At 37.6% G+C, this 144,179-nt stretch overlaps 1 protein-coding gene across 2 annotated transcripts; it reads right to left on the minus strand.

Annotated features, from left to right (window-relative positions):
• Positions 1-313: 313 nt before the first annotated feature.
• On the minus strand, positions 314-68,350 carry HTR2A (5-hydroxytryptamine receptor 2A). 2 transcript variants are annotated; one of them, XM_049778799.1, is made up of 3 exons: positions 67,929-68,350; positions 63,384-63,584; positions 314-1,700 (listed from the first exon to the last, which is right to left on the minus strand). In XM_049778799.1, the coding sequence occupies exons 2-3, from the start codon at positions 63,505-63,507 to the stop codon at positions 904-906; spliced, it is 921 nt and encodes a 306-aa protein (XP_049634756.1). In that variant the 5' UTR covers positions 63,508-63,584; positions 67,929-68,350; the 3' UTR covers positions 314-903. The 2 variants fall into 2 exon arrangements, with proteins under 2 accessions (XP_049634756.1, XP_049634755.1); XM_049778798.1 differs by lacking the exon at positions 67,929-68,350 and adding an exon at positions 66,734-67,915.
• Positions 68,351-144,179: the final 75,829 nt, after the last annotated feature.

Consider the following 144,179-nt stretch of genomic DNA (forward strand, 5'->3'; position numbering starts at 1 on the left):
TGATACATTTATGTCAATACTGCTTACTAGCTCAAAAGAGCGCATGCACAATGCAATCATTAAAGAGCAAGTTACCAAGTACCTCTATGTGGTGCTTTGTAGAGAAGAAACTTCTAGAAATGCATCTGTTATGTTAAATTATCCTTTTGATCATTTACATAGTTGAACACACACTAAACAAGATCACATTAGAAATTGAAAATAATGCACAATTGAAGAGAAATAGCAATAGGTCTTAAATAACATTTGTTTTTTGTTCTGTTTTCATATTATATATATATTTTTTTTTTACTTCTGAGAAAACTCGAAAAAATACCAATTTTGAAATATCTCAAATTTGCGTCTATGAAAAAGCAGGAATGAAAACCATTGTCAAGTATTTAATTTCATTATCTTAATACAATATGACATTGTTTTAATGTCTTTTGTTGTTCAAAATATGTAACATTTTCAAGAAAAATTTTAATTTAAGAAACCAATATAGTTAGCTAATTTAATTTGTCACTATTAGCAGCTATTTTTATTTACAGCGAACCACTCATGCCATCATCAATAACATAGTAGCAAGGTTTCCACTTGAAAAGATATTTATTACTTTAAATTTATTTATATCCTCATTATAATTGCACAGTAAAAGCTAATTATCTTAAAGACATACCATTTACAATATTAAAAGTAAGTATCATAAGCTCACAGCTGAAATGCTGTCAGAATATTTGGAAATGCACACCTTCTGGCGTTTAACCCTGCTTTTCACTGATGGAAGAAAATGAGGCATATAGCTATCGTGATGGGCTCCACTATGCCCACCTAATATGCTTGTCTCTTTTTCTTTCTTTCCCTACCCCACCATGGATGAAAGGTTGCTCAAAGTGCCCTTTCTGGTTGCTATGGCAATAAATATCACACACAGCTAATCTTTTCATTCACTATGCTGCTATTGTCCACTGGAACATCTTCTGAAGGTTGTTTTCCTAGAGTAACCATAGAACAGTCATTATCTGTTGTTTTGTCATCGTTTGAATTCGTATTTTGTCCTGTCTGGAGTTGACTAGACTTGTAGGCCAGCGTTGGTATAGTGTTTACTAAAATTAACTGCAGTGGCTTTTTATTCTCCTTGTACTGACACTGAATATATCTTGAGAAAGCGGACCTATATGTCTTATTGAACAGTGTGTACACCAGTGGGTTGACAGCAGAGGAGAGGTAACCAATCCAGACGAACACGTTGAGCAGGGCTCCGATGACATCCTCATTACAGGACTCTTTGCAGATGACGGCCATGATGTTGGTAATGAAGAAGGGGCACCACATCACCACGAACAAAAAGAAGACGATGCCCAGCACCTTGCAGGCTTTCTGTTCATTGCTGATGGACTGCATAGTCCTTCTGCCATAGGATGCTGACTCCCTGTGGATGGACCGCTGGAAGAGCTTTTCTGAAGACAGGGAACTTTGAGGAAGGAAACTGAAAGAAGATAATTTGCCCCGAGTGCCAAGATCACTTACACACAAAGTGGCTTCTTTCTGGAGTGACTTGATAGTCAGGAAGTAGGTGATCACCATGATGGTTAAGGGAATGAAGAATGATACAAAAGAGCCAATTAAGACGAAGTTGTCATCAGCGAGTAAGCAGCTTCCTTCCTTAAAGACCTTGGAATCATCCTGTAGTCCAAAGACAGGTATTGGCATGGATATACCTGGAAGTGGACAGAAAAATGAAATAGGGATTTTTAAAGAAATGAGTACATGAAAATAAAAGCATGGCCATAAATGGTGGGTGTTTAAAGGATTTTATACCAACATTGGTTAAAGAACTTAACATATATTTAAAACTTTTTTTAGTTGTATTGATTTATATTTGGTTTAAAATACTATATATGTATTTCTGGAGTATATCTTTATACCTCTATCAATATATAAATGTTCACATAGCTTCACTTTACATACTACCAAAAGTTTAATACCACTTTTCTGATTCTCCCCATTCTTTACTACAGTATTTGATATATGTTTTTAATAGTAATTTAAAATTCCCTTAGACTTACTGATTTGTTTATTAAGTATATGTTCTATCATTCCTTATATTTGTCTATAAAATATTTTATTTACCAATAAATGCACTAAATATAGCTTTTATTTTTTACAGAGTATTTTTATTAAACATTAATTGAAGAAAATATACATAGAGAGCACAAAATAAGCATTGATGTCACTACTTAGAAATAACTGCCTTAATCATTTGGCACATTTTATTTTACAAGTATATGCATACGTACCGTGTGTTCACCACTTATATATAATTAAAAAATTTGGATTCTATTTCATAAACAGTCCTGTAATTTATTTTTAATTAACATTAAATAATAAGCATGGTTTATAACAAAGACTTTATGATATATAAGCAATGTTATTTCTAGGAAAATGCAAAAAAGGAACAATAATAAAAATGTGTATTGTTGCTAGATACAGGCAGCTATAATGTATATTTTCTATAGTTTCTTCCATTTCTGAGCTTAAAAAAAATTTCTGTCTGGAAAATAATTTTCAGACATCAAAATATTCAAATGAAAACTATTTTATTATGGAACTATTTATTTGTTTTTCTAAGTGATGAATTATTATCATTACTTTTAGTCATGATACACACAAAATATTAGACCTACCCTAAAGGTATATAATTTTGTTATGAAATTTTGGGTGTGCATTTTTCTGATTAATACAAAGATGGTCATTACCTTGAACATCTTCTGTCCTAAGTGTTTATGACCTAGAGACATTATTAAGTAACAAATATTAACTAATCATATTATGCACTCACTATAAAACGCCAAGTTCTTTAATCATTTTATATTCAGAATAATGTCCCTATTTGTGGGGAAAACACACACACACACACATGCAACTTTAGAATCCTGTTACTAGTGTCTCAGCGATAAAGAGCCACCTTAAAGAAGTGTGGCAATGATATATAAAATGTGTATTGTATGGGCCCGGAGAGATAGCACAGTGGTGTTTGCCTTGCAAGCAGCCGATCCAGGACCAAAGGTGGTTGGTTCGAATCCCGGTGTCCCATATGGTCCCCCGTGCCTGCCAGGAGCTATTTCTGAGCAGACAGCCAAGAGTCACCCCTGAGCACCGCCAGGTGTGGCCCCAAAACAAAACAAAACAAAAATGTGTATTGTACCTTAAAGGAGTGAGAGCACCAGCAGATGCTTTGGAAGGAAATCCTTAAATTAAAAGGACAACTCAAACTGATTGGGCATTTTAATGACTTTATTCTCTTCAAATATAACAATGGAAAAATCTGAAAAGCTTTATAAGTCATTCTTTTCTCAGAGTCCCAAGAAAGGAAGTCAGCAGATAGAGTAAAAATATATTATTGCATTATATATACAAGAGGAGAAGAATTTTGTTTTGGAGACATGCCCAACTTTGTTCAGGGATTATTTCTGTCTCTGCACTCACAGATCACTAACTAACTGGTGGTGCTCAAAGGACCAAATGGAATATCAGGCAGCTGCCTGAGGTCCTCCTATCTCTTCAGCCTAGGGAGAAGACTTTTGACGTCAAAGAAGCAAAAGAGCGTTATATAGACTTTGTGAGTACAATATGTAGTTCGCAAACATGCTCTTACCAGAAGAGAAGATGCTGGCTGACATCTAAGGCTGAGGTCACAGCCATCTCTGCTGCATTTTCTGGCAGCTTTTTTTTTTTTTTTTTATAATAGATGCTTTTGGAGGCCTAACATCCTCTCACTTGGGATTTCTGCATATAAAGCATTTTACTTTATGAACAGGCAGTAGCTTGAGCTTCGTGACTAGGCATTTGTTCATTAATTCTTTTCAAAATATGGAAAGCAGCCATCAAAATTCAATATCAGTATTGGATCTTTGACGCAGACTATGAAATGAATGAAATACTTGGATGGATGAGAGGTTTACATCTTGTTTTAGTTTATATCCTTCTCACTCTTTACTCTTCAGCTAATATTCTACCTTAGTGCAGCCTGGGAAAATGGCTTTAACTCTGAAACCCTGACTCAAAGACAAGCTTTATTCTTAATCCTCCATTTTCACGCTGAGTAGCAAGAAGGGATGTACTGCTAAAACAGTTTTTCCTTGAGAAACAAAAAGGCTGCTTTACTGGGCAGAGCTCCTTTCCAGGGGCTTAGGCGAAGCAGGACATGCAGTGGAAAGAAATAGATTTCAGGGCTCCTCTGATAAAGAGCAGATTTAGTCTAATATCTTAAACTTTCCCTGGAAATACTACTTTACCTTTACATTTGAACTCATACTTATTTTGTTTTTCCTTAATGGCAGAAAGCAATATAAATGCAGACCACAAGAGAGACTGCAGGATGATATGGAGTGATTATTTGAGCACCTGGGGATAGAAATCACACTCTTCATGCACAGAGTAAAGACAAGAACTACTAAATTCCTTATAATCTGTGATCTGCTTACAAAGTTGATGTACATAAAAGTCAGAATGTCACTTTACACATAAAAGTGTAAATGCCAGGTACACAAAACATTGTTTTAGGTTGATCCAACCTATGATAACTTTCCAATATTTTTTTTACATACACTTACTCATTATCAAGTTATTTTTTTCAAGATTGTGAAAATAACCCCACTATTACTATCTTGTTAGGGCCACACCTAGCAGTGCTTAGGGTTTACTCTTAGCTCTGTGCTCAGGGATCATGCTGGTGATGCTACAAGAACCACATATCATGCTAGGGATCAAACTATGGTCATTTGGTGCAAAGTAAATGCCTTAGTCTATGTTTCTGGCCCTGCTTTACTTATAGAGTATGTAAACACACACTTTCACTCTCTCACTGTCTCTCTCTCTCTTACTCTCTCTCTCCCCTCCATGGCTAACATTTTTCAGCTGGATTTATATAGTCCTCTGTAGTTCTCCTGGATGTACTAAGGAGGTCACAGATACCGTATTTGCCAGCGTATAAGATGACTGGGCGTATAAGACCACCCCCTAATTTTGCAGTTAAAACATAGGTTTAGGCCTATATTCGCTGTATCAGACAAAAGTTCTTGTGCTGCATGTGCTGCATGTGTTCCTGTGCTCATGTACCACAGTGAGCCAATCACAACAAACAAAGGCTCAAAAGTTATACTGTAATAGACTTCCTTTCTGACTGGCCAAATCTGAGCAGGCTTTTGACAGTGTAGATTCGGTACAGAACATTGTCTAATTTGCATGCATAAAAAGCCTGCTTGGATTGGCTGAGTAAGAGAGAGTCGGTTCAAGCAGCCTTGCAGTGATTGATGCAGGATCAAGTTGGAAAATTTGTTTTGTGGCAATATTCAGACAATTTTCGCTTAGCGGCATATTGAAACATTTTTCGGGATATACTCAGCGTATAAGACGATCCCCGATTTTCAGTTGACTTTTTTTTTGTTTCAAAAGTCGTCTTATATGCCGGAAAATATGGTAAAACGTGTATAAATGCAGTCATGAGACTATTAGGACATAAGACGAGTAGGACACAGAGGTCACTAAAAGAAGCCAACAGGTAGATCAGCATCAAAAGAAAACAAGGTAAGAAGGGGACCATGGTCAGAAAAATGTTGAACATATTGCTTAAGACCTTGATACTCACTTTATAATATTTTCTTACTTTATTTTGGGGGTGGGGGAAGGGTTGGGCCACATTTAACTGTGTTCAGGATTTAATCCTGTCTCGGTGATCAGGGATAAGCTCTGAATACAGGATAAGTACTGAACCTAGTGGGGCATGGGGAAATGAACTAGGGTTGGCAGCATGTAGAGAAAGCAACTTAACTTTTATACTATTTCTTCAGCTTTTTATTCTTTCATTCTTTAATCTCAATGTCAAAATATTCTCTAGTCAGACATTGGAGGTCAGAGAGCTTTTAAAATTATGAATCTTTATAAACTACACCTATATGACTTTTTTTGTAGCAGGCATTCTATACTTTGGCTGCATAATAGAGTCACCAGAAGAATTTTTCTTAAATTATATTGTTTGGGCTAGATTCCCAGAGGTTCTGATATTAATGCATAAAAGATATTATTGTTCAGTAGAATCATATGGATGCTTTTTTAAAAATTCCTTTATATAAGCTCTGTGGATACAAAATTGTTCATTGTTGGGTTTCAGTCATACAATGTACAACATCCTTCACCAGTGCACCCTTCCTGTCACCAATGTCTCCTATTTCCCTTACACACCCACCTTCATCCATGTCTATCTTTAGCATTTTGCTTATTCTCACCTCTGTTTCATCTCTCTTTTCTTGTTGATACTATGGTTTGCATTACTTTTAATGCAGGGGTGTGTTGTATGTCACTTTCTATGGATATTTTTTAATTATCATTATTTAAACACTGATTACAAATATAATTGTAGATGTATGATTACAGTCATGTAAAGAACACCCCCCTTCACCGGTGCAGGATTCCCACCACCAATTTCCCAGATCTACCTAATCCCCACCCCACCCACACCTGTACTCGAGACAGGCTTTCTTTTTCCCTCATTCATTCACATTGTTATGATAGTTTTCAGTGTAGTTATTTCTCTAACTGCACTTATGACTCTATGTGGTGAGCTTCATATCATTAGCTGCACCTACATGGGAAGATAGGGGGAAGTAAGGGTTGGGACTGAGGCAGAAAATATTAGAAATTAGCTTTGTAGGGCAGTATCAAGGTCACAATACAAGATGGATATTATGGATATATAAAATATATGCATACAATATTATCAATATGAAAACAAGGAGAAAAAATTTCCAGTGACTGTCCCAACATAAACCAGTACTAGAATGGCCCACCCTCCTCCCAGAGCGCATTCCCATTAGTGTAGGGAGAGGTAAGGGGAAAGCCTGTTGACCCCTATAGAGTCCACCTAGACCAGCGCCCAGAGAAGACCTGAAGTCTAGGGGAGAAAAACCCTATACCTGGCAAGAGCTGGTCTCCAGAATCAAGAAGGAAACCGAAAGCCAGATGTCTGCCCACCCTCCTCCCAATGCACCTCCCTCCTGGAGTACAGAGGGAGGGGGGAAGCCTGAGGACCACTAAGAGTCCACCTGAACCCACTTCTGGCCATCTGAGCTGGCACCCAGGGAAGGCCTGGAGCCAGGGGGAAAAGACAAGGATGGCTAGGGGCCTGCCAAGCCTCTAGCACTCCCCAGGCTAGGGAGGAAGGCTCTGGTATGGGACCTCCCCAAACCCTATAACTGGCAAGAGCTGGTCTCCAGAATCAAAGAGGAAACTGGAAGCCAGATGTTTCCCTTCCCTCCTCCCCATGCATCTCCCCCCTGGAGTACAGAGGGAGGGGAAAAGACTGAGGACCACTAAGAGTCCACCTGAACTCACTTCTGGCCATCTGAGCTAGCACCCAGGGAAAGCCTGGAGTCAGAGGAAAAAGACAAGGACAGCTGGGGGCCTGCCAAGCCTCCCATCACTCCCCAGGCTAGGGAGAAGGGCTCTGGTATGGGGCTTCCCCAAACCCTATACCTGTCAAGAGCTGGTCTCCAGAATCAAAGAGGAAACCGGAAGCCAGATATCTGCCCGCCCTCCTCCCTATGCACCTCCCCCCTGGAGTACGGAGGGAGTGAGGAAGCCTGAGGACCACTAAGAGTCCACTTGAACCCACTTCTGGCCATCTGAGTTGGCACCCAGGGAAAGACTGGAATCAGGGGAAAAAGACAAGGATGGCTGGGGACCTGCCAAGCCTCCCAGCACTCCTCAGGTTATGGATAAGAGCCCTGGTATGGGGCCTCCCCAAACCCTATACCTGGCAAGAGCTAGCTGTTTCCTACTTTTTAGATTATTAGAGGAGCCATCTTATTTTCTGTAAATATGGGGGTATACTGCAAAATTACTCCATTAGTAAGGCTGTAGATTGCTTCTTACAATGTGCAGAAATGGAATTCAGGGTTTATAAGATAATTGTATCTGTGGCGCTTCGCACCACAGCTGCGCTTTTCAGGTGTGGGTCCTGGAGAGATTATAGTCCTTGGTGTCTGTAGGCTGGCTCAGCAGAAAAGAGGCAGAGAGCATGGCCGCTGTTCTTTATAAGTCTCTGGGTTCCCAACCACATGGCAGGAATTGGCCCCACCTTCATTGGGTGGGGACATCTTACTGGGTGTGGGTCCTGGAGAGATTATAGTCCTTGGTGTCTGTAGGCTGGCTCAGCAGAAAAGAGCTCTATGGTTATTTTTATTAAAATAAAAGAGCATCTGGGTAAACATCTAATATACAACTTCAGTTGTATTAATATACAGTTACAATTCTGAGTTAAGAATTCAGAATGAATTGTGTTGATAGCTTTATTAATGTGTATTTTTAAAATAAAATTAAATGAAATGATATTTTACATATTCATCCTTTGTTTTAATTAAATTTGTCACTTTCCTCATCAGCTTATGCTAACTTCCTAAAAGTACTAACCTTCCTCTAGTTCATCGCCATTTTGTACATAAGTTACCTAAAAAAAGTATATAGTTGATATATATAGTATATATATATAGTTGATATATATAATATATATGTGTATATATATAGTCCTCAACCAACAGCCACATGCAAGGCAAATTTCCTACGGCTGTGCTACCACTCTGGCCCCACGAGGTCACACTGTTAAGTCACAAATCCTTGTTTCAATTCTCTGGCTGTTGTGCCCATGTCTCTAGAAAGGAATTAAACCTGTCTCATTCCTATTGAATATATGATACCATATCCAGGAATGAGGGAATTTCTCAGTTTTGCCTGGAGATATTTGATGCCATCTCTTTCCCTGAAATGGATTACTGATCAGTTGAAGTTCTGGAATTTCTATGTAGCAGGAGTGGCAGCTGGTTGAGTATGGAAAAGTGAGCCAGCCTGCCCAGTGGCTGCATAGGTATTTTATTCTGCAAGATTATTTGGGAGAGTTTATTGGCGTTGCAGTTCCCCAATTATATTCTATATGTCTTTCAAGACCCATTTTCATGATATATTTCTTTCAAGATACCTGCAGTAGAAAACCTTCCTGAAGTTGTTTTGTAGTAGAGTATGTTTATCCATTACTTTACATAGTTACTTCACAACATGCTTAATTGCATTTCTAATATATTAGAATTTCCTTTAGAAATATTATTTTAGGGACCACTGCAATAGTGTAGCGGGTAGAGTGACTTTTTCTTGCTTGTGGGTTCAATCCGTGGCATCCATTATAGTCCCCCAAACCTGTCAGGAGTAATTTCTGAGTGTAAAGCCAGAAGTAACCCCTGAGTACCTTTGAGTATGGCCAAAAGAAAAAAAAAGTCATTTTAGACACAAACTGATCATCACATCCACAGCAGGGATAATTTTCTTGTATTTAATGCAAGTCATTCCACTTATGCATGTAGTTGTTCTTATATCATGAACATTTTCTTATGAGACTGGCAAACAATGAATGAAAAGGAGACAAAAAGGAGAGACATAGTTTAAATTTACAGACAGCTTGATTTTACTAAATTATTTTGCAGTGCGTCCTTATCTATCTGCTGGGAAAGCACAGTAAATGAGGCTATCAGTTAGTCACAAAGCTCAGATAGAGGGAAGCAGGACATTTGTTCATTACTTAAAGTGTAGATTTTTCTGATAAACCATCAATGAGTTGACCATCTTGACAACTAAAGTCACAAGAGACAAGATCAGAGCTTGCATGGGAATTTGGAGCCCTGGGCTTATTCCTGTCTGATCTGACTTATAACCCAAATTGAGATCTGTTGTATTTCTCAAAGTTCTTTTTTGGGGTAAGTTAAACAAGTATGTTTTGGGAAACTAGGACATGAGGGAGTAGGGAAAGCACAGAAAGTGTTAACACAGGGTACAGGCTTGTGTCCTGACACTCAGTCACTTTCTGGAGCACCTTAGGCTGCTCAGTTTCATTAACTGATTAATAAGTTAATTAATTTGTCTACACTTGGTTGTGCCCAAGTGCTATTTCTGGCTGAAGAATATTCTGTGCTCAAGAATAATCCCTAGTGGTGCTCAGGACAGGGGTCAAATTGGGGTCATTGGCTGCAAGTCAAATGCCTTCACTCTGTACTTTGTCTCCACCTTTCCCCATGCTGCTCCATTTTAAAGCACCTATCAGTAAGACAGATAATAAAAGAGGCTTCCCTAATTTATGTATAATATACTTAAGAAAGCAGTGCAGATATATCTGAGCCATTTCAGACACTTTTATAAGTGCTTACAATTTACTTAGCACTGTGAAATCCATGAAAGACCTTTGAAAATATTTTTGAAGTTGTAATTGTAATGCACAAACTAGGGGCACAAACATAAAGCAGTGAGACCACACTGCCACACAGATGAGCTGAAAAGGCAGGACAGTAGGAGAGGGGGGTAGTCTCTTTGTGTATAATGTCAAAAGATGGTGCTGAATATGGACTAAGATGTCTGGAAAATTGTGGTGTAAGAAATGGTCTCTAGGCTGAGTTTTGTGACTAGAGTCTGGACCATGTGAGAACCAGAGGCAGAGGCAAGTCCATGAGAGCTGTATCTGATAGTGCTAGGGCTAAGTTTAGCTGTATTTCTAATACAATAGTGGACTCTGCAGCAGGCACACATGGTGCTTGACAGAGGCATCAAACAAGCCCTCTTTTTGCGTGAGTCAGCCAAACATTAAAATATTGAGCATGTAGTAATAGGTACTTTAGAAACTCCAGAAAACAAAGTGCCTAGCTTAAATCTGTGATTACTGTGTTATAGTCCAAAAGATGTCTTTATGATTCATAATCTCAGCAATATAAAAAAAGGGTGCAAATATAGAAGCAGAAAAAATAAATTTAGCATTGGAATCAAATCATAAATTGATTGCAATCTAGGTAAATCTGAATTTAACCTGGTGATGCTCAGAGATCACTCCTGGTGGGAACTATCAGGATGCTGGTGATTGAAACTGGGATGGTCACAAGCAAGTGCTCTACTTGCTGTACTATTGTTTCAATCCCAACCAACATTTTGTTTTAAATCTTTAAGAATAGGGTAGCCATACTCAGTTAGATTGGCTTTATACTTCCTTTACACATTAAAAATTAGAGGTTCTTCATGGTTTTTATGAGATTTTGTTTCTGTGGTAGTGTTTTTACCATTTTAGGCAACTCTTCCATGTTTGACTGAAGAGAGGACAACTGGATTCTAAATGTTTCTGCTTCAGTCTGATTACAGCACACACTGTGTATCCATAAGAAAAGCTTAATTTATGAAGATAAACACAATCTCATAAAAGTATAAAAGGAAAAAATAAACAATATCTACTTTCCCCCAAATTTTAATGACATAATTGACAAATAACACAGTGTAAATTTATTTTTTTTATATTTTTGGTTCTGGATCCATATGGTTTGGTTTGGGTGGTGCTTAGGGCTTCCTTCTGGCTTTGAGCTCAAGGATCATTCCTGGCAGGTGCTGGGAATGAGGTCTATCAGATATCAAACTCATGTTGGCTGCATTCATAGGAAGCACCTTACCCACTCTCTCTTTAACCTACCCATTAACATTTTAAAGTGTACGGAGACATGAACTGATGCTGTACAGAGTAATGAACTGATACAAATACATACTGGGAAATTGCTACCCCCACTTAGGGGGGCACACATCAGACATGGCTTTTTGCCTTCCTGGTGCAGTGTCTAATTTTTCCTCCCAAGAATTATTTGCCAAAAGGCCCATTCAGAGAAGTCAATTATTGACCCTTTACATGGATCATTGGCTATAATTCTGTGACATTACATTTTCTCTTTACTTGAATTTTGTTCCTTTTCTTGTACAGAAATTCGGCTTTAGCTTCTCTTCACTCACAAAGGAATTTTGGTATCAAAGCCCTCAAAAGCTCCCCACTGGCTAGTCTATTTGTAAATCGTATTTCTAGTATAACCTGGCGCCAGCAGCTTGTTTTTCTGAGACTAGCTCTATGATGGTAAACAATTATTTCTGTCCCCCGAAAAATCTATTTTCCGGCAACTATACAAACATCATAAATATTCTTGTCTCTCTTCTTGTCTCTTGTTAAACCTGTTTTTCTGTTTACCCAAAAACATTTCTACCACCAACCTCCAGCAGGGCTCTTTCTCACCTATAGAATAGTCATTTTAATATGTAGATTCTAGGCCTGGTCCCCCATTGTACTTTCTCTGGAAGATCTCCCTGCATTCCAAAGCCTGTGCTTAAATATGTCATCAGCTGAAAAATAAAATTTGTCTCTCGTCCCTTGGATGTGGGTCCCCATACAATTCATTTTGTATGGTCTCATTTATTTCATTTTCATATTTCATATTCGTCTGCCTTGTGTACCCGCTTATTCCTAGTGAGAATTATCTAACCCACTAAGTTTTTGCTTAGGGACACTAACACGTCTGCAGCAGAAAATATCTACCACCATAACATTAGATGGCATATCATTTATCTGCTTAATTACCATTTGTTGTTGTTACAGTAAGGATGTTAAATTTCTATACTACTATAACTTTTTTGGAGGGGGATTTTTGTTTTGGGGCCACACCGGTGATGCTCAGGGGTTACTCCTGGCTATGCGTTCAGAAATAGTTCCTGGGTGGGGAGACTATATGCGACGCCAGAAATCCAACCGAGGTCCGTTCTGGTCAGCCACCTGCAAAGCAAATGCCCTACTGCTGCACTATCCCTCTGGTCCCACTACTACTATAACATTTAAATCTATGAACAGTGTTACTAATCACTGTCATCTTAGCACCTTAGAATATATCTTGTAACTAAAAGTTTGTACACTTTGACCAACATTTCCCCTGATTCTAAAGACAGATATTTAGATTTTATGACTTCTATGAGTTTGATGCTATTAGATTCTTCATATTTGTTCTTTGGCTAAATTTATGCATAATGAACTCAAGATTAATCAATGTAATCACAAATGGTAGGGTCTTTTAAAGGTTTAATAATATTATACTATATAAATACATAATGTTTTATTTATCTATTTTATCAATAGACACTTTGTTTTCAAATCAGGCTATTGCAGATAAAGCTGGGGCCACAGAGACAGCACGGCGGGTAGGTGCTTGCCTTGCAAGTAGCTGATCTGGGTTTGAACCCTGGCTTCAATTCCTGGCTTCAATCCTAGGCTTCCCATATAGTTCCCTAAACTCACCAGGAGTGATTACTGAGTGCAGAGCCAAGAATGAGCACAACCAGGTATGGTCCAAAAACAAAAACAGGAAAGTTGATACCTGGAATTTCCCAAATGTGTCCCAGATACCCCGTAGATGCCCCTGGAATATACTTTAAAAGTCATTGATGTAGAAGAAATGCCAATAAGATTGGAATCAGAAAACCTATATTTTGAGTGTTTTTTTTTTAATTGTTTGTTTTAGGGTCACACCCAGTGGTGCTCAGGGTTTACTCCTACATGTGCAGGAATCACCTTAGTGGAGCTCTGGGCCCATATATGGTGCTGGGATTTTGAACTGGGTTCAGCCTATGTGCCTTATCTCTTTTTTATTATTAATTTTTATTGTGGTCTAAGTGAATTACAAATCTTTCACAGTAATAGTTAAGGCACATATTGACAATGAATGAGGGGCATTGCTTTATCACTTATACAATATTTATGTACTTTCTAAAAGAGCCTTAAGCAAGTCACTTACAGAGTCTTTTCCCTTCTTAAAAAATGGAGATTATTTAACAGTATCTCCTTTAAAAGAAAATTGTAAGAAATATAGATGAAAACTACAATGTCACTGTTAGTAAATACTATATTGTCTAGCCAGCAGAAACCATAGAGATCTTCTATTACCTTTCATAAAGGCAGACCTCTTCAATAGTTCTAAAAATCCCTGCTCTGACTGGTCTACTCACTCCCCTTGCTTTACTTTAAGAGATGAAAATCAGGCTCGCCATCATGATTATGGCTTAGCTTAATTATATGTGCCAAGCCTGTCTTCTTTGTATAGAGGACTGTGTTAATAGTGTCCAGGGGTTCTGCAAAGCAAGTCTATGGTAGAATAATAAATAATGGGCCTCTCAAATGGGTTATTTTTCTTAACTGAACCAGTAGCAAATGATAAAATCAAAGGACCCTGTTAGTAACTTTAATGGTAACAGTTGTTAGGTATACTAAGTAATAGGCATGTAATTATAAAGTACACAATTGTATTCACAGAGCAAAGATAAAATAGATTTCTAGAGGCTGGAGTGATAGCACAGCATATATGGCCCTGGGGGTCAGTCAATATGGTGGTTAGCCCAGTGATGCTTGTGTCTCATGAGGAATATACCTAGTAGATTTAGGGCCAGATAGCCACTGTGCTGGGAATAAGAGTCAGGGTCAACATATGATCTACTTACGCTAGTTCTTTGGTCACAGTCAAAAATCCATGAGCCAGTTTTAAGGAAATGCAGGAAAATGGTAAAGGATAAGTCTTGATGAGTTTTATATTCAGGTTAAAACACATACAGAGAACACAAGGCACATTAAGTTTAATAGCCTGGGGAGAAGTTAATTTGCTAGGATAGATAATACTTTCACAGAGGATATCTACCTAATGCAAACAGGAACTTCTGGAAATTGCTTAGTACTTCAATCGTCTTTATGGAACCAGGCCAGTATTAGAGTAACTTGGGAGAGACTTCAAATTTAATAATATTCTGGTCATGTGAGGAAGCTTTGTATTTGACTAAACAAGCTGTGGACTTCCCAATGATGTACATAGTACTCTACTAGTTGGTGCAGTAACAGGAGCTGTTTAACTCCAGTCCAACAGAATATTGGAACAATTTGGTAGTATACCAGATCGTTATTCACTGGAGGTGGTCATATCTGCCTGCAGGAATCTGAATGTTTTGTTACAGAACAAAGTGAAGTTAAGTTTTGTTTGTTTTTAGGTCACATCTGGCAGCACTCAGGAGTTACTCCTGTAGTGTTAAATAATTAATGATGGAGCAGGATAGAGGTGGATGGAGGGATTTTTCTCTGCCATCCCAGGCCACGTGGCTCCACAATCCCCATTCAGCTGGAGGGTCCCAGGTTTAGGTGAATGGCGGAATCAGACTCATCCAGGGACAGGCATCAGGAAGCATTAGCTTTATTCATGCCCTATCCACCAGGTGTGTGGCCTATATCATAACCTTTTAAGCATGTGCTATTTTTAGCTAGCCCTGCATCTTAACTCCTTTCAGCCATCTTCCCTTTGACCTCCATGCTGGCCAAAGACCAAAAAAAAAGACTAACCCCTGGGTCAAAGGCTTTATCTACCTTTTCCAAGATCACTCCCAGGAATGGGCGGGGTCTTGCAGGTAAGGTCAAGTTACCTAGGAAGAAAGGAGGGATGAGACTTCAGTTATGATATAGGTCACACATGTGGTGGATAGGGCATGAATAAAGTTGATGCTTCCTGATGCCTGTCTCTGGATGAGTGATTCCGCTGATCACCTAAACCTGGGACCCTCCAGCTGAATGGGGATTGCGGAGCCACATGGTCTGGGATGGCAGAGAAAAATCCATCTATCCATTTCTATCCACCACCATTATTAATTATTTAATGCTACATCTGGCGCTCCGAACAGGGCCCAAAGTGTTTGGCCACGTGAAGCCATGGTCAAAGATGGCCGCGACCCCTTCTAGGGGCAAAAATATCAGTAAAATAGGGGAGTTGAAAACTTGTATCACTCCCATCCAAGACTCAGGACTGAAACTTTGTTGCCGAAAATCCTTTTTCCAAAACCCTCAGCCTCCTCAGATACTGATGGAGGGCCTTAATTGGAAAAGGTTCAGAAAGAAAAAGCTTCTACAAGCAGACTGATTTTCTGAGAATGACCTTCAGCTTGAATTTGGATTTCGACTTTGAAAATCTTGGACTGGACTTTTAGTTTGAACTCAACATCCAGACATGCCCTGCGGGAGGGGGGAGGGAAGCTGCAAACAAGTTGCGTTGTGGCAGCAGAAGCTGCCGCCCGGAGGGGAGAAAAGGCAGCTGTAATCAGTCAAGAACTCCAACCCTGTGGCAGAAAAGCGGCGAAAAGTGCCTAATCTGGCCCAAAGCGGCGAGCCTGGGATCCGCCCTCCAAATCAGAAAGGTGGGACCACATGGTCAACAACAGCACGAGCAAACCATCTGCGGGGCCTGGAACTATGGAAGTAAACCATGTGGTGAGAACAGCGTGGGACAAATTAATCATCTGGACTTATGGTTTTAGGTGTAGGGACTAAGTGGGTAGTCATATATTTTACTCATAATTGGTACTGGGATAAGTTTTAGTTAGTTAGTGGTTTAAAAAAATTAAAAAAAGGAGTAATAACAGTTTAGCCCATTTAAAGATCTGATTTCTAACCGCCTGCATCTTTGTCTTGATTAAGTCATTTTCTTTATAATTTAAATGTCTTTTGTTTTCCATAGTTAATATTTTCAATTGCAAAATGTTTTGCTGTGTATTTTAATGTACTTAGCCTGTTTTTAAAATGTATGTTACGTATTTATGCTGTAGTACTTGTGTGTAGGGAAGGTTAACAGGAACAGAAAGTTCCCCCAATATAGTTTAAAAGTATAGGAATATGAAAGTTCCAGAATAGTGCTTGGTAGAAAAGCATTAAGATTTCCAGTTTGTGAAGGAATCTCCATACCACTTTCCATAAAGTTTGTACTAGATGGCATTCCCACCAGCAGTGAAAAAGAGTTCCTTTCTCTCCACATTCCCACCAGCACTGCTTGTTTTCCTTTTTTGTGATGTGTGCCAATCTCAGTGGCGTGAGGTGGTACCTCATAATAGTTTTGATTTGCATCTCCCTGACGATTAGTGATGTTGAGCATCTTTTCATGGAGATTCCTTCACAAACTGGAAATTGATCTTCCATACGATCCAGCTATACCACTCCGAGGAATATGCCCGAGGAACACAAAAATACAATACAAAAATCCCTTTCTTACTCCTATATTCATTGCAGTGCTATTTACAATAGCCAGACTCTGGAAACAACCAAGATGCCCTTCAACAGATGAGTGGCTAAAGAAACTGTGGTACATATACATAATGGAATACTATGCAGCCATCAGGAGAGATGAAGTCATGAAATTTTCCTATACATGGATGTACATGGAATCTATTATGCTGAGTGAAGTAAGTCAGAGGGAGAGAGAAAGATGCAGAATGCTTTCACTCATCTATGGGCTTTAAGAAAGATGAAAGACATTTTTAACAATATCTCAGAGACAAGAGAGATGAGGGCTGGTAGGTGCAGCTCATGACATGAAGCTCATCACATAGAGTGATGAGTGCAGTTGCAGAGATGACTACACTGAAAACTATCATAACAATGTGAATGAATGAGGGAAGTAGAAAGCCTGTCTTGAGTACAGGTGTAAAGGGGTGGGGAGGAGGGAGATCTGGGAAATTGGTGGTGGGAATGTTGCACTGGTGAAGGGGGGTGTTCTTTACATGACTGTAATCATACAAATATAATCATGTTTGTAATCACAGTGTTTAAATAAAGATAATTATAAAAAAAGAAAAGCATTAAGAAAATATTAAGTTACAGGTCTATAGTATATTTTGCAGAAATGTTATGATTTTGAAAAGGGCTGGTATGTTAAGTTTCACTTTATTATGTTGTTGCATGAAAATATTAACCCACCTTTGGCTAAAGGTTGAGTCAGGATTACAAAAGGTTCTTTTATATTTCAGAGAAGGGGGAGATGAAGCCTCATTCCTCCTTTCTTCCTAGGTAATTTGACCTTACCTGCAAGACCCTGCCCATTCCTGGGAGGGGTCTTGGAAAAGGTAGATAAAGCCTTTGACCCATGGGTTAGTCTCTTTTTTTGGTCTTTGGCCAGCATAGAGGTCAAAGGGAAGATGGCTAACAGGAGTTAAGATGCAGGGCTAGCTAAAAATATCACATGCTTAAAAGGTTATGATATAGGCTACACATGTGGTGGATAGGGCATGGATAAAGTTGATGCTTCCTGATATCTGTCTTTGGATGAGTGATTCCGCCGTTCACCTAAACCTGGGACCCTCCAGCTGAATGGGGATTGCGGAGCCACGTGGCCTGGGATGGCAGAGAAAAAACCATCTATCCATTTCTATCCACCACCATCGTTAATTATTTAATGCAACAACTCCTGGCTCTACGACCAGAAATAGATCCTGGCTGGCTCGGGGGACCATTTTTGGGACACAGGGATTCGAACATCATCTTTCTGCTTGCAAGGCAAACGCTCTACCTCCATGCTATCTCTCTGGCTCCTGAAGTTAAGGTTTTAGGTGGAGAATGAAGGTTGATAATCAGAGAACTAGGAATCAGTGTTATCCAGATGTAATCTTAAAAACAGGAGGCTGTAGAACCAGTGAGGATGATAGAAACCTGGGAGGTACTGGAAGTTGCTGCTGGAGGCTAAGAGAGGGCAGGCACCCTCTATCCCCTAGAATATACAGAGGGGGAAACTGCTGACAATATGACAGGACTCAGAACCATAAGTGCAAAGTTATTTCTCTTTAACATAACAAAGTTCTGTGTTGCAGCAATTGTTACAGAGTAGCTGGAACGTGTACCTGGACTCATCACTGAGGGTTGGTTGCGTGTTTCTATTGGAACTAAAGCTGGTAGGTTGATAGGAACCTTAGAGAAGAGGGTCAGCTCTCAGCTGGGGTGGTGGGGTCCCTATGGACTGAATTTTGCTGCTGCCAATGTTGAATGATGCTTTTTGGGTCCCAGTGCATCTCAGTGTGAGCATCTTCAGAGGAATGAAACTGACACAGTGTTTCTCTCTCAACTCCGGTAGGAATTTTTTCAACCTTCCCCGGAACAAGATGGTGTTTCTACAACACAGCATTTGTGCTAATAATCTGCAGCCCACAGTCGTCACCAAGTGGAGTGAGATGAGTCTTAGCCTGGGAGATAGATGCTCTGGTTTCTCTCCTTGGTCCTTCCTCTTGCTCAGGCTTCTGTGATTAGCTTCTGTTTCCACAAACATTTTGTCATAGATTTGTCAATTTTTCTCGGAAAAAAAATTCTATCTGTACTTGAATTGAAGCTATTAAAATGATTGACTAATATTAGGAAAAGCTAGTTATCTTCTGCAGTTTACCATGGTGAATTATTCTAATGTGAACACATCATCTTTATAACTAAGGGCCTCATCTTCATTTTCAGTGGTCAGTTTTAGTCCATGAAGGTCATGGGAATATTCACCATCACTTTACAGTCAGCAGTGTAGTATGTTAAAGCTGATTGGCCTTTTCCTTTATCTGGTGCCTTCCTTCTGAAATGTTAGTGAGTTCAGTCTCATGTAGAATGTATGAACCTATGCTGGGGTCCTTTTCCTGAGTTTAAATTCCTCTGGTGATAGAGTCACTTAGGATACTCTCCTTACAATTGGAGAGAGAATGCAGCTCCTTCCCTAGTCTGTAACCCACAGGGAGATCTTGGCTGTGGTCAGTGAGTTTTTTGGGGGAATGAGCTCTACCTTTAAGATCCCCCATTTGCTCACAGCTTGAACACCTCCGTAAATTTGTACATAGACAAATGTTCTAATTAAGCAGTTCTAAATTGATTACATTGAAATCACCTGAGTGGATTTATGAGTTGATCGAAGCCAGGCTTTTTCCACTTCAGAGAAGCCTGGGTTCTCACTTGGGCATAGATCTTATGCTCCCCTCTCAACACCTCTCTATTTCTTTTATTAAAAGTATTTTGTGGGCCAGATCACAGTGGAGTAAGGTATTTTTGCCTCATATGTGGCCAATCCAGGTTCGATCCCTGGCATCCCATATGATCCCCAAGCCTTTCAGGATTAACCCCTGAGCACCACCAGCTGTGGCTCCCAAAATAAAACAAAAAGTATTTGTTTAACTTAAAAGTCTTGAAGCCAGAGTCTCACTTCATATTAGTCTATGTGATTTTCATGTGTATAGTTGGCTTTCAACATTGTTATTGTACTTTAGTGATTGCTGTAGGAAGGGAAGTTTGAAAACCTCTGTATTAGCCCAGAACACCTTACTTTTGGTTTCTGGGAGCAAGAGGCAGGAAGCTTGGAGATAAGCTGACTGCCCCTTCCCCTCAAGAGTTCTGACTTGTGAGCATATTGGGATCACCTAGGAACCTTAAAAGTATTGACTCTCAGTGATACCAGTGGCGTGTGTAGCTGAAGGTGCTACACTCTCTAGATGGCTCTGATGTGCTGCTAGGGCTGAGACTTCAGTGTTGAAGATACCGGGTCCACAGTCCTGTGAACTTCTACCAGAGCTGTATGCAGCTCTCAGCACTCTTGCCTCTCTTCATTGTGAGTTTCCTAAGGCATGACCCGCTATTTCCTGCTTTTGAAAAGGCTTGTTCTAGTTTTTTGTACTTGTTCCCAGGCAAGAAAAACTTTCTTGGGTTTGGTAGAGAGTAAGCCCAAATGCTAGAGATCCCTTGTTTGTTCAAGCCTGCAAACATGGAGGGAAGCACCTGAGTGACAAAGCCAGTAGGCCTTGATCATCAGCACCAGGAATATTTCTCATAGGTGATATGTCTCATTTTGTGTGTGTGTGTGTGTGTGTTTGTGAGAGAGAGAGAGAGAGAGAGAGAGAGAGAGAGAGAGAGAGAGATATTTGTAAAGTCAAACTTGGGATTTGATTATTTGTGATCAAGCAAGCTTATCTCAAGGTGGTTATGGGATTAAATAAGATAATATGGGAAACACCCATAGTTAGCTCAATTTAAGGTGAGGGTAGAAGTGTTTTCTGTGTGAGAGGGTTACAGGACAATAAAATTCCCTTTAAAAAGTAAATAATATGTAATAATATTATTAAAATATAATATATGTATTATACATGTAAATGTACATTTAATATGTAGTACATATAGATATATTAATGTGTAATATATTAATATGTAATAGATACACACATTAATATGTAATATTACACATACACATACGTAATAATGTACATATACATATATTAATGTGTAATTAATATATAATGTGTAATTATTAATATGTAATAATATGTAAATAATATGGGCTTGATTTTCTGCAGTGGTCATGAGGCTTAGTAGATACTGTCAGACTTTAATCTTTTAGGCTTATGTTACAAGAGAGGCACATACAGCTCATGTGATATAGTTCATTTTAGGCTGGGAATGAGGTTGAAGTTACTAAAATGTCTTTTAGTGTCAGGACTCCTAAGGGTAGTTTTTGAGTCTATATTAGAATAAAATACTACTATTTTAGGTTTTGCCTTATCTGACTAACTATTTCCACAATAATATTTTTTCAAAAAGCTATATATATATTTGTTTTAGGGCAACACTCAGCTCTTTTCTCAGGTATTGCTCCTGGCATGATTCAGTGTTGGTTGCAGGGGATCCAACTCAGCTCAGCTGCCCGCAAGGCAAATATTATACCTTTTATCCCTGTTTAAAAATTCTCAAATAACCTTGGATATTATGGAAATAGTTCTTCTACCAGCAGTTTCTTGTTATTTTTTATTGGTGTTGACTGACAGGCTGTGGATTTAGGACAACAGAAATGATGTAAAGTAATTTTTTAACCTGCTCTATCTCTGATTCTAGGCAGTGAATTAAGAGCAAGACTTAATCTTTTCTGTGCCCCACATATAATTTCCCTTACTTTGTAAGATTACTGAATTTTACTATATTCTGAATTTTTAGGCCACACCCATCCATGTGCTTAAAACTTACTCTTTGCTTTGGGCTCAGGGATCACTCCTAGTGGGGCTTGAAGGGTTAAATGGAGTGCTGGGATTGAGCTGACGATGTCTTTTTTAATTTTATTTTTTAAATATCTTTGTTTAAGGACCATGATTACAAACATTTTATAATTGGGTTTCTGTTATAAAAAGAACATCCCCTTCACTAGTCAACATTCTCTGGTTGGTCTTATGCAAGACAAGCACACTACCTACTGTGCTGTTTTTTGTACCTCTTTGACATTTTAAAATTAATCCCTTATGGTCTTATAATAAAACTAATAACAGTATAGAAAATATTTGAGGTAAAGTTAACATGTAAGTATACATTTTTATATTTTCCAACGAAGTGGGAAGGATATAAAAATTAAGGCACTACTATTTTACCCTGAGATATAAGCTTAGAAAATTGTAGCGTTAGAAAAATGTAGAAGTATTTTTGAATAGGAGTTTTAAAAGTTAAGATTAGTATTTTTAAGCCTCTGCATGCTTCTTTTACTTAGTAATGAAACGTCGGTGTAAATGGTCCTCTATAGCATAGGGAGATCAAGTATATAAATTTGAACTATTGGGGAGTCTAGGGAGATAATACAGTGGGTAGTTCAGTTGACTATGCACACAGCCAAACTAGGTTTAATCTCTGGCACCCCTTCTGGTTCCTTGAGCCTCCCAGAATGGGTCCCTAATCACCACCAGGGGTGATGCCAACCCATTGGCAAAAGTTCCTTGAACTATTTTGACCCTGGAATGAGTCTTTTCATTCAGATACTCATGATTTAGTGTAAAGGGCTATATTGGCTTTTTATCATTTTGACAAAAATTTCTTGAATGTCTACTAATTCTAAAAACATTCAGGATGCTTTGAGAGTTAGATAGAGGCATTTCCTTGATTTGGATTTGGTGACTGATCAAGAGAGTTTTCTGTAGAAACTGATTAAAGGCTAACACCTCAAAATAAGAAGGGCTTATCCTGACAAACAGACTAAATTTCCTAGTGGCAAGAGAGCATAGCATATATAATAAGACTGAAAGCAATCCAATATGAGTAAAGACTCATTGAGAGAGATAAGCCTGGAGGGATATGCAAGAAGGGCCCTGTAAACCATTTGGAGGCATTTTAATTTTGTCTTGAGGGCAGCAGTGTGCAGCCTCTAAGTGATTTTAGGCAGAGAGCAGAAATGACAAGATGCACAGCCTGGTAGTGTGGGAAATGGATTAGGGTGGAACTAGAGCAATAAAGAGGCTGATGCAGTAAACAAGATAAGAAGTGACAGCAGTGCCAGTGTGGATTCTGAGGACAGTAATTAGTGATTGGGGGTGGGTACCAGGGAGAAAGGAAATCTCAGAAGACTTGGCTTGGTAGAGGTATGGAATTTGGTACTTGAGAACTGGGGTTTCTGAGTGGGGAAAGATAATGAATCAGTTAGGGTTGTTGTTCAGGAAATAGAGAATTTGCATTTGAAGCTTCCTGGTAAACAGATACGTAAGTTTGGAGAAGGAAGGTATCAGATATTTCTCCAGAGTGAGCCCCTCAGCTCTCTGGGGAGCACTTCAGGAGGAAGTGAACATAGAGTAGGTGATGGGGTGTTAAAATAATCTAGAAAGAGGTAAATGTTGATGAAAGAGACCAAAATACCATGAAAAATTGCAAGTGGCAGAGGGGTGGAGAGAGATTAAGAAGTCAGGGACTAAGTAAGATAGAATCCCTATAACAAATACTTACTAGTTTAAGATGCTATTAAATGGCCAACTTCTTAAGCTTCAAGTTTCATTTAAATTAAGTGTTGGGAAAAGCTTATTTTGAGTAGTGTCTCTAATTCCTATACTTCCCATTGTGATACTATGCTTTGTTCAATAATAGCACCTAATCTGTTTCAAATTGTATGCTTGTTTACATGTTTTCATTCTCTGTAACTCTGAGAATTAGTTATATACAGTGTATAGATAGAAAATGTTTGATGGTTCCCCATAGTTAGACTTAGGAATCCAGAACCAGAATGTTTTTACTGTCTCTATATAATACATAAAATCCTCCATAATAAGATTAATCTGAGGATCCCTTGGTTATATATACAAAAATTAAAGAAAAAACATAGTGCTAGATATGGTAAGTGTGGGTAAGTCTTTTGTATGGGTTTGTGGTAGAGTCTAAATAGTGACATCTGGTCAGAGCAATGATACATTGGGTAGGGTGAATGCCTTGCATGCAGCTGACATGGATTTGTTTGCCCCTCCAGGAGTAAGTCCTGAGTCCCTATAAGTATAGGTCAAAACAAATAAAATAGTGATCTGTGGTCACAGAGAATGACTTGTATTTTTTTTAAAGGCAAAGCTTTACTTATTTTAAGGGTAAATGCTTTATTGATGTCACACTATGTTGATTCTATATGTTGGCTATATTCTTAATTAAAGATGAACTTCTTAAATGAGCCTATTCTATGAACTGACACTAATGATCAAAGAGATCAAATTAATATGTACATTAGTGCTGTAATGATAGCAACAAATTAAAGGGGTTAGATTATATACTTACTTACATTATCAACACAAGAAAAGCAAGGACAGATTGAAAATCTGACTGTGACCCAGTCTAAATTAGTAGGTAGTTCTGGTAACAGACATCTGAAAGATGGTGTGAATTTGGACATCTAGTTGGTCAGAGTGAAGTTCTCTTCTGGGGTCCATACTGGTGACCTGAAGCTTTCTCCACTGAGAACAGCCAAGGACCCTCACTTATGAGAAGATGACCTTCTCTACAATGGAAGCTACAAAAAACTCTGAATTTCCAGCACTGTCAGTTGGCTAGTCTATTTCCTTAGGTGCCTTATATTGAGTTTCTTATTATAGGTCCCTTTACCTCTACTAATTAAATTGTATGCATATTCTTTTTCTTCTTCTTTTTTTTTTTTTGTTTTTGGGCCACACCCAGTGACTCTCAGGGATTACTCCTGGCTATGCACTCAGAAATCGCTCCTGGCTGGGGGGCCATATGGGACGTCGGGGGATCGAACCTCAGTCCATCCTAGGCTAGTGCACGCAAGGCAGAAACCTTACGGCTCGCACCACCACTCTGGCTCCTGCATGTTGTTCTTGGACTGTGAATGCTGCCCAATAAAACCATACTGGAATTATATGCAACTGTTTTAAACTGTAAAGTGAAGCCTATTCATAGAAAGGTGGTAATTAGTACTTGAGAAAGAACTTCATATTTTATGGAATGAGGTTACAGGCTGGTGTAATTGGATTCCAACTAGGCTGAATTAAGTCTTCATCAGATCAGTTCATTTGCTTAAAATGAATATTGGTGCAGTTACCCCTATTAACAAAGTGGTCATTTAATTTGTGTCTAACCTTGACAGATTTCAGCTCTGAAATAATGAAGACAGATTGGTAACTGTTAACATCTGCTAATGACTTTTCTTTTGCAGGGTATGAATCTAGGGTAAAATAAATTTACTCAGACCACAGAGAGGCACTGGAAAAAAAAGTAATGAAAGACACAAAAATTCTAAAGAAAAACAAGAGGTTCTTAGTCAGAATCCCTATGGACAAACATAAATTCAGGTACCTATCATCTAATCACCAAACAGATTGAAAAAGTTGATTGAAAATAAAGTCCCTATGGGCAGAGCAATGGCACATTGGTAGGGCATTTGCCTTGTACCAAGGCAGCTGACCCTGGACGGAGAGCAATTCTATATCCTGTTGTCTCATGTGTTTCCCCAGGCCAGGAGTGATTTCTGAGCACATAGCCAGGAGTAATCAATCCCTGAGTTTCACCAGGTGTGGCCCTAAAGTCCATAAATAAATAAATAAATAAATAAATAAATAAATAAATAAATAAAATAAAGGCCCTAGATGTTTTGCAGTATAGAATAGAAAGCTGACTAAAAGGGGGAAAATACAAATTCATTGTTCTGAAAGTCGCTAGTTATTTAATAAGAGCTGACAGGAAACCAAGTGAAATGATAAAATAAAACCAGATGCAGTGGGAAATGAAGAATATCCTAAAAAAGATAAAATCTTATTGAGCATATTTTAAATTTGGCAGCTTGGACTAACTTACAGAAGACACCTAAGAAGTTTTCTTCTCACTGAAAATTTTTTATATACGGTAGTAAGTTTCTCCTTTGTTGCCATTCAAAAGTTTTCTTTATCACCCAAATCATTAAATTTACAGAATCTCTAGACATGTGATCAGCAACATAAAATACCTAGAGTGTTCTTTTACTTCCTTCAGCTACTGGACAGAATCAGTTGTGGACAAGAATGAACTTACTCCTCTGATAGTTTGAGAGACATTGGTAAAATCTGTTCACAATTTCACTCTCCTACCTTCCTGAAGTTCTCATTATAGATCCATTTCTTTGAAGCAAGCATTTGTATCTTTCCAGCTACCATTTAAAATGTACATATTCGTGAAAAAAAAGTAATTACTTGGAACCCATTGCTCTTACCAACTTAAACCTTATCCAAAATGTCCAGTGGGACTAAGGCAGGTGGAATGGATTATTTTTGAGCAATTAGCATTTGAAAGAGGAGCAAATAACATTCATAAGAGTTCTGAAGAGATGACACAGGCTTGACATTTGAAAAATCTCTGGGGTCATTAATTCCCCAACTGAAAGTCAATTTTAGTTTTCTTATACCTTTTTGTACTGCAGAAGAAACCAAGATAAAGATGGATATTGCATGTACTTGGGGACAACCCAATCTCCTTTTCTGTAAGACAAAAACAGATTGTCCTGTTATTACCTGCCCTTGAATTTTGTTTGTGGGTCAGTGCACCGGAATCCTGCTGTTCTTAACATAAAAATTCTATGTACACTTCAAATTGAGTTCTCTCCAAGCATGAATGTTAAGAATCAGGTGATGATTTTGTTATATTTACATTATAATTAAACAAATTATTGCCCCTTCTGTAGGTATGCTTAATGAACACCCTGTGCATAGAATAAAAGCAGTGCATATTCAGTTTTGAATCAACTCTAAGAAATAGGACACATTAAAAAGAAACAGCAAGTTTTCCCCTAACGTAATATGAAGAAATACAAGCATTATTTTTACTATAAATAAAGACTAGAGATCAGCAATAAAATATATAGACTTACTTCATGAAAATAAAGATTAGTAAAGAGAACTGTATTTTACTATAATAAAATATAAATGAACCAAAGAAAAGTATTTTATTTGTTCAGGTATAGAGAAAAGAAGTCTTCAGGGAAACATAGGTATGCTGCTCAGAAAATGGAAAGAGAAACAGAAAAGTAAAAATGGGCTGCTAACTCTCCATAGTGAGACCATTAGTATTATCTATTAAATGAACTCTTTCTGTGATGATTTATAACTTTATATTGGACAATCTCCATTAGAGGATACTTGCTATATATATACTTGGAATCAAGTTCTAAAGGGTAGTAGAATAGAAATGACATTTCAATCCTGAAGCCTGAGGGCTCCCTAGCTGGTAGTGTCTAGGTAGATCTTAAGGAAAACAAGGAACAAGTGGGAAGATGTAAGTATAAAATGTTTCTAATGAGTATTTGAATCTTGGAACTGATGGGAACATTAGATTTCTATTAAGGCATTTTATAAGATCAAATTCATACTAAGTTTGTGGGTTGTAAAAGGGTTGAAGTAAATAACATGAATTCATTTCGTTTGAATTATATTTTACTAAGTATTGAAATATATTTATTATTTAATACAGAAGTTTTTCATTTACTAAATTATAGAAATTGGTGATATTATATATATATATATGTATATATAGCTATTACACACAACACATAATTATAACAAATGGCACAAAGACCTGATATAAGCCATTATAGCCAAAAAAATTAAATTTCTTGCTTAGTTCATGTCATATATAGGGAAGATACATTTGGTAGAGGGGCATCTATTATACAAATAGTAGAAGATAAATTGTTAGACTATTAAAGAACAGGACAAGTTCATAATGGAGGCAACTGTACGAAGCTATCAAGACTTAATATCTAACTGCTATTTCAACCTTCTGCTCCTTTCCTATAGTTTCAACTTTTCTAGGAATGAACTACTCTGTACAGGGAATTATTTTGTCAGCACCAATAAGGTATTTTTTTCCATTACTCAAAGAAAATGAAACAATTGGTTCTAAGACCTTGTTCTAATTCCTATATATATAGGATATCCTAAGTCCGATTTCTCTTCTCTTATCCTCTTTTGCCTATACAAATTCATTTTGTACAACTTTATGCAGCACCTTTCTACTTAGGATCCTACAAAATTCATCATTTTAAAAATATAGATCAAAAAAGTCTTTAAAACAGATCCAACCAAATCACTGTTATTTAACAAGGGGAATTACTAAAGTTTAGACTGCTTGCTATTACATTGTGGTACAAATGACTTAAGATACTAATTACAAAAATTTTCATCTTCAAAGAAATACTAAGCTCTTTCTCTCTTTGGCAGATTCTTTGATAAAGCCTCAGTCATTATGTACATTGAATGAAAATTTGTAAGAACTGTATCTTGGGGAGACTGGAATGATAGTACAGCAAATTTAGTGTTTGCCTTGCATGTGGCTGACCTGGGTTTGATTCCTGACATCCCAAGAACCACCACAAGTAATTGTTAAGTGCAGATCCAGGAGTAACCACAGAAACTTGTCCCCCCAAACCCCCATAATATACCTTGGGCTGGATGTGGATGATATGATATCAAGTTAAGTCCGAAGGACAAATACAGGATGGTCTCCTTTACCTGTTGTATATAGAGTAACAGAATAATGGAATGCAAAGTATTAAATGGGGTATTCCTAGATTATTCTTGAACCTAGATTAGAAATGAAAATAAGAAGAATCAAGGGGAAAAAAGAAGAGAAGAGGAGGTAAAGAGGACAGATGTCAGGAATCTTGGGCCCATCAGTGATGTAGATGTGAGGTAAATGTATATATCTGAACCACAGAACCAACAATACTGAAAGAAGAAGATGGAAACTACACAATCAAAAATGTTCTTTTTTTATGATTTCCAATTTAATTGGAATTCTTTTTTTCTTCTTTATTTGAACATCTTGTTTACATAAACGATTGTGATTAGGTTTCAGTCATGTAAAGACAACCCCCTTCACCAGTGCAACATTCCCACCACCAATGTACCAACTCTCCCTCCATCCCACCCCACCCCCACCTGTACTTCAGACAGGCTTTCCAGTTCCCTCATTCATTCACTTGATTATGGTAGTTCTCTGTGTAGTTATTTCTATAGCTGTACTCACCACTCTTTGTGGTGAGCTTCATGGAGTGAGCTGGTGTTCCAGCCCTCCTCTCATTGTCTCTGAGGATTGTTACAAAAATGACTTTTATTTTTCTTAAAACCCATAGATGAGTGAGAATATTCTGCATCTCTTTCTCTCCCTTTGACTTATTTCACTCAGCATGATAGATTCCATGTACATCCATGTATAGGAAAATTTCATGACTTCATCTCTCCTGACGGCTGCATAATATTCCATTGTGTATATGTACCACAGTTTCTTTAGCCTGTTCTTTAGTCTGTTGAAGGGCATCTTGGTTGTTTCCATAGCCTGGCTATTGTGAATAGTGCTGCAATAAATATAGGTGTGAGGAAGGGGTTTTTGTATTGTATTCTTGTGTTCTTAGGGTATATCCCTAGGAGTGGAATAGCTGGGTGGAATGGGAGCTCAATTTCCAGATTTTGAAGGAACCTCCATATCGCTTTCCATAGAGGCTGTATTAGGCAGCATTCCCAGCAGCAGTGGATAAGAGTTCCTTTCTCTCCACATCCCCGCCAGCACTGATTGTTCTCATTCTTTGTGATGTGCACCAATCTCTGTGGTGTGAGGTGGTATCTCATTGTTGTTTTGATTTGCATCTCCCTGATGATTAGTGATGTGGAGCATTTTTTCATGTGCCTTTTGGCCATTTGTATTTCTTTTTTTATCAAAGTGTCTGTTCATTTCTTCTCCCCATTTTTTGATGGGATTAGATGTTTTTTTCTTGTAAAGTTCTGTCAGTGCCTTGTATATTTTGGATATTAGCCCCTTATCTGAAGGGTGTTGGGTGAATAGTTTCTCCCACTCACTGGGTGACTCTTGTATCCTGGGCACTATTCCTTTTGAGGTGCAGAAGCTTTTCAGTTTAATGTATTCCCATCTGTTAATCTCTGCTTCCACTTGTTTGGAAAGTGTAGTTTCCTCCTTGAAGATGCCTTTAGTCTCAGTGTCATGGAGTGTTTTACCGACGTGTTGTTCTATATACCTTATGGTATCCGGTCTAATATCAAGGTCTTTAATCCATTTGGATTTTATCTTCGTACATAATGTTAACTGGGGGTCTATGTTCGCTTTTTTGCAAGTTGCTAACCAGTTCTGCCAGCACCACTTGTTGAAGAGATTTTCCCTGCTCCACTTAGGATTTCTTGCTCCTTTGTCAAAAATTAAGTAATTGTATGTCTGGGGAATGTTCTCTGAGAACTCAAGCCTATTCCACTGATCTGAGGGTCTGTCTTTATTCCAATACCATGCTGTTTTGATAACTATTGTTTTGTAGTACAGTTTAAAGTTGGGGAAAGTAATGCCTCCCATTTTTCTTTTCCCTAGGAGTGCTTTAGCTATTCGAGGGTGTTTATTGTTCCAGATGAACTTCATAAGTGTTTGATCCACTTCTTTGAAGAATTTCATGGGTATTTTTAAGGGGATCACATTAAATCTGTATAATGCTTTGGGGAGTATTGCCATTTTAATGATGTTAATCCTGCCAATCCATGAGCAGGATATGTGTTTCCATTTCCATGTGTCCTCTCTTATTTCTTGGAGCAGGGCTTTATAATTTTCTTTGTATAGGTCCTTCAATCTTTGGTCAAGTTGACTCCAAGATATTTGAGTTTGTGTGGCACTATTGTGAATGGGATTGTCTTCCTGACTTCCATCTCTTCCCTATCATTATTGGTGAATAAAAAAGCCATTGATTTCTGTAGGTTGCTATATGAATCTATTGTTTCTAGAAGCTTTTTGGTAGAGTCTTTAGGGTTTTCTAAGTAGAGTATCATGTCATCTGCAAACAATGAGAGCTTGACTTCTTCCTTTCCTATCTGGATTCCCTTGATATCTTTTTCTTGCCTGATCGCTATAGCAAGAAATTCCAGTACTATGTTGAAGAGGAGTGGTGAGAGCAGACAGCCTTGTCTTGTACCAGAATTTAGAGGAAAGGCTTTTATTTTTTCTCCATTGAGGATAATATTTGCCATTGGCTTGTGGTAGATGGCTTCAACTAGATTGAGAAAGGTTCCTTCCATTCCCATCTTGCTGAGAGTTTTGATCAAGAATGAGTGTTGGATCTTATCAAATGCTCTCTCTGCATCTATTGATATGATCATGTGATTTTTATATTTCTTGTTGATGTTGTGTATGATGTTAATAGATTTGCGGATGTTAAACCATCCTTGCATTCCTGGGATGAAACCTACTTGGTTGTAGTGTATGATCTTCTTGATGATGCATTGGATCCTATTTGCCAGGATTTTGTTGAAGATGTTTGCATCAGTATTCATCAGGGATATTGTTCTGTAATTTTCTTTTTTGGCAGCGTCTCTGTCTGGTTTTGGTAGCAAGGTGATTTTGGCTTCATAAAAGCTGTTTGGGAGTGTTCAATTTTATGGAAGAGCTTGGCTAGGACTGGTAGTAGCTCCTCTTGAAAGATTTGAAAAAATTCATTAGGAAAACCATCTGGGCCTGGGCTTTTTTTTTGGGCAGATGTTTGATTACAGTTTCAATTTCCTCAGTAGTGATGGGGGTGTTTAGATATGCTACATCTTCCTTACTTAAATGTGGAAGGTTATAAGTGTCCAAGAATTTTTTGATTTCTTCCAAGTTCTCATGTTTTGTACCATAAAGTTTCTCAAAGTAGTCTCTGATTACCCTTTGGATCTCTGTAATTTTTGTCATGATCTCCCCCTTTTCATTTCTAAGATGGGTTATCAGATTTCTTTCTCTCTTTCTTTGTGAGTTTTGCCAATGGTCTATCAATCTTGTTTATTTTTTCAAAAAACCAGCTTCTACTTTCGTTGATCTTTCAGATTGCTTTTTGATTTTCCACTTCATTGAGTTCTGCTTTCAGCATTGTTATTCCCTTCTGTCTCCCTATTTTTGGTTCCTTTTGTTTTTCATTTTCTAATTTTTTGAGCTGCGCCATTAAGTTATTCATGTATGCTCCTTCTTTCTTCCTGATGTGTGCTTGTAGAGCTATAAATTTTCCTCTCAGGACCGCTTTTTCTGTGTCCCATAGATTCTGGCAGTTTGTGTCTTCATTATCATTTGTTTCCAAGAAAGTTTTGATTTCCTTTTTGATTTCATCTCGGACCCACTGGTTGTTCAGTAGCAGGGTGTTTAGTTTCCAAGTGTTAAAGTTTTTCTTCTGTGTGGCTTTGTTGTTCACATCTAATTTCAGAGCCTTGTGGTCAGCGAAGGTAGCCTGCAAGATTTCTATCCTCTTGATTTTATGGAGGTATGTTTTATGTGTCAGCATGTAGTCTATTCTAGAGAATGACCCATGTACATTGGAAAAGAATGTGTATCCAGGTTTTTTGGGATGGAGTGTCCTGTATATATCTACTAGTCCTCTTTCTTCCATAACTCTTTTCAGGGCTAGTATGTTTTTGTTGGGTTTCAGTCTGGTTCACCTATCAAGTGTTGATAGGACCGTGTTGAAGTCTCCCATAATGTAATTGTATTAGATAATTTGCTGGTCTCTCATTGGGTGCATATATGTTTAAGAGTTTGATTTCTTCCTGTTTCACATATCCCTTGATTAGTACATAGTGTCCATCTTTGTCCCTTACCACTTTTCTGAGTATAAAGTTGGTGTCATCTGATATTAATATGGCCACCCCAGCTTTTTTGAGGGTGTTGTTTGCCTGGATGATTTTCCTCCAGCCTTTGATTTTGAGTCTATGTTTGTTCTGACTATTCAGATGTGTTTATTGTAGGGAGCAGAAGGTTGGATTCATCTTTTTGACCCATTTTGCCACTCTGTGTCTTTTAATTGGTGAATTTAGTCCATTGCCATTGAGGGAGATGATTGTCATAGGATTTAATGTCATCTTTGTAGATAAGTTTCCTGTGTTTGTTGGTCTCTCTTGTCTTAGAGTAGGCTTGTTAGTTTTTCCTTTAAGGCTGGTTTATAATCTGTGAAGTTTCTGAGCTGTTGTTTATCCATGAAGCTGAGTATTCTTCCTCCAAACCTGAACGTGAGTCGGGCTGGGTGCAGTATTCTCAGTGAGGCATTCATTTCATTCAGTCTTGTCACAATATCCCACCACTGTCTTCTGGCCTTGAGAGTTTCTTGTGACATGTCTGCTGTAAGTCTTAGGGATGCTCCTTTGAATGTAATTTCCCTTTTTTATCTTGCTGCTTTCAGTATTCTATCTCTATCTATGGGATTTTTCATTGTAACGAGGATATGTCTTGGGGTGTCTTTCTTTGGGTCTCTTTTAGCTGGTATTCTTAGGGCATGCAGGATTTGATTGAATGTAGACTTTAACTCTGGGAGTATCTCTTTGATGATGTCTTTGACAGTTATTCTTCTTGGAGATCTCCTTCCTGGGTTTCTGGGAGTCCAATGATTCTTATGTTGTTTCTGTTGAGTTTATCAAAGACTTCTATTTTCATCTGTTTGCATGCCTTGAGTACTTTTTCCATTGCCTGTTCGTTTGTCTTAAGGTTCTTTTCCAATTTCTTCTGTTGTGTTAAGTTTTTCTGCATTACATCTTACAGTACTCCGATTCTCTCCTCAGCTGCTGATATCCTGTTGGTGAGGCTATCCATTGAGGTTTTCAGTTTCTTGCATTAAATAATTAATGATGGGGCTGGATGGCGGTGGATGGCGATGGATTTTTCTCTGCCATCTCAGGCCATGTGGCTCCGCAGCCCCCATGAACCAGCGGGTTCCAGGCCCAGGTGATCGGCGTAATCACTCACTCACAGGCATCAGGAAGCAACAACTTTATTCATGCCCTACCACCACATGTGTGTGGCCTATCTCATAACCTTTCAAGCATTCAGCCATTCTAGGCTACCCTGCGTCTTAACCCTTTTAGCCATCTTCCCTTTGGTCTCCATCCTGGTCCAAGACCAAAAGAGGCAATGAATGACCCAAAAGCCAGAGAGCGCAGCAGGGCAAAGAGACCCCTCATCCCCTGGCTCCAGTGTTTATCTACCTATTCCAAGACCCCTCTCAGGAATGGGCCGGGTCTTGCAGGTAAGGTCACACCTAATATCCGGTTCCCAAGACCCCTCCCAGAAATGGGTGGGTCTTAGGTATCTACACGAAATCCAGGGTCTCAGATAGGTACACCAACACAGTTGAGCAACCGTGTTTTTCAGATTTGTTATTTCAGTTTGGAGTTTTCTGATTTCTGTCTTTGTGTTCTCTTCAGATCAATCTATGCTCTTTTTGAGTTCTATGAACATATTCCATATTTCTATTCTAAACTCCTTATCTGAATGGTTAATCAAGTGGTTTGAGTTTATTAGGTCATCTGAGCTTTGATCTTCATTCTCTGTGGATGGTGTTTGCCTGTGAGGTTTCCCCATTGTCATGCTTGTAGTGTGGTTTTTCCTGCATGTTGTGGTGGGGTTCATTGATTAGAAGTAGTATGCGGCCGCAAAGTGAACTCTTTGCAGCCGCGTTCTTCTGTTGCCTCTAGTTGACACCCCTCAAAGTTAACAAAGGCACAGCAGGGCAGAGCCATCCCACAGCCAGAATTAATCACTCAGCAGCTTCATAATACAGTTTTTTTTGGGTGTGTGTGTGCTCCATAGGCCTCTGAGGAAACGTTCAGGGATTCAGAAGCAGAGTCTCAGGCAGACAGAGATAGGAGTTTCCCCTGAAATCTTCAGAGTGAACAAAGGCACAGCAGGGCAGAGCGATCCTGCAGCCAGAATTACTCACTCAGCAGCTTCAAAATGCAGTTTTTTGAGGGGTGCGCTCCCTAGGCCTCTGAGGAAATGTTCGGGGATTCAGAAGCAGAGTCTCAGGTAGACAGAGATAGGAGTTTCCCCTGAAGTCCTCAGAGTGAACAAAGGCACAGCAGGGCAGAGCGATCCCACAGCCAGAATTACTCACTCAGCAGCTTCAAAATGCAGTTTTTTGGGGGGTGTGCTCCCTACGCTTCTGAGGCAACTTTCAGAGATTCAGAAGTCTCAGGTAAAAAATGTTCTTGTTAAATACTTAGAACATGGAGTGAGAGAGAACCTGCAAACATTAATAAAGAGAAGCTGACAGTGGTGGCAAGACCAGTGTTGAAATATTGCATGTCTGAAATTGTTATAGATCAGTTCATTAAAAAAAAATGTTGTCAGACCCCAAAAGAAGTCAACCCTTTGAAATGCAACCATAGAAATTGTGAATGTTCTCTTACTTCATTTTGTAGAATGGCAGGTGTGGGATTTTCAGGTTGTGATTTCAGGACTTGTTATTTTTCTATTTTGAACTTGAAGATAATGGTTGTAATTGCTTGACTGTGTAGATATGTATAAGTCTTCATCTGTCTTCACAATCTTGAGATGTGCATTATGTTCTTACTTAGTGTACATTAATAAAAACTTTTCTATCTACCATCTTTAGGGAGAAGTTTTCCAAGTTGAGAGAAATTATTTTTAATTACATTTTCAAACTAAGACAGAGTTGGTTGAAGAAAGATATTGTACATGCTCTTAAAATAATTCCAAAAGTCTCTATCAATATTAAACTTGGTTTTTCAAATGGTGACAAAGGAGCCTCTCAGAGGTTAGATGACTGTCCTATGAGAAAATGATTACTGTTGAATCTTGGGTTTCATGTCATCAATGCCAGAAAATTTCCACTAGAATTTTTTCTGCCAACCTTCCAGAATTATTTGACTAAGGCTCTAACTTAACTTGGATATGGAGAATTAACTTTAGGAACACTCAGAGTGAAGTAAACTACATAGTAAGCTAAGTTCATGTGGCTGTCAATTGTCAGCTAATCGGGAGGATACAAGTCAAGATGGAATCAGAGTCAGGGATTCAAGATTAGTGTACAACTTCACAATATAAAATATGCCATAGATATGAAAGACTTGGTAAGGTACAGCAATGACTCAAACTTCACTGAGAAGAGTATCAGTTTTCAGTTTTAGTACGGAACTTTCAAGAGCCTGTCAGGCTGTTCTGCCAGGCTAATTTTAGACTAAGTTTAGGCCAGTCTACATATAGAGTACTGTCCTGTGATGTTGCAGGTGTTTGATATCTGCCTGTTCAATGTGATACTAACTAATCACATATAAAATGAGTAATAAAAATGTGTAATTGTGAGGGATTAGATTCTTATATAAATTTTTTTCTTGGAGGCTCCATCAAGCTCTGTGCACAGGGTTCACTCCTGGATATGCTGGAGGTGAGGAAGATGAAGAGCTGGAAATCTTTCCTTTCTGAGACCACTGAGCTATCTCTCTAACCTCAGATACTTATTTTAATCATTGTAAAGTTAAAATTTAAAGATCAATACATACCTCTTGACTACTCCAGGCATACCTGGACTTATTTCTTAGAAGATACCTCTCTGTGGATATTTGTGTAGGTTGATATATGTGCTATTGTGGAAAATTGTATCTGTGCCATGGGATGCTGGCTGGTATTTTGCACTAATGGGAGTAAATGAAGCCAGGAAGTTATTTGGCCCTAGAAGTGCAGAGAACTCTGATTGCTGGAAATGCAGTGTTTCTGGACTCTGACTAGCCATCTTATGTGGCTTTTTTTCTTTCTCATTCTTTCACATTCCTCACTATTTTCAAGTTCTATCGTTATCTTGCCAAATACTGGGAATCCTAAGAGGATTCATTTGCGACAGTTTTATAAATTGCTTTGTAGATTACAATTCCATATGAAGCGTATTACTACAGGCAGTTCTGACTTGAAGAGATTAGACTTCTGACAGTTCACATTTGCAGGGTTCAGAGAAATGCATCTGTGTTATTAACCTCGAAGACCGGCTCACACAGATAGTTTGTGCAGATGATCGGCTTCCTGATATGATTCTGGTAAAGCTGACTTGTCTTTCCATCTGTTTGGCTCCCTTCCTCCTGATCCAGCCTCCCTTCATTCCCTGAGGTCTGAGTTGTGAGGCTGAGCTGGCCTAACTGCTGTGGAATGTGGTGCCTGCTGAATATAGTAAATGAATTTAAGGTCCAAGGACTGACATTTCAGTTCCATTTTGCCATGTTCTGAAGCTTTAACTTGATACTTAGTTTCTGAGTCTGCATTCTCACCTAACTAATATTTAGTGGTTCTCAGTAAATATGAGTTATATTTATGTTATTATAGTCTTTAAGTGAACTTAAAAATTCCAATTAAAAATATATATACTTTTTTATTGTTGAAATGGCAACAATTTTCTAAATCTTCTGGGAGCTGCTAGGGAGGCCTGTAAGACTGGGGATTTGGAGTTTGTCTTCCCCATTCTGTATAAGGAAGGGATGAGCCAGTCTGGGAGCTGTTGCCATTGAAATTACTAAAAGATCTTAAGCAGGCAGTTAATGATTGTGGCCCATCCTCCCCATATACTATTCAATTTGTGGGCACTATGGGAGCAAAATGGATGACTTTTTTTGATTAGCAACAAATAGCAAAATCAGTCTTATCTCCAGGACAGTATATAGTATGGAGAACATAAATGAGGAAGAGGCAGAATTGGAGGAAGAAGCCTTTGAAAATAGAGATCTGCTGTCTTTGGCTACAGCCCCTCCTATGCAAAAGATTAGAACTTTTATAGGACTAAAATACTGTAATTTTTGGTGCTGTAGAGTTTTGTATTCCTTTAATTTTGGAGGAATATGAGGAGGCCTTATTGAAACCTTTGCCTTATGGCTAGTTAATTCAAGAAATAGAAAGAAAAAGGCTTTTTAAGATCAATAAGAATCAGTGAAAGGAGATATTGGGACTCCTGGATATAAGAGAAGATATTTCTTTTTTTTTGTTTTTCTTTGTGGTTTTTGAGCCACACCCAGAGGCACTAAGGGATTATTCCTGGCTCTGCTCCCAGAAATTACTCCTGGCAGGCTTGGGAGACCACACGAGATGCTGGGAATCTAACCCAGGTCTGTATTGGGTCAGCCCATGTGCAAGGCACAAATCCTACCACTGTGCTATCTCTCTGGCCTAGCAGTTATATCTTTCATTGCTGGAAAGGCCCTATTCATGGCCCGTTAAACATGGTTCCCTTCCCTTGATGACTTTAGGATTCACTAATAATATAACAAAAAGTACAAAAATTTTAACTTGGGATGATGGTGGGGCAAAGGAACTTCCCAGCCCTATGTTCTATCTACCTTACCATATAACTTGTGGGGAAGGAATAGACTGAAGAAAATGAGTCTAGCCATTGTGGTAACAAAACATCTGAAGAACGAGTAAAATAGTTTTCCTAAAAGTCACTGTTCATGGGGCTGGAGAGATAGCATGGAAGTAAGGTGTTTGTCTTGCATGCAGAAGGACGGTGGTTTGAATCCTGGCATCCCATATGGTCCCCCGAGCCTGCCAGGAGCAATTTCTGAGTGTTGAGCAAGGAGTAACCCCTGAGCACTGTCCGATGTAACCAAAAAAAAAAAAAAAGTCACTGCTCAATATTATGCAGAAAATAATAAGCCTGTTCTGTAGCCCTTACCTATAGAAAATTACAAGCAGTAAAACATCTGGTGCAAGAAAGCATAGAGATTCAACAACTAGACATTCAAAGAAATAAACTAAATGCTCTTAATTATTTTTCTATTATTTTTATTCTTCAAAAGCTATTAGGTAATATTAACTAGATCCAGCTGTAGTTCGTTTAAAAGGTCTTTCTTTTTTCTGATATAGCCAGAAAAATAAGTTTAACTGGCAGTGAATTTGGAGATGTCCAGATTTCCCTTATTTTTCTCATCTCTCTTCTACTTTTCTGTCAGTTACTCATTTTGTTCCTGTGTCAGTTTGTGTTCTGTGTTAATCTGAAATTTAGTTTGAATTGTGTGTTGGAATTGTGTGTGCTTTTTGATTATGTTTATGATTGAGTATCATGTAGATATCCCAGGGAACAGTGGAAAGCAGTTGGTAAACTCTGTAGCTGCTTTTTCGAGGTGAGAACTAGTTGGAGAAAAAAAATGGGGAAAGGGTGTTTTTTGTTGTTGCTGTTGTTTTTATTTTAAAACTCCAAGCAGCCTTAGAACTTGCTTGTATCTGGGCAAGGGAAATCTCCCTAGGGATGCTATTGTCTTTATGCTAAAAGGTGAACTAATAACTAGTTAGGGAAAGAAAAGAAATTTGGGCTTTTTAACATTTCTACTGAAAACAAAGAAAGTTTCTCTGACTTTAGAAATTTCTAGAATTGGGTGGATAATGTTGCAAATTATTGTGGTTAGCTTTTTAGATAATATTGTTAATTTTGTGAGTACATGATATTGTTAAGATAACTCAATTTAATTGCTAGTTCTTTTTTCTTTTTTTTTTTTTTTTTTTGGTTTTGGGTCACACCCAGCAGAGCTCAGGGATTACTTCTGGCTCTGCACTCAGAAATTGCTTCTGGCAGGCCTGGGATTCAAACTGCCATCAGTCCTGGATCTGCTGCTTGCAAGGCAAACGCCTTACTGCTGTGTTATCACTCTGGCCCATTGACTGTTTTTAAATTTAATGTTGTTTGTCTTTCTCAAAAGTTATATAATTTTTTATCAGTAAATATTGATTCATTTTTAGTCAGTTTGGAAGTGTGATTTAAAGAAATTCTCAGTACAACTAACCAATCAAACAAGCCAGCATTATCTGAACTTGCCTAATAGTGCTGCATTTAATTATCTTCTAGGTCTAGAAAAACTTATCCTCATCTTATAAAAATATATTCCATTAAAGTTAAGAATGATTATTTTATAATTTTATGGAAAGCTAAATTTCATGAAAAAAAAAAAACTGTGTAAAACTTGCAATATATGGTACAAATTTTGCATCTATTATTTTCCTTATATTTTTGAAGTCTCCAAAATGACTATATACCAGGGGTGGCTAACAAGTTCGACACAAAGAGCCAAAATTTTAAACTGTGAGAGTCAGAGGGCTACATCATGCAGTGACCTGCCAAAAAAGACAAGCACTCACACAAAAGCATCTAATTTTAACAATAATCTATTAAACACACATTGAATGTTGCCATTTTGAGTGAGGGTAAAAATCCAGCAGTGATGGTGAGGGTGTGGTGCATCTTCCACACTAATAACTCACGGCCAGATGTGACCCAACATGTGACACAATGGGTGTCTCCCCCCCCTCCCCGCTAGCTGGCCCATGCAGTTGTTTCCAAAGGAAGAGAGACGGGATGACACAGCCTGGGGGCAGGACTCCATGCTCGGAGTCCCTCCTCAGAAGCAGCATCACAAAATCCAGAATTGGCAAAGAGCCACAGTATACAAAATAATGATAAGAGGCAAAGAGACTCTTTTGGCCAGAGCCTCATTTTGGCCGGAGCCGCATTTGGCTCGAGAGCCGCATTTTCGCCACCCCTGCTATATACCATTCCTTTATTGGTTACTTATATCTATATAAAATACATTTGAACATATTGTGATTATGGGAAAGTTGCTCTGCTTGTTTATAATTTTGAAATATATAATGCTATGATGCTTTGGCTTAACTTCTGTGTTATCATTTCAGAGGGAGCTCTGTCCTCCCATGACCATTTGCTGCTCCAGGACCTGACTGGTTCAAATATTATGGCATTGTCTAATTGATTTGATCTCAAAAGTTGAAACTGCAGAGTCAAACCAGTCAATTACATGATTTAGAGTCAAGGTAGCATAATATTTCACTCCTTCTTATAGGTAAGAACTACAGTCCTTTGTCAACCTGAAGAAGCTACAGAGGATGAACCTTTTGCCCACACTCCCCTTGATTGATTTCTAAGGTGGTAGAATCTCTAGAAATAATATGAAACAGGAAGGCCAGCAGGAAAGCTGCCAGGGAATGTAAAGACTAGAGGAGAAGATTGTAGCTTCCCTTGGAAATGTTAAGGGTAAAAGAATTAATACCGGGTGTTGGAGGCATTTCTCTTGGACCCAGTAAAGGGAAGACAACGATGTTATTGTCCTCTGTACACTAACAGTTTGTTAAGTTGCAGAAAGAAAATAAATGCGGGAATCACTTCATTGTTGTCCCCCAACTGGAAACAGAGAAAAGGACCCCACTGCTGTTCCTATGTCCAGCCACTCTTGCCCATCCCCGAGTGGTCTGTGGCAATTTTGTGCTAGGCAAGCACAGTAATTATAAAGTAAAGATCCAGGAGCAATCCCTGAGCACCACTGGGCATGGTCTAAAACATATAAAGAGATTTCATTATAGTATCTGATACTATTTGGTAGGATTTTTTACCAAAATCCTAGGAGTTCCAACAGTAATGAGGCTGGAGTAGTAGTATAGCAATTTAGATGCTTGTTTGGCATACAACTGATCCAAGGTTTAATCTCTGGCATTACATATAGTCCCTTGAATACTGTCCGAAGTGACTTCTGAGCTCAGAGTCAGAAATAACCCCCAGCACCATTGGGTTTTGGGGCCTCCCCCCCAAAAGGGGATCCAGCAGTGAAGTGGGGTCCAGTGTTTCTCCACCTTCTTCTAGTGATCCCCTATACTAACATTTGGCCTCTTAGTCTTATATAATGATGCTCCATTTGTGTGAAATTTCTTTTTTTTCTCACTTATATACCGCACACTCACAAATCTTGGAGTTCCCTTAGTGAGCCATATGGTCTCTGACTGAGAACTATACAGTCAACCTCCATCTTCAGGGAAACAAATTCTAGGAGGAATGAAGAAAGCAAAACATATGCAAATATACTGCTTAGGTGGTAAATATGCTACAGAGAAAAATAAGCTAGGAGAAAATGGATGTGGTGTAGATTGGAAGGAATAAGAGAATTTCCCTTCAGGGATCATGGTATATTTCACTAAGAAAGAAACATTTAAACTAAAGTCTGAAGGAAATGGGACAAGAAAATATGCCTGTTTGCAAAGAGCTTTCTAAGTAGTAGAGATTTGAGTCCAGTAAAAGAAAATAAAACCAGGTAAATAAAAAATTGACCATTATCCTTAATCACAATAAATCTCCTAGAACATGCTCTTAGGATGCTTATTGTCAGAAAGTAAACAGTTAATAACTGAATTAATATCTTAAATACTTTATACTTGTAAGATAGTGTCAAAGGATATAGCTGATGATTTGTATTGGAGAGACCTTGTGACCCAGTATCATGACAAATGACCTGTGTCATGGTTGGGCTTTTCAGCTTGAATTTGTCTTGTGCCATGATTTACTATTCATGAGTCTATATAAACATTATTACAGATCCTGGTCTATTTCTGTGTGCATTATCATGCCAATAGTCAGGAGCAACTTCTTCATGAAACCTTGAGTTGCCATTTTCTTACTCAAATTTTGGAGTAGTGAACAGGTTTAGATAATAGAGGAAGTGTCTCCATCTGGAGAAAAATATAAAAGGCTTGCTAAACTTTGTGAGGGATTCAGGTTGATTAAATTTATATTCCTATCCTGGAGAAATCATATAATGGGTATGATGATTGCCTTTAACTCAGTTGAACAGAGTTTGATCCTTGGCACCACACGTGTTTTCCAGAGCACTATTACCAGGAGTAGTCCCTGAGCTCAGAGCCAGAAGTGACCCTTAAGCAACATTGCATGAGTACCTAAACAAACAAACAAACAAACAAACAAACAAACATATAACAGATGCCTTTCCTATAGGGGAATCAACTAGGTGTTACCTAGTTCTTTTTCTTTTTTAAATAAATTTTTTATTATTTTTTATTTTTAATTATGAGAACAAAGATGCAAAGCTATGAAGTAACCAGATTCACATATTAGTCTCTTTGCAAAGTTACCCATTAATTTTGACTTCAAAAACAAAAGAAGATCAATCACAAAACCCTGACTTTTATTCTGACTTTTATTCTTTTTGGAGGACTAGATTAAGAGAAAACTCCTGGTTCACTAGTTCTCTTTATGTGTAATTCTATACCAGTCCTATTCTTTCAGGCTGCTGAGCCACTAATTCCTAAATAATCATTTGTCTGCTCTTTATTCAAAAATTGTGGATTCTGAAAAACTAGCAAACCATCTTAAACAGACTATTGGGCATTATTTTTCATTTTGAAATTTATTGAACTTTAACCTGTCTACAATGGTATTGACATTTATGGAATTGGTATATATAGTTAATTCACCAAAGTGCCTAAGTTCCCTCCACTTATGGACCTACTTATATATAATTTAGTACTTTGTTTATACTCCAATATCCAAGATTTATTATTAGATGATATTGTTTATACTCTTTGTTTCTCTAGACACCACAGATGGGATCATAGTAGCGATGCACGTGGATTTCTGTGAAAAAATTTTATTCCAAAATAATTACAATGTCCTAATAAATTCTTCTGTGCAAACTAAACTTGCTGGTTGAAATATGTGTTGGGGCCTTAGCAATAGTCCAGTGTGTAGGACGTTGATCTGGCACAAAACTGGTCTGACTTCTACCCCCAGTATCACACACATGGTCCCCTGAGTACTGTACTGTCAGGAGTCTCTGAGTGCAGATACAGGAGTAATACCTGAGCACAGTGTTACCTGAGGCAGGGGTATGCCTCCACCCACCTCCAAAAAAACCAAACCAAAACAACCACACCCCTTAAAATGTGAGAAGAAATTATATATCTTCAATACCAAAGCTTTGTATGACAAACCTGTGCACTAATAGTGAAAGTAGTTCCCTGGAAGTAAATTTACATGCAATGTATATTCCTGAAAAATTTAAGCCAAGTGTGTAAGTGATGCTATTTACATAAAAAGATAACACACAAAGAAACTTAAAATCCAAATGATAGTTTAGACAGTGTCTATTGGGGAATACTGATTCTAAACAATTCTCTGAGAATAGAATGTGATATAGTTATTTTTCAGTAATTTGCTATTGTTGTTTTGGGCCACACCTAGTAGTGCTCAGTGGTTATTTCTAGTTCAATGCTCAAATATTACTCCTGCAGGCTTAGAGGTCCATATGGGATGCCTGGGATTGAACCTGGGTCAGTCACATGTAAGGTGAGCACCTTACCTGTTGTACTATGGCTCCGGCCCCACAGAAATTCTTAAACAATTTAATTCTTTCCTTGCAGAAAGTTCATTTTCAGAAACAAAGTTGGATGAAAAAGTAGGTTCAGTTAAGGGTCATTATTTTTTATTTTTCCACATTGATTTAGAAAATGCTCTTGGAATAGTCATTAGGGATACTCATAAATATTTTACTTTTACAATCAGTCTTATTTTCATTGAACCATCAATTTTTTATTTTTCTCAGAAATTTTTTGCCTAAACATGAAAACAATAAACCAGATTGTTATGTACTGGTTGTGAGCTCAAGGAGGCGAAGGCTGATAGTGCGGAAGTTTGAAGGTTATAACCGAAACCTCAAATTAATCCAGTTTTTATGTTTTTGTCATTGCTTTCACTTTTTTTGAGAAATATAAATAGTAAAAAAATATTACCTCATTAATATAATAAAACTAGTTCTACTGGAACTAATCAACCTCTCTCCTGAGTTTAAAGCACCGAGTAGCTGACAGGTCAAAAGTTTGATTATTTTTTTTGTCTGAAATTAGAGCAGACATTCTCATTATATATGACTCTCCATTTTACTTGCTTTTTAAAATAATTTTTATTGTGACCAAAGTGAATTATAATCTTTCACATTAATATTTAAGGTACATCATTACAATGAGTCAGGGCCATTCCCACGGCCAGTGTTGTTCTCCTTTCACCTTTGTTTTCAGCATGCATCCAATATCTTCCTCATTTGCCCCCTGGACTGTAGTGAAACTGGTCCCCTCTGTGTATAGCTTGTTGTAGAATGGGTATCGATTCTGTTGTCGTTGACTTTGGGTTTGGTGTTTGAGTCTGATAATTTCTTATTTCCACTTAATGTTCATATGACTGATTGGTCCAGGTACCCTTTATTCCCCCCCCCCCCAATTCACAAGGCAGAACAAGATGATATGGTTCTGTTGGATAAAAAAGAAAAAAAATTGGGAGATTCCATCTAGAGATTATAAATATCTATTTAAAAGAAGAAAGGAAAAAAGAAGAAAAAACAAAACAATAAAAAAACAAAAACAAAAAAAGCCCAACAAAAAACACAACAACACCAAAAAAGCACTCATCTACTAAAAACAACCACCATTATATAATAACCATGAGAATTAAAAAAAATAAATTTACAAAAAAGGAAGAGCAAGAAAAAGAAAAGAAAAAGAAAAAATAAAAACAATAAAAAGAAAAAAAACGAAGGAGGGCTGGTGTGGCAAGGTTTTTTGCTCTCTGTCTTTCTCTTTCTGTCTCTGTCTCTCTCTGTCTCTCTCTCTGTCTCTGTCTTTCTCTCTCTGTCTCTCTGTCTCTCTCTGTCTCTCTCTCTGTCTCTCTCTGTCTCTCTCTGTCTCTGTCTCTGTCTCTGTCTCTCTCTCTCTCTCTCTCTCTCTCTCTCTCTCTCTCTCTCTCTCTTGGCATAGGTACATAAATATTGGGAAACTTAGAAAGGGAATTCTCTTGGCTCAAGAGATACAGGGTTTCTCTGCTCTTGAACAACTATAGGCTCCATACACCGAGAATGAGCATTGTATGGATCTTTTTAACTTTCTTTTCTTTTTCTTTCTTTCTTTTTCTTTCTTTCTTTCTTTCTTTCTTTCTTTCTTTCTTTCTTTCTTTCTTTCTTTCTTTCTTTCTTTCTTTCTTTCTTTCTTTCTTTCTTTCTTTCTTTCTTTCTTTCTTTCTTTCTTTCTTTCTTTCTTTCTTTCTTTCTTTCTTTCTTTCTTTCTTTCTTTCTTTCTTTCTTTCTTTCTTTCTTTCTTTCTTCTTTCTTTCTTTCTTTCTTTCTTTCTTTCTTTCTTTCTTTCTTTCTTTCTTTCTTTCTTTCTTTCTTTCTTTCTTTCTTTCTTTCTTTCTTTCTTTCTTTCTTTTCCTCCTTCCTTCCTTCCTTCCTTTCTTCCTTCTCCTCCTTCCTTCCTTTCCTTCCTTCCTTCCTTCCTTCCTTCCTTCCTTCCTTCCTTCCTTCCTTCCTTCCTTCCTTCCTTCCTTCCTTCCTTCCTTCCTTCCTTCCTTCCTTCCTTCCTTCCTTCCTTCCTTCCTTCCTTCCTTCCTTCCTTCCTTCCTTCCTTCCTTCCTTCTTTCTTTCTTTCCTTCTTTCCTTCCTTCCTTCCTTCCTTCCTTCCTTCCTTCCTTCCTTCCTTCCTTCCTTCCTTCCTTCCTTCCTTCCTTCCTTCCTTCCTTCCTTCCTTCCTTCCTTCCTTCCTTCCTTCCTTCCTTCCTTCCTTCCTTCCTTCCTTCCTTCCTTCCTTCCTTCCTTCCTTCCGAAAAGTTACTGCTTATGGTTTATGGTACAACACAGGCATTTAACAGGGGTACATAATTTAGAACTAGTAGATGTAATAAAAAATATACAACAAACTGGAAATGTAGTAATTATAGTACCACAGATAAATGAGAATCAGCCTTTTCTTTCAGATAAATCTGAATATTTTTATCACAGGAAAAATTTTAATAAGCAACAACCTTTACTAAGCAGAGATTACTATATTAGAGAAAAACCTTTAATTTTTGTATCAGTTGCATAGTTCTCCAAGTTTTCATGTGAAATATATTAACTGAGTGGTTTTCTTGAATAAACAATGCAGTAGGAATTAATATGGTCATGCGGTAAGTACAGCCTACAAATTTGATTATTTTTAAAAGTTTAATGACTTGTTTAAGATTTATTACTAATACAGAAAAATAAATTACTATGAAAATAGGAAAATTTAGGCTATAAATTCACTTTTGAAGATGTTTTAAAATTTAAGGTAATGGCACACATTCTTATAAATATATTCTAGTAAGAATTTAACAAGAAGTTTTTCTTCATTTCACATACCCCTTCACAATCAACAGTCCTTACTTATGACTCAGTGAACTAAAAAGAGAAATATAAATATAAAGAGAGGTTAAAACTAACTTTAGGAATATTTTTTTTGTCTGGGGCCACATCCATCCATGCTTTGTATTTACTTGTGATTATGTCCTCAGGGACACTCCTGGCTGTGCTTGAGGCACCATATGTGGTACTGGGGTTGGGATTAATATTGCAATATGAAAAGTCTTAACATCCACACTATCTTTCTGGTACAGAAATATAATATATTTTTAAGAATTGGAATATTTGTTTATAAACAACTTGGTTAACACAGTGTGTTATGGATAGACCTCTAACCAAGCAAAAGCTCAGAATGAAGGGGAAGATTGGACTCTTCAGAATAAGAGCCAAATAAGGGCCACATGCTAATCACCTCCCCAAGTACTATGCTCAACCCAGCACCTAGAGGGACATCTAGTTTGTCTGCCCTCCCAATTCAGGTGTGTCATCTGAAAGAGAGCCCTCAGGTCCCCAGTTAAATCAGAACTCTCCAGGCTCCCAGAGGCACAAATCAATAACCTCTTTAAGTAGGCTCAGCTTGAAACCCTTTGGGACATCTGGTATATCTATCCTCCTCCTCTTTCCAAACCACAAAGATGCTAACATGCTTGGGCTAATTCATTCCAATTATATCTAATATTTCTATGCAGAGATGCCCTAACACTTCTTTTTTTCTTTTATTTTGGGGCCAAACTTGGTGACGCTCAGGGGTTACTCCTGGCTATGTGCTCAGAGATTGCTCCTGGCTTGGGGGAGCATATGGGACACCACCGGTGGATCTTACCATGGTCTGGCCTAGGTCAGCACCAAGGCAAATGTCCTACTGCTTGCTTCACTGCTACAACCTCACCCTAACACTTCTTTCTCTTATGCAATATACAGCCTTAAAACTCAGTGACCAATCCACATAATTAGTTGGCATTTTTTTTCTTTCATACTGAGATAACCTTGATTGTTTAGTAAAATAACCTGTAAGGCAATGTATTTGTAGTCACCTTTTCTATAATAAATACAGTAATTCAGTTTCTTAAGTAACTGGGAACCTGAAACTTCATCAAACCCACCCAAAAAGTGCAAAAACAATGGGAAAACTATGGAGGGCAACTGCAACTGGGGATATGGAATAAAACCTAGGCAAATCTCCAAGCCCATCAAAATGCCTGAGTCTTACAGATAAGGACCTAAAATCAACACTACTTGCCTTAGCAACAGAAATCAAGGTTAACTAGTCAGTGAAATGAAGCAATAAATAGATGAACAATTCAACCAACTCAAAAAGAACTAGTTCAGTAGATGAGAGAATCCATACAAGTGGAATTAAAGGAACTAAAGAATATGTTAGCAAAAGTAGAATCATGCAGATGGAGAACTGTATAGACAAACTTGAAGCCAAATAACAAGCCAGTATTCATAAATAAGTCAGAAAAGTAAGGAGTGACAAATTTATGGAAGAAAATTTAAGTTTCTTAATGAACATATAAAAGAAATAATCTCTTAATTATAGGAAGGCCAGAAGAGGAGAAAAAAGTGAAAAAGGGAAGAACAAGTAGTGAAAAAGAAAATAACAGAGAACTTTTCCACTCTCTGGAAAGAGGCCACTGTACAAACACAAGAGGCAAAAAAGAGTTCCACACAAAATAGACACTACCAGAACTACACCAAGACATCTAGTCATTTAAATGGCAAAAAACAAAGAGAGATAGTCTTTTTACAGCAATAAGGGAAAAGAAAAATCTGAAGTATTAAGGAAAGAGCACAAGAATCTAATCAAAGCCACCATTTGAAATGACTCAGGCAAGAAAAGAGTGGAATGACATATTGGAATTACTGAATAAAAGAAAATTTCAACTTAGAATCCACTACACAGCAAACCTCTCATTTATATGGGAGGGAGGGTTAAAAAATTCTCAGACAAAAAAAGAACCTGTAACATTTGCACTAACCAAACCAACTCTAAATAAACTATTCAATGGTCACATATATAAACCAAATACCAATTGTGACACCAACAACCCAATACAATAAAATTTTAAAACAGCCCTTTCAAGTAGCGATCAGATTTTAGGACGTAAGTCTAACTTACAAAAATTTACCAACATAAGAATCATACCAACTATATGACCATAATGCCACAGAGATTGAGATTGATTGTAAAAATAGCATGTGGAGAAATTCTAACACCTGGAAACTAAACAACATGCTGCTCAATTACAGCAGTATTAAAGAGGAAATCAAAGAAAAAATAAAAAGATTCCTTGAGACTAATTATAATAAAGAAACAAATTACCAAAATCTATAGGACACAGAAAAAAACAGTAATTAGGGGGAAACTCATAGCAATCCAGGCCTACATAAGGAAAGAAGAAAAGATAAAATCAACAACCTAAAGGTGGAGCTTAAATATCTGAGAAACACACAACAAAGGAACCCAAACACAAGCAGAAGAAAAGAAATAACCAAAACCAGAGCAGAAATCAATGCTTTAGAAACAAAAGAAAACAATTGTTTTTGAAGACTAATTCTTGTCAGTAAGCAAATTACCTGCTGTTCAGAGGATAGAAAACAGAATTTGTAAAAATTAAGTACATGCACTCAGTCAGGCTTGATTTCTTTATTGTAGTGATACTGAAATTTGGTAGGGAAGGAGGAAATAATCCATTTGGGATCCAATAAAATATAAGTTCTTCACCACAGAAACACACACACACACACACACACACACACACACACACACACACACACTTGAACAATAAAAGTATTTAGATGTACATGTTAAGCTTGTAATTGAGGTATGGCAGGAGAAATCTAAAACTTTGAAGAAAAGACAGAAAAAGATGATTTCAGTACCTTATTCTTAAAATTAAATTATATATGTATGGATAGGTACAGTATATACACACAAAACAAACAATTTAGGCCCAAGATAAAATGCATTGTTCTGCTTATTTCTTGTTTCTGGTTACTCTGGGAATAAACAGTTATAAAAGAGCTGTAAAAGAGCACCAATGATAACAGAGAAAAAGTGTTACAGAAAAATCAACGTGAGCAGTCTAAGTAGTTAGTTAATTTATGGAAGGAATGTGATACCAACAAAATAAATGAACTATTTACGGAGATAGAGAACTGGACACAAGATATGCAAGAATAAAGGTGAAATAACATGGTATTGCAAGAATTTTATTGTAATTGAAAAATAAAATACACATCAAAGTATGGAAGAAAGTAGAAGTGCCAGTAAGAATCATTTATAGGGCTTCCTGTCACATTTGAGAGTGTGTCCTATCCACAAGGTATTAAAGAATTCATGAAGACAGTGATTTAGTTGTGTATTTCAGAGGATTGAGTTCAGTGGCAAGGTTGAGAATTACAGCAACAGACCTATGGATGGGATGATGCACAGGAGAGAGAGATGGGGCTGAATGGAAAATGAAAAATGTGGACAAGTAGAAACAGAGTTTCAGAGGGAGGACTCCCAGGTACCAGTGACTGGAAGTCTTTTAGGAGGTGATTTCAGCAGAAGCAATAACCAATAACTCAGTTTTTGATCATATAAGATTAGGAAATGTCCTTCAGATTAATTAAATGCAGGAGAGTGAAGCCCGGGGGAGCATTATTAATTCAAATATAGTGTGTGTAATTTCACTGATCTGATAATAGCTGAATTCAGGGAAATGGGAAGAACCAGCAAAAGCAAGGAGACTAAAAGTGAGATGGATGAAAAAGAAACTCTATAGTATAAGACACTTATAGAATAAGAGGAAAAGAAGTTCACCAAAACAACAGAAGATCAGAGGAAGGGAAAAAAAAAGGATTGAAGGAGATAGTTTAGAAGTGAGATCAATCCATTGAACTAAAAACAAGGGCCAGTAAATACAAAGTGATTTGTACTGATATATATGTTCATATATTAAACACAAATGTACACACATACCTAAGATCAAATTTTGTGTGTCATCTGAGCATGCATTAAGATATCTCACTCTGATAGTTGAATTTAATAATGAAAAACAGAAAAGCAAGGATTATAACACTTGAAAAAGTGTTCATCAGTATTTCACAATTCATGGAGGAATTGCTGGAGAACAGGAGACTGATGGAAACAACTATAGAGGAGGAAAAGTGCAGAAAAGGTCTGAGGCAATTGCTGGCAAAGCAAACCAGGAATCAAAAGACATAAAGAAAAAATTTTTGAGAGATTCTGAGGGATTCTGAGAGGGGTGTGCTTTAAGGTCTCAGAGCTTGGAGTTTTGTTTGGGTATACTCATGCCCCCCACCTTCTGCTTATGCTCTGCATTGAACAATTTCAGTAGGAGTGGAGGTTAGCATAGTGTTGTTGAGTGTCGGATGTGAAAAGTGGGAGGAACGGATGGTCATTTATGTTCACTGTAGTCTCTTACATTGAGAATGTATTCATCAATGAGTGAGTTAAAAAAAAAAGAGGATATAGTCCTTTGGATTTCGTTAGAAATAAGGAAGTTTTCTGAACCTGCTGAGAGAAGTCAAAAGGAGCGAGGTGATGGAAGGGGACAAGATGAGGTAGACTTTTAGTAGAGAATTGACAAAAAAGGGTCCCAGGCTAGAGAGACAGTACTTGCCTTGCATGTAACTAATTCCTGATTCAAACCCCAGCAACACATGATCTCCCTCTCAGATTCCAGAACCACCAAGTGATTGAGCACAGGCCAGGAGTAAACTTTGAGCAGCACTGAGTGTGGGACCCTCTTCTCCCTCCCAAATGAACAAAACAGCAACCAAAACCAGTCACCGGGCAGGCCAAAGCAGGAACTTGACAGAGGATAACAAATTTCTTCATCACAATTCCATTTAAAAATCTTCTCCACAGCAGTGAGAGGCCATGGAACATGTGGACTCTTAAATGCTATTTCACTGGACTGTGTTGTCTCAGGGTTGGCTATAGTCAGCAGTGCAGAGAAAAGGCAGTGTGGGCAGGCTCGGCCCATTAAACAGCCTCATCCCTGGGGCAGGACTCAGAAGGACATCCAATGACACAGCTGCCCAAAGCCTAGCCTTACTGTGCTGTCCACTGCCACATGACATCTGGGGGTGTGGGCAGAGACCTGTCCCTAAATTCTCCCACCTGCCTGGATCAGTGCAGGATAGGAATTCATGCACAAGGGACAAAAAAAGGGGTGCACCAAGTGGTGGTTCTGCAGAGGCTTTATTTAGGGGAGTGACAATATCCCACTTGGTGTTATAATTACCTTGAAAGATGGCAGCCTGGCCACCTGGCTGTGGACACCCAACTGGCAGATACTGAACTGCAGGTGGGGTAAGGTGATTAGTTATCTTCTGGACTGGGTTATTGTAGAATAACAGCCCTGGATGGGGCTGAATGGTGATGGATGGTGATGGAGGGTGAGAGAGGCCTTCCTCCTCCAGCTCGGACCATGAGTCTTCAACCTCCTCCAGCCAACGGGTCTGAGGGTTCAGGATATCCGTGGGGAAATGGTCCACAGATAGGTTTCAGGAGACATCAGCTTTATTCAAGGCCCTAGCCAGCACATGTGTGGCCTATCATAACCTTTCAAGCCATCTCCATTATTGGCCCTGTCATCTTAATATGTTTCAGCCATCTCCTCTCCTTCTGCTTCTTCCTTGCTCAATCTCTCCTCATCTCCCCATCCATCTCCCTCTCCTCCCCTCAGGTAATCCTATTGATACCTCCCAAAGACCCCTCCCAGAAATGGGCAGGTCTTACTAGCAGGTAAGGTTAAATAGGATGAATGGGGATGGGGTAACACTTATAACAATGTGGGGGGCATGTGAGGGGAAAAAACAAATGTGATTTTATATCACCCAAGAGACAAATGAGTACATAGAGAAATTATGGGAAAGGCTGGTTTTATTTTGTAGCTTTAGTCTCAAATATCTGTTTTCTTTTCTTTCTTTTTTCTTGGAGAGTGGGGACCTAACCTGTTGGCTTCAGGGGTTACTCCTGGCTCTGTGCTCAGAAGTTACTCCTGGCAGGCTGAAGAGACTATTTGGGATGTCAGGGATCAAACCCAAGTAGCTACATGCAAGGCAAATGCCCTACCTGCTTTGCTTTTACTCTGAGCCCAAAGATCTGTAACAAAAAACAATTATAATTGTTGTTAAGGGAACATGGTTATAATAGTGTTCATGTCTATGGCTTTCATATGTAAAAATCTTTTAGTACTGTCCCCATGAGAAACAGCTTACAAAGTAAACTTGCTCATCAATATCACATACCTTATAAGGTATGGAATCAGAGAGTCTGACTCAAGATATTTTAGTTAAAATTATGAAGTTTCTACAGCAAAATCTGGGCATCTAACTATAGGAAACAAAATATAGTTGGTTTTTTTTTTTTTTTTTTTTGTTTTGTTTTTTGGGCCACACCCGTTTGACGCTCAGGGGTTACTCCTGGCTACATGCTCAGAAATTGCCCCTGGCTTGGGGGGACCATATGGGACACCGGGGGATCGAACCACGGTCCGTCCTACGATAGCGCTTGCAAGGCAGGCACCTTACCTCTAGCGCCACCTTCCCGGCCCCATATAGTTGGTTTTTAAACGTGAAAGATGCCCAAATTCTATGTAGTAAAATATGTGTTAAAACCATGTTGAGAGAGACCATTTTCACTCAAAAATTTGCACATTTTTCAAATGAGACTTTTGTAAAGCTGCTTTGCACATAAACACTGTTTAGGAATGAGGTTATTGACCTTTCTGAATGCAGTAGTTTGACTGGAATGACTTACATAACCTATTTAGTATTCAATGGATGGGGTTAGTTGTGAAGTCAAAGATCCCGAATGAATGTAACTTTGTCCTTTTCTCTTAGTGCAAAAGTAATAATGCAAAAAATACATGGTCATTCTTAGCTTGGAGATAAAAACTAGCTGCCAAGATAGAACAATGATACTTAAAATTACTCCATGAGCTGCAAATATACTTCTGAATAAGTACAAGAGATTTAAATTGGTTTCTTTGCTTGCCTTTTGGAATATGACAATGTGAAAATAGTCATTTTCATTTTTCTACCTGATACATATATTTGCCTGCTAAAGAAAGTGGGAATAAAATAGCATCTATTTTCTAGTCTCCAATGACATTCAAAAGGCAATCATCAAGAAGATAGGATCTGCTTATTATATTCTGTTGTGAAGTTCTAGTTATCTCTGATCATGGGAATTTTGCTCATTAAAAGAGAATGAAACTCTTAGGGAACCATGGTATTTTGATCTTTTCTTTCTCACCTTTTTACAAAAAAATCTCACAAATGGAGAATGTGATTGATTTATACTACTATTCATTTCCCTTAGAACTAAAAAGCCTAGACCAGACCAGTAGTGAAATGGCTGAGACTAGCATCTCAGCTATAAGAAAGATTAAAAAAAAAAGGGCAGCAAACCTCAGAACGATCCAGTGTAAGAACACACACACAATATAAGTTATCTGGGAAGCAGTTTCTAGTACCTGGAAGATTGGCTACCTCTATCATGTAGCCATCTACCCCACAGATGTGTTTTATTCTTAGTTATTAAAAGCATTTTTATCATTTATCACACTTATTACAAGTGATTGAGAGGAAGAGGAAAAAACAAGCCTGGCATTCCTTGTAATTTTTGCTTTTTGATAAATGTGTGTGTGTGTGTGTGTGTGTGTGTGTGTCTTTCAACATTATATAAATTTCCATTTTATTACTACTACTGACATTTTACCAGAATGAGCTTAGACCATGCATTCTACTTCAACAGTTTATGCACTGGCAATATCTTCAGTTATGTGTCAAATGATCCTACTTAAGAGTTGCAATATTTCCTATAATTGGTAAAAATAACATATAATCACTGCCTAACTTTCTACTTAACTGGAAGATTCTTGAATAGAAGATTCTTTTTGTTCTTTTCTATAGAAAAGATTTTCTCAAAAAAAATTTTTTTTGGTGAGGAGTGGTAAGCTAATATTTGTATTTGATTTTTGGACCATATAGGATTCTGGGGGATTAAACCCAGGTTGGATGCATGCAAAGCAAGTGTCCTACCCACTGTACTATTGCTCTGGTTCTCATGGTAAGGTAATATTTTAATTATAAACTTGTCCAAGAACAATTTAAGAAATAAAAGCATATAAAATGTCATTTTTAAAGCCATAATGGGTGTTTTCACAAATTTTGATTTTTTTCTCAATCAGATTAATTCAAAATTGTATTAACTTTAAAATAAAAAATAAAATAAAACAAAAAATAAAAAATAAAAAAATTAGGCACTAAGATATACAGTTCTGTTAATGCTAGTGTTTCATACTTACAACATTCTAACCATAGGCTCCATCAGAGTGTTTACATCTCAATAGCCTCCTAACCCTTATCCCATCTCCTTGTCATAGTAAACTCAGTTTAGTAGACCAGTTCTCAGGTTCTATTTACCTTTGGCAATTTATGTTGCCAGTTATTCTCTTATTATCTCTTTATATCTGACATAGAAAAGAAATTATGTAAAACAGAAACTGAAAATTATTTTTTCATGAAATTTATTGTCTCTTAAAATTGTGTGAACATCTAGTCAGAAATTTTATCTATATCATGTCCTATTGGATATTGTTTTTGTTTTGGGCTACACCCAAAACAGTGCTCAGGGATTACTTCTGACTGCACTCTGAAATTACTCCTGGCAGGCTTAGGTGACCATAGGGGATATCTGGGATTGAACATAGGTCAGCTGCATGCAAGGCAAATGCCCTACTTGCCCTGCTATCACTCCAGCCCTCCCTATTGGATTAAAATAAATAAAAATGTAGGTGCTCTTTTTAATGATTTCTGTGCATGATATCAACTACTTAGCTATTGTTAATAGACATTGGAATCTTTCGGCTTTGTTTTTAATGACTTTATCCATTCTACATCCATTCTATCTTTCATGCTAACAGCTATATCTATTTTAGTTTATATTTTTGACTTAAAAATTGATTGTGTTTCTACATTGCTAAAATATGGAAAAAACTATGAATTGAAAATCAGGGCAAAAGGAAATAAATTAGTGTAATTTCAATATTTTAGATTAGTCAATATTTACATATATTAAATATATAATAATGACAGAATGCAACTATATCCCAAAGAAATGGAAAACTATCAAGTAAAAATGCAAACAGTGAGACACAGAGAAAGCACAGACACTATAAGTTAGCAAATATTTGAAATAGAGAGAAAATAATGAGCTTATTATAAAGTATATGAAAAATTAAGATTTAGGAAATAAATGTAGATAGGCCAAATGCCAATATCACAGGGAAGAGATAATAAAACTTTGTTAGAAAAATTAATCAGTAAGTTTCCTATAAAAGTATCCATAAAACAATGAAGAGATGAAAAAGATTCCTCTAAAGTTGAAACTAAAAAGAGGAATATTTACATCAAATAGAATATAACTTTGTCTCTGTGTTAAGGAGTTAAAACAATACAGTTAGAACTGCTAAGATTTCCAGAATTTGAGACATTTAAGAATTTGGAGTGAAAGGTAGAGAAAATAAGTAAGGTATTAGTATGAGCGGCTTTTTTCCCTCAAGGTATTTATTAATTTAGGAGAGGAATATACTGAGTGGTTAAATAGCTAGAAGGATTTAGTGGCAACCTTATTGGTACTCAGGAGATAGAAATGGGAGTTCAGAGCTCTTCAGAAAGACACTTCAGGCTTTCAGCTGATCATGGAATATAACCTAAGTATAAGGATAAACTCAAAACAGATTAATGCTAAAGAATCAGCCTGAAGCAAATTCAATCTGACTGGATTAAGGGAAACTGTTAAATAGCCCTTTTCTGGACTAAGAACATCAATATAATATCTGCAGATTTTCATAGAAGCTGACATTCAATAGGATAAGGGATACCAAATAACAGAAACAAGAGGAGGAAAATCTCCATAATATGAAAATTCTTAAGTAATACAGATACCTAGAAATGTCTGATATTAATATTAAAACAGATTAAAACATGGAGTAGCATTCTAGGAAACTGGAATATAAAAGAATCAAGTGAAAATTCCAAGATTACAAATAGGTCAACTGACATTAGGCTTTCAATACATAGATTTAAAAGCAGTTTAGAAGCAGTTCATAACATGAAGATGAAGGGAATAAAACTATCCAGATTGTAATAAAAAGAAGAAAATGGTAGAAAAATCAAGAAAAGTAAGCCTTGAAGCATGATTAAAACATTGATCATACCTGAGGGGCCGGAGTGATAGCATAGAGGTAAGGCCTTTCATGCAGAAGGTCATTGGTTCGAATCCCGGCATTCTATATGGTCCCCTGAGCCTGCCCAGAGTGATTTCTGAGCATGGAGCCAGGAGTAACCCCTGAGTGCTGCTGGATGTGACCCAAAAACCAAAGACAAACCAAAACAAAATAAAACATTGATAATACTTGAAATTGGAATGTACTACATATGGGTGGGTGGGTGGGGGGAATGGAGCAGAAGCAATATTTGAAAGCATGGTGACCATTTTTTTCAGACAAAAGACATTGAGCCACATATTTTTAACAGTATAAGTACTGGGGTGTATAAAAGCAAAACTAACCTAAATGTAGGTATATGATAAAATTATTAAAGTAGAAGGACCAAGATAAAATCCTAAGTAAGCAAATAATAATAAGATATAATGGTTTCTAAGCATCGTAAATCTGTTAGCTAATATGAAAAGTAGTTCAGATAGGAGTCCAAATCTTCCATTGTGACAATAGCCAGATTAACTTTTATTCATGGATAAAGCTCCAGGTCACGACAGTTTGAGGAAATTATAAATAACCTCCCAAAGTCATCCTCTGCTTTTCCTACTCTGAAGAAGCCCATTTTATTTCTTCAATCTATGTCCCTCTTTTCCTCTCTCCCCTCTTATTTCTACAATTTCTTTAAGTAGAAACTATTTGCTTCAGTAAAGAAAGAAAAATTTTTAGCAAGATCTCACAGAGACAAAATAACTAGAAATGTTGAATTATCACCAATAAATTGGTGAAAATAATTATAAACCTTGAATTATATATTGACAAAACAGTTTTGACTTCATTCATAGCATATGTATAAAATAACAAAACAAGCAGACATTTTTAACATTCTTCAGGAATATGAAATGAGAACCTAGGCAGAATCAAGAAAATGACCAAAACAAAAGTAACAAAGGTTCAATATGTAAGAAGTACAAGGTGATTAGAACACTTACAGTGTTGAAATTTTCCAAAGTTACAAAGGAAATGGAGGTGTGTGTGTGTGTGTGTGTGTGTATGTGTGTGTGTGTGTGTGTTTGTGTGTGTGTGTGAGACAATGGGAATAAATAAAATAAACCTGAGCTAAAGTTTCTAAGGATCCCAGGACAGACCCGGGTTTGATCCTTGACATCGCATATGGTTCCCTTAGCCTTCTAGAAGCGATTTCTGAATACAGATCCAGGAGTAACTCCTGAGTTGCTTTGGTGTGGCCCCCAAACAAAACAAACAAAACAAAACAAACAAAAAAGCGGTATAAGTAAGTTGTATTTAACACCATATGTCAAAGCAAACTGTAATAATTAAAAGGATTTAAAATAACCCAAAAGGGGATAAATGAATAGACAATTCTTTTTTTTTTTTTTTTTTTTTTGGTTTTGGGTCACAGCCAGCAGTGCTCAGGGGTTACTTCTGGCTCTATGCTCAGAAATTGCTCCTGGCTGGCACAGGGGACCATGTGGGATACTGGGATTCAAACCACAGTCCTTCTGCACGTAAGGCAAACACACTATCTCCATGCTATCTCTCTGGCCCTAACAATTCTTAATCTAAAAGAAGGTAAGAATAGAGAAAAAAAAATATTAGCAATTTAATTTCTTTAAATGGTTAGGTCAATTATAAGAGAGTATGTTTAAAGTCAGTATCTGAGTTGCATTAAAAGTAAATAGAACCTTCTAATTTGGACAAGTATTAACTGGGTAAAAAGTGATTTTACATGCTTCTTACGAGAAATGCATTTTTAAATCTTAAGTTTCATAGTAGTAGGATAGAGCAATAGCACAGCAGGTAGGGTGTTTGCCTTGTATGTGGCTGACCAGGGTTTGACCCCCTGCATTCCACATGGCGTCCCCAACCCTGTTGGTAGTAATATCTGAGTACATAGCCAGTAGTAACCCTGAGCACCGGTGAATATGGCCCAAAAGCCAAAAGCCAAAAAAAAAAAAAAAAAAAAAGACATGTTGTACTAAAATTTTGAAGCAAATTAGAGGGTAAAATAGCAGTCATTTTTAAAGCAGCATAAAGATAAATATTTATGTATAATAAGTCAACACAGGTAGAAAAATGTGATTACATAAAAACGCGGTTAGATGTAGAATAAAAATACAATATTTGAAAGACACCAGCATGAAAAAGATTAAACGCGAGTCAGTTCAGTGGTTATTAAGCGTGGTTCTATGTTAAATTTGATTCATGGCACCATATGGTTCTTCCCAGTACGACTGGGGTGATTGGGATAATTCCTGGCACCTCAGCCTGAACAGACTGGGCCCTTGTATTGAACCACTGACCCTGAAGATATAAAATTTCCCATGAGGCTCCTGGGCTTCCTGAACACTGTTTGGGAACACACCACTATTTATCCCCTTTGAAGTTTAATAGAATCTTTTAAGAGCATCTTTACTTAAATACTTAAATAGGAGAGGGAAATCTATCTAATTTAAGGAAGACAGAAAGAGAAACCTAATAGAATTAGCAAATCCAAATCTTTGTTTTTGAATCATATCTGGCAGATTTTAGGACACAAAGTCGATTACTTATGAGGTGCCAGGGGTCAAATTGGGTCCGACCATATACATAAGGTAAACACTCTTCCCCTTAGATTGGTGTTGTGTGCTGTCTCCATCCCCAATCTATTTTATCTGATTATATTCCAGGAATGCAATGGCAATTCAATACCTGGAAATCTATCAAGAAAACAAAATCTATGAATTAAAGGAGGAAATTGATCATACAACTAGATACTCATAAGGTTTTAAGAATTGGTAGAAGAAAACAAGTTAGACCACACTAAAAAATAAACTCCAGCTGGACTAAGGATCTAAATATAAAGCCATGATATCAAATAAAGTAACAAATATTAAAACACTAGAAGAAACGTCAGGAGAATATATATTTTAAATCTCTGAAGGCCTTTAGTAGAATTTAATCTTTTCTCTCAACTGTCTCCTCTTTGCCTACAGCTCAGAATTGTGGAAGAGCATATGCAATCTTTGCCCCCAGTGTTTTCTTTTTGTTTGTTTGTTTGTTTTTGAGCCACACCCATTTGATGCTCAGGGGTTACTCCTGGCTATGCACTCAGAAATCGCTCCTGGCTTGGGGGGACCATATGGGACGCCGGGGGATAGAACTGTGGTCCGTCCTATGCTAGCTCTTGCAAGGCAGACACCTTACCTCTAGCGCCACCTTCCCCCCTCCCCACAGTGTTTTCTTAACTTGTCTCCCTATTTGTCATCGTGAGCAATATCTATTCTAAATGTTTGTTTTACTCATCTTGATGCATCCTGCCAAGTATGTAGTAACTGCAAAACAAACACTGGTTAAATGACACCTATTTAATGACTAGCTGTCTAATCCCTCTTCCTTCTAGAGAGAATCTAGGAGACAGATTCTTCTTGGGCAGTGAAAGAGCATAAGGTTTGGAGTCAGACTGACCAGGGATGATTTCAGTTTGTGAGCTATGCAGTGTACTTCCTTTTAGATTGTTTTTAATAAGGTGGCTTAGACATTAGTGGGCTGTAATTATTGCCCAGAAACAACCCTGGCAACTAATACTATTAATCTTCTTTTTTTTGGGGGTGTGTGTGTCACACCCAGCAGTGCTCAGGGTTTACTCCTGGCTTTATGCTCAGCAATTGCTCCTGGCAGGCTCAGGGGACTATATAGGATGCTGGGATTCGAACCACTGTCCTTCTGCATGCAAGGCAAATTCCTTACCTCCATCTATCTCTCCGGTCTCTAATACTATTAATCTTGGATAATCTAGGATATGGAATTCTGTATAACAATGAGGATAAAAAAATGAGAGGACCCCAGCATCTTTTTCACCAATGCAATAGTATATTGGGGTAAAACTAGAGAGAATTTGGGGTCGGAGAGATAGCATGGAGGTAAGGCGTTCGCTTTGTATACAGAATGTCGACAGTTCAAATCCCGGTACCCTATATGGTCCCGCGAGCCTGCCAGGAGCGATTTCTGAGTGTAGAACCAGGAGTAACCCCTGAGTGCTGCCGGGTGTGATCCAAAAACCAAAACAAAACAAAACAAAAAAACTAGAGAGAATTTGAGAAGCTTTGCTTACTTTGCATTTTTGCACCTTTTTGCTAACTGCATCTTCTATGTTGACATTCTTGGTGTTCCTCATTCCAAACTGCTTTAGAATTCCTTGGCCCTGCCACAGACCAATTAAATTGAATATACTCTATGAATTCTTGTGCATAACAGACTGAAAATTACTAGTTCTTCTCTTGTTTCTAGTAGGAAGTTGCAAAATTTCAATTTTGCAGAAATTATTGCAGACATTTCAATTATTTCAGAAATAATAAGCATTATTATTTTTAAGAATATTAATCATTTAAAATAATTATTTAAATAAAAATAGAGCTAAGCTCTAATTCTAAGGGAGGTAGTAACAGATAACAGTAAGATCAGGGAGTGATTGAAAATAGAGTGGTAATCCTGCCACTAGCTGGAAAGGGAACCAGCAAGCCATGGAACATTTTTGTCTCCCGAACCAATCAAATAAGGTCACTGGGATCTTTCGTCTATTTCAAATTGTAACATGGTTTAAAATGGAAAACAGTCAGGTCTTTAACATTTTTTAAATTACAAAAATAAAGTTTTTATTTTTTACTGTACCCTTCATAATCAAGGGAAGTCCTTGCTGTGCTATATAGCTGTGGACCTTATTCCAATTATCTCAGGTTTTTGAACCAGTTTCTTTGTTTTCAAGATGAAACTACCTGTTTTGTAGATGATGCATTTTCCAGTTTCTTGAAACTGTTGGACCACAGGCACAAAACTCCTGGAGTTTTTATTAACTGATCATCTGCAGATAGCTGTATATACAGATTCTAGTGTCTCAATGTTACAAAGTCAAAAACCACTGAGATAAGCTGTGAGGAAAAACTATCTTTATTATTAGATGGCTATTATTGATCTGCCCTTTTGTTATTGATATTATTTTCTTCATAGAAAGCTGAAGATAGAATTTCAAGTTCAATTTGATATCAAGTCATCACCATAGTCACAGTGGCAGATAGTAATCATGCATATGGCTATAAGTAGGGAAACTATTTTTACTTGATAAACTCTAAAGCTTTACAACATATCTCAAAGACTGCTTCTGAACAGGCTGATAAGGGGACAGACACAACTGATTTACTACCTGGAGTTGTCACTCTAACTATGTTACCTGGGCCTTTACACACCAGTAAGTATGCCAGTATAGATAAGAGAAGAAAGTGTATAATCAATCTGAGTTAAGTTGAAATTCTCTGGTGTTGTCTTAATAGGAAGTGTGACAGAGGGTCTCCTTGAAATGCTGGCCACTGAATAAGTTCTGCCACCATCTTCTGTCCCAGCTTCTTGTATTAATAGCATTTTGTAGATTTTTTTTTTATGGGGGATGGATGGTTGGCATCACACCTGGCTCTGTGCTCAGGACTTACTTCTCTCTCTGTGCTTAGTGATCACAAATTGCTCAGAGGAACAAATTTAAGGTGCTGGGGATTGAACCTGGAGTGATCTTATGAAAGACAAGTATCTTAACCCCTATATTTTCTTTCTGGTCAAGCACCATGGAGACTTTTTACCTCAGAAGCTCTATATTCACTCTTGGGCACAGAGTATAGTGAGGAGAAGGAAAGAAACGTGGAAGAGGAGAAACATACATTTTAAAGGATGGGAGCCAGAGACCAAGCAGTTTTAGCTACACTGGTAGTGCTAAAAAAGGATAGAACTAAATAACCTAGCTAAAGACAACAATAGAATCAAGATTAGACTCAATTAGACTATAACAATCTAAACTTAAAATGGGCTTGTTATACTGGCAGGCTGGGGGCAGAGGGGTGGTAGGGATATACTTGGGAACATTGGTGAAGGAAGGTTGACACTGGTGGTGGGAATGGCCCAGATTCATTTTCTGAAACCCAGCTATTAAACCTTTGTAAATCACAAAGTTTTCAATAAAATTAAAATAAAAAAGAAGCTCCATATTAACTTTAATGTGGATGCAGGTAAAGTTTTATTTGACATAGGCTCAGTGATGATACATGTTTATTTACTTGAGAAACTTGAGAATTAGTGTGGTAAATCTGAAAGTAAGAGACTTGGTAAACATTTGTAAATTAGAGACTTGGTAAAATGCAGTGGTGACTATGGCAGTTAATCCTGATGTTGAGCCTATTGGTGTATACGTTCAGAAAACAAAATTGGCATTATTTGCCAAATGGCACTTACATATTTTTCTTTCCTAAAGCAAACATGATTTCTTTATAATCAATCCATAAAGGAAAGAGTGGGTTGAGATTGATTTGTCTGGTTTCATTGAGAGCAAGTCTCCTTGGAAGGCATGAACTGTTATTTGAATGAGACCTTGAATGAGCATCCCACACTTACCTACTGAGATGGTCCACACAGCAATGATTTTGAGAAATGCCTTAGTTCTGGAGTTGAATCGACTGTGGTGGATGGGATTCTGGATGGCCACATAACGGTCCAGGGAGATTGCACAGAGGTGCATGATGGAGGCCGTGGAAAAGAGCACATCCAGGTAGATCCAGACAGCACACAACTTACTGGGAAAGGGCCAGCGGTAGCCTAGGGCACAGGAAAATTGGCATGAATAAAAAGCCTATACCCCTCAAAATGTGCACTTGACCCTGCTTTCTAACATGGGGAAATGCATAGGTAGCATTCCTGTCTCCAACTAGGGGAAATGCATAGGTGGCAGCAAAAGGGCAATACAGATATTTTTGGCATCTCAAGGAAGTCTGATAGTAATTGTACTTTAGGATGATAAGATTGCAAAAGCAAGTGGACACTAGTATGAAAATATCTTGTGGCTGCAATTATGGCAGTGTGTTGTGATAAATTATATCTTTCTACCTGTCTTTTTTTCTTTTCCTCAAATAACTTGGGTCAGAGTTAGGATGTATGTTCGAGGATTCTTCTCCAGAAGTGCCACTCATTATACATAATTATCATTCTCTCATTCATTCTTCCCTCATCTTTTACAGACTGTGGGTTCCTTGCAGTAAGGCCCATCTCTTAGTCATTATTTTAACTGCTTTGTCTCCCACTGAGATGGCATTTGTAATCTCCAATTTCAATCTCTCAATTCATTTATATGAATGAAGAATTGAAAATCAAAAACAAAATGCATTTATTTTAATGAGAAAATATTATTTGATTTAAGCTCAGATTTGGGAGTGGTGATGTGGGGAAGGTGTAGGACATGTAAACAATGATGAAATGATGAAGAACAACATGTTCTTTTAAGGGGGAGGAGGATTTTGGGGCACACAGCCATTGATGGTTAGGTGTTACTCCTGCTTCTGTGCCTCAGAATCACTCCTGGTGGTGCTTGAGGGACCTCATGGAATGCTGGGGATCAAACAAGAGTTATCCACTTGCAAGGCAGGTGCCCATCCAAGTATGATCTCTCTGGTCCCAGAACTGCACATTTCTGCCCACATTTCTGCTCCAGGGTCATGATCCCAGGCCTTAGCATCAGTTAGTGGATGCTTTTTTAAAATGAGCTGCTGGTCTCCATCTCTGGAGGTTCTGAATCTCTATCTGCTGTGGGTTGGAGGAATTGCTATTTGCAACATCCCAAATGTGTTTCAGGGACCAAACTTTGGGAACCTATTTTAGGCAGGGTTCTTTTCTGTTTATTACGTGCACACTAAAATTGACTGGGCAGCTGTGCTCTGGGTGCTGATACCCTGGTTGGCAGAGGTGGTGAACTCCCCAGTGCCAGTATGTGGACGCTGCAGATAATTTATTATGTTGAGAGCACTGCAAGTGTTTCACTGATTTCTTTTTTTTGGGGGGGGTGGGATTTAGAATATGCCATAGCGACTATCAACCAAGTGTCCTGTTTGCTTGTAGAAGGAGAAAAAGCAAATGCTTCTAGAACGCTTTTGACTACAGCAATAGGCAACACTGGTATAGCTGTATGCGTGTGAGAAAAATGCTAAGTATCATCTTTCCTCCAGTGTTCAAAACCCACAAAGATGAACAATCTGACAATCTGTAGGTCGAAATGTATTTTCATTAACAAAGTGTCAGCAAGGCTTAAAATGGGCATAAAAAGGGGTGCCGGAGTCACATATAATTTAGCATTTTTCACTTTGATTATTTTCCAAGAGCTGGAGGTGTGTGTGTGTGTGTGTGTGTGTGTGTGTGTGTGTGTGTGTGTGTGTGTGTGTGTGTGTGTGTAAGAGATGTTTGTCTTTTTAGTTTTGCCTTCAAGGAGGCAGTGGTGGTGGTCTGGAGTTCCGGCTTTCATGACGTGGATAAAGGGGTGGGGGATGGGGGTCCTTCCTAGTTCAGGAGATCCAGCTTCTGGCTGAATTCGTTATATGGGGAATGGCCGCCAGGCGGCGCAATTGCATACAGAGAGGTGGTCGTTGGTCTCAGCTTCCAAGGGAAGTTGCCTGCCTCCACCCTTGCTCAGGGTCACCCTTGCAGCCCTCTGGGCTTTGGGTCCACGTGGAAGTCTCTCTGTCTCTCTCTGTCTCTGTCTCCCTCTGTCTCCCTCTGTCTCCCTCTGTCTCTCTGTCTCTCTGTCTCCCTCTGTCTCCCTCTGTCTCTCTGTCTCTGTCTCTCTCTCTCTCTGTCTCTCTTTCTCTCTCTCTCTCTCTCTCTCTCTCTCTCTCTCTCTCTCTCTCTCTCTCTCTCTCTCACATACACACACACATCACACAAACCTATGGTAGTATGTTTGGGAAGTGACAGTGATTCTAATGAAATCCTGTTGCAGTATTTGACTAGTTAAGTAGGGCTTGCAATGATCATTTCCTACCCTGGGCATAGGGTGCCCCTGTCCCCATTGCTTGTTCCTTCCTCCGCCTTCACACTCTTTAAGGTTGGATTCTAATTTTTTTTTTTAAGTCATTAATCCTCAAGACTGGGGTCAGAAAAAAAAAATCCCCTATTCATCTCCTGCAACCTGTTTCTAGCTTGGTGTCTACTGTGCTATGCAGGTAACAGCAGTCTCAATATTCTTGTACAAAGAAGGAATCTGTGATACTCGTAATTTGAAAATAATATTACATTCTACTTCTTGCTGAAGCCGTCCTAGTGTTTGCAGACTTGCTGAGAGCTGTGACTGTTTCAAAGAAGAAAGCAAGATTAATCTCTTCCCTTTTGTTTCCCTCCCTCCTTCAAATCTTTTTGGAGAAGAGGCTGCAAAAATGCCGCTTGAAAGACTTCAGAGGCTACCTTCCAAATGAGCAGCACTGGCTAGGAAATAATTAAAACTAGAGCAATTCATTTATCCTAAATGGAGACACATATTTTAGCATTTAGTCACTACACCACTAATATTACCTCTGCAACTGCTCCAAGGTGATTGGGAAGGTTTTGCCACACCGTTAGAAGTGTTTAAAACTGTGTGACAGAGATTAAAAAAAAAAAACTGTTTAGAAGTCTGAGAAATTTAAGAGTAAAACTCAAGTGGATTTAGAATGCCAGGCAGGTGCTTGTCTTATGACTGTATTGGGACATTTAGAATGATTGCTAGATAACAAGTGACAAGTTACAAGCACAAATCTCTCCAACACACATTGATAATAGTTTCCTTTTTTAAGTTAAACATTATTTTAAGAGTAAAACCTAAGTGGCCTGTACATAAAACCTTATATTTAGCTTGCCCCCAGACCCTCAGTCCTATTGCTAATAAATAACATGAACATGTTTCCTGTCACCCATGCGGGCACAGCCGGGGAATTAATGCCACTCACCATAGAGGATGGTTAGCATGGACACAGGCATGACAAGGAAACCCAGCAGCATATCAGCTATGGCAAGTGACATCAGGAAGTAGTTGGTAGCGTTCTGCAGCTTTTTCTCTAGGGACACTGCCATGATGACGAGAATGTTCCCAGCAATCGTTAGAATGATCACAACGGCTGTCAACAAAGCAGACCAGTTTTTTTCCTGAAGCTGAAGTAAGGAGAAGCAGGGTGGTGAGTGGCAGCCCCCACAGGAAAGATTGGTTCTGTTTTCTGAGTCCACTGTCCAGTTAAATGCATCTGAAGTGTTAGCTTCACCAGAGCTAAAGTCATTATTGTAGAGCCGTGGGTCATCATTTAATTGCATCAAGGAGTTCGGAGTTGAGCTCAAAGAAGTGTTTTCTTTGCAAAGAATCTCCATGGTTAGGCTGGAACTTGCAGCAGAGGATTGTTGAGCTCACAAGTTAGAGGCTCTGCTCACCATCTGTCTTTGTCTCTGCTGCCACGCTGATACTGACGCTGTTCAGGGGTCCTTTAGTGGGTTGCTTTCCTCCCATTGTGACAGCAGTAGCTAAAGAAGTGCAACATCTCTCTGTATTTTTTTCCCTTGGCTAGTTTAGTAGTCCATGGTTTGGCATTATTATTATTTTAATGGTCTCTCCCTCGAGAGTCAAGTCAGAAAAGCAAAATGAACTTTTAATATGGAGGTTGCAGAGTTTTTGAACATTCGGGGAGAAAAATGTGATCCTGGCTAAAGAAAAGTTTTGTTACTGTTGGGAACTCTTTTAGCTAGCTTTCTTTTAGCTCCTTCCATCAGCCCAGCTGATCATACTAGTATAGTCACAGAGTCAGAAAGGAACGCGCTATCCAAAACGGTAGGGCTGAAATTCTCCGTTTAGAAAGCCAATTAAAAATGCATCCAGTATTAATCCCATAGTAATTGTATGTACTTTGGGTTAGAGTTCTCAGTCAATCCGAGGCTGAAATGCCACAGCAGCTGCCAGGAAATTTCAGCTCATATTATTTAGCTCAGTTAATTAAAGGACAGCATCAACAGCAACAAAAAAGGCTTAAAGATTAGCAGCCAACTTTCCTCACTAGAAATTCTCATTGAAATGGTTACTTCTTGGCCAAGCATGATCTCAAGCCAACAAGAAAATTACACAGCAATAAATGACAGCAGCATGCGAGCATGAGAACTTACATCTGTCTCCAGCATCCACACGTTACACATCCTTTGCTCTTTGCTGACTTGTTCCATCTCTCATAGTAATTAAGCCGCTGAAGAGTCCCTTCTCCGAGAGCTTTCCAGAGCATAATAAGATCATAATTTGATTTCTGGATTTTTTTTTTTGCTGACTTCAAACCCTGCATGCGAGAGTCAAGCCAATTCCAGCGCTGCTTAGTCCTGCTTGGCTTTCTCTGTCCCCGCTCAGCTGGGCAACTCCCTCTCTGTGCGCTCTGCTGAGACAGACACACATTGAGAAATCATTCACGAGCCCCTCTCAAAGTCACACAAAAGCAGCCGCACAGTTAAGTAGAAGAGCTTGTCTGCACCGAGAGATGCGACGTTTCCACGGGAATGGACTCCCTCTCCGCTGCTGCTGGAGGGCTCCCTCAGCAGACCTCCCTCTCCCTGTCATGAACTGCAAGGCAGCAATTGCCAGGCAGGACCAAGCATTCCCCCACCCCCTTTTCTTCCTTCCTCCCTCCCCCCTTTTTTAACGTTGGCAAAATTTCAGTTATTTTTAAAAAGGAGAAACCGGAGAGATCACCCTTTATACAGATGCCTAAGGCAGGTAAGCCCCACTGTGATTTGATGTTTAGAGTGACAGAAGACTCCAAGGGTGAAAATCAGCGACCCTGGCAGCATGAGGCCTTCCGTCCAGAGTTCAGAGCTGCAAGTGGAATTGCAGACATCAGAGCCCAGTGCAAAGTGTGGCCAAGCAGATCTTGGCAATCAGTGGATTCACTGTTAGCACTCTATTTGTTAAATATACCATTCAATTAGCTTGTCTTCTTTAGTGGACATGCATACCACCTAAACTGAACTCAAAACCTTCTATGTGGAAGAGAAGTCTGATTTTTGGGAGGGGGATTTGGGTGAAGGTTGTTGCACTTATATCTTGCGTGCCTTGAAAAAGTCATCTTTCTTCTTGGGTTTTTTCCAGAAAGATTCAACAGATCTACATCTCTGCGTATGTACAGATGTGCATGCTGGTGCCACACATGTGTTTTTTCTTTTTTTAATTGATGAGAAGGTGGATTATTTCCAGAACTGCATTTTCTGGGTTCCCATCAATCATTTTTAATTTGTTTTCTCTCAAGAGGCACATTTAACTTCCTTATATACCATCAACATATTATGGTAAAATCTGTACCTTCATAGCAATTTATTTTCTTCAGCAACCCATCTAAATATCCAACTTCCCACTGGAATCAGCCTCAGTTACTGGAGCCTCAGCTTCTCTTTCTCCTATTTCTTTGCTCACATCCCTGATGTCTTTCTCCTCCTACCCTGCTGGAATCACCTTCTGTTCAGATAACTGGAGTTATTTATGACTCGATTTTCTACTGCCAGATATTATTTTGCTCTCAGTGCACTGTTGCATGAGGATTTCTAAACTCTTTTCTCCAGAACACAGCTCTAGTTGTTGGTTCATGAGTACATGTGGATCTCCAGAGATGGTGCATGAGATTTCCTTTCACTGCCATTTTTATCATCTTCCTGTCCTTCTGCGCCTCTGGCCAAAAGAGAAGTGTGGTGATTGCCACACACCCTCAAACCAGATGCTGGGAGTGAGGACTTTGGGGCTATGCATTTAACTCGAGTTCTATAACTCAAACAGTAGAATTCTGGAGATCTTAGGGCTACCCTTTAAGCCTTATTGTTCTCAAGTGAAAATGGGATAATGGTAGGATTTCCCTCATACGGTACTATGAAGATAGGGTGAGATAATGTGTATAAATACATCACACCTGACTTGGAAGCTAATAGGATGATGAATGCTAGTCATTTCTGCTGTAATAATATTTGTATAACATCATAAAGAAATATTAGGGTTAGTATTTCTCCTGACCAAGATTTTAGTGCCTACCTTTCTCAAGCTGTCCTTGTAGGGACCATAACTCCCATCTTTTTCCTATCCCTAATGCCCCCACTTTTCAAAACTAGACATTTGTCCCTCTCCCATGAACTTGTAAGTTTATGATGATTTTAAAGCTTTTGTACTTAAAGATTCCTGTGTTTGAAATGCTCACGTCATTTCTTGTGTTAATCTGTTAGTTTTCACTGTTTTCAAAGTTTGGCTCCAAAATTTGTACTCTGTAAAGTCCACTCCTAATTTCCTCTACACCAGGCCACATTTGAGCTGACTTTCTGGTCTGTTTTGTTTTTGTTTTGTCTTGTTTTTGGGCTACATCTGGTGATGCATTAGGGTTCCTTTTGGTTCTGCTCTCAAGTATTACTTCTAATGATACTTGGAGACCTTATGGAGTACATCAACAGCATGCAAGGCAAATGCCTTACATGTACTATTGTTCTTGTCCAGAGAGATCTACTTTTGAATTTTGTGTTTTAAGACCCATGTACCACTCTGGGGAGTTGAATATCTTACAAAGCAAAAAGATCATTATAGTCTGTATGTGATGACATCTTCTTGGCATAAACTTTGTGCTCTTCTATAGACAACTGGCATTACTATCTAATTATTCTCAGAGGAATTTAAAGTCAACTCAAAATAAAATTTATTATTTTGATCAGAATTGTTCTAGTACCTATTTGAACCTTTCAAAGGGGCATATTTTGGAGCTAGTTTATCTTAGATCACCAGAAAATTATTCCTAAAAATTAATTTTTCGAATTGTTGACATCTCTAGTCCTTGAATTTTTCTCAGAAAAACCTAGGTTTCTTAAATGCTTGTGCCTTTTAGATGTTATTAAATAGAGGTGGTGGGTGAGATTTCTTGAGCAGTTAAATCTATAACATACTGTAGCCTTTAGACGTTTGCCGTGCACATTAGAATATTACAAACTGAGAGTTCCAGTACTGAGAAAATTGGTTTATATTTTCCAACTACCCCCACAGCCATGGAAAACACTTATTAAGTCAAATTATAGTTTACATTAATTAAAATGTAACAATTTCAAATGTACTGAGATTTCCATAAATTATACACTCAAGCAATCATCACTAAAATCTATGTATTCACTCTTGCTATAATAATTGAAATTTTCCTCATGCTTGGTTTGACCTTGACTTAAATATTCTCACTTGATGTCTGACTTCTTTTAATTGTATGCTTTTGTTTTATTGTATGCTGTGAGATTAATTCATGTTACTGTGAATAATTTTTTAAATTTTATTTTATTGTAGTAGTAGTATGAAGCATTATTAAATGGTTTATACACTTGAGAAATAGAATCATTTTTGGAAAATGTATTTTTAATATTTTGAGATAATATTGTGGGACTATAAACAGTTTTATAATAATATATAATAACAATAATAAATAGAATATACAATGACATAATTATAATTAACACAACAATTATTTATCATAAATAATAATATAATACAAGATAATAATAATATAGGAGTATAAATAATTTTTCAAGGAATGTAATATTACCATAAAAGAGATAATATTCTTACATTGCCATCCTGAGCATCTTTACCTCATCTTTTTTTCCTCATTCAAGATAACATAATCTCTTTAGGTTTACTTTAAAAGTATGTCAAGTATCTTTATTTTGGGGGGAGGCAGAGCTGGCAATGTCAGGGGTTACTTATGACTCTGCACTCAGAAAACAGGGTACACATAGGATACTGGGGATTAAGACTGGGCAGGTTGCATGCAAGACAAGCAACCTGTTGTGCTATTTTTCTGGCCCGCTTAAATAATGCAACTTTTATCATTATCTGACAAATGATAATCACTTTATTTTTCTTTGAATTTGGGGCACTGAATTTTTTTAAACTCCTTGTTCCCAAAGAATATATATTTATATTTACTATTCAAACGTTGCTAATACTTGAGTGAAAAATATATCAAAGATTTCTTGAATAATGTGTAATATATAAATTCCTTTGGATATTTTAATTCTCACATTTGAAATATGACCACTGCATATCTGAAAAATAATATTTTGAATTACCTGCTGTTATGCCATTGGCTTAGAAGAAAAATCTACTAGAAACTAGCTAATGACAGTCATCTATCTTTTCTATTTTTTTCTTAGTGGTATTTTGTTTAACAATATTCATAAATTAAACAGTGAGTACTGTGTCAAGCACTATTCCAGCTGCTGAATTTAGCTATGAAGATGGACAACTTGATTAACTTAAATAGTTATCAGTTGTATATAATAGTATAGAGTTTAGAGAAGAGAGACTTGATGATCACTGACACATTAGTGGTATTTAAAGTTTGAAACTAGTCACCTAGAAAATGAGTGAATATAGGATAAGGACCTGATTTCTGAACTATGGATTTATTCTATTGTTTTGAGTTCAGGGATACAGTTATATATAGTCAGTAGACTAAAATAGTTATATCTATTTTTTTCCAACTTCAAGAGGACATCTGCATTATTTAGCTTCTGAGTTTATTTCAAAGCAGAAACTATGAGTAGAAAACTATTGCAAAATGTTTTTTTATTATTTTAGCTGGATATGTTTTATAATTTTAATAATTATTATGATTGACTGTATTGGGTCTACGTGGTCTCTTCATCTCATCTTCATAATCCAATCACATCTCAAAGATATGCTTACTATTTAAGGTAATATACAGATAGTTCAAGTATGAATCTTTGAGGGTCATTATTCTACTTCATCATTGTGCTTTAAAAGCTAAGAATATGAATAAGAAATAGCAGAGTGGCTAGCACAAACATAATGGTAGTTGCACCCTAAATTTTAGAAGTCTGTAATTAAATAGTGACAAAACTTCTCTGAGACATGGTAACATAACAAACAGATAGAATTAGATGGCATTAAAGCCAACCCAGTGATTCAAACATAAAAAATGTTTCAAGAAAGAGACAGTGAATTTTATTAATACTAGAATATATATTTGTATATATATTATATTATATATCTTATATATGATAAGATATATTATAGGCACAGAATGTCTTTTTGATAACAAGTTTATTGCAAACTTGTATATGAATAATTTCATATAAGCAATAGGGTGGGCATGAACTTACTGAGCTCCTGATTTATATAAATATAAACAAATTATGTAGTAAATACTAGTGTTTACTATCTGTAGAAAATAAAGTGAATGAAGGGTAAGTGAAATAGAGTATGAGTTCTGGGAGCTTGCAGAGGAGCAAGGAGGTATGCTTGGAGTAGCATTACAGTGGAGTCAATGTTATTAATAGCCAAAGAGAATACAAAACGTCTCGACATCATAGTGATTTGGGCAACTATTCACTGATTTGGGCAGGAATATGTTACCTTCTGACAACCATTGTATTTATATTTCTACAAAATCTTTATTGAGAATAGACTGAGATAAAGAATAGGTATATTGTGGGATAAAGAAGAGTACTGGTTTTATGTGAGAGAATTTGATAGCTTGAAATTAGGGTGATCGCAATGTATTTGTGACATATGGTTAGATTCTTTCATTGGACATTGTCTATCTTTATTTTTTTTCTACTCCATTTGAGTGAGAAAATCTGGTATTTTCCTTCTGCTACAATATGCTTAATAAGTCACCTTATAATTTTATTTGTAGTGGTAAGCAAAGTTCTGTTTCTATGTAGAGTAGTATTTAGTTAAGTATATATATATATATATCGTGATTTCCTTATCTATATACCTGTAGATATTTCACTTTTGAAATATCTTGGGGTTCCACAGGAGCCAAACAGTTGAGAAACATTGTTTAAGGTAAGAAAAAGTAATGCAATTACTCCCCTAATCAGAATTACTTTATCTATTCTAGTTTTTAGTTCTATACGAATTTTAACAGTATTTGTTTTATATCCTTGAATGCCATTGCAATTTTGATAAGGATTATATTGAATCTATATAGCACTTTCAATAGGATGGTCATTTTATTCTCTCAATTTATGGAATAGTTTTCTCATTTTCTTTGGCCTTCTATTTGTCTTAACGATTTATAGATTTTAATAAATAACTCATTTACCTCATTTAAGTTGACTCCTAGAGACTTTATTATCTTTTGACACATTAGAAATAGAATTGTTTTATTTCTGTTTTATGTTACAGCAGATTTCTGTACATTAATTTTATTGCTTGTCACCTTATTGCATAGATTTATTATTTCTGGGAGACTTTTTGGGTGGCATATTTAGGGTTTTCTCTGTTTAGCGTTATCTGCAAATAATGGTCATTTGACATTTTTTTCATCAAAATCAATTTAATTTCTTATTTGCTGAGTTGGCATGATTAGGAATTCGAATCCTATATTTAGTAATAGAGGTGAGGTTATTATGCCTAAGCCTAGAGAAAAAACTTATAACTGAACTTAGAGGACTTTCCTTCCCTCTGCTTCCCTTAAGTAGATACTGTCTATAGTTTTATATAAGGCAAATTCCTTCTGCTCATTATTTTATTGAGAGCTTTTATTAAATTTGGTTGCTGAATATTATTGCATTGTTTCTCTGCATCTATTGATATAATCATATTTTTAGGGAGTGGATTGGTCTCCCAAACAGTGTTTAGGAGACAAAATTATCACTTCAAGTAATGCTTAGCTAACAGAACTAGATGGATCAATGGTAAGGGTTTGTGGATACATAGCTACTTTGGGTTGGCAGTGCCAAGGACTCTTTGGATCTACCTGATGGTATTCAGGTGACCGTGTGCTAGGGATTAGAAAGGGTCCTCGATGCTATTTCCCCAATATATAGCCATATTATTTTTTTTATCTTGCTGTTAATGTGCTCTATGACATTTATTGATTTTCATACATTGGACTGGGAAATATAGTAAAGGGTCAGAAAGCCTATTTTGCAGCAGCTGACTTGGGTTCAATTTCCACCATTACTAGCCCGGGGGTCACTAGCACCAGAAAGACCTAGTAATAATTTCTTTTCCCAATAGAAGAAACCAACATTGCCTTCTTGGAATAAATCCCAATGATCATGATCTAGGATCTTTTTTTTTTTTGCTAAGATTTTGTTAAGGATCTTTCTCTGATTATCATCAGGGATAATGACTCTTTTTAAATGTATTTTGTCATAATTCTTTTAGAAATACTAAATAGCTTCTCTATTTCTTTAACATTCTAAAAGAACTTTAGAAGTATATGAAGTATTTTTTTTTTTTTTTTTTTTTTTTTTGGTTTTTGGGTCACACTCGGCAGCGCTCAGGGATTACTTTTGGCTCTATGCTCAGAAATCGCTCCTGGCAGGTTCAGGGGACCATACAGGATGCCGGGATTTTGAACCAATGACGTTTGCAAGGCAAACGCCTTACCTCCATGCTATATCTCCGGCCTGATATGAAGTATGTTTTTTACAATTTGGAAAAACTCACACTACTGAACTAGTCTGGACCTAAGTTTTTAATGAAGGGTATGTGTGTTTGGGTCACACCTGGCAGTGCTCAGGACTTGCTCCTCTTTTCCTAGCTTTTGCTCATGAATATTTCCTGAGGTGGAGGGGATGGGGATGGAGTTATTAGAGCCCAAAACCAAGTCACTACAAGCCAATGAAGCACTTTACCTTCTGTACTATCTCTCTCTGCAACCCCACACCTCTCTCTTTCTTTTCAGTTATTAATGTACACTTTTTTTTTTCACTTAATTGTATCTAGTGTCATGTGAGAGTTTTTGTTAGGCATGTGTGACAGTCTGGGGTTAATGCTAGTTACTTCCAACCAGGAATTTTGGCTCTTAGATAGTATAATTCTCCTTACCTACTGGGAATTTCTTGTCACAATCTTAGTATGTCTATATTATATCTAAAAATTAATTAGCAAACAGGCCTTGAGTTTTAGAGTTTGCAGTTTATGGTGCCTGGCATTGCTTCACAGTCTGTTTCACAGGTTTAGTCAGCAATTGAGAACTGAGTCAGGAGTTACCTACAGCAACTGTAACACCACAAGACTAGGCATCTACTAGGAGTTTTATTTATTGGCATCTGGAAGTTGCTGTATTGCCAGGATCACATCAAACTAGGAAGTGTCCTGTGGTTTGATCCAAAGTTTCACTAGGTTTGTTTAAATTAATTCTTGAATTTTTTTGTCTCCAGGTTTTCTTTCATCTCTATCCACTTAAAACTCAGATATAGACTAGACAGGTGTAATCCTGTTTTCTCACCTCTGCTCTGATCTTATATTGGAACTGGAACGGCAGGTTTTACCCTCAAGCTACTTCCTGTTTCTAAGGGGTTCCATAACATTTGACTTTCTGCCAGCTCAAAGGAGGCCACTACTCTTATCATTGGGAATGCTAACTTAGATAGTCTCTTACCTGGCTTTGTTTTCACCTCCAGATCAGAATTAAGTTTTAATAATAGGGTGTCTGTCTTCAACTTGTCTCCTTTTCCACTTCATCTCCCCTCAGAGTCTGAGCCTTCACAGCCCTTTTGCTCTAACCACTCCCATGCCAAGCCTTACTTCTTAGCTTTCAAGTTGGCCACTGTGTTACAGGAAGAATCTTTCAGAGACTTCGGCTGGATTCTCTAGTTAAGTTTTTTCGCTGGTGTTCCACCCAACATTCAGCATATAAATCTGGTTTTGATGTAGTATTAGTTATGGCTCCCCAGAAGCACTTTCAAATTGCTCTCTTTTCTACTCTTAGAGCTGCCTCATCTATCTCTAGAATCTACTTTCCTCATGGCTGCTTTTCTTCCAGGCTTATTCCTGAGTCTGATTCTTTTCTACTACAGATGATTTCCTCTATGTAGCTAGGAGAGATCTGTGACAGTTCCAATTTTATATAACCATAACTTGTGAAACAGGATTTAATTGTGTGACCATCATTCACCACTTGATGTGAAGATCCTGGTTGTACCCTGGTTGGTCACATGTATAGCCTGAATCAAAGAGCTGGCTAGGATAATGTTATACTTGATTTACCAGTCTGAGTCTTGACCCTGCCCATTGCAATTATATAGAACAAACCACTTTCCCAAATTAAGATCTGTCAGACAAATAAAATGATGACTTTCCACCCTTTTAGTGGAAGATAGTAATTGGATTTTACTCTGTTTTTATTCAGTTAAGTTGGACCTGATGTGTGGGTCATATTTTGGTACTTCAAGGAGCATTGTATTTATTTCAGGTCATGAGGAGGATATTTAGTACAGTCTTACTTTGGAGATAAATAGCTCTCAAACCAGTCAGTGTCTTTAAAGTGTAGAGATATTTCCTTAAATATCAAATTTACTGCCAGGCATGACCCAAGGTTGAAAAAATGCATATATTATCACTTAGATTCTTATTATAGAGCAAGATGATAACCTCTTTCTTATAAAGACAGTGCCAAATGATTTGAGGCAAAATGTTTTTGCTGGTCCCAAAGAATTAACCTCATAAAACTTTTCAGATGTCTTTTGAATCTCCAAGGAAGATATTTGGATAGTATCCCAAATTTTGTTCTGGCATCTACTGTGAGCACTGCTATCCATAAGTTGTCTTCTGTAAATGTTGAAGGAATATTCCAGGCAAATTAACTTTTCATAAAAAGGACAGCCAGTGAAACAGACTGGAGCACATGATTATGTGGGTTCTACTCAGGACTATATCTCCTCTTAGGCCAACTCTACTTTGCAGATTACAGGGTAGAGAGGAATGGGAAACTGAGTTTAAGATTATTTCCTAGAGAAAAAATACTTTGGGCCAATATTACTTAAGTAGAACTCTAAGAAAGCAAGTCATGGGAGGAAATAAATCTGAAAAAAGCAACTGATGAGAATTTAATGCTCAGAGGATAGATTTTTCATTTAATTCTTTCGCTGAAGGCTGTTTCTTTTAGAACTAATACCTATTTGTAATCTCTTGGTCATGACCCAGATTGAGATTTTTTTTTTCTATTTAATGACAGTGTAGGAGAAAGAAAGTATTGAATTTTGAGAAGATGAGATGGGTACACCATATTCTGGGCTCTGATACATTTCAGTGGGTTCACTAGCCATAGATAAGTCCATGTGAATATGAAATATTTACTTCTCAGGAATATTCTAGTATATAAAATCAAGTCTTTTGGTATTTATGTGGCTTCTTTAATAATATAAATCATTGTTTGTTCTATTTATTTGATATGGATAATTTAGGCATTAACCCCCTTACCTCAGGGCCTTCTCAGATAGGACCTTAGAAACTTGAAATGAATAATGAGAAAATTACTAAAATTTATTTTTCCTAAGGCCACACTATAAAATTAGGTAAAATTACTTTCAACTTAATTTTCTATGCTCAATTCTGTTGTTCATGAAATGATTTTACATTATATATTGATATATCCCCATTAAGACCTCCACAATTTTGGAGTAAAAAAGGTCACATGCTAGTAAATTTAATCCTGTGATTTTCTCTCTGCCCTTAAGCCCAGAAAATTCACTGTCTCCTGAAGCTCATCATAATGCCCATATTTCTTCAAATTCACAAAGGACTCTTGAATCATGCACTGAAAAGTTCAGTATTACTTCAAACTTCATTTAAGAGACAACAGAATTTTTTAATAAAATACTGGTCATTGCTTCTTGCTGCCTTAATGTCCATGAAAAGGTCTTCTCTTTCTCTTGATTCAAGAAAAACATTTACTATCATGAAAGTATCTTTGCTCTATGGTTGTAGTTCTTACAATTCTTCACTTGTAGTCATGTGAGACAATGCCTGAAGTTATTTCCTTGTGTTAGGTGATATAGATTGGCTATCTTCTACAGATTGTTCCTTGTATTTTTTTTTTTTTTTTTTTTGGTTTTTGGGCCACACCCTGTGACGCTCAGGGGTTACTCCTGGCTATGCGCTCAGAAGTTGCTCCTGGCTTCTTGGGGGACCATATGGGACGCCGGGGGATCGAACCGCGGTCCGTGCGCAGGCAAGGCAGGCACCTTAGCTCCAGCGCCACCGCCCGGCCCCTGTTCCTTGTATTTTTGAAATTTGCCATTCTTACTGGTATAAGATGATATCTCATTGTCATCTTAATTTGGATTTTTCTAATGGTAAGTGATGATACACATTTTTTATATCTTTATTTAAACACCTTATAACAAATATGATTGTAGTTGGGTTTCAGTTATGTAAAACACCCCTCTTCACCAGTGCAACATTCCCATCATCGATGTCCCAAATCTCCCTCTTCCCACCCCATCCCCGCCTGTACTTGAGACAGGCTTTCTACTTTTCTCATTCATTCACATTGTTATGGTAGTTCTCAATGTAGTTATTTCTCTAACTGCACTCATCACTCTTTGTGGTGAGCTTCATGTCGTAAGCTGGACCTTCCAGCCCTCCTCTCTTTTATTTTTGAGAATTATTGCAAACATGTGATGAACTTTTTAATTTTTAATTTTTTCTCAATCCAGTATCTGTTGTCTCTCACTGTGTTTTAGTAGCATCAATTTTTGCTACTTCTGTGATTTATATTTCTGTGATTTTTCATGAGCTAACTGCTGCTGTACCTCCTAATGTTCCCACTAGTCTGACTTAAGATTGTTCTGGGGTTAGAATTATGGCTTTAAATTATTTTTATATGAAATATATACCTTTATACTCATATCAATAAAATTGGTCAGAATTTTAATCTTCTATTTGTAAATTTGAAGAGAAATAGTCTCGATCTATTATGTTTTGGTATATTCCAATTTTAACAAATCTAATGTAGAATTGAAGAAAACATTCGTGAAATTATCATAAACCACATTCTAAATCATAGTATTTCAAAGATGAAGAAAAATAATTTTGGAGTTGGAAAGATTAGTACAGCTGGTTATTGCATGCTTTGTACACACTTTGACATGAATTCAATCTCACACTACAGTATGGTCCCCTCTACCCCCACTAGGAGTGATGCTTGAGCTCAGAGAGAGAAATAATACTGAGCATCACCAGGTGAGCCTTCAAAACAACAAATTTCACCAGATATAGTGAAGTCTATTTCTGGTTTAGTAAAGTTCTTGCCATTCATATGCATTATGTGTGATTTTTGTTTTCCTAACCAGGAGGGATTACTACTAAAGGTCAGCTATAAAGTAAATATATCTTATCTAATTGTCCCTGAACCTTTGATGAACCGTTTCTTTCTCAGATTAGTTTTCTCTAAGCCAAAAGAATAAGGAAAGTTCCTACTTCAATTTTTCTACTTCATTTCTTTGTTACAAAAAAAGGATCCTCAATTTTCTCTTTCACAGTTCAGCATTTCTTGGAAAAAAAAAAATAGATGCTACCAGCATCTAAACACATAGACCGATCCCAAACTCCTCTGACCTAAGATCTGAATTAAGCACTTTCTCAGATATGGCAATTCAAGGGTGCACAGTCTCTACTAGAAACAAAGGCTGGCACATTGTTTATAACTTTTACAGTGCTTTATTTAGCTCTGAGAGGACAAAGGGGCCAAACTGTGAAACTAAATATTTTAGAATTTCTGAGACCTTGTGATGAATCAAGTTTGAGTCAGATGGATTTTCTACTCCCACCTATTCTGGTTTGTGTCAAGGCTTTATTTTTTTTATTTTTATTCTAGGGTTTTTAACAGTATTCTTTTGAAAGTAATTGAAATGTGTTTATAATTATTAGAAAGAGGAGGTCTTCTGGTTATTCTAACTATAAGGAGACTTGAAAAGGATTTTTATCTCTGCTGATGTATAAAGTGCTCATGTTTTTGGCAGGGCATTGAGAATATAATTGTATTCAAGTTGTATTGAAAATACATCTGTTGTCTTCTCTGCCCAGGATTAGTACAAAGCTTTATTTTATATATTCGTTTAATAGGATGGTGGTTTTAATTATATTCTCTGGAGGATGGAGTGTCAAATTATGACCTTCAAGCCAAATATATTCTTGCTGCTCATTTTTTTAAAAGTTTTTGTAAATTGCCTTTTCCTTTCATAGTTTTATTTTATTTTATTTATATTTTAGTTTTCTTGTACTTCAACTGTTTTTTTTTTCCCTTTTATAGAAGTCTTAGAAGTGTTTTTTGAAGACCAGTTTTTGGCAATTAAATATTTCAACAGTATGCCTGAAAAACTATTATCCCCTCAAAGTTTAGTAATATTATCACAAAACTGGTTTCAGTGCTATGTTGGTTCTCAAATTTTGTATGTAAAAGTGGTATACAAAACTCCTGATACTTATGATATAGAAGTTTCTTTTTTGTACAATCTCAGTCTCCAGGTCTCTCTTTTTGACCTATGTATGATGATGCTTGTTTTGTCTTCAAACTGAATAACAATGTACAAAGTCATCATTTGGTCTCAGACTTTGCTCTTAGAGTCCTGTATCCTTTGCAATTCTCTTGCTTTGCTCTGTCCTCTGTCACTGGACTCAGAGGCCTGACTCTCAAGACCTTAGATCCCAGCTCCTTGTCCCTTTGATTTTCCTTTGTTCTTAATCATTATATATGAGAATTGCTACTTTCCTACTGTTTCCTGGGCACATGTAAAGGGTCAAAAAGTTACCTGCCCTATGTAACATGTTTTAAGATTTCTTGTTCCTGCTCCTAAGTCATTTCCATTATCTGACTTGTACTTCTCATGTGGTTAGATTTAAAATGACAGATTGTTTCTGTGAGATTATGTGGTACCCCTCCTCCTTGCTACTTCTACCCATTACTGTAACAATGATGTAGCCATGTGAAATATTTTTCCACTTTTGTATTTCTATGACATTTTCCATGCTAAGGTGGTAGAATTGTACAATCATGGCACAGTTTTGTTTTATACTAACCTATTTAATTCTGAGTACTTCCAGAAATGGCTCCTGTGCCCCACCCTCACATTAGCAAAAATTCTGTTGACTCTTGTGTTAGAACACATTCTCTAGCACATCAAAATTCTCAATGATATATTTTAAATAAGCAATCATTCACTTTTAAAAGGTGCCAGAAAACTGATTTTATTTTTGGTTTTTGGGCCATAGTTGCTGACTCTCAGGGGTTAATCCTGGTTATGCATTCAGAAATCACTCTTGGTTTAGGGCATCATATAGGATGCTGGGAATCAAACTCAGGTCCGTCCTGGGTAACCATGTGTAAGGCAAACACTCTATCACTCCAACTGCATAAAAATTGAATTTTTAAAGATTTAAGGATAAAAATCAAAGTTATGATTTTTTTACTGTTGTCTTTTATGAAAGCCATAATTTGTCATGTGTTATACTCATTTTTTTAAGGCTGTATCACTCCTCAATGTTGTTAATATCTATTGTGGGAAATGGTCATGATCTATGACATTTAGAGCCATTTACAGTTGATCTTAGTGGGCAATAGCATAGAAGAATATGTGAATTTAAATTAACTTTTACTCACCCAGTCCTCCTCCATTCTGTTTTATACTTTCATTTTCAGGAACACATTTTGATAAGATCAGAAATAAACAATTATTATATCTGAAATGTAAATGCTCCTCAAAAATAGGGAGTAAAGTTTATTAAAGAGGCATATGTTTTGTCTGGGAAAGCAGGAATGGAACCAATACTGTGTTTTAGGGCACTAAAAGCACCATAAGGTTATCACTTTGTTAGATAGCACTTCTGTTCTATTTCCTTTAAAACCTCTCTTGATTCAAACACAGTTAAAGATTATTATTAAAATGTAACATGCATAAATTATGTTGGCAAGTTTTAACTTATTTCTCTTCAATCTTTGCTTATTTTAATCTTCATATTCCATCTGCTGTTGAGCCCAGCTGAGAACTGGGCAGTGAGGCTAGAAGCTCTGTAATAGTAAATGTTTCCAGCTCTGTGACTAACAATGCACCAGCTCTCACAACATCTGATAAAGAAATGCTGTTCAACTCAGAATTCTTTAATATGCACATCTGCTTTTTCCTGGAGCTGCACTAAAATTTGGTTGCTAGAATTTGATTCTGATTTCCTTGTATTGACATTCCTTTGGAGAGAGTAGGGGTCATAGGTCTTGACCGTTGAAAAGAGTATCATTATTTTTTTTAGAAACTACATAATGTACCCCACAGATACTTGTATTATTTTTTTAGATACTACATAATGCACCTCACATTCTCAAGAACTAGTATCTTTCTGTCATTACCTATTGCTATTCCATATTGGAAAATCATGAAAGTTTAGCAAAATTTTTGGGTCACATCTGGTGATGCTCAGGTGTTATTCCTGGCTCTGCACTCAGGAATCTCTCCTGGCAATGCTTGGGGGGATTATTTGGGATGCAGAGATTGGAGACTGAATCTGAGTCGAAAGTGTACAAAGCAAATACCCTATTTCAAGGGAGTTTAATCTAAAATATTAGAATTGGTATTAGTATCTTAAACTCTATAGAGAAATTCAATAATTTTCTATTGCAGCATAATTTCTTTTACTATATTTTTAAATTTAATTTGATTTTGCCTGTGAGATTCATCCTCATTGTTACATGTTGCTATCAATTGCTTGACAGCATTTTATTTTATGAACAAGTTATTCAATAAACTTTCCTAGGCTTCTAACTACCTTGTAGTTTTAGGCTATTATAATGTTCCTTATTATTAATTTATTAGCCATTTGGTAAGTATAAGTATTTTATAATGAGAAAGAGGACATGCCTAAAAGAGGAAATGCTGTTATTTTCAAGAACAATTTTAGTATCAATTTTAAGTTACCTTTCAAAAATATTTGTGGAAACATTTCAAAATGCATATTCCTAAATCCAAATTTTTATTTGAAAAAAATGAGGAAAGTTCAAAGTAACTCATGAATCAGAACTTGCAGATAATTGATATTTTAAATTAATGAAAAATGTTATATTGTTTAGATATCTTTATATTTTACATAAGAGAAATATTTATAACTTAACTAATATATAATTTTATGATACTTTATAAATACAATATATGCACATTAAACTTCATTTGTATTTTCTTTCATTTCTAAAAACAAATTTATGTTAGCATTTACTCAGTAGTTGTTATGTGTTCATGACTCAAAGGATGTGATGCTTTGATACATCAAGTGCACTATTAGATTAAAGATGGCAATCATTTTTATTATAAAAACAATCCATTCTTTGTGTTCAAAAACAAAACAAGCAGTAGAGACATTAAATAAAAAGTAATGTTCTGCCTTTTCACACTTTACCTATCAGATCAGTTCACATGCTCTCCCTGTTTGACCTGTGGTGATCTAAACATTTGATCTTGATTGTAATTTGTGACCTTCTTTCTAGGCAAACTATTTGGAGTCTCAAATCTTCTTTAAAAATGGGTTGGTAGCAAGAAGACAGTTAACAGAATGGGAAAAAATATTTTCACTCGACATATCAGATAAAGGGCTGATATCTAGAACATACAAAGCACTCAGAAAGCTGAGCCCCCCAAAACCAAATAAAGCCATAAAAATGGGGAGATGAAATGAATAGACACTTCTCTGAGGAAGACAGAAGGATGGCCAACAAACACATGAAAACATGCTCACCTTCACTCATCATCAGGGAGATCCAAATCAAGACAACAATGAGATACCACCTTACACCAGTGAGGATGGCTCGCATCAAAAATAATGGAAACAACCTTTGTTGGTGGGGATGTGGTATGAAAGGAACTCTCATCCACTGCTGGTGGGAATGCCCTCTAGTCCAACACCTATGGAGAAAAGTCTGGAGAGTGCTCAAAGAACTCAGAATTGAGCTGCCATTTGACCCAGCAATTGCTCTCCTAGGCATATACCCCCAAGTTGGAAGGATATTCATTCCAAAATACGTATGCATCCCACTATTTATCGCAGCACTCAGTATAATAGCCAAATCTTGGAACCAACCTCGATGTCCAATAACAGATGAATGGATCATTAAGATGTGGTACATATACACAATGGAATATTACATGGCAGTCAGAAATGATACAGTCACAGTCTTTGCAGCAACGTGGATGGACCTAGATCATGTAACGTTAAACGAAGTAAGTCAGAAGACAAAAGATAAACACAGAATGGTAGCACTATTCTGAAGCACCTAGAACATATATTTTATACACAACTAATACCTAACAATCAAATAACAGGGTTTAACAGGGTAAAAACTCCGACCACTGTAATAGTCAACATATACTTGGGAGCAGTGTCCAAAATACATGAAAAAGGAACAACGCAAACTCTTGACTACACATTATACCACAAAGAAAACAACAACAGAAACAGCAGCGTAGAGAGAACAGGTATGTAATCAGACTTCTACAACAAAGGCCCACAATAATCCCTTAGAGATCGTATACAGGAACACAAGTATAGAACACCACGGGAAATCACTGACTGCAATGGTAACATACCATAACACTATGTTTTAATACCTTTATCTTACTATATTTTAAATAACCTCTCAGCTTCTCTGTCCACAGGCACTCTTGGATACAAAGGGCGGACAAACTAAGATGGCAACTCGGGATACCACACGAGATACCATACCTTGCTTGCACTACGAGATGTCCACGAGAAAAATCTTTAACATACACTTTATCTCTAGGTTATACCTTCTTTTAGGAATTGAAGCACGTGACCAGTCAGACCACCGAAGCAGTAACTGCGATGTACAGACTTAAACTACAGGCTCTATTCATCGAACACATTCAACCAAACCAGCATTCCCTTGCTATTCTCTCCTCTCTTCTCACTACTTTCTTTTTTTCTTTTTTTCCTTCATTTTTCTCTTTTCTATTCTTCTCTTTACTTTTTTCCCTTTCTCTTCTCCCTTTCTTTCTAAGGTATTTTCTCTTTCTCTCCCTTCATACCCCTCTCATATACCTTCCCCTTTCTCCCCTCCGGAAATCCAACTATCTCTTCACCCCTCAATCCCATCCAGATCTCCCACCATATTAAAACTCTTCACCCTCAGTCCTTAATCTATTAGGCATCAAGATCGACCTCCTACCCAACGAACCAGTACCCAGCACCCAGGCGAGGGGACACCCAGTCAAACCCACACCTCGTCTCCTGCAAGAAAAGACAGCCAACTCCCCTGCGGACTCATGCTGCGCAGCCCTCCCTACCAACTCCCCCTAATGTGGACTGTTTCTTGAAACCGGACCTAGGTCCAAAAGAACCCCCATTGCAAGAACTCTTCCAAGACCTCCCTGCCGCAAATTTTTACCAATCTGAAGAAGGTCAGGGGGTGTGATAGAAAGATGCCTGGGAACCCACACACCACAAAAAAAACCCAAAAGACAATGGGAAAAACTGTACTTCCAACATAGGCATAAGACCTGTAATACACCACCTATTTACCTGCTTTCCCCCAAATGTAAGGTAGTCTTTTGCACCACTTTGGTCCTTTAAAAACTTCGCTAACTCATTTTATTTCTTTTTCTTTTCTTTATTTATTTTTTTAATTTTTTTAAATGTCTGTCCTACATATACATTTGTGAGCACATACATTTTTATTTTTATTTTTTTTAATCATTTTTGGGTATGTGACCTGTTTCTGTTATTCCCTCTGTCCACCCCCAAATACACTGACAATATAATGTAGCACCATTTCTCCCTGCAAAGGCACACTAAATAAAGGGGAAATCTTATATATAAAAAAAAGAGCTCTTATCTACTAGAGATAGGAACTCATAGTTGTTTACAATACAGGGATATCTCCTACCTGGAAAATATGTCATGTGGAATCAACTTAGACCTCAGGTGATTAGATACCATTTATCCAGCCTTGAACCCTGGATCCCAGACATAGAAATGGCACAGTTCTTCACAACAGCTGCAGGAAACAAATCCCATCCAGGACAGCCTTAATACTGCGGGGTCAACAACAAGGGCCAGCTCTAACATGATATCCTGACAACGAGGAAAATGTGAACAACTTGACCTTAGAGCAGATTAGCCTACCCTACCAGCTAACGACAAGACAAAACCAGAAGACTTGGCACCCTTTGGTAGGTCCAAAAGCCAAGATCGCGATTTACAGATGACTGGCTGATAGAACCACGACCAGACTGTATACATCTTGGGACCAATAAAAAAGCCCTAGTTTAGGGTTTGAACTATAACCTGCACAATAATCATGATCCCCAGTCTCAAAGGTCCTGCAGAGACAATTGTAACGGAATGGGGCTTCTGGAAGCACAAAGAAAGACGCTATCCTAGGTGCCATCCTAGGCTCAGTGCAAAGACCAAGATCACCAACCACAGAAGATGGATTAAAATGACACTGAGGGAACAGAACCTCTAGAGCCACAAAGACTGACTTCATCATAAATCCCATCTCAGGATCTGTGCTGATACTGAGACCTCTAAACACAGAGCTCTGATTGTATCACCCTGGACAGAGCAGAAGTCTTCCAAACACCGCAAAAACACCACCGGGAGAGTAAATGATCCTGAGCAAAGTCTAGAGTTGATCCCATGACAGTATACTCCAAGGATGGAGAAACCCCATATTTCTTAGGCCAAGTGAATTCCTTTTCGAATGACCACAATATTTACTGTGCCAGGGCAGGAGGGAAAAAACAAAAATACAGAAAGCACAAAACCTTGGTTATATATATATATATTACCTTCATTTATTATTATTATTATTTTTAATTTACCTATCTATTTTGGTCGATTTCTCTGTTTGGGTGTGATTATTAAAATTGTTGTCCCCAGTTATACTTATTTTTTCTCTCCCTTTCTTTTCTTTCGTTATGTGCTATGCCATGTTTCTTATTTCAAGACCATGGCGTGTTTTTTGTTTGTTTGGTTGTTTTTTTTTTTTTTTTGTGGTGCTTATCGATATAGCTGGAGTCCTCACTGGATATTTGACACTTTTTTTGGTACTGGTGGAGTGTTTCACCTTCTCTTTCTCCTTCATCTCCCAAATTGATGATGAGAGCCTCTAGAAGGATTCTGCCCATTTTCGGGGTATTAGACTCTTACCCCAGTTTATTACTTTTCTCTTTTTCAGGCAAAACCACGCAACTTGAACTAGCTAGTCCTGCCTCCAGTTAGAGGGGGAAATAAGGGAGGCATCAAGACCAAACAGGTGCAAGACTACTAAGTAGTAGATTAGATACAGAGGGGACCACATATTCTAGCCGCCCTGGTGGTGAGGGAAGAAGAAATGGGAGGGAAAACAAAAACGGAGGTGTAGGGAGGACAATTTGGTGATGGGAATCCCCCCTGATTTTATGTAAATATGTACCTAAAATATTATTGTCAACAATATGTAAGCCACTATGATCAAAATAAAAATTATATTAAAAAATGGGTTGGTAATTCTTTATAGAGTGATTGATGCTTAAACATGATTACCTTTTTAGGATGCCATGTGTACTACCTGGCATGTGATTGAAACACAAATGGAACAATTAGATCATAATCATTTTGATATGTTTTTGGACCATCTACAGTGATGTTCAGGGATTATTCCTGGCTTTGTGCTGAGTATTCACTTTTGGCATTGCTCTAGTCATGCAATGCCAGGATTTGAATCAGGATAAACTGTAGATAAGGCAACTACTTTACTCCCTATGCTGTCTCTCAGGACTAGGATTATAATCTTGATAGTTTTTATTAATCAGTTTTCTTAACAAAACACATTAATAAAATAATATATGGAATAAGAAAGCAGCAGTGCTCAATTTATTAAACTGTCTATTCTATTTTGATCCTATTTTTACTAAAGCAGAAACAAGTTGGAAAATTGTTCCATTCACTGAAAATGCCAGGAATGGTGTCTTTGTAATTTGCTCAGTTAAAAACATGCCTGACTGCCTGAAGGTAAATTTACTAGGGTCTATAAATCTTACTGTCAGAGAGATAGCAAAGTTCCATCCTTATATTCATAAGCTCATGTGGGCATAATACATTTTTGGTTCCTATTCAAAACTACTTTTTAGTGTTAATAGTACACATCTTCTAACTTCTAAAATATCATGTTGCTTGTTGGCTTTGACTTTTCCTTTACCGTGAACAAATTTCTGACACTTTACTAATGGCTCCAGCTTGTCATTGTCACATATCAATCTGTGATGGGTTTACTGGGGAGCTATGATCAATATTTTTTACTGAGTTTATATACAAAATACAGGCATTTTCACATATACAGGCATATACATATACAGTTATTTTATTTTATGTGAATGCATAATAAGTCTCTGTTAAGTTTCTTTGCCCATACCAGATATTAGATTCCTAATAATGACATAACATGCAATTTTCACACCCCCTGAAATGTGGGTTCTTTTATTGTCTGTGAGGAATTATGTTTTTTACTTCTTTAGTACCATGTGAATATAACTGTGCTGAGAAGATAAATCAATGGATAAATATATTCTCATTATATTTAGTGCCTTCTGAAGTAGAGAAGCTCATTTATAAATCTGAATTTTATGTGATGGAATTACAACTGATATTTTAAACTATCCTCAGATGAGTGCTTCTGGGAGGATTGCTTTTTAAATGGAATAATTGTTCTGCTTTATAAGAAAGGATAAGAAACATCTTTTTGCATGAATAGTGGACTCCCATTGAAAAAATAAAAATGAGTCTAAGCATAATACTTTAAGAATAGGTTTTATTCATTACCCACACAGCTTAGCAATATACATTGATTAATAATCCTGGTTTACAAGTTGGAAAAAACAGTCTCTAAACAATCATATTTCTTTTAAACATATTGCTTTTTTCCTAATTGAATGCAAGCTAACTTAAGGAGAGAGCTGCACTAAGAACTGCTTGTTTAACTACTAGAACAATTCATAAGATTTTCCCAATGAAATGAGACATATCCATTCCACAACACATATAAATGCAGGTTATTAAATCAAACCAGGAACATGTATAAAGTTGTAATCTATACTGGTAATAAAAAAGCATGGATATCTCCACAAATTTAGTACCTCAGGTTCTATTAGCCTTAAATAACAAATGCCCATGGAGAATAAAAGAAAATGAAACTGATAAATTTTATATTTTTTTTCTGAAAATCATTTTGTTCTTGAAATGAGGTAATTGTGAACATGGCTATCTTGTTTAGTCTTGTTAGAAACAATTTGTATTGGTGGGGATGTGGTGAGAAAGGGACTCTCATCCACTGCTGCTGAGAATGCTGCCTGGTCCAAACCCTATGAAAAACAGTATGGAGGGTTCTCAGTTACTATGCCTATGACCCAGCAATCTTGCTTTTGAGTATGTCTCCAGAACAGAAAAACACTGATCCAAAAGGATGTATGAAACTTGCTATTCTTTGCAGCACTCAGTACAGTAGTTAAAAGTTGGACTCATCTGGGGCCAGAGAGATAGTATGGAGGTAAGGTGTTTGCCTTTCATGCAGAAGAACGGTGGTTAAAATCCTGGCATCCCATATGGTCTTCTGTGCCTGCCGGGAGTGATTTCTGAGCATAGAGCCAGGAGTAACCCCTGAGAGCTGCCGGGTGTGACCCCAAAACAAAACAAAACAAAACAAAACAAACAAAAAATGTTGGACATCTTTTTAGATGTCCAACAACAAATAAATAGATCATAAAGATGTGGTACATATTGGGGCCACAGTGATAGCACAGTGGGTAGGGTAGTTTGCCTTATATATGGCTGACCCAACTTCTATCATTCCTGAAATCCCATACAGTTCCCCAAAACTTCCAGGCATAATTTCTGAGTGCAGAACTGGGAATAATCCTTGAGTGCTGCTGTAATCATGCAATTTGCTGCAACACGGAGCTGGAAGATTTTATGTTAAATGAAGTAAGCCAGAAGAAGAATGAATACAGAATGATATCACTTATATGTAGTTTTTAGGATAACCACATGAAGAACTTCAGTGGTTTAAATGGGAGTTGTCTCAAACACTCTTGATCCCAGAGTATGAGGAGAAAGAAATAATTTGAGGCCAGAGAACAAACACAAACATGAAAGGATAGGGTCAAGAAGTCTCAGACTTTAACAGGTGTATATTATGCTGCAGGCTGTTGTCAGGGGTGTTGACATGGGACCGTGAAGTAGGTCGATGCTGGTGGTGGGTCTGGTCCTGAAACATTGTATGTCTGGAATCCAACTATGAAGAACTTTGTAAATCACAATGGTTTCAATCAAGTATTTAAAAATAAAAATAATTATTGTCACCACACACAGAGACTTGTTGAGCAGTAAGAAATTGATCCTATTGACACTGTTTAAACTAAAGCTAAGATAATTGAAGAGGCTGGGATGTTTTACAGATCTCAAGAGTAGAACAGCTCCTGTGCCTTCCATGTGAATTCCATGAATTCAATCTTCAAGAGGAATTAAAGAACCCTCACTTCAGATGGCTCTTTTATCTTAGTTATTATTATCTGCCTCATTAGCTTCATTTTCCCATCACTCATTGCAAATGGCTTTCTTTGTTTTACCTGGTTCAATGTTACTTTCTATATTCTGCTTTAAATTATAATTCAACAAAAACAACATTTTTTAGTCAAGACCTTCCATGTTTTTGATTTACTTTTTAAATTATATTTTGAGATGTTAGTGAATTCATATGCATTTGTAAAGTTAGAGAGGTTATGCACATGCAGTTTCTACCAATGGTAATATCTTGTCAGACAAGAATAATGTTTTCTTGTTTGTTTTTGTTTTGGGGCCACATCCAGTGGCACTCAAGGGTTCCTGGCTCTGTGCTCAGAAGTTATTCCAGATGTGCTTAGGAATTCTGGGGACTAAACCTGAGTCAGCCACATGTAAGACAAAGACATTACCTGCTGCACTATCACACCAGCTCAAGACAAGAGTAATCTTACAAAACTACAACATAAAGTTAAAATCAGGATCCTGGCTTTTATCTGTCAAAATATGTATTTTTACACATATACTGTTATCTTACATTATTGTCCTTCTATAGTCACACCCATTCATTCCCCTTGTGCTATTTTTTCTTTAGCCCCTGGCAACCACTATTCTCTTCTGTTGAAAGTTTATAGTATCAAGAATGGCATACAAATGAAATAATGTAGAATATTGGAAACTAGTTCTTCAGCAAGGTTAATGCCCTGGAGATAAAAACAAGCTTTTGTGTATCAGTAGGCAGATAATCTAGGAGTTGTTATTCTGTAGATGCAAAATTTTAAAGAAATATGATTATATGCCTTGTTTCCTGATTATCAAAAAGATTTAGCAATTCTTGTGCAGTTTGAAAACAAAATGAACAAATAAAGCAAGACACATACAAATACTTTATATTTATTTAATAAAACATAAAACAAATTATGGATATTAATATTTTTAATAATAAATTAGGAAGGAATGTCAAATGACACAAATTTACAAATATATCTGGAAACTATCAAATTCCATATGTGTTACTTAGCTATTAGTTCAAGGTGCAATCTATTAATCATAGCCTACTCAGTAAGAAGATGTTCATTACATATTCATGACAAATTTCAACTGTTATTTTCCTGTCAGAATTTGACATTCTCTACGTGTTTGCTGTGCCTTTTTAATAGTATTTAAAAATCAGTTAGATTCCTGCAAATGTAATTAGGTTAGAGATGTCTGTCTCTGGTAAAACTCTCCAATTGAATAAAGGAATGTTTTCTGTAACTTTTGTTCTGTTCTAGTTATTCTAAAAGTTCCTCATTTCCCCCCAGAGTTTTTTCTTAAAACAGTCATTGCGTACCCTAGGCTTTCCCCCATCATCCATTCAGCTCCTTAGGGAGGGTCTGGGTGGGCCCTGAACTTCTGGCCTCCCAGCTTCTTGAAGGATCTCTCCTTCCTGGGAATCGGGAGTCTAGCAGGAGGGGGTTTGGCAGGCCCCCGCCATGCCGGAGGCCTTCTTAACCAGGCCTAGTGGGGGTGCAGGACTTGGGTAACCCCAGCACCCCTTTACCACCTTGCTCCAGATCTCCAGGGCTTCCCCGGGCCACATGCCTGGGCAAGCCGGTGAGTTGGGCCCCTTAGTGAAGCTTGAAGGTAACCTAGGCTTTCTTGACTTCTTGAAGTCACTGGTAATCTCTGTCCAGTCTATATTTTCAAAATCGCCCAGGGGCGATAGCACAAGAAATATTAATAGTACTCACTATCATTGAATTGTTTTTATGTATGCAGAATGTCCATTTTGTACTCTGCCCTTTTGCATACCCCTTCATAAGATCATATTTCTCTTTAACTTCCTTAACTCCTATCATCATTACTCCTCATTTACCCTTTCTAACTTAAGTACTGTAGAGTCCTAAGTCACAGACCAAAGTGGTGCCCTGGAGTTAACACCCATCCAACTATTTTAAAAGGCATAAAAAGGACACTTATGTCTCTTCAACATTTTATGGGTGTTTTCTTTGACGGCTATAACTTTTGCTGAATATTTTCTTATACAGTGACAATCCCCCCCCCCATGTTTTTTATCTTCTCTTTGTGAACTGCTCAATATGAAATTTGGTGTGAAAGAATCCCTCAGTTTAATGCTTATGTTTGAACCAAGTCATGGGTATTGTTGGAAATGTTCTTACGCCCCCATATATCTGATAGCACCACGTGGCTTTATTTCTTGTTTGCTTAGGCACACTAAAATGGGAAAATACTATACATACCAATAAGTTCTTATCTAATAGAGATGGGAACAGACAAATCTTGTAGTGCAATGAGACCTTACACCCTGAACATTGACATAAAGACCTGGCACAGGCCTCAGAAGAATAGGCATTCTCCATTCACCCCTGTTCTAAAGAAGACATCTAAAAACATCCAAGGTTGTATATATCATCACCTGCATCCCTCTACCAGGGAAGACCCTACAGCTGCTCTGACATCAATCTACTCAAAAAAGACTTCCCTTAATACTAAGACGACTTAACAAAAACAATGACCTGCTTACTGGACAGGGCTTGCTGTATTGCCCCTTAATTGTGAGGTTTGTTTATAACATCACCTGGAAGCAATCCTCTACCACGAAAGACCCTACCACTGCTCAGACATCGTCCTGCTCAAAAGAGACTTTCCTTAACACTGAGAAGACTTAACAACAACCTGCTTACAGGACAGGGCTTCCTGCATTGCCCTTTCATGGTGAGGTGAAATGAGAAGACACTCCACATCATGACTTCAATGTAGGATATGCAGATTCCAGAATCTTTAATACAGAAACATGATACCAACAACAGAGACTGTGCGAAAAGTGTGTTGGCACTACGGAAAATGTCTTGGATCAGTCGATAACTTGCCTAAAGCCTAGAGTTGATCTTATGCCAGGAAACTTCAGGGATAGGATCTCTTTGTATTTAAGCCAAGGTTGTTCCTTTCCATGCCTCTCATATTTTGGTGGTCCTATGCAAACAACAATTGCCACTCTAACACCGTTTTTACTGTGCTCCTTTGACTCTATTCCTTAAAATGCACCCACTTAAAATTTGAGGTTAACTTAAGCTAATATGCATGTACATGGAAATGTAAAAAATACTATGCCTCTAATGTTTAAGGAGTTACGTAAGTTTTATGGCTTTAGATTGCCTTGTGTGCTGTTAAGAAATATTATAATGTGCTACAATCTGGAGACTTGAGGGACAAAGTAATTGTACATGGATTCTGTTTTATTTTATCTTAATGTTCTTTGGCTGAAAGTTCAAAGTTAAGATATCAGCAAGGGGACTTCTGAGAATTATGTTATGGGTGATTGTCCTTCCACTGTAACTTTACATTGTCCTCTTTCTTTGCATCTTTTGTTCTCATAATTCAAAATAAAAAAATTAAAAAAAACAGTCATTGCATTTTATTCATACATTCATATTTTTTAAAGGGCTCACCAGTATCTAGGCATTGTTTTAGATGCTGAACAAAAAAATGAATACACAGGTATGAATAAAATGTAGTTATGTTTATAACTTGGAGCTTCTATACAATATGAAAACTCTATACAAACATATATATGTGTATACATATATATAAATTATACACACATATATAAATATATAATTGGACACAGTAATGATGAGTGACAAGAGAAGCAATGACATACTATAAAAGAATAAAGAGTAAAAATAAATGTATTTTGGGGTCCATAATCGGCAGTACTCAGACTTTCCTCTGGTCTTACTCCATCAGGAATCACTCCTCATAGTGCTCAAGGGACAATGAGCAGCACTAGGGATCGAACTAGTTTGAACAATCAAGGCAAGCACATTAATTCTGGTACTATCTTTCTGGTCCCAGTGGAAAGTATTCTAACTATAATCATTAGGAAGTATTGTGAAGAGGTTATATTAGAGCTTAGTTCTGATTAACAAATAGAATACAAACCTGACAACAGGTAAAAGAGCTTTCTGTGTAGGAAAAGTTAAATGCAAAGATACTTGAAGTGGAACTGAGTTGGGATATTTGAGAAACAACAAAAAAAATTCATTGTTCCTAGAGTGAATGGAGTGAGGTAAGAAGTTGGAGAAATTAGCATCAGGTAGTTTTTTCAGTTTTACAGAGAAAGTTGTTTTCAGTCTTTTTTGATACAGCTCATTCTTATAGGTTTCAAGTGATGTCACATTATGGTTTGACTTACATTTCTTTAATAATTGAACTTGAGCATTTTTTCCATGTTTCTATGGACTATGTACTCTTTAAAGAAAAGTCTATTCAAATTTTTTGTCCATTTTTTTGTTAAGTTGTATACTTTATGTACTTTGGATATTAATCTCTTGTCTAATTTTCATATGCAAATGTCTTCTAGAAAGTACGTTGCCTTTCATAGCAATCTTTCTTTTGCTGTACAAACTATTTATATACAGTCCTACTTGCTTTTGCTCCCCGCACTTTGATGTTGGAGTCAGTTTCCAAAGGATATAATCTCTGTGGTCAGTGTGCACAAGTGATTTCTTCTGTGAATTTTGTATTTTAAAGTATTTTAAACTTTAATTTATTTTGGGAGAGTTTTCAAAGTAATAAATATTTGAAAAGAAGGCAACTGAGCACTGACACTTGAGGTATTCCAGGATAAGGAAGGCTTATTGACAAATGGAAATAAGAAGTCACTAGTATGGAAAGTAACTCAGCAAGAATATTATGACCCCTAAAGAAGAAAGTTCTCAGTGATATTAAGAAAGTAGCAAATGTTATCAAGCAAAAGTCTATTAAATATTATAGAATATTCAAAAGCTATTAAAAGATTGCAAACAGTATTTTCTGTTATTTTTATAAGTAAATATTTATATAAGATATTAATTTAATTTTAATATTTATGAAATAATTAGTTATACATATTTGTATATTTCATATATATTTTGTAATATATTTTAAATATAATTTTTATTTTAATTATAGTGGCTTACATATCGTTCACAGTAATATTCCAGTACATATTTACATTGAATCAGGGGAATTCCCACAACCAAATTTTCCTCCCACATCCGCTCCCATCCTGTCTCCCATATCCTCCACTCTCCCCTCAGGGGCTACTAGAATGCGTGGTCCCTTCTGTGTCTAGTTTATTACTTAGTGGTCTTATAACTGTTTGGTCTTGGTGCCTCCATTACTGCCCCCTCTAATTGGGAGGCGGGACTAGAAAGTTCAAGTTATGTGGTTTTGTTTGAGGAAAAGAAAAGTAATATAATGGGGTAAAAATCGACTACGCCGACTATGAGCAGAGTCATTCTAGAGGCTCTTATCCTTGGTTTGAGGGACTAAGGGCAAAAGAAGAAGGTGAAACACCACAACAGTTCAAAAAGAGGAATCAAATAAGATATCCAGTGAGCACTGCAGCAATAAAAATATGCACCACATAGTTGCCATGGTCTTGAGATAGGAAATATGACAAGGCGCAAAGAGGAAAAGAGAAAGAAAGAAGAAAAAATAAATATATAAATAAGAAATGGACAACTACTTCAATATCTACCCCAAAACAAAAAAATCAACAAAAACTAGATAAAAAATAATAAAAAATAAAAAAAGGATTATTTAGTGTTTTTTGTCTTTCCCCCCTCACCCCCCCCCCCCCGCATAGGCACAATAAATATTAGGGTCATCCAAAACGGGAATCCCCTTGGCCTAAGAGATACAGGGTTTCTCTATCCTTGGAATATATTGTCATGGGATTATCTATAGACTCCTTTCACGTTCATTTACTCTCCCATTGGTGTTTTTTGTGCTGTATGGAGGACTTCTGCTCCGATCTGGATGATAAAAACAGACCTCTAAATCTAGAGGTCTCAGTATGTGCACAGGTCAAGGAGTGGAACTTATGATGAAGACTTTCTTTGTGATTTTAGAAGTTCTGTTTCCTCGATGTCATTTTAATCTGTCTTCTGTGGTTAGTGGTCTTGGCCCTTGCGCTGAAACTCGGATGGAGCCTGGGATATCGTCTTTCGCTATGTTTCCAGAAGACCCGTTCAGTTGCAATTGCCCTCAGTCAGGGACTCTGGAATTAGAGGTCATGATTGTTGTGCAGGACGTAGACCAAACCCTAAATTAGGGCTTTCTTGTTGGTCCCAGAATACATACTGCCCGGTCACGGTTCTATCAGCTGGTCATCTGTAGATCACGTTCTTGGCTTTTGCACGGCCCATAGTGTGGTAAGTCTTCTGATTTTGTTTTATCATTAGTTGGTAAGGTAGGATAACCTGTTCTTATGTCTATTTGTTCCCAATTTCCTCGTTGTCATGATATAATATTATAACTGGCACATGTTAGAGTTCCAGTAGTATTCAGGATGTCCCAGATGAGCTTTGGTTCCTGTAGCTGTTGTGAAGAACTGTGTCGACTCTATGTCTGGGGTTCAGGATTCAAGTCTGGACTGTCAGTGTCTAATCTTCTGGAGTCTAAGATGGATCCACATGACATATTTTCAAGGTGAGAGATTCTCCTGTATTGTAAATAAGTATGAGTTCTTATCCCTAGTAGATAAGAGCTTGTTTATATACGTGGGATTTCCCCTTTTTTAGTGTGCTTTTGAAGGAAGAAATGATGCTTCATTATATTGCCAGTGCATTTGGGGGTGAAAAGAACAGAGAAACAAGTCACACACACACCCCAAAAAAACATAAAATAGAAATAAAATATAAATATTTGCTCACACATATATATAGAGAAAAATGATTTTAAGTAAAATGAAATAAAAAATAAAGAGGTAGTGTTATAGAGGTCTTACACTTATGATGGAAGTATAGGTTTCCCCATTGCCTTTTGCGATTTTCTTGTGGAGTGTGGGTTCCCAGTTGCCTTTTCATTGCACACCCTGCCCTTCCTGCGATTGGTAAAATATTTGAGGGGGGGTCTTGTGTAAAGTTCTTGCATTGGGAGTCCTTTTAGGGCTAAGTCCGGTATCCAGCAACAGTCCACGTTAGGATAAGTTGGTAGGGAGGGCCACACAGCATGAGTCAGTAGGGGTGTTGATTGTCTTTTTCTGCCGGGGATGAGGTGTGGGTTTGAGTGGATGTCCTTCGCTTGGGTGCTGGGTACTGGTTCGTTGGGGTAGGAGGCCAGTCTTGATGCCTAATAAATTAAGAACTGAGGGTGAAGAGTTTTAATAAATTGGAAAACCTGGATGGGATTGAGGGGTGAAGGGGTAGTTGGATTCCTGAAAGGGGGATAAGGGAGAGTATTTGAAAGGGGCAGAAAGAAAGAAAGGGGAAAATAAGATTAAATAGGAAAAAAAGGAAGAGGGAGTAGTGAGAAGAGAGGTGGAAAGAGCAGGACATGTCATTTTGCTTGATTATGTTTGATGAGTAGGCCCCGTAGTATAAATCTGTAGGTCACAGTTGCTGGCTGGTCACATGCTTCAGGTCCTAAAAGAAGGTATGCCCTAGAGATAAAGGGTGTGTTAAAAAGTTTTATTGAGACAATTTTGTATTGCAACCTGGGTATGGTATCTCGTGTGGCTTACCTCTGAGATGCCATCTTAGGTTGTCCATCCTTTGTATCCAAGAACTCCTGTGGACAGAAAAGCTGAGAGGTTACTTTAAATATATTAAGCTTAAGGCATTAACACCAATTATTTTGAAATACTTTGGTTGGAGTCAGTGATTTCCTGTGGTATTCTTTACCTGTAACCTTGTATAAGATCCCTAAGAGATTATTATGAGCCTTTGCAGTAACAGGCTGATTACATACCTGTTGTCTCTAGGCTGCTGTTTCTGCAGTTGCTGGTTTCTTTATGGTTTAAGCCATAGTGATCAAAATGGCATGGTACTGGTACAAGGACAGAGCCTCAGACCAGTGGGTTAGAACAGAATTTTCAGACATAAGACCCAGACATATAGTCAACTAATATTTGACAAAAGAGCCAAGAACTTGAAATGGGACAAAGAAAGTCTTTTCAACAGATGGTGTTGGTACAACTGGAAAACCACCTGTAAGAAATTGAAAATTGACCCATACCTCACCCCATATACAAAAGTCAATTCAAAATGGATCAAAGACTTCAAAATCAGACCTGAAACCATAAAGTTTATTGAGAAAAAAATAGGCAGAACACTCTAAGACCTATATATCAAAAGTCTTTGATGATATATTGCCAAATGGCAATAACTTTAGCATCAAACATAAACAAATGGGACTACACCAAACTAAAAAGCTTCTGCATGGCAAAAAAAACCATACTTAACACAAGAAGACAGTTAACTGAATGGGAAAAAATCTTTGCACTCAACATGTCTGATAAAGGGCTGATATCTAGAATATACAAAGCACTCAGAAAGATGAGTTCCACAAAACAAAATAAAGCTATAGAAAAATGGGGAGATGAAATGAAAAGACACTTCACCGAAGATTGAAAGATGGCCAACAAACACATAAAAACATGTCACCTTCACTCATCATTAGGGAAATCCAAATCAGACAACAATGAGGTACCACCTTACACCAGTGAGGATGGTTCACATAAAAAAAAATAATGAAACAATCCTCTGTTTGTGGGGTTGTGAAATGAAATGCACTCTCCAATCCACTGCTGGTGGGAATGCCCACCTAGTCCAACCCCTATGGAGAACAGTCTGGAGAGTGCTCAAGGAACTCAGAATTGAGCTGCTATTTGACCCAGCAATTGCTCTCCTGGGTATCTACCCCCAAAGTCGGAAGGACATTCATCCCAAAATATGTGTGCACCCCACTATTTATCGCAGCACTCAGTATAATAGCCAAGTCTTGGAACCAACCTCAATGCCCAACAACAGATGAATGGATCATTAAGATGTGTTATCTATACATAATGGAATACTACATGGCAGTAAGAAATGATTCAATCACAGACTTTGCAGCAACATGGATGGACCTAGATTATTATGTTTAAATGAAGTAAGCCAGAAGATGAAAGATAAACACAGAATGACAGCACTATTCTGAAGCACCTAGAAACTATACCTTATATACAACTTATATTCAAAGATCAAATAACAGAACTTAACAGGGTAGAAACTCCAAACACTGTAACACCACACACATACTGGGCAGAAGTGCCCAAAACACATTAAAGAGGAACATCATAAACTCTCGACCACACATTAAACCATAAAGAAACCAGCAACTGTATTTTCTGTTATTGAAGAGTTTTTACAAATGTAAGTAGAAACTTTAGGGTTTCCTCATTGAAACAATGAGAGGTAAAGAAAGCAAATAGAGAAAATAATGAGCTTTGCTTTGCTATAAAGAGCAGAAAAAATGTGCTAAATAGTGGCAAAGAATGTGGGGTTTATGAAGGTCTATTTTTGATGAAAATGATACAGTAATGATTGTATGCTAGGTAGGGAATGATTTCATGACAAGGGAGATGAGGTGCTAAGAGAAAAGAGATAGTGTAGCTGTATTAAATATAAAGTGTTAAGATGAAAATTAAAATAGGATATAAGATAGAACAAAAAACATAAAAAGAGTAGGGTAGAATGACATGAAATAATATTTGCATCTAAACATATCTTTTTTAGATTAGGATATTTTTAAGCTATTAGATTCATATAATCATCCTTTTGAACATAAGCTTTCCAATTAAACAAACAGGATTGGTCGTGTGAAATAAAATAGTTTTCCTTTGTAGCACCACCTTTCAATGTTCTCTAATCCCCATAATTTAGAGGGCTTCAGAATTACTGACTGCTTATCCGTTAGGGTAATTATAAAACCCTAACTAATTTAAGAACCCCATATTCTTTTTTTTCCGGCCACACCCTGTGATGCTCAGGGGTTACTCCTGGCTCGAGCACTCAGAAATCTGCAGTCCTGGCTTGGGGGGACCATATGGGACACCGGCGAATCAAACTGCAATCCAGTGGGGTTGCATCAGCTGCTAGGGACATGTCCCAACTCTAAATTTTGAGAAAAAAAAAACCAAAAAATTAAGTTTTAAAAAGAATGCATTACTTAGTGATACTTTATGTTATACCATCTAACAGAATGGTGAATGTAAAGAATGTCAAGTTTATTGGATAGGAAAGCTAATCAAGAATGAAAAATGTGAGCTTGGGAGCTAGCTCAAAGTGCTGGAACAACTGCTTTGCATGTGGAAACCCCAAGCTGGGATTAGCCCTTGAGTACTTCTAGATATTGTCCCAAAAGGAAAAAGAAAGAAAAATGCTTTGGCTGTCACATGAAATTTCCATTTTCACATGAAATGAGCTTTAAGAAAGAAAGTTTGTCGTGAAATATGATACTACTTTATTTCTGAGCCCTTTCCTGAAGTTTATTTATACCCATATAAAGAAAATATATTGACAAGCTGACTGCCAGCATATGCCTAGATTTTTGTTACACTGCTGAAATATACATAGAGTAATTGAGTCTGGGGGACCACAGAAGCAGCTCATGTCTCTGAGTAAATGGCTCATTTTTCTTGAGAGCTCAACATGGCACATGATGAAAATTAAAGATGCCTTGTTGCCTATAACAAGAAACCATATCTCTAGCAACATTTTCTGCAATATTTAAATAGACTTAATAATGCTAAACATGCAAAATATGGAGGAAATGTCATTATTCGCTGGAAATTGTTTATTTTTATTTATCCAGCAACACAAGTTTATAAAAGGGCCAGCTTTCTTTTTGCCTTCTCAGCAAGAGATTGTTAAGGTAATGAGATCTCAAAACAATGGCATCTGTGTTTATCCAGAAAAAAGTTAATCACAAAAATATTGGCAAACTTGTTTTCTATCTAAAAAGTCATGGAAGAATCCAGTTCCTTCTCTTTCAGAGGCACTGGGGTTGACAAATACCACATATGTATGAGAGAATGTGGTGTCATTATATTCTGACAAGAAGGAAGACAGGACTCAGTAGTACATCTGACCTTGACATATTACTACTTTGTTGTCCTTAAGTACTGTAAACAAATTTAAAAGCATTATTTGAATAGACAAACAATAATACCCAAGTAAGACAATACTTTTAAAACATCCAGAATTATTTATATGTTCATACATTATTATTCTTATTTCTATAATCACCTTGATTACTCTCTTTTATGATCATTCAGATCCCCTCTACCAGCTAAATCAGTGTAAGTATGGAGTAGGCAGTTTAAATTTCCTTGGATAGGCTCTAATTGGCCCTGAACTAAACTTATATTTGCTTTTCTGACAGAGTAAAGGTGATCCCACCAGGTAGAGGGTCTCATCTTGGAATTTTCCTTTAATATGTTCTCTAGTGGCTTATAAGTGGAGTATCATTAAGTCACTCTGCCAGTTCCAGACACCCACTAAGGATATGAAAATATTAGAATATTGTCTCTTGGTTACTCAAGTTGGAACCTCACATGCAACTACACATTCAATATTTTCTGTAATTAGAATTATTAAAAGTTTCCTTGATTATGTAAATCAAGGAACTCTTTCTGTTCAGCTATCCAGGCATTCTCCTTTAGGTAAAATATATGATTAATTCTCGCTTTGTTGTAATCTCTTGAATCACACTGAAAATTTTAATCACACTTTGGTGAGCATTGTCACCTTCCCAAAGTCCAGGACTAATCCTGAGTCTGCTTCATATGAATTTTATCAAGAAAGGTTGGAAATTGGCACTGTCAGCTTTTCTGCTTCACTTCTATCATGATGAAAGTAGACTAAAAGATATGTTAACCTACTTAACACCAAGAGAAAATTTCATGTACTTGATTCATCAAATATTTTTTTTTTTTTTGGTTTTTGGGTCACACCCGGCGGTGCTCAGGGTTTACTCCTGGCTGTCTGCTCAGAAATAGCTCCTGGCAAGCACGGGGACCATATGGGACACCGGGATTCGAACCAACCACCTTTGGTCCTGGATCGGCTGCTTGCAAGGCAAACACCGCTGTGCTATCTCTCCGGGCCCCTCATCAAATATTTTACTTATAAGATATTTCTCACTGATTTTCAGTTCTTCAGTAATATCTATACACTTCTTAATGCTTGACAGTTGTGTTTTCCTTCTTTTCCATATTCGCTACACTGATACAAAGAATTAAAGAATTAAATATATAAAAAGTATTAAATCTTTTTTTTTTTTAAATTTTTATTTTGATCATAATGGTTTACATAGTGTTGACAATAATATTTTAGGTACATATTTACATAAAATCAGGGGGGATTCCCATCACCAAATTGTCCTCCCTACACCTCCGTTTCTGTCCTACCTCCCATTTCCTCTTCCCTCATCCCAGGTCGGCTAGAATATGTGGTCCCCTCTGTATCTAACCCACAACTTAGTAGTCTTGCACCTGTTTGGTCTTGATGCCTCCCTTAGTTCCCCCTCTAACTGGAGGCAGGACTAGCTAGTTCAATTTGCGTGGTTTTGTTTGAAAAAGAGAAAAGTAATAAACTGGGGTAAGGATCTAATACCCCGAAACTGGGCGGAATCCTTCTAGAGGCTCTCATCATCGATTTGAGAGATGGAGAAAAAGAAGGTGAAACACTCCACCAGTACCAAAAGAAGTGTCAAATATCTAGTGAGGGCTTGAGCTGTATCGATAAGAACCACACACACACAAAAAAAAAACAGGCAAACAAACAAACAACAAAAAGCAAAACAAGCAAAAACAAACAAACAAAAAAAAACACGCCATGGTCTTGAAATGAGAAACATGGCATAGCACATAATGAAAGAAAAGAAAGGAAGAGAAAATATAAGTATGGTTGGGGACAATTTCAATAATCACTCCCAAACAGAGAAATCGACCAAAATAGATAGGTGAATACAAATAATAACAACAATAATAAATGGAGGTAAAAAAATATATAGATAATAACCAAGGTTTTGTGCTTTTTGTATTTTTATTTTTTCCCTCCTGCCCTGGCACAGTAAATATTGGGGTCATTCGAAAAGGAATTCACTTGGCCTAAGAGATATGGGGTTTCTCCGTCCTTGGAGCATACTGTCATGGGATCAACACTAGACTTTGCTCAGGAGCCTTTACTCTCCCGGTGGTGGTTTTTTTTTTTTTTTTTGGTGTGTGGAAGACTTCTGTTCTGTGTTTAGAGGTCTCAGTTTCTGCACAGCTCCTGAGGTGGGACTTATGATGAAGTCAGTCTTTGTGGTTCTAGAGGTTCTGTTACCTCCGTATCATTTTAATCCATCTTCTGTGGTTGGTGATCTTGGTCTTTGCCCTGATCCTAGGGTGGCACCTAGGATAGCATCTTTCTTTGTGCTTCCAAAAGCCCTGCTCCGTTACAATTTTCTCTGCCGGACCTTTGGGACTGGGGATCCTGGTTATTGTGCAGGTCATAGTTCAAACCCTAAACTAGGGCTTTTTTTTTTTTTTGGTCCCAAGATGTATACCGTCTGGTCGTAGTTCTAGCAGCCAGTCAACTATAAATCACGATCTTGGCTTTTGGACCTACCAAAGGGTGCCAAGACTTCTGGTTGTGTCTTGTCGTTAGCTGGTAAGGTAGGTTAATCTGCTCTAAGGTCAGGATGTTCAGATTTTCCTCATTGTCAGGAAATCATGTTAGAGTTGGCCCTTGTTGTTGACCCCGCAGTATTAAGGCTGTCCCGGCTGGGATTTGTTTCTTGCCACTGTTGTGAGGAACTGTGCCGTTTCTATGTCTGGGATCCAGGGTTCAAGGCTGGATGAATGGTATCTAATCACCTGAGGTCTAAGTTGATTCCACATGACATATTTTCAAGGTAGGAGATATCCCTGTTTTGTAAACAACTATGAGTTCCCATCTCTAGTAGACAAGAGCTCTTTTTTTTTATGTGTAAGATTTCCCCTTTATTTGGTGTGCCTTTGCAGGGGGAAGTGGTGCTACATTATAATGTCTGTGTATTTGTGGGTGGACAGAGGGGATAACAGAAACAGGTCACATACCCAAAAGTGAGGAAAAGAAAAAAAAAAAAAGGAAATAAAAATGTATGCGCTCACAAATGTATATGTAGGACAAACATTTAAAAAATAAATTAATTAATTAAAAAAAAATTAAAAAATTTAAAAAAAAAATTTAAGGTGAGTTAGTGAGGTTTTTTAAAGGACCAAAGTGGTGCAAAAGACTACCTTACATTTGGGGGAGAGTAGGTAAAGAGGTGGTGTATTACCAGTCTTATGCCTATGTTGGAGGTACAGTTTTTCCCCTTGTCTTTTGGGTGTTTCCTGTGGTGTGTGGGTTCCCAGGCATCTTCCTATCCCACCCCCTGACCTTCTTCAGATTGGTAAAAATTTGTGGCAGGGAGGTCTTGGAAGAGTTCTTGCGTTGGGGATACTTTTGGACCTAGATCCGGTTTCAAGAAACAGTCCACGTTAGGGGGAGTTGGTAGGGAAGGCCGCACAGCATGAGTCCGCAGGGAGTTGGCTGTCTTTTCTTGCAGGAGACGAGGTGTGGGTTTGACTGGGTGTCCCCTCGCCTGGGTGCTGGGTACTGTTTCGTTGGGTAGGAGGTCGGCCTTGATGCCTAATAGATTAAGGATTGAGGGTGAAGAGTTTTAATATGGTGGGAGATCTGGATGGAATTGAGGGGTGAAGGGATAGTTGGATTTCTAGAGGGGAGACAGGGGAAGGTATATGGGAGGGGTATGCAGGGAGAGGAAAGAGAAAATACCTTAGAAAGAAAAGGAGAAGAGAAAGGGGAAAAAGTAAAGAGAAGAATAGAATTAAAAAAAAAAAGTAGTGAGAAGAGAGGGGAGAATAGCAAGGGAATGCTGGTTAGGTTGAATGTGTTCGAAGAATAGAGCCTGTAGTTTAAGTCTGTACATCACAGGCACTGCTTCGGTGTTCTGACTGGTCACTTGCTTCAATTCCTAAAAGAAGGAATAACCTAGAGATAAAGTATATGTTAGAGAGTTTTCTCGTGGCCCTCTCGTAGTGCATGCTATGTATGGTATCTCGTGTGGTATCCCGAGTTGCCATCTTAGTTTGTCCGCCCTTTGTATCCAAGGGCGCCTGTGGACAGAAAAGCTGAGAGGTTATTTAAAATATAGTAAGATAAAGGCATTAAAACATAGTGCTATGGTATGCTGCCATTGCAGTCGTGATTTCCCTTGGTGTTCTATACTTGTGTTCCTGTATATGAACTCTAAGGGATTATTGTGGGCCTTTGTTTTGGAAGTCTGATTACTTACCTGTTCTCTTAATGCTGTTGTTTCTGTTGTTGCTGTTTTCTTTGTGGTATAATGTGTTGTCAAGTGTTTGTGTTGCTCCTTTTTCATGAATTTTGGACACTGCTCCCACGTATATGTTGAGTATTACAGTGTTCGAAGTTTCTACCCTGTTAAACCCTGTTATTTGATTGTTAGGTATTAGTTGTGTTTAAACTATATGTTCTAGGTGTTTCAGAATAGTGCCACCATTCTGTGTTTATCTTTTGTCTTCTGACTTACTTCGTTTAACATAACATGATCTAAGTCCATCCATGTTGCTGCAAAGTCTGTGATTGTATCGTTTCTGACTGCCATGTAATATTCCATTGTGTATATGTACCACATCTTAATGATCCATTCATCTGTTGTTGGACATCGAGGTTGGTTCCACGATTTGGCTATTATACTGAGTGCTGCAATAAATAGTGGGGTGCATACGTATTTTGGAATGAATGCCCTTCCATCTTGGGGGTATATGCCTAGGAGAGCAATTGCTGGGTCAAATGGCAGCTCAATTCTGAGTTCTTTGAGCACTCTCCAGACTTTTCTCCATAGATGTTGGACTAGGGGGCATTCCCACCAGCAGTGAATGAGAGTTCCTTTCATACCGCATCCCCGCCAACAAAGGTTGTTTCCATTATTTTTGATGTGAGCCATCCTCACTGGTGTAAGGTGGTATCTCATTGTTGTCTTGATTTGGATCTCCCTCATGATGAGTGAAGGTGAGCATGTTTTCATGTGTTTGTTGGCCATCCTTCTGTCTTCCTCAGAGAAGTGTCTATTCATTTCATCTCCCCATTTTTTTATGGCTTTATTTGGTTTTGAGGGTCTCAGCTTTCTGAGTGCTTTGTATGTTCTAGATATCAGCCCTTTATCTGATATGTCGAGTGAAAAGATTTTTTCCCATTCTGTTAGCTGTCTTCTTGCGTTAAGTAGGGTTTGTTTTGCCATGCAGAAGCTTTTTAGTTTGATGTAGTCCCATTTGTTTATATTACATGCTAAAGTTCTTGCCATTGGTGCTCCATTCTCAAAGACCTTTTTGATATATAGGTCTTCGAGTGTTCTGCCTATTTTATTCTCGATAAACTTTATAGATTCGGGTCTGATTTCAAGGTCTTTGATCCATTTTGAGTTGACTTTTGTATAAGGGGTGAGATATGGGTCGATTTTCACTTTCTTACATGTGGTTTTCCAGTTGTACCAACACCATTTGTTGAATAGGCTTTCTTTGTTCCATTTCAGATTCTTGCCTCTTTTATCAAATATTAGTTGGCTGTATATCTGGGGGTTTATGTCAGGGAATTCTGTTCTGACCCACTGGTCTGAGGTCCTGTCTCTGTTCCAGTACCATGCTGTTTTAATTACTATGGCTTTATAGTATAGTTTCAAGTTAGGTAAGGAGATGCCTCCCAGCTTCTTGTTTTTCAATATGTGTTTGGCTATCCTGGGTCTTTTGTGGTTCCAGATGAATTTTGTGATTGATTGTTCTATTTCTTTAAAGAATTGTGTCTGGATTTGGATAGGGATTGCATTAAATCTATATAGAAGTTTGGGTAAGATAGTCATTTTGACTATGTTAATTCTACCTATCCATGAGCATGGGATGTTCTTCCATTTCTTTAGATCGTCTTCAATTTCTTTCTGAAGTGTTTTGAAGTTTTCCTGGTATAGGTCTTTCACTTCTCTTGTAAGGTTGATTCCTAGATACTTGATATTTTTTGATACTATCTTGAATGGAATTGTATTTTTAATCTCTCTCTCCTCAACTTCATTGTTTGTATATAGAAACGCTACTGTCTTTTGTGTATTTACTTTGTATCCAGCCACTTTGCTGTATTGGTTGATTGTTTCTAGGAGTTTTACTGTGGACTCTTTAGGGTTTTTGATGTATATCATCATATAGTCGGCAAATAGAGATAGCTTGTGTTCCTCTTTCCCTACTTGAATTCCTTTGATTCCCTTCTCTTGTCGGATTGCTATTGCTAGGACTTCTAAGGTTATATTGAATAAGAGTGGAGAGAGTGGACAGCCTTGTCTAGTTCCTGACCTTAGTGGGAATGCTTCTAGTTTCTCGCCGTTAAGTATAATGTTGGCTATAGGCTTTTCATATATAGCTGTAACTATCTTGAGGAAGGTTCCTTCTAATCCTATTTTGCTGAGTGTCTTTAGCATGAAAGGATGTTGGATTTTGTCAAACGCCTTCTCTGCGTCAATTGATATGATCATGTGGTTTTGGTCTTTCATGTTGTTGATGTGATGTATCATATTGATTGATTTGCGTATGTTGAACCAACCTTGCATTCCTGGTATGAATCCCACTTGGTCGTGATGAATGATCTTTTTGATGAAGTGTTGGATTCGGTTTGCTAAGATTTTGTTGAGAATTTTTGCATCTATGTTCATTAGTGAGATTGGTCTGTAGTTTTCTTTCTTAGTGGTGTCTTTGCCTTCTTTGGGAATGAGTGTGATATTAGCCTCATAAAAGGAGTTGGGGAGGATTCCTGTTTTTTCTATGGTTTGGAAAAGCCTATGGAAAAGTGGTAGTAAGTCTTCTTGAAATGTTTGATAGAATTCACCTGTAAATCCATCTGGGCCTGGGCTTTTGTTCTTAGGGAGTTTTTTAATTACATCTTCAATTTCCTCTGAGGTGATTGGACTGTTTAGACTTTCTAGATCTTCCTTTTCCAGCTTTGGAAGAGGGTGTTTGTCCAAGAATCTGTCGATTTCTACTGGGTTCTCTAGCCTAGTTGAGTATAGTTGTTCATAATATGATCTCATGATATGTTGTATTTCATGGGGTTCTGTTGTAATCTCTCCCCTTTCATTTGTGATCCTATTGATTTGGGTGTTTTCCCTCTTTTTTTTTGGTGAGTTTTGCCAATGGTTTGTCTATCTTGTTTATTTTTTTGAAAAACCAACTCCTGGTCTCATTGATTTTTTGTATTGTTTTCTTAGTTTCGATGTTGTTTATTTCTGCTCTGGTTTTTATTATTTCTTGCCTTCTGGTTGTGGTTGGATTTCTCTGTTGCTGTTGCTCCAATTCTTTGAGGTGATCTTTTAAACTGTTGGTTTTGTTATTTTCCTGTTTCTTGACATAGGCCTGTATTGCTATGAGTTTCCCCCTAATTACTGCTTTTGCTGTGTCCCATAAATTTTGACATGTTGTCTCTTCATTGTCATTTGTCTCAAGGAATCTTTTTATTTCTTCCTTGAGTTGTTCTTTGATCCAGGTGTTGTTGAGCAGCATGTTATTTAATCTCCAGGTATTAGTTTTTCTCCATTGCTTCTTCTTGATATCAATTTTAACCTCTGTTGCATAGTGATCTGAAAGGGTACTTCTAATGATCCTTACCTTTGTGGTCTTATATAGGTTGGCTTTGTATCCTAAGACATGGTCTATTCTGGAGAAGGTTCCATGTGGGCTTGAGAAGAATGTGTATTCTGCTTTCTGGGGATGGAGGGCTCTATATAAGTCTATCAGCCCTAAATCTTCTAATTTTTCATTTAGAGCTCTTATTTCTTTGCTATTTTTCTGTTTGGTGGATCTGTCCAGTGGTGATAGTGGAGTATTCAGGTCCCCTACTATTATCACATTTCCCTTCATGTGTTTCTCCAGGTTTGCCAGTAGTTGCCTCACATATTTTGCTGACTCTAGATTAGGTGCATATATATTGACCAGGGTTAGTGTTTCTTGATCTAATGTTCCCCTGATCAGTAAGTAGTGACCCTCTTTGTCTCTGATCACTTTCTTGAGGTTGAATACAATTTGATCTGATATAAGAATTGCTGTCCCTGCTCTTTTTTGTTTTCCATTGGCCTGGATGATTACTTTCCATCCTTTTATTCTAAGCCTGTGCTTATCCTGTAACTGTAGGTGTGTTTCTTGTAGACAGCAGAAGTCCGGTTTATTTTTCCTAACCCAGTTCTCTACTATGTGTCTTTTAATTGGAGAGTTTAGTCCGTTTACATTTAGGGAAATTATTGATAGAGAGGACTGTTGTGCAGTTGTATTGTGTGGGGTGGTTGTTGTTACAATCGGGGGTTTGGATTGTGTAATTCGTCTCTGAGTAAATCGCTTAGTATCGGCTTAGTTTGCACAAATAGTTCAAGTTCGTTCATATTTGAGAATGTTTTTAGTCTGCCCTCCCATATGAATGATAGTTTTGCTGGGTATTGGACCCTGGGTTGGAAATTTCTTTCATTCAGTCGTTTAAATATGTCATTCCACTGTCTTCTTGCTTGAATTATTTCAAATGGGAGATCTGGTTTGATTCTTATGTCTTTTCCTTTGTACTTGAGGTTTTTTTTCTCCCTTATTGCTTTCAGGAGTTACTCTTTCTCTTTGTTTTTTGCCATTTGGATTATTATGTGTCTTGGTGTGGGTTTATTAGGGTCTATTTTATTAGGGACTCTCTTGACTTCCTGGATTTGTCCTGAATTGTCTTTCCAGAGGGTGGGAAAGTTCTCTGTTATTATCTCCCTGACTACCTGTTCTTCCCCCTTCCCTATTTCCTCCCCTTCTGGTATACCTACAATTCTTAGATTGTTTCTTTTGTCTTTATTCATTAGATATTGGATTTTTCCTTCCAGTGCTTTGCCTTTTATTTCTTTGTTGGTTTCTTGATCATTTTTTGATTGCAGTTTTCCTTCGAGTTCTTTGATGTGCTTCTCCAACTCTGTGTTTCTGCTTGTAAGGCTTGTTACTTTGTCTTTTAAATCCTTCACTTCTTTTTGTATGGAATCTCTCATGTTCTTTGACATTTCTTCTTTAATTTGGGTGATTCTTTCATCCATGGCTTTCTTATACTCGGTTGCTAGGGTTTCTTTCATCTGTTTTAGTAATTCTTGCATTTCCTTCCTCATGACCGCTTTTAGGTCTTCTTCCCATGGATCTGTGCGTTTTGGTGGACTTGGAAATTTAATAGGGTTTGTCATGTTGTCTCCAGATATTAGGGATTTCCTTGATTTACGCATAATTCTTTGTATTTAATGGTGTGTTTTGGAGTGCTGTGGCTTCTAATTTCGGCCTGCTTTGGTCCCCTTCCTGAAGGTGATTCTAGAGGATGCTGTTGGGTGGGCTTGTTGAACCTGGCTCTTTCTCCTCCCCTTTGCTACCTAGAGTTCGGCCCTCCTGCAGTGGGTATTATTGCTTTTCTACTCCTTATTTCTGTCGGCGGTGCAGTTCCACTCCTGGCCACACTGGTTGCTGGCGCTATTGAGCCTAGCTCCCAATCTCCCCTCCTTTCTCTGGGAGTCAATGGAGCTCTGCCCCCTCCAAGTTTCCCTTGAAGGAGTTCCCTCAGTCCGACACTTCAGGCTCTGCCCTCGCCCTTGGGGAGTCCCTGGTCCACTCCAGGGTCCAGGGGGGTGGACTGCTCTAGGTCACCTGCGAGTCCAGAAGGCTGGCCCTATCTCCCCCCGTCTATTCGGGTTGCTCAAGTTGCCGTTCCAGGTGCCCACCTGGGGGAAGGGACTTGCCCAAATCACTCTCGCAGGCGCTCGTGGTCCCTGGGATGTGCTGGGCTAGGCTCCCGCGTGAGGCAGCAGGGACTCACCCAGGCCTCCCAGGCTGGCGTCTGGGGTCTCCGGGGGATGTGGTGGGCTAGGCGCCTGCGTGAAGGAGCAGGGACCCGCACAGGCCTCCCGGGCCGGCGTCTGGGGTCTCCGGGGGATGTGGCGGGCTTGGCGCCCGTGTGAAAGGGCAAGGACCCGCGCAGGCCTCCCGGGCCGGCGTCTGGAGTCTCCGCGGGATGTGGCGGGCTAGGCGCCCTTGTAAAGGAGCAGGGACCCGCGCAGGCCTCCCGGGCCGGCGTCTGGGGTCTCCGGGGGATGTGCTGGGCTAGGCTTCCGCGTGAGGCAGGAGGGACTCACCCAGGCCTCCCGGGCCGGCGTCTGGGGTCTCCGGGGGATGTGGCGGGCTAGGCGCCTGTGTAAGAGAGCAGGGACCCGCGCAGGCCTCCCGGGCCGGCGTCTGGGGTCTCCGGGGGATGTGGCGGGCTAGGCGCCCGTGTAAGGGAGCAGGGACCCGCGCAGGCCTCCCGGGCCGGCGTCTGGGGTCTCCGGGGAATGTGGCGGGCTAGGCGCCCGTGTGAAAGGGCAAGGACCCGCGCAGGCCTCTCGGGCCGGCGTCTGGGGTCTCCGGGGAATGTGGCGGGCTAGGCGCCCGTGTGAAAGGGCAAGGACCCGCGCAGGCCTCTCGGGCCGGCGTCTGGGGTCTCCGCGGGATGTGGCGGGCTAGGCGCCCGTGTAAAAGGGCAGGGACCCGCGCAGGCCTTTCGGGCCGGCGTCTGGGGTCTCCGGGGGATGTGCTGGGTTAGGCTCCTGTGTGAGGCAGGAGGGACTCACCAAGGCCTCCCGGGCCGGCGTCTGGGGTCTCCGGGGAATGTGGCGGGCTAGGCGCCCGTGTAAAGGAGCAGGGACCCGCGCAAGCCTCCCGGGCCGGCGTCTGGGGTCTCCCAAAAAGTATTAAATCTTTAAGTGCTATATTTTTTCCATATGAATAACTCTAGGAACATATAACTTTTGACTATGCTCAATTCTCTATGGTATAACTTTGTGTTCTGAAAAATTCTTTTGAATATAGTGATGGAGTATTACTATTCATTGTTACATTCAAAGTAATGCTTAACATTAACAAGTGCTCTCCAAACAAGTGGAAGCAGATAAACAGATGGGAATATATTAAGCTGAGAAGCTTCTGCACCTCAAAGGAAATAGTGCCCAGAATACAAGAACCACCTACTGAGTGGGAGAAACTATTCACCCAATACCCATCAGATAAGGGGCTAATATCCAAAATATACAAGGCACTGACAGAATTTTACAAGAAAAAACATCTAATCCCATCAAAAAAAATGGGGAGAAGAAATGAACAGACACTTTGATAAAGAAGAAATACAAATGGCCAAAAGGCACATGAAAAAATGTTCCACATCACTAATCGCCAGGGAGATGCAAATCAAAACAACTATGAAGTACCATCTCATGCCACAGAGATTGGCGTACATCACAAAGAATGAGAACAAGCAGTGCTGGCGGGAATGTGGAGAGAAAGGAACTCTTATTCACTTCTGGTAGGAATGCGGTCTAATCAAACCTTTATGGAAAGCGATATGGAGATTCATCCAAAACCTGGAAATTGAGCCCCCATAGGATCCAGCTATACCACACATAGGGATATACCCTAGGGACACAAAAATACAATACAAAAACCCCTTACTCACACCTATATTCATTACCACGCTATTTACAATAGCCAGACTCTGGAAGCAACCAAGATGCCCATCAACAGATGTATGGCTAAAAAAATCTGTGGTACATATGCACAATGGAATATTATGCAGCCATCAGGAGAGATGAAATTTTCCTACACATGGATGTACATGGACTCTATTATGCTGAGAGAATTAAGTCAGAGGTAGAGAGATAGACACAGAATACTCTCCTTCATCTATGGGTTTTAAGAAAAAAAAAGACATTTTTGCAATAATCCTCAGTACAAAGAGAGGAAGGCTGGAAAGTCCAGCTCAAGACATGAAGCTCACCACAAAGAGTGGTGAGTGCAGTTAGTGAAGTAACTACATTGAGAACTATCAGAACAATGTGAATGAATGAGGGAAGTGGAAAGCCTGTCTAGAGTTCAGGTTGGGGTGGGGTGGGGAGGAGAGAGATTTGGGACATTGGTGGTGGGAATGTTGCACCGGTGAAGGGGGGTGTTTTTTACATGACTAAAACCCAACTACAATCATATTTGTAATCAAGGTGTTTAAATAATGATATTAATAAAAAAGGAAATAAAAATAATCTATTTAAAACATTTCCAAGTACTTTTTCAAATACTATTTTTCTTTTCAGAGAAATAGAGATGTTATAAATTTGAATGCACATGTAGTCTAATATCCACAGTGTTATTTTATATCCAAATATTTGTTGTTGTTGTTGTTATTATTATTCCTTGTTTTTTGGCCACACCCCATGACATTCAGCGGTTACTTCTGGCTCTGTGCTCAGAAATTACTCCTGGTATGGGGGACCATATTGGATGTCAGGTGGGCTGCATGTGAGGCAAATGCCCTACCTGCTGTGCTTATCATTCCGACTCCATTCATATATTTTTGGTACTTCTCAGAATTAATATTCCAATAACTATAAAATACAACTCACATTTCTTTAAATGATTCCTGACTGTTTGCAAAAAATTATCTGATAGCATGTAGCCTTGCCAGTGATTACTCTAGTTGCTTGCTAATGAGCCCCAGAGCAAAGATTTATTTTAAAGGAATTTTTTGTGGAATTTCGAGCTTACCAAGACAGATAAGGCACGAGATACCTTTTCTAAAAAGTTCTTTTCTTTGTAATGTGCTTTTTTACTAAGGTTGGTTTACATTCAATCTTCTGCTTGCCAATTTATAGTGGAATTTTTGAGATTTTGTCAGTACAATAATTCACACAGTTCTGCATGTTCAATATTCAATACTTCACAGCATGTTACTGTATCAGTTGTGATGCTAAGGATAAAATAACTACACAATTTTCATTCAACTCAGGGGTGGTACTCCTGAAGGTATTTTAGTTTTTTTATATTAACTTCTGAATATGCTAGACTTATTTTTCAACACTTACAGTGAGAATATAGTTTTATTCAGTAAGGAAGTTAAAAATTGTCTTATTTATGACCAGATCCTTGACAATGCACATAGTAATGTAGATCTACGATTTTCCAGAGATTGAGTCCTTTGAAAAAGAAAATTCTACAGGAATTTAATGACAAGTAAGATTAATAACTGAGTCAGGGAACTATGATTCTAAGCAATAGAAATGTCCAATATTGAAGAACTCTGAGACATTATGAAATATATAAACAAGCACAAAAGCTGAAGAGTAAACAAAAAACAAAGCATTACAGCTTTGAAATTTTGTTGACTGAATAGATTTAATTATTCCAATAATTCTATGAAAATATCATTGTGGACTACCACAATATTCAGGAATTGTTGGCCACCACTCAGTATTAAGCAGATTTTAAGGACAAAAGCAAAGTCATATCACACAAAAATTCTTCAGGGTCGATAACATTTTAATTCCCATTTCATAGATTATGGATCCAGAGTTCCAAGGTTAAATATCACATGTTAAGATCATTTAATAAGTAATGGATCTAAATTAATATGCATGTTTGGCTAAGTCACAAGCACTGCATAAAATGTAAGTATCCAAGTATTCAACTGCTGGTATGATACAGTATGATACTGCTCTGGGATGAATTTGTTCATTCAGAATTTAAAGTCCTTAGAAAATGTGAAAATCAAAGGGACCTTACACCCTGAACATTGACATAACGACCTGGCATAGACCTCTGAAGAAAGGGCATTTTCCATTCACCCCTGAACCAGGGAAGCCATCCACGAAAAATCCAGGCTGGTCTATAACATCACCTGGAAGCAATCCTCTACCACGGAACCCCTACACTGCTCAGACATCGACTTGCTCAAAAGAAACTTCCCTTAACACTGAGAAGACTTAACAACAACAACGACCTGCTTACAGGACAGGGCTCCCTGCATTGCCCTTTAATTGTGAGGTGAAACGAGAGGATGCTCCACATCCTGACTTCAATGATATGAAGATTCCAGGATCTTTAATACAGAAACATGATACCAACAACAGAGACTGTGTGAAAAATAAAAGTGTGTTGGCACTACAGACAGTGTCTTGGATTGGACAATCTAGCTTGCCTGGAGCCTAGAGTTGGTCTTGTGCCGCCAGGAAACTTCAGGGGTCGGATCTCTTTGTATTTAGGCCAAGGTTATTTCTTTCCATGTCCCTCATATTTTGGTGGGCCTGTGAAAACAACAATTGCCACTCTAACACCATTTTTACTGTGCTCCTTTGACTCTAATACTTAAAAAGAACCCACTTAAAATTTGAGGTTAATTTAAGCTAATATGCATGTATTTGGAAATGTAAAAAAATACTAAGCCTGTAATGTTTAAGGAGTTACATATGTTTTATGGCTTTAGATTGCCTTGTGTGCTGTTAAGAAATATTATAATGTGTTACAATCTGGGGATTTGAGGGACAAAGTAATTGTACATGGATTCTGTCTTATTTATCTTAATGTTCTTTGGCTGAAATTTCAAAGTTAAGATATCAGCAAGGGGACTTCTGAGAATTATGTTATGGGTGATTGTCCTTCACTGTAACTCTTCCTTGTCATCTTTCTTTGCATCCTTGTTCTCATAATTAAAAATAAATTAATAAAAAAAGAAAATGTGAAAATACATACATTGAAGTCTATAATTATCACAGAGTTTATAATAAGTCAAGTACAAATCAGAGTACCTTATGCATTTGTATACTCTACTTTTACTTCTCTTTGACTTGACACTAAAATGCTTCCTTGAATAATTTTTGATGAATACATACAGCATGCAATATTTTCTTATTCAGAGTTAGAATTAGTTTCTAATATTGATGTTGCTGTGTTGAGGTTAACTTTGATATGGTTTTTTGAAGTCTTTGGCAAAAGGTCACCTCCCTAAATATAGGAACTGGGGTCCTCATGAGGGTGATATTCCTATATCACCCTCATAAAAAGAAAGAAAGATGGAAAAAAATTTAGTCAAAGGTATAGAGAGCATACACTAAATTGTGGAGGGAATCTATGTACTCCACTCTTATTTTTTTTGTTTTGTGGGCCATTCCCAGTGGAACTCAGGGTTTACTCCTGACTCTCTGTTCAGGGATTATTACTGGCAGGGTTTGGGGAATGATATGAGGCACAAGGATTGAACCTGGATTAGCCATGTGCAAAGCAAGTGCTCTATCTGCTGTACTATCTCTCTGACTACAGGACTCCTTAAGTCTTATTTTCTTGACTTTTGTAGAGCACAGCATACTTGTGGACATACCTGGTATAAGGAAAACATAATCCTTGTGATGTGGAGGAAGCCAGTGAGATGACTAGAATCTGAACCCTCATTGAAGATGAAGGTATTCTATCTTGTATATAAGCCATATTTCTCAACCAATATTGGTTTTCATCTCTGGTTGCACTTAAGCATCCAGGGAGCTCTTCTGTACTGATGCCTGGATTATGTTGTATTTTAGACCAATGACTCTCAACTTTGTCTGCATATTAGCAGTCTTCGAAGAGTTTTAAAAATTACTGATGCCTGACATATACTCCTACTGTTTCTCCTTTAATTGTATTGTTGTAAGGCTGGGCAATTAGGAAGTAAAAAACTCTGTAGGGGATTCTAGTATGCTGCCAAATTTTAGTATTATTCACATAAGTCAGTTGAATAAAATGAAGGTGATTAAGTTCTGTATTCTTAAAAAAAATTTTCCTACAAAAGAATCATGAATTTATGGAATCTATTCCCCAAATATTTAGAATTGGTAATTCTGAGGTGAGACACATATGTGTTTGCAATAGAGGCCAAATAATATTGACACTGCTAACTCAATCATCATTCCTGCAGGAGTCCTGATTTACTTAAGCCAACCACAGTGATTATTTTTTTAAAATTATTGCCAAATTTTAAAAAATCTTATGTAAATGTTTGTATTATCTGTAAAGGATATAAAGAAAAGGTTCTGAAAAAATGGCTGACTGTGGGGACTGCTAGGTGAAGTGCTGATTGACTCACTTGCGGAGTCCCTGCCTGGCTGTGCTTCTTCTGAGGAAACTGAGGACCTGAAGGAAGCCCTGCCCTGTGCTTCTCTGTCTTTTGTGAATCCTTGGAGCTCTCCTCAGAGCCCTGGGAAGCAAACCCCCAAAAACTGCATTCTGAAGCTACCCAGCGAGTGGGTGAGTGAGTAAGAGGTGCCTGACCTTGGGGACTGCCAGGTGAAATGCTGATTGACTCACTTGTGGAGTCCCTGCCTGGCTGTGATTCTTCTGAGGAAACTGAGGACCTGAAGGGAGCCCTGTCCTGTGCTTCTCTGTCTTTTCTGAATCCTGAAACTCTCCTCAGAGCCCTGGCAAGCGAACCCCCAAAAACTGCATTCTGAAGCTACCCAGCCAGCCGGTGAGTGAGTAACAAATGGCTGACCTTGGGGACTGCCAGGTGAAGTCCTGATTGACTCACTTGTGGAGTCCCTGCCTGGCTGTGCTTCTTCTGAGGAAACTGAGGACCTGAAGGGAGCCCTGCCCTGTGCTTCTCTGTCTTTTCTGAATCCTTGGAGCTCTCCTCAGAGCCCTGGGAAGTGAACCCCCAAAAACTGCATTCTGAAGCTACCCAGGGAGCGGGTGAGTGAGTAAGAAATTGCTGACCATGGGGACTGCCAGGTGAAGTGCTGATTGCTCCACCTGCAGAGTCTCCGCCCTGCTGTGCTTCTTCTGAGGAACCTGAGGAAACTTAGGACCTGAAAGGAGCCCTGTCTTGTGCTTCTCTGTCTTTTATGAATCTTTGAAGCTCTCCTCAGAGCCCTGGGAAGTGAACCCCCCAAAAACTGCATTCTGAAGCTACCCAGCGAGCAAGCGAGTGAGTAAGAAATTTCTGACTGAGTGGGGCCCGACTGTGAAAAACTGTGAGTGCTGCCTGAGTGTGTCTGTCTACTGTCCTCTTGCATGAAACTCTTGGGAGTGGGTAGAAAAGAGGCTCCAGCAGAGCACTTAGCTCCGCTTTGCTACGCGACCTTGCACTCTTTCTAAGAAAAGAACACCATCGCAACAAAAAGAAAAAAATCACACTAAGAACCGTGCTGGATCACAGAAGCAAGCATTTCTCTCTGGACTATCTTCTCTGCTGCGTGCTCGGGCCCAAGATTTGATCCTGTGTGAGGCTTCATCCACAGAGGATTCCCCTCCTTTAGAGGCAAGTCGGCCCATCCAGAAAGGGCAGAGCCAGAGGAGAGTGGTGCCTGCATCATATAGACAATGAATTCCACCACAACACATAGAAAAACCCACAATACAAGTGTAACAATGGGGAAACAACGCAGGCCAGCATCAGACATAGAGAATGAAGATGACAATTCTGAGGACCAGATAATGACCAACCAACTAATCAACCTCTCAGATAAGGACTTTAGACTAGCAATATGGAAGATGCTCAACAAACTCAAAGAAACCATGGATCGAGTTGAACAGAACACTAATAAGAACCAAGAAAATATGAAGACAGAAATCACAAAACTCCAAACTGAAATAACATGTCAACTAACAGGTCTGAAAAAGTCAGTAAACGAAGTGAATGACAAAATGGATAAGCTCTGGGACAGGGTATCAGAAGCTGAGAATAGACTTGGTGCTGTGGAAGATGAGATACATAACAATTCCATACAGCAGGAGAGATTGGAAAAAAAGTTAAAGCAAATGAACAGACAATGGAAAAATTAGTCAAAGAATGGGAACAGATGAAGATAGAAGTCTATGATAAGATCAACAGAAACAACTTAAGAATTATTGGAGTCCCAGAGACCCAGGAAGAAAATCACCAGGAAGAATCAATGGTCAAGAACATCATTAAAGAAAAAGTACCAGAGCTAAAGAATATATGTGATCAAATCCTGCATGCTCGAAGAGTACCAACCAAAAGAGACCCCAGAAAAACCACCCCAAGACACATCCTAGTCACAATGACAAATCCCACAGATAGAGACAGAATTCTGAAAACTGCAAGATCAAAAGGGGAAATTACATTCAAGCAAGCATCCTTGAGATTTACAGCAGACCTGTCACCAGAAACACTCAATGCCAGAAAGCAGTGTTGGGACATTGTGACAAGACTGAATGAAATGAATGCTTCACCTAGAATACTGCACCCAGCAAAACTCATTTTTCGGTTTGATGCAAGAATACATGGTTTCACAGACAAAAAAAACAGCTCAGAAACTTTACAGACTCAAAACCAGTCTTAAGAGAAAAACTGAAAGACCTAATTTAAGACAAGACTAACCAAAAGACACACCAAATTTCGATATAAAGATGGCATTAAATCCCAGGACAATTCTTTCTCTCAATGTCAATGGACTAAATGCACCAGTCAAGAGACACAGAGTGGCTAAATGGATCAAAAAACTCAATCCAACCTTCTGCTGCCTACAAGAAACGCACCTGAATAGCCAGAACAAACATAGACTCAAAATAAAAGGCTGGAGAAAAATTATCCAAGCAAAAAACATCCATAAAATAGCTGGAGTGGCCATGCTAATATCAGATAATGCAAACTTTATACTCAGGAAGGTTGTAAGGGACAAAGATGGACATTTTATATTAATCAAGGGATATTTAGAGCAGGAAAAAATAACTCTCCTAAACATATATGCACCGAATGAGGGGCCAGCAATATATTTAATACAACTGTTGACAAATCTGAAAAATAATATCAACAACAACACAATAATTGTGGGGGACATCAACACGGCTTTGTCAACACTGGATAGGTCAACCAGACTGAAACCCAACAAGAATATAGTAGAACTAAGGAGAGAAATGGAAGAAAGAGGCCTAGTGGATATATATAGAACACTCCATCCCCAGAAACCTGGGTACACATTCTTCTCCAATGTACATGGGACATTCTCCAGGATAGACTACATGCTGGCACATAAACATACCGTCATAATATCAAGAGAATAGAAATTTTGCAGACTACCTTCGTTGACCACAAGGCTCTGAAATTATTTGTGAATTCCAAAGGGATTCAGAAGAAAACTTTAACACCTGGAAGTTAAACAGCCTCATATTGAATAACCAGTGGGTCCAAGATGAAATTAAGGAGAAAATCAAAAGGTTCCTGGAAACAAATGACAATAAAGACACAAACTATCAGAACTTATGGGACACAGCAAAAGCAGTACTGAGAGGAAATTTTATAGCTTTGCAAGCACACATCAGGAAGGAAGAAGGAGCTTACCTGATTAGCTTAATGACACAGCTAATAGAATTAGAAAGTGCTCAACAAAAGGACCCAAAAATAGGGAGACAGAAGAAAATAACAAAGCTCAGAGCGGAAATCAACAAAGTGGAAACCCAAAAAACAATCTGAATGATCAACGAAAGGAGAAGTTGGTTCTTTGAAAAAATAAACAAGATTGATAGACCACTTGATGAGTTTAGTTAGAGAAATAACTACATTTTGAACTGTCCTAATAATGAGAATGTATGAGGGAAATGGAGTACAGGCGGGGGTCGCGGGGGGGGGGAAGAAGGAAACTTGGGACATTGGTGATGGGAATGTTGCACTCGTGATGGGGGGTGTTCTTTACATGACTGAAACCCAAACACAATCATGTATGTAATTAAGGTGTTTAAATAAAAAAAAAAAGAAAAGTTTCTATACCATGCCCTTTATTATAAAATTAGAGGAGCGGCATAGAATACCTCAGGTAATAAAAAATGAGGACTCTATGGAGTAGTCTACTTCTATCTACCAGCTTTCCTTTTCATATATCAAGATATGGCATTTCATAGCTTTTTATAGATATGGCTTTTTATGTTTATGAAAAAGGCCTGTGAGACAGAACAAAAATGATTACATTTTACTATTACTGTTTTGGTTTGGGGGCCATAGCTGGAAATGCACAGGTCTTACTTCAGGCTCTACACTCAGGGATAACTTCTGACAGCCTTGTGAATGTATATGGGGGATGGGGTACTGAATCAAGGATGTGTGCAAGGCAAACTCCATACCTGCTGCACTGTTTCTCTGACCCCATATTTTATTATTTTACATTGTGATACCATTCATATAGTATTAATATTTTTGGTAAACAATGTTACTGTACCAAATTCACCACCAGATTACCTATATATTTATACCACTGTATATGTACCTTCTTATACCTGCCCTGCTCACTCTTTGCTTTGCATACTCATTTATACAGGTAGAATCTCAGGGACTGCTTTCACTGAATATTTGCTATTTCCTTATTCGTTATCTTATAGTTCACAAATGACTGAGGTGATTCACATTGTTCTACTGAATCTCATATCATAGTACGATACACTTTAATTACGTCCAAGTTGTAATAGACAACTGTGGTGCATCTAGCATTGGAAGTTGCTCGTGTCTCACCATAGCTATGTTGTCACAGTCTTGAAGTTTTCTGCAAAAGTTTAGAATCAGATGAAAGAAGGAAGGTGGCTTTTGCTCTTATGGGACAGACAACTATCATCTGTTGCACTGGGCCCTCAGTTGGGAATGCTGTGGTGGCTTCCTAGCCAGTGATTGTAGATGTACACTTGTAGCTGATGAGTATTTTGTGCTGCCTGTCTAGACTCCTAATCGGGATTTTGGGTTTTATTCAATTTTAAGTTAGGGCACGATTCTTTCCTTCCTTCCTTCCTTCCTTCCTTCCTTCCTTCCTTCCTTCCTTCCTTCCTTCCTTCCTTCTTTCCTTCCTTCCTTCCTTCCTTCCTTCCTTCCTTCCTTCCTTCCTTCCTTCCTTCCTTCCTTCCTTCCTTCCTTCTTCCTTCCTTCCTTCCTTTCTTCCTTCTTTCTTTCTTTTCTTATCTTTCTTTCTTTCTTTCTTTCTTTCTTTCTTTTTCTTTCTTTCTTTCTTTCTTTCTTTCTTTCTTTCTTTCTTTCTTCTTTCTTTCTTTCTTTCTTTCTTTCTTCCTTCTTTCTTTCTTTTTCTTTCTCTTTCTTTCTTTCTTTCTTTCTTTCTCTTCTTTCTTTCTTTTCTTTCTTTCTTTCTTTCTTTCTTTCTTTTCTTTCTTTCTTTCTTTCTTCTTCTTTCTTTCTTTCTCCTTTCTTTCTCTTTCTTTCTTCTTTCTTTCTTCTTTCTTTCTTTCTTATCTTTCTTTCTTCTCTCTTCTCTCTCTCTTTCTTTCTTTCTTTCTTTCTTTTTCTTTCTTCTTTCTTTCTTTCTTTCTTTCTTTCTTTCTTTCTTTCTTTCCTTTTTCTTTCTTTCTTCTTCTTTCCTTCTTTTCTTTCTTTCTTCTTCTTTCTTTCTTTCTTTCTTTCTCTTTCTTTCTTTCTTTCTTTCTTTCTTCTTTCTTTCTTTCTTTCTTTCTTTCTTTCTTTCTTTCTTTCTTCTTTCTTTCTTTCTTTCTTTCTTTCTTTCTCTTTTCTTTCTTTCTTTCTTTCTTTTCTTTCTTTCTTTCTTTCTTTCTTTCTTTCTTTCTTTCTTTCTTTCTTTCTTTCTTTCTTTCTTTCTTTCTTTCTTTCTTTCTTTCTCTTCCTCCCTCCCTCCCTTCCTTCTTTCCTTCCTTCCTTTTTCCTTTCTTTCTTCTCTTACACCCAACTTAGAGAACAAAATTTTGAAGGGAAAAAATGTGAAACATAGATGTAAGACTTCTTGATTTATCCTTTAAACAAACTCCCTGTGGTAAGATCATATGACATTTATGGAACCATAAATAAACATCTATCTTACATTATATTGGCATCAAAGAGTAATATAAGGCTACTCAGAAACAGCTATATTTTCTTCTTCATATAGCCATCGATGCTATATAGATAAGTGACTACCGTAGTGTTAAGTAATAAAAAAATAATATTTATCTCAGTTCCTGGAGCTGAGGTCCTAAACCTTAATTATCTAATTTGTGCTTCTTCAACCCACGTTGAATTATGCTAATGAGGTGACTGACTCTTGACATCTGACTCGTAATAACTTCTGGTGATAGATATTTACTAGAAAGACTAGATGTTTGGAACTTGCAACTCCTCCCCATTCCCCCATCTCCTTCAAGGTGAGAAAGATGAAACTTAATCATCAATGACCAATGATTTAACACTTCAATGCAGAGACTGTAATTTGTGCTAAATAAGCCGCATCCCAAGTGTGATTGGTTGTATGAGCAGGTGTCAATGTGTGTTTATATAATGAAACTTCCACTTAAAAGCCCTAAAGATAAAGTGTGAGGAAACCTTTTGATTGAAAACATGAGAAGTGCTAGGAAGATGGTATACTCAAGAGAGCATGCATGTTCTACACCTTTTCATCCATAGTCTGTTCAAAATATCTCCAATTTGTCTGGAGATAGTTAAAGTCCCTTTTGACTATTCTTGACATATATATATATAATATTATATATATAATATATATATATATATATAAATTAAGGTTACTGTATTTTCTGGCGTATAAGATGACTTTTTAACCCATGAAAAACTTTTTAAAGGCCAGGAGTCATCCTATATAGCATGCTGAAACTTATTCCAGCTCAGAGACTAGTGGTCCTCCCCCCTCTTACCTCCGCATACCATTCAGCTGCCAGGCATCATCACCCAGTCCTCTGCTTGTCCTGTTTAATATTTCAGGGCACACAGAGGAGCTGAGTTACCGAGTGCTGCATGCCATCCTTCTGCCCAGTGTCATTGCTGATATATGGCTCAGTCCTCTGTTCACCTTTTATGGGACACAGAGTGGGCACTCTGTCTCCCTCTAGCTTTCCTATTAATCACTGCACCCCAACCAGCTACTCTGGGAGGAACCCCCTCTCCCAGTTCTCATTGTAGATCACAATTAAAAAATCATTGTTAATCACTACAAATGACAAATGTAAAATGATTGCTGGCACTCTAAAATATAGCTTTATTAATAATATACTGTTAAACTTTGAGGGTTCTACTCTTTTTTTCATATGCATTTAAATTTCCATTTGGTGTGTGTAAAAAGAGGTAGTCTTTTTTTATTTTATTTAAACACCTTGATTACATACATGATTGTGTTTGGGTTTCAAACACACCCATCACCAGTGCAACATTCCCATCACCAATGTCCCAAATCTCCCTCCTCCCCACCCGATCCCCGCCTGTACTCTAGACAGGCTTTCCATTTCCCTCAGACATTCTCATTATTAGGACAGTTCAAAATGTAATTATTTCTCTAACAAAACTTATCACTCTTTGTGGCGAGCTTCCTGAGGTGAGCTGTAACTTCCAGCTCTTTTCTCTTTTGTGCCTGAAAATTATTATTGCAAGAATGTCTTTCATTTTTCTTAAAACCCATAGATGAGTGAGACCATTCTGTGTTTTCTCTCTCTCTCTCTCTCTCTGACTTACTTCACTCAGCATAATAGATTCCGTGTACATCCATGTATAGGAAAATTTCATGACTTCATCTCTCCTGATAGCTGCATAATATTCCATTGTGTATATGTACCACAGTTTCTTTAGCCATTCGTCTGTTGAAGGGCATCTGGGTTGTTTCCAGAGCCTTGCTATGGTAACTAGTGCTGCAATGAATATAGGTGTAAGGAAGGGGTTTTTGTATTGTATTTTTGTGTTCCTAAGGTATATTCCTAGGAGTGGTATAGCTGGATTGTATGGGAGCTCGATTTCCAGTTTTTGGAGGAATCTCCATATTGCTTTCTAGAAAGGTTGAACTAGACGGCATTCCCACCAGCAGTGGATAAGAGTTCCTTTCTCTCCACATCCCCGCCAACACTGTTTATTCTCATTCTTTGCGATATGTGCCATTCTCTGGGGTCTGAGGTGGTATCTCATCATTGTTTTGATTTGCATCTCCCTGATGATTAGTGATGTGGAGCATTTTTTCATGCGTCTTTTGGCCATTTGTATTTCTTCTTTGTCAAAGTGTCTGTTCATTTCTTCTCCCCATTTTTTGATGGGATTAGATGTTTTTTTCTTGTAAAATTCTGTCAGTGCAATGTATATTTTGGAGATTAGCCCCTTATCTGATGGGTATTGGGTGAATAGTTTCTCCCACTCAGTGGGTGGCTCTTGTATCCTGGGCACTATTTCCTTTGAGGTGCAGAAGCTTCTCAGATTAATATATTCCCATCTGTTAATCTCTGTTTTCACTTGCTTGGAGAGGGCAGTTTCCTCCTTGAATATGCCTGTAGTCTCAATGTCCTGGAGTGTTTTGCCTACATGTTGTTCTATATATCTTATGGCTTCGGGTCTGATATCAAGGTCCTTAATCCATTTGGATTTTACCTTTGTACATGAGGTTAACTGGGGGTGTAAGTTTAATTTATTGCAAGTGGCTAGCCAGTTATGGCAACACCACTTGTTGAAGAGGCTTTCTATGCTCCATTTAGGATTTCTTTCTCCTTTATTGAAAATTAGGTGATTGTAAGTCTGGGGAACATTTTCTGAATATTAAAGACTATTCCGCTGATCTGAGGTCCTGTCCTTATTTCAATACCATGCTGTTTTGATAACTATCACTTTGTAGTAAAGTTTAAAGTTGGGGAAAGTAATTCCTCCCAAATTCTTTTTTCCAATGACTGCTTTAGCTATTCAAGGGTGTTTATTGTTCCAAATGAATTTCAAAAGTGCCTGATCCACTTCTTTGAAGAATGTCATGGGTATCTTTAGAGGGATCGCATTAAATCTGTACAATGCCTTGGGGAGTATTGCCATTTTGATGATGTTAATCCTGCCAATCCATGAGCAGGGTATGTGTTTCCATTTCCACGTGTCCTCTCCTATTTCTTGGAGCAGAGTTTTATAGTTTTCTTTGTATAGGTCCTTCACATTTTTAGTCAAGTTGATTCCAAGATATTTGAGTTTGTGTGGCACTATTGTGAATGGGGTTGTTTTTTTAATGTCCATTTCATCCTTATTACTATTGGTGTATAGGAAGGCCATTAATTTTTGTGTGTTAATTTTGTAGCCTGCCACCTTGCTACATGAGTCTATTGTTTCTTTTTGGTAGAGTGTTTAGGGTTTTCTAAGTAGAGTATCATGTCATCTGGATTCCCTTGATATCTTTTTAATCGCTATAGCAAGTACTTCCAGTGCTATGTTGAATAGGAGTGGTGAGAGAGGACAGCTTTGTTTTGTGCCAGAATTTAGAGGAATAGCTTTTTGTTTTTCTCCATTGAGGATAACATTTGCCAGTGGCTTGTCTTAGATGGCCTAAACTGTATTTAGAAAGGTTCCTTTCATTCCCATCTTGCTGAGAGCTTTGATCAAGAATGGGTGTTGGACCTTATCAAATGCTTTCTCTGCATCTATTGATATGATCATGTGATTTTTATTTTTCTTGTTGTTGATATTGTGTATGATGTTGATAGATTTACAGATGTTAAACCATCCTTGCATTCCTGGGATGAAACCTACTTGGTCATAGTGGATGATCTTCTTAATGAGGTAATGAATCCTATTTGCCAGAATTTTATTGAGAATCTTTGAATCTGTGTTCATCAGCAATATTGGTCTGTAATTTTCTTTTTTGGTAGCATCTCTGACTGGTTTAGGTATCAAGGTGATTTTGGCTTCATAAAAGTTATTTGGATGTGTTCCCATTTCTTCTATTTTATGAGAGTCTTTCCAGGATTGGTAGTAGTTTCTCTTGAAAGGTTTGAAAGAATACATTAGTGAATCCGTCTAGGCCTGTGCTTTTGTTTTTTGGCAAACATTTGATTATGGTCTCAATTTCCTCAGTAGTGATCGGGTTGTTTAGATATACTACATCCTCTTCATTCAACCGTGAAAGATTATAAGAGTCCAAGAATTTATTCATTTCTTCCAGGTTCTCATTTTTAGTGGATTAGAACTTTCCTCTCAGTATCGCTTTTGCTGTGTCCCATAAGTTCTGATAGTTTGTGTCTCTTTTGTCATTTGTTTCCAGGAAAGTTTTGATTTCCTCCTTGATTTCATCTCAAACCCGCTGGTTATTGAGTATTAGGCTGTTTAACTTTCAGGTATTAAAGTTTTCCTTCTGTGTCCCTTTGTAGTTCACATATAATTTCAGGGCCTTGTGGTCAGCGAAGGTAGCCTGCAAAATTTCTCTTCTCTTGATATTATGGAGGTATGTTTTTTTTTCTTTCTTTTTTTTTTTTTGTAGTTTTTGGGTCACACCCGGCAGTGCTCAGGGGTTACTCCTGGCTCCATGCTCAGAAATTGCTCCTGACAGGCACGGGGGACCATATGGGACACCAGTATTCGAACCAATGACCTTCTGCATGAAAGGCAAACGCCTTACCTCCATGCTATCTCTCCGGCTCTGGAGGTATGTTTTATGTGCTAGCATGTAGTCTATCCTGAAGAATGTCCCATGTACATTAGAGAAGAATGTGTATCCAGGTTTCTGGGGGTGGAGTGTCCTATATATATCTATTAGGCCTCTTTCTTCCATTTCTGTTTTCAGGTCTAGTACATTCTTGTTGGGTTTCAGTCTGGTTGACCTATCAAGTGTTGACAATGCCGTGTTGAGGTTTCCCACAATTACTGTGTTGTTATTGATACTATTTTTTATATTTGTCAACAATTTTATTAAATATTTTGTTGGCCCCTCATTCAGTGCATATATGTTGAGGAGAGTGATTTCTTCCTGCTATACAAATCCCTAGATTAATACAAAATGTCCATCTTTGTGCCTTATAACTTTCTTGAGTATAAAGTTTGCATCATCTGATATTAGTATGGCCACTCCAGCTTTTTTGCTTGGAGGTTTGCTTGGATAATTTTCCTCCAGCCTTTTATTTTGAGTCTATGCTTGTTCTGACTATTCCGGTGCATTTCTTGGTGGCAGTAGAAGGTTGGGTTGAGTATTTTGATCCATTTAGCTACTCTGTGTCTCTTAACTGGTGCATTTAGTCCATTGACTTTGAGAGAAAGAATTGTCCTGGGATTTAGTGCCCTTTTTCTATTGAAGTTTGGTGTGTCTATTGATCAGTCTTGTCTTAAAGTAGGTCTTTCAGTTTTTCTTTTAAGACTGGTTTTGAGTCTGTAAAGTTTCTGAGCTGTTGTTTGTCTGTGAAACCATGTATTCTTCCTTCAAACCTGAAAGTGAGTTTTGCTGGGTGTAATATTCTAGGCGAAGCATTTATTTTATTGAGTTTGTCACTATGTCCCACCACTGCCTTCTGGCCTTGAGTGTTTCTTGTGACAGGTCTGAGATAAATCTCAAGAATATTCCCTTGAATATAATTTTTTTTTATCTTGCTGCATTCAGAATTCTGTCTCTATCTATGGGGTTCGTCATTGTGACTAGGATGTGTCTTGAGTTGTTTTTCCTGGGGTGTCTTTTAGTTGGTACTCTTCGGGCATGCAGGATTTGATCACATGTATTCTTTAGTGCTGGTAGTTTCTCTTTAATGATGTTCTTGACCGTTGACTCTTCCTGGAGATTTTCTTCCTGGGTCTCTGGGACTCCAATGATTAAGTTTTTTTCTGCTGAACTTATCATAGACTTCTATTTTCATCTGTTCCTATTCTTTGAGTAATTTTTACATTGTTTGATCATTTGCTTTAAGGCTTTTTTTCCAGTTTCTTCTGCTGTATGGAGCTGTTATTCATCTCATCTTTCAGTGTACTAATTCTATCCTCAGCTGCTGTTAATCATGGGAAAGCTCATCCATGTTTTTCTTTAATTCATCTACTTAGTTTTTCAGACCTGTTATTTGACCTGAAATTTCAGTTTGGAGTTTTCTCATTTCTATCTTTATATTCTCTTGGTTCTTATTAGTGTTCTCTTCTATACTTTCTTTGAGTTCTTTGAACATCTTCCATATTTCAACTCTAAACTCCTTATCAGAGAGACTGACTAGTCAGTTGGCCATGTCCTGGTCATCTGAGTTGCCATCTTCATTCTCTATGTCTGGCGCTGGCCTGCATTGTTTCCCCATTGTTACACTTGTATTGTGGGTTTTTCTATGTGTTGTGGTTGTATTCACTGGCTAAATGATGTGCAGGGCCACGTAGCTAAGCAGAGTGGCTATGCTCCTCTGGCTTCTCCCTTTCTGGGCGTGTAAACTCATCTCCAGGGAAGGCTAGTCATCTGCCGATGAGCCACACACAGGATGAAATCGGCCGAAAATGCAACACAGCACAGAGGACAGGCAGATAGGGGTGCTGGCATCTGAGTTCCAGCAGAGTTCAGCGGCTTCCCCTTTCTGGGCGTGTAAACTCACCTCCCGGAAAGTCTAGCCATCCACAGATGAGCCACACACAGGATGAAATCAGGCCAAAAATGCAGCACAGCACAGAGGACAGGCAGATAGGGGTGCTGGCATCTGAGTTCCAGCAGAGTTCCATACATTTTTTCCTTTAACAGAGCTCTCAATAATACAAAAGACTAATTTTTGAATAAAAGAAATATATATTTTAGTGGATTCACTTACTTTGTACTTTGTAATATTTTCCCCTTATGGATACTTTATAGTCTTTCACTAATGAAACATATGCAAGGAAGATAGAGAAATGATGGGGCATTAAACATTTTTTTTGTAGAGAGTACTGGAAGTTTTTGTTTTACACATAGAATTTGATCCCTGGCAGTATATATGGTCCCTCAGAGTACACAAGGAATGGCCCTTGAATGCAGAGCAAGGGATTCTATTTACATATTATATCCAAATATGGCTTACTCCAAATAAAAGCAAATCTTTACAGAAATACCTAATGCACTGAAATCAGTTGTAACTAAATAGCTCTCTGTGGACGTATTTTGTTAGTGAAACGCCTAGCTTTCTTTTGTTGTTAAATTCAATAAAACAAGATGACGAAGAGTAATTATGTGTATTGATAATATTCCCAAACACTTGATAATTATCAACTCTAAGTACACTTCAATAGACATAATTTTCAAGGAACATATCTCTGAAAGTAATAAGAAGAAAGGCAAAACTTGCATAAGAATTTAAATTTAAGACTTGAAGATCCTGTGTTAGGACTAATTCTGGTTATTTTTGTTTTAAGTAATGGTACAAAAGAAGTTGATTTTTATAACCCAAATTAAAGCATCATTCCCATAGAGATCTCTAATTGCAGATTAAAATGGTCCAACTATTCACACTCAATTTTCTTATGTTCTAAAGAAATTTTTGTTAGTAAAGTTGCTTAATAGAGGCAGTGTACAACTAAGATAATTGTTAAGGGCAGTATCAAAGTTGTATTATTGCTATTTCCATAGGATCAGAATCTTACTTTTTTTCTCTGCAGATAAGTTTTTTTAATTAAAAAGGGTGTACAGGGGGCCGGGCAGTGGCGCTAATGGTAAGGTGCCTGCGCTATACCTTGAACAGATATTTACCTTCTTTATATCTTCTCAAATGTTTCTAAGCAAATTTTGTTCAATAAATTCTTACTTCAATAAAAAAACAAATAAAGAAAAATCCATTTTGAAGCCTTACTAAAACAGGTACAGTGTGTACCTGCCCTACAGGTGGCTAACCTAGATTCTTTCTTCAGTATCACATATGGTCCCCCAAGCCCTTCCACAAATACCATATTTTCCGGCGTATAAGACGACCGGGCATAAAAAACGACCCCCTAATTTTGCAGCTAAAACATAGGTTTAGGCCTATATTCGCTGTATCAGACAGAATATTCCTGTGTTGCATGTGCTGCATGTGATCCTGTGCTCATGTATCACAGTGAGCCAATCACAACAAGCAAAGGTTCAAAGGTCATAATGTAATAGACTTCCTCTCTGACTCTGGCCAATCTGAGCAGGCTTTTGACAGTGTAGATTAGGGTCCAGAACATTGTCTAATTTGCATGCATAAAAAGCCTGCTTGGATTGGCTGAGTTAGAGAGGCAGTCAGAATAGCCTTGCAGTGATTGGTGCAGGATCGAGTTGGAAAATTCGTTTTGTGGCAATATTCAGACAATTTTCGTTTAGCGGCATATTGAAAATTTTTCGGGATATAAGACGATCCCCGATTTTTGGTTGACGTTTTATTTGTTTCAAAAGTTGTCTTACACGCTGGTAAATACGGTAATCCCTGAGAGGAGAGCAAGGAATAAACTCAGAGCTCCATCAAGCATGCCTTCTCTCCTCCCACCAAATAAGTTTGCAAATAAAAAGAAATACCCAAATCCTAGATAGGGAAGATAATCATTGAAAATTTTAAAAGAATGCATAGACATTCCATATTAATTACTTTCTCCTACTTTTATATCTAGACTCAGGATTATTTAATGTATTTTATGGTAAGCATTGTAACTTAAAATATATTTAATGTTTTTAAAATATTATAAGTAATGTGGGTATCTGAAAATTTATTGGAAATCCTTAAGATTCTTAAAGATATTCTGGCTAGTTCACAGTATGAAGGAAACTTTTTTGCCAACTGTACTATGTGTTATAAGATATTTAATGTAAGCAACCTAAAGCCTTGGTATTTATAGAACTGATCTAATGCCTCACGATCAAGAAAGGTCTGCAGCAAGACTTAATTATTGCAGAGTACCACTTTGCTATGCTAATGAGAAAATTAGAAAATCAACTAGTTTCCAAATCTCTTGAGAAACCAGGTTGTATTTTGCATAGTATGGCAGGAGATTAAACTTATAAATTGTGAGCATAAAGAATGTAAAGAATGTAAGTAAGGGCGCTAATGGATATATTAATTATTAGGTGGGGTTATATTCTATCTTTTTTAATATTTTATTTAAACACCTTGATTACATACATGATTGTGTTTGGGTTTCAGTCATGTAAAGAACACCACCCATCAGCAGTGCAACATTCCCATCACCAATGTCCCAAATCTCCCTCCTCCCCACCCGATCCCTGCCTGTACTCCAGACAGGCTTTCCATTTCCCTCATACATTCTCATTATTAGGACAGGTCAAAATGTAGTTATTTCTCTAACTAAACTCATCACTCTTTGTGGTGAGCTTCCTGAGGTGAGCTGTAACTTCCAGCTCTTTTCTCTTTTGTGCCTGAAAATTATTATTGTAAGAATGTCTTTCATTTTTCTTAAAACCCATAGATGAGTGAGACCATTCTGCATTTTTCTCTCTCTCTCTGACTTATTTCACTCAGCATAATAGATTCCATGTACATCCATGTATAGGAAAATTTCATGACTTCATCCATCCTGACAGCTGCATAATATTCCATTGTGTATTTGTACCACAGTTTCTTTAGCCATTCGTCTGTTGAAGGGCATCTTGGTTGTTTCCAGAGTCTTGCTATGGTAAATAGTGCTGCAATGAATATAGGTGTAAGGAAGGGATTTTTGTATTGTGTTTTTGTGTTCCTAGGGTATATTCCTAGGAGTGGTATAGCTGGATCATATGAGAGCTCGATTTCCAGTTTTTGGAGGAATCTCCATATTGCTTTCCATAAAGGTTGAACTAGATGGCATTCCCACCAGCAGTGGATAAGAGTTCCTTTCTCTCCACATCCCCGCCAACACTGTTTATTCTCATTCTTTGTGATGTGTGCCATTCTCTGTGGTGTGAGGTGGTATCTCATCATTGTTTTGATTTGCATCTCCCTGATGATTAGTGATGTGGAGCATTTTTTCATGTATCTTTTGGCCATTTGTATTTCTTCTTTGTCAAAGTGTCTGTTCATTTCTTCTCCCCATTTTTTGATGGGATTAGATGTTTTTTCCCTGTAAATTTCTGTCAGTGCCTTGTATATTTTGGAGATTAGCCCCTTATCTGATGGGTATTGGGTGAAAAGTTTCTTCCACTCAGTGGGTGGCTCTTGTATTCTGGGCACTATTTCCTTTGAGGTGCAAAAGCTTCTCAGCTTAATATATTTCCATATGTTAATCTCTGCTTTCACTTGCTTGGAGAGTGCAGTTTCCTCCTTGAATATGCCTGTAGTCTCAATGTCCTGGAGTGTTTTGCCTATGTGTTGTTCTATATATCTTATGGTTTCGGGTCTGTTACCGAGATCTTTAATCGATTTGGATTTTACCTTCGTAGGTGATGTTAGCTGGGGGTCTAAGTTCAATTTTTTGGAAGTGGCTAGCCTGTTGTGCCAACACGACTTGTTGAAGAGGCTTTCTTTGCTCCATTTAGGATTTCTTGCTCCTTTATCAAAAATTAGGTGATTGTAAGTCTGGGGAACATTTTCTGAGTATTCAAGCCTATTCCACTGATCTGAGGGCCTGTCCTTATTCCAATACCATGCTGTTTTGATAACTATTGCTTTGTAGTTTAAAGTTGGGGAAAGTAATTCCTCCCATATTCTTTTTCTCAATTATTGCTTTAGCTATTCTAGGGTGTTTATTGTTCAAAACGAATTTCAAAAGTGCCTGATCCACTTCTTTGAAGAATGTCATGGGTATCTTTAGAGGGATCGCATTAAATACTCCTTGGGGAGTATTGTCATTTTCATGATGTTAATTCTGCCAATCCATGAGCAGGGTATGTGTTTCCATTTCTGCGTGTCCACTCTTATTTCTTGGAGCAAAGTTTTATAGTTTTCTTTGTATAGTTCCTTCACATTTTTAGTCAAGTTGATTCCAAGATATTTGAGTTCGTGTGGCACTATTGTGAATGGGGTTGTTTTCTTAATGTCCATTTCTTCCTTATTACTATTGGTATATAGAAAGGCCATTTATTTTTGTGTGTTAATTTTGTAGCCTGTAGGTGGGGTTATATTTTATCTTAAAGTGAAACTGGTTTACAAAGGAATGAAGAAAATTTAAGGGGCAGATTGAGGATTATTTTTTTGGGGAAAAACTTTTTGGTCAAACAGAACTCTTACATGGATATTTTTTAAATTGTACCTGAAAAAATTTTTTATTATTATAAAATATTTGAGCATGATTATAGTTGGGTTTTAGTCATAAACAGAACACTACCACCCTTCACCAGTGCAACATTCCCACCACCAATATTCCCTTATCTCCCCTACCCCTGATGTATTCAAGACAGGCACTCTCACTCATTAACATTGTCAGGCTAGTTGTTTTGTAGTTATTTCCCTAACTGCACTCACCACTCTTTATATTGTGAGCTGGTCCTTCCAGCCTTCATCTCTGTTGTCTCTGGGCATTATTACAATAATGTCTTTAATTTTTCTTAAAACCCATAGATGAATGAGGCTATTCTGTGTCTATCTCTCTCCCTCTGACTTATTCCACTCAGCATTATATATTCCTTGTCCATCCATAGGAAAATTTCATTACTACATTTCTCCTGATGACTGCATAATATTCCATTGTGTGTATATGCCACAGTTTCTTTTGCCATTCATCTGTTGAAGGGCATCTTGGTTTTTTTGAAAAATTTTTTTGAAAACAAAGTTTAGCAATTTTTTTTTAAAAACCAAAGTTTAGTAAAAGTTTTTAAAAGGATCTTGGACATTCCAGAGTATAGATTTATCATTAACTTAAGGACAAAATTATAGTGCTTTTGGAAAATTGGCCACTAGAACATTATATATGGTGGTTTTCCACATCGAGCTAAGTATATGAAGCATAGAATTCTTACTGTTCGAACTAAATGTATATCTTGTTATTGAAAATAATTTAATAATTATTCCTCTGACCTATAGCCCATAGCAAACAGGCAAAGCATACCTTATAAGAATTCAGTACTTTGCTTTTCTCTTCTTGACATCTTTAACAGAGTTAATATACTTTATGGAAATATCTTTATTTGCATAGATACAGAAAAATGGGCTGTCTTACTGAAATTTGGCATGGAACCCTAGTCATTTATTACACATTCACGTAGACATTAGTTGGCCTAAATTGACCTGAATTCCTAACACTCCAAAATATGGATCCCAATGAGGGCTGTCTCAGATGAGCCCAGAGCAGACTTTGTGTCACACGGCTAAGACTTGGGAAGCCTAAGAGCTCAAAAAGCTATATTGGTACAAGGGTGAAGTCTTCAAGATACAGAGTAGCCAGAAGAAAACTGGTTAGTTTTCTAAAAGCAAGGATGGCAATTCTGATTCCTTCAAGACCCAGAATGACCCTTTGGGGTTAGGTAAAGTAGAAGAGACTGGCCTGAGGCCTGTAGCTGAAAATGTATGACCAAATATTTTCTAAGAAAAGCCACCGTTCTCTAATTGAACTAAATGTAATATTAAACGTTTCTACCCCAGTTAATATTGTGCCTATGCAAAATAACAGCATAGGCAACAGTATTTTTACTAGACAATCTTTACCTAATTGTAAAGGAGGAGAAAGAATCATGATTTCTGTCAGGGACATAATTTTCTGTGTAAAATCCAAATCTTAGTCCCATTAAGGATAACAAAATTTTCAGTTAAAATCCAAAGTAAAGTAAGCCACATTCATTTAAAACATGGCAATAGGTTTGACTTTAGGTACTTTTCTTCTAGGTACAGGTATTTTAATTAAGTTCATGATAATCTGCAACTATCTTATTAGAAGGACTGCTCTAGAAGATGAAAATAACTTCTAATAACCTCAAATAACCTTTTGCATGTCTTTTTACTATCCCTTCTACAGAAATGTTCATGCCCTTGTTCCTCTCTCCAAATAACAGGACAAGAGACAGAATACTCTCAACTACTGGCTCTGATCCTCCAATCAAAGGGTACAATGAAAAACAATTTCAGTGATGGGGTGGGGAACTAGCATAATTAAGTATTTTGGTCTTTTATTTCTTACCCATATTAAAATATTTGTCTTTTACCTCTTTAAAAATACTCTAATAAAACTTGTCCCTTGTTCAGAATCCCTTAAGTTACAGATGTCAAATGAAACCCAGCTACCAACTCTAAGGGTTTTTCCCCAACTTTGTCCTTCCTAAACCTCTACTTTTTTGGTGTATAAAAGTCCACCTGGATTACTCAACCTTCCCCATCCAGGTACTGGAGATTGGTTTGAATAAAGAAGGGGAAGTTTTGACTTTTGGCTCAGGCAGAGAGAGCACGAGGCAAAGGGCACAAATTCCATAACATTCTTTCCTGACTGCTTGTTATATTATTTCTTCTCCTTTACCCTGCTTCTGCAGACCTGGCTGCGTGGGGTTTAGAAATACGGTGCCTGGTGCAGTTGCAAAACACATGGATTTTTATTTTACAACACATGCTGATGCAGCCTGATTGGATGCAGTCAAATTCTATTTGACTTCCACAGAGGACCTATGAACGGGACCCTTTTCCTTAAGGGACTCCATCTTTGACCAATACTTCTACCACTTTTAGCAGGAAGAAGCTAGATGATTTTTTTGGCTCTATTAGCTGCCACAGTTGAGCCCTCTACTGAAGAGGAGGGAATAATAGGAACAAGGGAACAGGCATAAAAACAGGATAAAATAAGAGTTATGGCTCTGAAGAAAGATAATAATTTAGTGGAATGTCATAAGGGTGGCATAGGTGATGTCTGGTAACCTGTATGACCTGGTCTCTTCTTAATCCATACACCAGAAGATAATCATCTCAGTATCCTCTTACCTATTTTAAATATAGGAACATAAATGCTTACCTACCCATCTTTTTTTAAAAGGGAAAACGCATCTGTCTTTCTCAGGAAATTTGTAAAAGACCTCTCCCATTATCTGGGAACTTCACTGCTTTCCTTTCACTTCCTTTAGTTGTTTCTATTTTCTGTAATTAAAAATCAATAAATCACCCCCCCCACACACACACACACAACCAACAGAGTTGTAGTGGATAATTGAGCTTGTGCTTTGATTAAAACATTTTTGTGGGGCCGGTGAGGTGGTGCTAGAGGTAAGGTGTCTACCTTGCAAGCGCTAGCCAAGGAAAGACTGTGGTTCGATCCCCTGGCGTCCCAATGGTTCCCCCCCAAGCCAGAGGCAATTTCTGAGCGCTTAGCCAGGAGTAACCCCTGAGCATCAAATGGGTGTGGCCCGAAAAACCAAAAAAAAAAAAAACACAACTTTTTTTGTGCTTGGTGAACATTTTAGGTGAGGTTAAAGAAAACTTACAGGTAATAAGGGTGGTTGAACATATAAACTGAACCTCTTTCTTACCAATGCCACATCTCCCCTCATATCAAATTTGCTGATTTGGTTAATTGTTGTTTTCCTTATGAGGCTATGTATACTCAGATGTTTGTTCTTTGTGGTCAATATAAAACTAAGCCCTGGGAGAAGTAACCACAACCACTTTATTTTCACTTAGCCTTTTCACATTTCTAAATAAAAAAATGTCCTATTGCCACAATGATATAAAACTTATGCTTTTGTCAAGAGTTAAAAACTTACAGAGGTTAGATAGCTCAAAGGTGAGGGTGATGAAGTTTGAGACCTTTAAGAGAAGCCTCAGGCTCCAAAAGTAGAAGTTGGAAAGACGCAGGTCTGGAAGCAAATGCCATGCAAGAAATAATCCACATAGTGAAAGAATAGATTCAGGAATTCCAACACTCAATCCAAGGATCCTACCACACAAGCCTTTTGCTCCTAAGAAAGAAAAACAGCTTAGTGAAGAATGATGAAGAATGAGCCCCTGCCTTCCTGAAACTCTGGCTTTATTAGCAAGAACCAGACCACACCCTACAGTGGAGAAGGAATACCAAGTAGGGAGAGACCAAGTTTTCATGAATACTGAGTAAAGTAGAAGCTAGTAATCCAATAGAGACCCATTAGAACTTTAGATCCTTTGGAGTCACAAAAATACAATATTCTTTGTGGATGGATTCCAGTGTCAATATATTCACTATGATATGCTTTACATGAAATATTATCCTCACCAGTGCTATGATAATTTACAATAGTTATGATGAGCCTAGGAAGTGACCAAATTTGGGTGTCACATTGACTCTGGGAATGACCAGCCTAAAATTTTCCCTTTTCTCAAAATTATATCTCAGAAATCATTTACATTCTTTATATATATATATATATATATATATATATATATATATATATATATATATATATATACCTATATAAACTAGGAACTTGTGGTGAATTAGTTTTGTTTCTAGAATGCCTGCATTATGACCCTTAGTCATATATTCTTTTACTAAACTGCTTACCTAAGGAACCATGCCACTCTTTAGGTTACACTGATTCTCAAATGTGTACTATTCCCTAAAAAAAAAAAAAGAAAAACAAAACATCACTTTCTATATGTCTGAGTCATGCTTGAATTCTCTGCTTGTCAAATGGACCTGCTTACTCTTTTAGGATCTAGAGGCTTTTATCCTGATTAGGGACTTCTTAAAAATGATACATATTAATTTCACTGCTCTAAAAGTCCTTTGTGCTCGCCTACTCCTTTCTCCTGCTAATCTTTGGGAATCATTGGGATATTTTTTTTCATTTTACAGGATGTGACAGACTTGTACTCATACTGTATATAAACTTTCATCTATTTTCCCTTTAAGTTAATCATTTTCACTTAAGATTTTCCTTGTTATTCTATGATCTGATAGCTTTTTAATTTTGATACTGAATATAACTCTGTTGTCTAGATAGCTTATTAATCTCCTTGACTGACATCAGGATTGCTTTCAAGGTTCTGCAATTATAAATCAAGTCTTAAGAGTACTCTGAGGCAGGTTTTGTGTGGACATACATTTTCACTTATTTATTTGCTAAGAGATTGGATGCTGGTTATATATTTATTTCAGTAAGAAAACATCAAATTGCCTCCCACAGTGGCTATATTATTTTATAATGCTAATAATCAGTGAATGAGAATTCTTGATGTCCTAATTTATCTCCACAGTTTAGTGTTCTCAGTGCTTGAGATCTTTGTCTTTTTGTTAAGTGTGTAATAGTTTACAAGTAATTTTATAATGCCAAGTAACCTTAACTGGTCAAACTTTTTGCTTGTTTGTTTTTGGGCCACACCCAGAGATGTTCAGGGGTTAAAACCCCTGGATCTGCACTCAGAAATTACTCCTGGGAGGTGGGAGGTGCCTATGGGATGCCTAGGATCAAAACTGGGTCAGCCATGTGCAAGGCAAACTAACCCACTGTGCTATCGCTCTGGCCCTTGTGTTGTTAGACTTTCAATACTTCCTTTCATTTTCACATCCCTATACCTACTTTAAATATTCTTGTAGTTTAGAAATTATTTCTGTCTCCCTATTCTAATGAGTTTTTCTAATTTGAATCTTTCAACTTCATTTTTCAGATGTATTAAACCCATGAAATATTAGACTAGTTAGTATATATTTTAATGATGGTTTCATAGAATTATTTGAAAGCAATTTGATCTTGAAAAAAATTCTCTCTGAACTTCTGTTTATATTTTCAGTGGTAAAATGAAGAGAATAATTTCTAATCTTTTCTTGACTGACTTCAAATGATAACCAAAAATCTAAATGTGGAAGTGTCTAAAGCATTCTTCGTAAATACTATTTTTCTCTCTATAAATATATTTTCAGGGGCCGGCGAAGTGGCGCTAGAGGTAAGGTGTCTGCCTTGCAAGTGGTAGCCAAGGAAAGATCGCGACTGCGGTTCGATGATCCCCCGGAGTCCCCTATGGTCCCCCCAAGCCAGGGGTAATTTTTTATTTTTTATTTTTTGGTTATTGGGCCACACCCGTTTGATGCTCAGGGGTTACTCCTGGCTATGCGCTCAGAAATCGCCCCTGGCTTGGGGAGATCATATGGGACGCCAGGGGGGTCCACCCTACCTCTAGCGCCACCTTCCCAGCCCCCCCCCCCAGGGGCAATTTCTTAGCGCTTAGCCAGGAGTAACCCCTGAGCATCAAATGGGTGTGTCCCGAAAAACCAAAAAAATGTTTTTCAAGTCTACTGGTTAATTACTTTCCCATATTATCAGTATAACCTCTAGATTACTTGGAAAGTACATAGAAATGGTGTCAGATTGTGTGTACTCATGTTAACCTCAGTTTTACCTGAGAGATTTGTTCTTCTTTCTTCTTCTTTTTATTATACAAATAGTACATTTCTTGTGTTAACATTTTTTATGGAATTAAACTCTTCTAATGCTGCTTATTCATCTTTAACATGAAAATTTATCTTTAAACTTCTTGAACAGCATTCTAAAAATCTTTATTTCCACTCAACAGCAAAATATTGTTTTATGTAGCATTAAAATTTTGATGGCTTAGTTTTTGAGTTATGTTGTTCCTGTTTTCATGCCAAATTTAATGTGAGGCTGCTCTGTAGTCTTCTCTAACCCTGAGCTCCTTAAATTGGGTTTTATTTACAACATTTAATTTTCAAGATAGGATTTAAATCTAGTTTTGAGCATGGACACAGATTGACCCAGCTCCTTTAGAGTTAATGCTAGGGGTCTGGCATTCACCATCTACCAGAATATATAAGACCTAACCCTTTTCAGCTGCAGCTCTTATATAGGCCCATTGAAATCTCTGAGGTCCTCTTAACTATAGCAGGATTTGAGGAATGATGGAATACCTAGTTGTTCCCTTATGCTTCCTCTGTCACTGATGCTTTTCATGTATTGGAGCTGTTGGAATCATATTCATTCCTGCCCATTTTTTGAGGTACTTGCAGATATTTTGTCACACAAGTTTGCTGAAGATGCTGATCATCTGCTTTAGTTTGCCTTTATAATTGCCTGTGTGGTGACAAGCAATTCAAACCCTAAGTGTCGCTGTTTATATCAGAATAAAATCAAAATCTCAAGAATATCTGTAGGGTTAAAGGTGTGGCCTAAGTGGTAGAGAACAGCACATATGGGTTCCACTAAAATTAAAATGAACTATATGATTAGAATTATAGAATAGTGCAAGCACAGTAGTATAATAAGAATTTAATCATATTATCATAAATTAATCATTAATCACAAATATGAAAATATTTATATTAAACATTTGTATAATAAAATTTAATTTTATTATCATAAAATAATCATGAATCATAAATATGGGGATATTTATATTTTTTGTAAATTTATATTTTATAATATATACATTTTAGAAATTTTGTTGGTAGTACTATTATGTTTACATCACTGTATATGAATTAATAAAACTGAATTTCTGCAACAACTTTTCTCTCAAATTTGTCTCCTAACAACTGATGTTTGATGTTTTTCTAAGAGTAAGAAGTAAGTGATATCAGGAAAGATTCCTGAGCACAGAGTTGATATTAAGCTCAGAACATAGCCAGGTGGCTATGGCCTCATTCCTACCTCAAAAGGACAATGATAGAAATTCTCACTCTAGGAGCAACATATAACCAATACAGTAATCTCTTCTAAAAACACATAATTTATTTTCTATTTCCTTTCTTTTGGTGGATATAAGATATAATTTTACTTAATTTTTAGCTCTATTAATTTATTAGATGTAATTAATTTTTCTTCAGTTTTATAAGCAGTGTGTAGTCCTAAATTTTTACTTTTTGAGAAGTTTTTCTTGAATTATTGAAATCTTGGTGCTAGAATAGGTGAAAATGTATGGAGTTAATAGAATATTTTAAGAAACTAAGAAGATGACTTGATGGTATAGGAGGCTTTCCTAGCAATCATAAAGTCATGAATTCAAACCTCAGTGCTACCTGCAAAAGCAGAAGCTATCCTGAGGATGCTGCTATTAAGGACTTTAGGTCAGAAAGGGCCCAAAAGAAGGTTTAATGGTACAAGAAGTTCCCAGATCAAATGAAGCTCTGAGCATAATCCCCACTGCCACAAGTTCAAGGTTCCTAAATAAGAAAACATTTTAAATGTGAGGAAGGCAATATAAATATAAACTAGGAAAATTTGTTTAAAGAAATGCTTTATTTTCTGTCTACTTAAATTTTATTTTTTAATACTTATACACTATGATTTATAATGCTGCTAGTAATAGTTTTAGGCATACAGAGCTACAACAATACCCACTACCATCAGATTTTCAAGTACACTTTTCTGTTTAAAACAGAAAGTCCAATAGCATTTCATGCCTTTGCCTAATAACATTTCTATAATGTCTGGAATTTACTTTCCAATTTTCTACTCTATAATAAAAAAGTCCAGGACGCATGAAAGGTATATGATTTTCTGCCCTAAGGAAAGGAAAAGCAGTTAGGATATTTGCAAATATTCTATCAAAAAGTAAGAATGTTTTCAAAGATATACTGGACAATAAAATGAGTGAATATGATTTTCTTACTATATATATTAGATAATAGAAATAACAGTACTCTCAAATATGTATCTAAATAAAGTGATGATTCATCATACTCCATGTAGAAAAGGTGATTATTAAATGCAAAGGGTAGTTATTATGTAAAATGGTATCATATGTCCTTCAATTAAAAATTACCACTTTATGACAATAGGGTGGTGTATTCAGGTGTGCAATATTCACTATTTTATATTCTATATGCATATATGTGTGTCTTTGTATAATCTTAAATCTCTGAATAATTTATTTCTTTGTTCTTAGGAAAGACATGCTAAATTGAGCAATGCCAACACAAAAGTAGTGATTTAGCATTGACAGTAATATTGATGTTTTTGGTTGAAGTAACACTGCTTTATAAGTTTTCATATTCATTATTCTAAATCAGCATGCATATAGAGTATATTATGCTTACCACTGAAAATTACCCATTTCTTCTATCTCATTGTCTTAGCTCATTATCCTAGCTCATTGTCTTATTTCTGTTTTAGCTCATCTTTTGTTTTTCTTTAAACCAGAAAGGGATTAAGTCATATAATGTTTTACTTCCTTTGCCTTATTTAAAAATATGAGACTTTCTAGTTTCAACCTTATTGTTGCAATAAAATTTTTATTTCGGGTGGGTGATGGTTGTGAAATCTGGCAGTACTAAGGGCTTACTAGTCTCTCTGTATTCAGGGATCATTCCTTCTAGTGTTTAGAAAATCATATGCAGTGCCCATTTGAATCTGGGTTTTACTGTAAGGCACCCTACCTGCCATATTAGCTTTCTGGCACAGCATTTTATTTAAAAGTTAACTGAGTAGGTATATTAGTAATTAATTTTTGATAAAGGGGCAAGAAATACAAAGTAGAGCAAGAAAAGCCTCTTCAATAAACGGTATTGGGAAATTGGTCAGCTACATTGCAAAAATATAATTTAGGCCTCTCTTTAATACCATGAATAAAAGTTAAATCAAAATTAAATAAGACCTTAATACTAGATCTGAAACCACAAAGAAATGGAAGGTAGAGGAAAATGTAGGCATAACATCTCAGGATGTGGAAGCTAACTTCATCTTTAAAGCAAGTAGTCCAAGCAAGTAGAAGCAATGATAAACAAATGAGAAACTTCTGCACCTCAAAGGAAAAAGTGATTAGGGTACAAAGACTTCCCATGAAATGGAGAAACTATACACCCAATACACAATACACCCAGTAAGGGGTGAATATCAAAGATTTACAGGGCAATGGTAGACTTCAATAAGAAAAAAAAATCTAACCTCATCCAAAAATGGGTAGAAGA

This window comes from Suncus etruscus, chromosome 8 (assembly GCF_024139225.1).
Source record: "Suncus etruscus isolate mSunEtr1 chromosome 8, mSunEtr1.pri.cur, whole genome shotgun sequence".
In the NCBI taxonomy this organism is placed as follows: domain Eukaryota; kingdom Metazoa; phylum Chordata; class Mammalia; order Eulipotyphla; family Soricidae; genus Suncus; species Suncus etruscus.

What these genes read in the sequence shown, in the direction of transcription:
- HTR2A (XM_049778798.1), bottom strand. Translation starts at nt 67,145, where the DNA reads ATGGAGATTCTTTGCAAAGAAAACACTTCTTTGAGCTCAACTCCGAAC. An exon ending in CATGCTAACCATCCTCTATG is followed by an intron (nt 63,585 to 66,733) that starts GTGAGTGGCATT and finishes CCTGTGCCCTAG; the next exon opens with GCTACCGCTGGCCCTTTCCC. An exon ending in TGTGTGGACCATCTCAGTAG is followed by an intron (nt 1,701 to 63,383) that starts GTAAGTGTGGGA and finishes GTCCACTTCCAG; the next exon opens with GTATATCCATGCCAATACCT.